This window comes from Episyrphus balteatus, chromosome 4 (assembly GCF_945859705.1).
Source record: "Episyrphus balteatus chromosome 4, idEpiBalt1.1, whole genome shotgun sequence".
In the NCBI taxonomy this organism is placed as follows: Eukaryota; Metazoa; Arthropoda; class Insecta; order Diptera; family Syrphidae; genus Episyrphus; species Episyrphus balteatus.
The window spans coordinates 49265147-49409325 of record NC_079137.1 but is presented as its reverse complement, the minus strand read 5'-3'; the positions used below and the strand labels follow the sequence as shown (position 1 = coordinate 49409325).

General features: G+C 29.4%; 3 protein-coding genes and 1 non-coding gene across 5 annotated transcripts; 1 reads left to right on the top strand and 3 right to left on the bottom strand.

Moving 5' to 3' along the window:
* Positions 1-16834: 16834 nt before the first annotated feature.
* LOC129919493 (uncharacterized) lies at positions 16835-23171 on the bottom strand. 2 transcript variants are annotated; one of them, XM_056000388.1, is made up of 5 exons: positions 23077-23171; positions 22929-23015; positions 22779-22827; positions 17433-17472; positions 16835-17355 (listed from the first exon to the last, which is right to left on the bottom strand). In XM_056000388.1, exons 2-5 carry the CDS (start codon positions 22986-22988, stop codon positions 17094-17096), a joined length of 411 nt encoding a protein of 136 aa, XP_055856363.1. In that variant the 5' UTR covers positions 22989-23015; positions 23077-23171; the 3' UTR covers positions 16835-17093. The 2 variants fall into 2 exon arrangements, with proteins under 2 accessions (XP_055856363.1, XP_055856362.1); XM_056000387.1 differs by having other exon boundaries at positions 16836-17355; positions 22929-23169.
* An 8448-nt stretch (positions 23172-31619) lies between these two features.
* LOC129919489 (uncharacterized) lies at positions 31620-140348 on the bottom strand. Its single transcript, XM_056000376.1, has 8 exons — positions 139145-140348; positions 54689-54915; positions 40389-40586; positions 34091-37333; positions 33702-34035; positions 33512-33642; positions 33283-33450; positions 31620-31881 (listed from the first exon to the last, which is right to left on the bottom strand). Exons 1-8 carry the CDS (start codon positions 139215-139217, stop codon positions 31663-31665), a joined length of 4593 nt encoding a protein of 1530 aa, XP_055856351.1. The 5' UTR covers positions 139218-140348; the 3' UTR covers positions 31620-31662.
* On the bottom strand, positions 67894-67966 carry Trnaf-gaa (transfer RNA phenylalanine (anticodon GAA)). Its single transcript has one exon. It is a non-coding gene; the product is annotated as a tRNA-Phe (tRNA).
* Positions 120161-121289, top strand: LOC129919492 (uncharacterized). Its single transcript, XM_056000386.1, has 2 exons — positions 120161-120372; positions 120427-121289. The coding sequence occupies exons 1-2, from the start codon at positions 120327-120329 to the stop codon at positions 121161-121163; spliced, it is 783 nt and encodes a 260-aa protein (XP_055856361.1). The 5' UTR covers positions 120161-120326; the 3' UTR covers positions 121164-121289.
* Positions 140349-144179: the final 3831 nt, after the last annotated feature.

Here is a 144179-nt window from a genome sequence, read left to right as displayed (position 1 = left end):
ATATTGCCGCTTTGTCAAATCTCAAGGTGTGGTTTCAATCTTAATTGTTAAATACTTAAAAAATAATTAAATGCCCTTTATCAAAGGTTTATTTCGTAGAATTTTACTTTGACTTGCATACAAAAAAAAAAATAAATGCAAATATTAATTTAAAGTTTTTTCAACGAAAAAATTGCAATTTCTTATTTTTTGTGTATGAGAGAAGTTTTCTTCTTAAAATTTAAATAACTCAAATTTGTAAGAATGTCATTCCATTTCCTTACTACAAAAAGGTAGGAACCGAATTCGACATCTAGAAGATGATGATTTTTTTTTTTTTGACTCTTTTTTTTTTTCTTCCCGCACAAAAGATGAAAAACCACACAAAATTTATTCCAACAACGAGAGAACATTTTACAGAAAATTTCAAAAAAAAATAAAATGAAAAAAAAAATAATATTTGAATATAAACTTTTCTTAACAATAAAATATGAAAAGTAAGCAAGTACAATAATGTGAATGTCTGTGAGCTGAGAACTCATGCAGGATAAAGAGATTGAACTTGTTTGTGAGAGTTTTTACAAAATATACGTGATGCATATTCCAGGATACCAAGATGCAAAAAAAAAACTGTCTAAAGTTGCATTATTTGTCTTTAAAAAAAAGAAAAAAAAAAACACACCCACACAGAAAAAAAAATTAGTCTTAAAATAAATTTTCTAAATACAAAATAGAAGTAAAAATGCAATAATTATATAAATGGTTATAAGAATTTCTTATTATAAATGCTAATAAAAAAATAGATTTTAAACGTTTTATATTAAATAAAATAAAGAAAAAAAAAAAGAAACAAAAAAAAAATTGTATGTAAATGTGAAAATGTTTGTCGTGTAATTCAAAAAAAAAAAAAATATAGTTAGCACCAAAATTGTACAGAATAAATTTTAAAATTAAATTTTAAGAAAAATTTTAAAAACAAAAAAAAAAAAATAAATTTTATGTGTAAATAAATTATAATAAAGAAATAAAAAATAAAATATGATTCATTTATTTTCATCTCGCAAGAAATATTTTCAGAAACTTTTCCGTAAGTAGCATGAATGAATTACCTATATATAAATTGAAATTATTTTCAGCTCGATTTAATAACATGCAACACGGTAGAAATTCCATGTTGCAAATGACTTCGCAGGATGTAGTGTTGTGACAATAACAATCTACTCCACAGTGCATGGAATTATTGTCAATCCATTTTATTGTATATCCAATGATGACACCTGGATGTATCCAATATCCATCCAACTCACTCAATTGTTGTTATAATTCCATTGCCAATATGTGGAAAATTTCTGTGTAAGCATAATTCAGGCATAAAGCATGAAAATGAAATCGAACATTTTATTGCTACAGACGTGTTACACCTTTCATTTACAGTCGAACATTTTAAATTTAGGACTATTTTACAGTCGATATCGGATATATGATTTTTTTTTTTTAAGTTTATTATTTACACTTTTTTCCACCAACATACGAGTAATAATCATAAAAAATTGTTATTTATGAATCATGAATATTATCAAAGTTCTTATTTTTTATTTTGTTCTTCACGTTGAATAATCAAAAAATAGGTTCAAAAACTTAAATGTGTATATTAAGAGATTTTCTCACAAGAGGGCGTTAAATAAAGAACAATGTATATATAACAAACTGACAATAAAAATGCATCTAAAGATATTTCAATTATAAAATTGAGATAAGTAGTTTAGAAGTTATGAAAGAACATACATGCTCACATTTTTTTTTTTTTTGTACTTTGTAAGTAATTTTTAATTCAATGTATGTATTTCATAAGGAAATTATCGTTACCCATACAAAAGATATTATTTGTGTGTTTAATCGACCAAATTTTTGTCATGGATTGTGTTTTCCCAGAAGCAATTTATAGTTCAGACAAAAGCAAAATGTCAAAAATCCCTAAAAAATCCCATGTGTGCATAAAAAGTTATTCAAGGTTAAATATGTCGAAAATAAAAGACAGATTTTCTCGTATAGTCCTCTCTCTGAAAGCTTATAATTTCTAAACGATGCACAGTGTGTCGAGCCCATACAAAAGTTTATCATAAAAAGCACCTTGTGAGCAAAATTAATTTTTTTTTTATATAGGTATATAAACAAAAATATACTTTTCGTAAGGTTTTTGGTGTGCTGAACTCGAATCTGAAGTCATCATATCACGTTTTTGAAATATTCCCGTTAGAAAATCTGAAATGTCGTTTTTTTACAGTTTTTGAGGTTATGTTCTTGAACGTGGTGATTTCTTTTAAATAAATTTGTGACAGTTTCTAAAAAAACTAAAGGTTTTTTTTTAAAGTCCGTTTAAATCTTTTCAATATCTTTTTTCCACTTTGAGAAATCTTAAGTTGAAGTCAACTTGTTTTGTTTTGTTTCTCTATACAAAAAAATCGTATGTTTATTTGCGTTTCATAGCAAATCTCGAATAGTTTTTTGTCAATCGCTTTCAAATTTTGAAATAACGTTTTATTTGCATTTTCGTAAATTCTTATATCGGCGAGGTTGGTAAATACGCTATAATACACAGTAGAGCGTGGCCGGGTCAAGTAATTATATTAAAAATTTAGTATGCAGAAAAATATAATTTTTTTCTTGTTGAAAACAATATTTAAAATATTTTTAATTACATAAACAGCTTTTTGTTACTTGTGTATGGCTAAAAATTATTAAAAACATCGATTTTTTCATTTTTGTGATCCCCTTGAAGATGTTTCTCAAAAAATGAATTATTTTGAGTACTTGACTCGTAGCACATAAATGTGATTATCTCTGGTAATCGCAAACAGAAGCAGACCAAACTTTGCCAATATTAAGTATAGGCCTAAGGCAAAATAATATAAAAAAATTATCGATATGATTTTATGTTTTTTTTTTTTTAATTAGGTTTAAAAATTAAATTTTTTTTTTTTTTGGCCATTTATCAAAGAAATTTTAATAACTCATATATAATTTTATAAATTTATTTTTTTTTATTATACGTTTTACAACAACACTCAAATAAACAAAATAACATTAATAAAATTTTTCAAACAATTACCAAACGTGAAATATACACTCTCAAAGATTCCCATAAATTCCTCAAAATATTTTCGATTTCCGAGGTACTCATGTTTCGGAGCTTATTTTGAATACATAACCCGGGTTATTTTCTAAGATAAATATGTTTTCATATGAGTTGACACTTCTAAATTATATTTTAATAGCAAAAATATTAATTTTTAACAAAAAAAAAGTGATTTATCATAAGGGGACGACACACTGTGCGATGGCAGCTATGCAAAAGCACATTTTAATATTTCTTATGGACAGCATTATGGACTATTAAATAAATTTAAAATATTTTTCAAAAACTGCATTTTAGAAGAGTTAAGTATAAAAAAAGATATTTTTGAATTTTTTCCAAATAAAAAAATTTTATTTTTAAAGTACAGCTCTGGAGAGATAAAAACTGATAACATATAATCTACACATGCTATTAAAGTTTGTTTTTGACAAAAATAGACAAAAAAAAAACGCACTATACCTTTAAAACGATAAGTGTTATTCCATCAGCTATTTTGTGGAAAGCGTTACAGTATATGATATGAGTTAATTCATATTTTAGAAGCTAGGTACACAAATTCGCAAATTTGAATTTTGAACAAATCAAAAAAAAATTTTTTTTTTTCTTTTTGAAAGACTACTTTAACAAAAAAAAACATTAAGTAATATAAAGTAATTTTTTAAAGACAACTTTCCGATAGGAATCATCGTTTTAAAACCACGATATCTTCTAAACGATATCTCGAAGAAAAAAAATTGTTAAAACATTTTTTTTTAGGGAATTACAAAACTTACAAGTCATCCATATACTTTTTTTTAAACTTCTCCGTTTTCAAAGTTTTATATGAAAAACCTAAATTTTCAACATTAAAACTTGAATAGTTTTTTATGCAATGCACACATGGGACTTTTGAAATTTTACTATACCTAATCGACATGCTCTGTAATAATTTTCAGCTCTATGCGAATTATTTCTGGGTTGAATGTCTATTTTGACTGGACTATTATTTCATATTTCACATATTGCTATGTGACAGGTAAACCTTTCAATTTATCACCGTCTTTCATTTAAAATTACTGGTTAAAGAAACATTTTATTATTATTTATTAAACAATTATGTAAAAACTAGCTAACACCATTTCCAGGAAATAAAAACAAAAATGAGTCCACTCCTATTCACATTTCCGCAGAATTTTGCAAAAGAACGTTCAAATATTTTTTTAAAATGTGTTTAATTAAAGGTACGCTACCAAGAATTATATAAAACCTTCGTTTAAAAAAAAAAAAAAAAAAAAAAAAAAAAAAAAACTTCAATTTATAAATGATTTTTTGTATGTTGCTTCCTGGAAGTACCTAGGAATGGATTTTTCATTCAGGTATTGATTTGTTTGTGGAAAAAATGCATTTTATTTGTTTTTACATTAATGACGCCATATCATTCGAATGCAAAACGTTGAATTTTTGTTAAGGATATGACATTTAATTTGGCCGTGTGCAAACCAAAAAATTTTTTTGAAATTCCTAATTAAATAGATTTTGGATTCACATCGATAAGTGGTAGCATTGCATGTTTATATGTAATGTATACACAAAAATATTTGATTTGGTGCAGATTTTAAAAAATTAATAAGAAAAGTTTAAATTTTTATATGTATACCAACATAAGCAACATGATTTAAAGGTATTTTTTAACACTAATTCCAACAAAACTCACAAACAAGTCAACCTGACCATCCCTGAAAAGTAATGCACCTTATTCATGTTGATCTGACACAAATATCTGAAGTGTAGTTTTCCAATTTTTTAAAATCTGCACCTTATTTTCAAACCAATAAAATTAGGACTTGCGGACATGAGATTTTTTTAGATTTTTGAGGGTAGTTAAAGAATATTCAAACAAAGATTAAAATGAAAAAATTAGCCTATTTGCACTTATTCCTAAGATGAACAAGAATCTTCTTTAGTGCATATCCTAAAATTTGCCCCTCCATCAAAAAATACCATTATTTCGTAGGTATATATATTTTTTGTAAGGGATTGTTTTGATTTTTAATAATGATGGATTCTAAAATCTTCATGCAAAATTTGGTTCATCTACCATAACTTTTAAGGGTTTTTCGGCAGTAAGTTTGCAACTGTTATAATAATATGAGTTGACAGATGAAAAACAGGTATAACTTTTCCCAGAGACGTCAGATTGTCTTAATTTTAGATTTTTTGGAATCAGCATTAAAAAATAGCTTGAAATCATATATCGTATGTGTATATAATACCATAGCCTATTTTTGCTAATTTTGAAAATCTCCATTTCGCGATTTGACCTTGAAATCGCGACAAGCGGACATGAGATTTTTCTAGACTTTTGAGATATGTTATAGAATGGCAAAAGGAAGATATTGAGCAAAAAAAATTTCTACTAACATTCATTCCGAGATTTACCCCTTTTTTCTCTTTATTTTACTGTATTAAAATATTAAATAAAAAACACTTAAAGTGTACCAATTTAAAGGCGCTTTGTGGGTTTTCGAAAAAAAATGTATGATTTACTGAGAAAATTTGATTAGCAATAAGATTTTACGCGCGAGTTTTTATTTTCACACCTCAAAATTGATTCTCCCGTGCGTGGGCAAAATTTTTTTTAGCTTCGCTTTTGGCTTGTGCAATTTAAATAGATTCTCATGTGAGCAAATTTTTTTCCGATTCGCGTTTACCGAGTTATAACATTAACATCTTTGCTGTGCGGTATTATCATACAATTGCCAAAACGGGATTTTTTTCATTTAATATATTCAATGTTTATTCAAATGTTTTAAAAAGCTTTTGAATAATTGTATATTTATAAATGTTGAAAATTGAAGTAAAAGCAATTTTTGAAAGTTGGTCTTATTTTCGCTTGGACTAATTTCAAGAAACCGAAAATTGACGATTGTTCCAGTTTTGAATACTTAGTAAAGTAATTTTCTAAAATTCACTCGAATTTAAAAGATATTTGATCGCTTTTTTTTATAAATATTTTGGAGAGATGTTGCGAAAAAAACTTAGAATATGAGAACTCAGCTGCATAATGAATTTTTGCTTTCTTAATTGGTTATACATTTTTATGGGATGGGCCAAAAGTCCACAGGAATTTTGTGTGATCTTTTGACCCACTTGGGTGGATTGTAAGTCCATAATTGATTTATGGAGCTATGACCCACACTAGTGAGTCAATAGTCCATTATGGACTTTTGCTTAGCTTTTCAGATGTAGCGGTAAATTGTAGGCCCCATCCATTTTTTTTACTTCTTAGTTTTCGATTGGAGAAACGAACGCAACACATTATCAAAAATATCAAGAAATTCGCCTATTTTTTTTTTTTAGTTTCTATTAAAAATGAGAAAAACTTAAAAACAAACATTTATAAAGACCATTAGACAGAGTCTGTTAATACTGGCCAGAGGAATACCTAGACAAACCACGAACATCATATTAAAGTTGAGGTCACCAAATGTTTGTTTTTTTTTTTTCAGTTTAACTGTTTTTTAATCTAAGGTTTCCAATAAACAAAATTGCAACCATAATCATTGTCTACTTAGCTTGTAACTTTTAAACAACTAAAAAATAAATTTAGAGTGTATTCCTATTTAAAATGTGTAAATATATATCAAAAACAACTTAAAATAAAAAAAACCTTCAATAAACTTAAATCGAATAAATCACTTCCAGTCAAAAAAATATACCTATACAAAGTTGAATGCTAAAATACATCTTGCAAGAAAAATAAAATAAATCTTTTATGATCATAAAAAAAAAAAATTTATATAGTTTTTGAAATACTGCTGATTTAATATCTATATCTACTAACGCACATACACAGGTCATACATTGAGTGCTTGTCTGAGGAGTATAAAATTTTACGACTTACTCTTTACTTTAAAAACTCTTTCTCTTCTATATTCTATATAGCTCTATTCTTCAATCAAATTTACCACTAAAAAAACACCCCATAAATATACTTCTTCAAAGTAGTTAAGTGATTTTATGTTTTCATAAAAAAAAAAAAAATAGAAAAAAAAAACTTTTATACGAGAATCACTTTCGCTTTTTTTTAAGAAAGAAAAGATATAAACTTGGTTAGAAAAAGTTTTCTTATATTTTCCTTTTGCAAAACTATGAAATTGACTTTCTTTGGGTTTTTCTTCTTCTTCTTTTTCATCATCTTAAGGCGAGTTAAAAGTTTCAAGAGATTTTGATTACACTTTTATTTAAATTGTTACGAGAGTATATATGCCTCCTTGATGGAATCTATTTGAAGAATGCAACCATATAGTTTGGCAAATTGGTTTACAGTGAAACCTGTTTGATGCAATCAGTTTGAACTTTGAAGTAAAAATGACACTTAAGTGATTTATGATTTTGAATAAAATTTAAAGATTTTTTCTTCAGAGAAAAATAAAAGCAAATAATCTTAAAATTTTCTTGACCTCATTATCCTCATCCTAACTCGTGTCCTTTCAGTAATTTCATACAACACATTTAACATACCTTATTTCTTCTAAGTTTGTCCTTATACACGCGACAAAAAAGCAATAAAAATGAGAAATGAGGTCTTACATAAATCTTTGTTAAGGAGAAGGACACTTATCACATCCTTACCTGAACAATCACTTAAACTGTAAGAATAGAAGATTTCCTGATGAGGTTCTGAACCTCATGTATATAATATGACACGGTTTCAGTGTCATTAAGACATCAACAATTTCCCTCCCATTAATTACATGAAATTTAAACAGGAGCAGCAAAAAAAAAAAAAAACCTACCCAAGAATTATCTCCTTTTTCTCTGTCTCACTCCTTGAGGCTTTTTTTTTTTGTATTTTTTTGTTTCTTTAACTTTGCTTTGAAATTAATTGATGTAAAACAAAGACCAAAAATTAAGGTAAAATAAACCTTTTTATCTGAGTTAGATTAAGCTACAGGCAGTTTTGGTCTTTTCGGTATCTCTTAATTGTGTATAAGAAAGTTGTTGAAAACTTTTCGGGGTTTGATTGTAATTTTCGGAAATATTATTATTATTCATACTTATATAGATATAACAAGATTTTTGCTTTCCGTGGGCTTTGTTAAGTATATAGTGGCAGTAAGTAGAATTTTCTTTTTTGGGTTTTTGTTTGTAAAAGCAAAGGCAAAGGCAAAAAAAAAGCATAAAATCACACAAAAAAAAAACGAGTGTTGAAATGGGACTTTCTCGAAGTTTAAATGACTTTTTAAAAGTCAGTCAACTTTTAATTTATGTTCATCTTAATTATGTTTTTAGGATTTTTGTGATTTTGTTTTTTCATGTCTTTTTTTTTTTAATAAAAATTTAATAAAGTCAGTGCAATAATTGCATTTGAACAAAAATAAAAAAAAAACTATTATTAAAGATGAACTAAAAAAATTTGCAACACTTTATTTTAAAATATTTATAAACTTATTTTTTGAAAAAAAAATTTTATTATTGTTTGTAGTAATAATTATTTATGAACAACTTAATCCTTAATTTTAAATTAAGAACTCATTTTCCCCATTTTCAAAAAAAAAATTCCAATTTATTTTTAAAAATTGTTTTCAAAGGAAAATTTTGCTTTTAATATTTTTGTGTCAAAAAATTAGTTGAACGATTTTGGAAAAAAAAACTTCTGATGACAGAAAAGATAATGGGTATCTATCTTGAAATACTAACATTTCAATTTTTTTTTTTAGAAACATCGAAAAATTTTTTTTGAGATAGTTCTAAAATTGTATATGGTATTTTTATAGTGTGCATGTGTGAAATTATTATTTATTATATTATTTTTTGGTTTCATTTAAAAATTTATTTTACCAAGCAAATTAATGCTATACCTACCACAAAAAAAATAAATGCAAAATGAAAACTGTTTTCATATTTTAAGGATAAAAGATTAAAAATGTCATGGAACTAAACAAAAATAATCAATTCATGATTGAATATGTTATTTTACTAACGAAGGGTTTTATTATTATTCTTGGAAAAACTATAGCTTGCTTGCAACATTGTTATAACTCATTTGGAAAATTGAAAAGAATTTATTTCATTTTTTCAACAAATTTTGAGGAAACTTTTTGGGGGGCAATCTAGTTTTAAAATATTAATTAAATATTAATATTATTTCAATCTCTCTCTTTGTTGTAGTTTTCTACTTTGGAAACTTTACTTATTATACAAATACAAACACATTTTCAGCAAAATATTTAGAAAAATAGATACAAATTATAATTAAAACAAACGCCCAAAAATTCATGTGATAACCGAAGTTTTCATTTAAAGTTTATTTCATACCGATGCATAATTTTTTCATATTTTTTTTGTTTTAATTTATCAAATTATTTATTTGAATTAAATTCCAGTTTATTGTAAATTTACATCTTTTTAGGTCTGAGAACTGTGAAAACTTTCTATTTAATAAAGTTTTACAATAAAATGGATGACAACCATAATTATTATTAAGGGTTCAGGCGCTTTTGAAAGTTTACCTGTTTTTCACGTGACTTTTCTCCATTTTTTTTTTCCAAAAATTCATTGCTATGTCACAACAATTATATTTAACGTCTGAATAATTATAACCTCTGAAAATATGAATTGCCAAATTAAAAGTGGGTTCAGATTGCATTCATGCAAGAAGTAGGTGAAATAATTCGGTACACGAAAATTAAATATTTGAAGAAAAAAAATTGCAATTTAACTAACATTGCCAAGTTACTATCAATATGGGTCACGGTGGTGTATGAGTAATATTTTTTTTTTAAAACAAATTTCACCAGTAAACAAAATTCCTCTTAGTAAATGTACGTAAAATAAGTAGGATGAAGGTTTTGAATAACTTAGAGACAAAGGATTCATAAAGTTCTTAAAAATATTTTTGGTGAAAGGGTGTTTTTTTTTTTAAGAAAAGATTAAATTCAAAATGAGTACCGCAAACCACAAATACCTACAACCAACGACAAAAATGGTGCCCCAATGAAAATTTTTAAAAATATTTCATTTATAACCGAAACAAGTCTATTAAATATTAATGTGAAAGGTTGTTTTTTTTTTTTTGGAAACAGCAAAATCCGCGATAAATTCAATCAATTTATTAAAAGTGCTTTTCTATAATATTTTTATGGTAAAGGGTGTTTTTATTAGGAAAATGTTTTAATTGGAAAAACTAATTAAAAATTGTGATACCCTTTTAAATTCAGCCATTATGTTACTTTTAAGATTGGTAACAAGAATCTAAAGTTTCAAAAAAAATATCATTTTTAAAATTGTGTTTTTTTGATAAAAAAAAAATTGATGGGCCACCCTAATGAAATTTTTTAAAAACGTTGCATTTGGGATAGAAGGCAGGAATAAAGAGTTTTCATAAAAAAATTTTGAGTGAAAAGTGTTTTTTTCTAAGAGATAGTATATTCCGTAATTGGTCCCAAAAAGCCAATCATACGTGGTTAAAGTGTAAGAACTTAAGTATAAACGTTCAACTTATCATTTTACTCTCTCTTCGAAAAAAAAACACCCTTTCACTTAAAATTTTTTTATGATAAGGAGTTATAAGACAATTTACTTTTTTTAATGATAAATTTGTTCAATCAAAGTTTAACGTCAAGGAGAATGTTCTGATTTATTCTCTCGACACGGAGGACTTAACTTTGAATTAAACTGTTGTCAAAGCATCACCAATTTTGAAATATATTAATAGTTCTATTTTGATTTTTTTTTTTAAGTTTATTGTTTTTCAAATCACCGCATGCAAAAAGTAGAGTTTTGTTTTCAATTTATTTTCATCTTTTCAAATTATTCCAAACTGAATTCTAAATTGAAAGATAATTTCATTCAAATTAAAACCAAACTAAAAGCAAATAATATACACTCAATCCCAACATCAAATTGTTTTAAAATTGTACCACACACGCAGTGGCGTACGTTGAGTCGCCGGGGCCCCGGGGCAAGACTAAATTTTGGGGCCCCTTTGATATTTGGGGGCCCCTTATATGCAAAAAAAAATACGTATACGCCATAAATTTTTTTGTATGTCTTATTTACTTTTAGGTTTATTTTAATGTTTTAATATGTTCGTAATGCACTTTGCTATAGGTACTTACTTAAAATTTCTGTCGCAAAAGTAGTAAATACTTTTACTAGGGGCCCCCAAAAATTAAATATTAAGAGACCCCTAAAATCAAATTGGTTTTAGCTTAGAATTGATAGTTCTTGGGGCCTCTGTTCTGAAGTAATAGTATGTACACATTTGATTTTCCATCTGCAAACATAGTTTATTTCTTTTGGGGCCCCTGAAAAATTATTTTTGGGGTCTCAAAATTAAGTGCTTAGAGGCCCCTAAAATATAATATAATTTTTTTGGAGCCAAGAATTAATAAGTATTGGGGCCTCTGTTCTGAAGTAATATTCGGAATGCCACCAATAACGTAATGTTTTTATTTTGGGCCCTGATGTATTTATGTTGGGGCCCCTGAATTGATATTTAATTTTCCATTTGATTGTTTTAAACCACTGAGGTAATAGCTTTTGAGGATCCTCAAATTATATTTGTCATGCCATCAGAAAATTTGATGAATATTTTTAGGCTCCTTAGTAATAGATTTTCGGACCCCAAAATTAATATTTGATTGCCTCTAAACTAACGGGGTTCCTGAAAAATTATTTTTTGGGACCCTTCATATAATATTTTTGGAGCCCCGAAGTCATATTTTTTGAGGCTCCTAAAGTAATATTTAGTAATCCATCAACAAATGTAATTTAATTTAAAAAACAATTTTTTTTAATTTAATTTTTTTTTGACGCCCTGAAGTAAAGGCTTTTGGGGCCCCTGGCCTGAAGTTGTTTTTTGCTTTTTTAGGGCCCCTAATGTATTATTTGTGGTTGCAAAGATTTTTTAAGTAATATTTTTTGGGGCCCTAAGATAAAATTATAATTTTTCTTTTAAAAAAGCAGTTTATTTTTTTGGAGCCCCCGGGGGTAACCTTTTTATTAAATCAATATATATTGTGTGGCTACCAATGCATTAGACATAATTTGTCTCCTTTGTATCCAAAGTGATTCAAATACTTCGTAACTCAATTTATGCTAACAGTTTCTTTCTCTGCATTGTACCCAGTGGGGGCCCTGGAGTCGGTCGGGGGCCCCGGGGCGCCGCCCCGCTTGCCCCAAGGGAGTGTACGCCCCTGCACACACGCTTCTATATACACGTCCATCAAATGACAGTTTAGTTTCTAAAGTCTAGTTTTTATTTGTTTCGTTGATGTTTTTAGTTTCCTTTTTAGAATATCCATTAATTTTCAATATAAACTTCAAAATCAACAATAGGAACACTAATTTCTACGAATCCCACGGTTTTTTTTTTTTTATTTTGTTTACATTTTTAAATTTGTATATACGAAAAAATAAGCGAGAGGGTTATGCATCTCCATATACAATGTCCAATCGATTGGAAAACATAATGGCAGCTGCACAAGAGTTTATTGGCATGGCGTCGTCGTCCTCGTCCTTATCCAAAAAAAAAAATCCTAGCAGAGGAAATGAATAAAAAATGAATTTCGAATGACAAAAAAATATATAGTATCTACCACCACCGCGCGTCCGTCGCCCTGAGGCTAGAGGTCTGAATAATAATTGAGGATAAGGTTTATTTTTTATTTATTTTTGTCATGGTAGACCTTGGAAGCCTTTTGGACAAATAACTTTCGCCAGGTTTTTTAGTATACAAATTCAATAAACAACCAGACAGCGATCAATCCCAAAATCCACTGTCGAAAGTCTATTTAAACTTATTCTTTGTGTATGGGTTGGGGAGATTTTATATTTCCGGGACATTAAAAAATTATTTAAACTTGATTTGTTTTTGTATCGATAGTTTTTGAAGATATGCAAGACCAAGTTTTAGATGCAGTTTGTAAGCAAAATAAATAGGTAAATGGTAAGAAAATAATTCCTTGAAAATCAAGGTTAAAGCCAATTGCTTTTTCATTTTAGATCAATATGCATGACTGGGTCGCACGTACTTGCTCTTGTAGGTCATATTACTTTTATATTATTTTACCATTTAAAAATGATCCTGCATTATTCAACAAAATTGGTTTAGCCATTAACCATGTACGGGAAGACCTGATATAATTTTGCTGTCAATTCCGTTTCAAAGTTTTGTTGGAAATACCAAACAAAAAAATTCCCTCAGAATATGAGCTCTTTAAAGAAATATATCGCACTCCACGTGTAATAATTTTCCATTTTCAAAAACGCCCTTTTAGCAACCAATTTTTTGCATACTATCACTGACAAAGCGATGTAAAGTGACAGTTAGTTTTTACATGAGAGAAAAAACATACAACATTAGGGTGGATAAAAAAAAATCGAAATTTTTTTTTAACTTTGACCTTGAATATCTTTCAAATTGTTAGATTAATGAATAAAGTATACAAGACCTTTTTTTGTGGAACAATCTGTTTTATACAAGAATATGTCTCCCGCGTTTGACTAATTATAACTTATCAATTTGTTACAAAGTTAAGAACAAAACACGAATTTTTAAAGATTTTCTCGAATTTTGGAGTTCAAATATCTCTTAAACGGTTAGATAAACGAACAAAGTGTACATGACCTTTTTCGGAAAGCGTTTAATTTCCTATAAGAATATGTAAAGGAACTTGCTAAAAAGTCGATTTATAAAAAAAAAGAAGATTTTTTAGTAGAAGATTGATGTAAAAATGGAAAATTGCGAAGCGGATGACCTTCTCATTAATATAAAGAGCTCATTTTTGGTGAGTATATTCTAGAGGTATCTGGCAATCGATTTTTTGGAGTATAAAATCAAAAAAAAAAGAATTTCGATTTTTTTTACCCACCCTAATACGACATGATAACACCAAAAAATTAATTTAAAAATTTTTGGACTTTCGTCACCCACTGTAATAATGGACATATTTTCAAAAAATAAATGGCAATAGCTTCCTTTAAACAAAATCTAGGGGCAATATTTTTTAGTTTTTTTTTTTATTTGTCTTAACAAAAAAGTTATGGTCAAAAAACGCAAAAAACATAAAAAAAAAATGATTTTTAAAAATTTTGGACTTTCGTCACCACTGTAATAATTGACTGATTTTCATAAAATAAATGGCAATCGCTTTGTTTTATAAAAATCTAGGGGCTGTATTTTTTAGTTTTTTTTTTTTTATTTGTCTTAACAAGAAAGTTATGGCCAAAAAACACCAAAAATGTATTAGAAAAATTTTGGACTTTCGTCACAATTGTAATAATGGGACCCAGTTTCAAAAAAAAGGCAATCGCTTCGATTACTCAAAATCTAGGGGCGTTATTTTTAAGTTTTTGAAATGAAAACTTCTTTAGTATCGTAGTGATTTGAAACAAGATGAAACGAAAACGCGACACGACTTCAACTTGTTATAACTTTTTTGTTTTAATAGATAGATGAATGAAATTTGTACTGTAGATAGGTAATTAAATAAATTATAATTGTACAAAATTTCAATTAATTTCATATTCAAAATTCGGAGATAAATAAAAAGATGTTCTTTTCCAACACACGTTATATCTTTTGATCTAGTGCACATACAAATTTTATTTAACTTTAATACGCATGCTGATAACATAACCTTTTATTTTATATATCACACATAACGTTACGTGCTCTACAAGTTACAAAATCTTAAATTGAAAAAAATTTAAAAATACCTCAAAACACCTGTGGAGATCTGTTGGGGATGACCAGCTACCAGTGTAGGAAGCACCGTAATCTCAGTCTGGAAATTCGACATGGTTGACTTTAAGAAATTCTAACTTCTCTTGTAAACATCTTTGAAATAAGATTTATGCATCATTATGCAAGGTGAAACAATAAGCTTTCACATGGTATAAAATTTTGTATAGGTTTTCAAACAAAAAAATTGATTTAATAGCATAGCAGAACATAAAACTAAATGTTTTTTTTTTGCTTTTTTAATGAAATTTCATCGAGTTTAAAAAATTCTAGCTCTTTTTGTAGATGTCTCATACACCTGATCGATATATATATTTTGAGCTAAGACAATAAGCTTTCAGATGGTGTAAAAATTTGTATAGGTTGTTAGGGAAAAAATGGATTTAATAGTGTGAGAAGATAAAAATACGTGTTTTTTTCGCTTTTTTTGATGGAAATTGATCGAGTTCAAAAAATTCTAGCTCTTTTGTAGGTGTCTCATAGACCTGATCGATACATATATTTTGAGCTTGGACAATAAGCTTTCAGATGGTGTAAAAAGTTTTACAGTTTGTTAGGGAAAAAAATGCATTTAATAGCGTGAGAAGATAAAATTACGTGTTTTTTCGTTTTTTTTTTGATGAAAATGATTGTTTTCAATAAATTATTTTTTTATTTTTTGAGCATTGTAAACATTTTGAGTATGGCTTTATTCTTTAGGAAAATTTTTTTTCAAAAAAAATGATTTTTTAAGGTTTCACTTCTACCAGGTGTGAATTGCACACATGATTATTTTTTTTATCTGTCTTAACAAAAAAGTTATGGCCAAGAAACGCAAAAAACACCAAAAATGTATTAAAAAAATTTTGGACTTTCGTCACCATTGGACCAATGGACCCATTTTCAAAAAATAAATGGCAATCGCTTCGATTAATCAAAATCTAGGGGCGATATTTTTTATTTTTTTTTTATTAGTCTTAACAAAAAAGTTATGGCCAAAAAACGCAAAAAACACCAAAAATGTTCAGGATCATACATTTTTTCGTTTTACTAAAAAAGATTTTACTAAAAGAAATATACACATGAAAGCAACATACTTGTTTGATTAAATTACCGACATTTTAGAACAAGCAGCTTTTACCTTACGGCCCTGTGAATACAAGACATTTGAAAAATTTAATTTAATGTGTTCCTTGTACATATTTTCATATGTATATTTCATAATAGTTAAGTTTTTTTAATCGAAAAATAGCATTGAGTTCGGCGGGCGGTAAAATTATTTCATATTTTGAGTTTTTTCCACTGTGTGCAAAATTTCTTTTCATTCATCTCTTCGAATTCAGAGCTTCAACCGTTCATACTTGTAGCTCTTATTTGCATCACCTTGCTAGCCCCCGGAATCCATCTAGCTATAATCGGTTTTCGGTTAGTGAATTGCTTTTAGTAATTAGTGGCCACCGCACAGTGGTGCCTCTAGTGTATTTTGCCATCCAAAATTTACACGACCATATATTTTGATAAAATATCATGAAATTTGGTACACTGAAGGATTAGTTTTTAGAATACAAAAGGCTGTTAACTTTTTTTTTCAAAATGGCGATTTTAAAGTATGTTACTAAAAAAGTTAAATAAATATATATCAGGAAAAAAATAAATTAAAAACTTTGAAGACACTTTGCAATCTCAGTCAGTCTCAATCAACTTATCAACTATGTTATAATGTATAGATTAAAAAACTCTGAATACTCTTGTGAATCTTGATCATTAAACTGTTACACCTAACTGAACATTTATTTTTTTGTTGTACAAAATTATTAACTCTTGGAATAGTCAAGAAAATTAATGACATCATTGTTTTTTTTTGTTTATTTCGGAAACCAAAAAGTTGGCTCACTACACAACAGCATATCAAACACATTCATTAAAAAGTTTTAAAAGCTCTATTATTTTGTAAGCAATAAAGATAATACGAGTTATTTCATTACATTATCGCGGCAGTTTTATTCAATGTAATCAACGCTAGGTACAAATTCAAAAATCCTTAAATTTTTGTGTTTAAAAAGCAAAAAACAAATAATTTTTCTATCTAAATTTTTTATAATTATATTTCATTGGACTCAATTCAAATCAGTTAAATAACAAATACATTTATATAGTAAATTATTTATAAACAAAAAGAAAGACACAATAAATATTCTGTCGAAAGCAGCACACAATTTTTAGAATAAAATTTTGTTAATAAAATATTTTCAGTTTGTTTGAATTTACTTAATGGATTTGATTCAATGTACTAAATCCGGGATCAGTTTTGTCAATTTCATCAAATTGCCTCTTGCGTTTGTTGGTCTTGTCAGCATCAGTTTCATTTAAATAACTTTCAAAATAACTCAAACATCTTTCAGGTGAATAATATGAACATTGAATAAGACGATCCTTGGTAAAATGACTCCTTCCAATCATGTATTTGTTTAAAAGCATAAAATTACAAAAAACACATTGCACAATATTCCTTTCTGCCATAGCCAGAAATCTATTAGAAACAAATTAAGAAACGATTTATGAAGTAAGTTTAAAATTTTATTGGATAGTATATCAATATTTATTTACCTGAGGTAGTTCTTGTCGGTACTTGCAAAACTGGATGGACCTGAAATTTCAAAATAATCTTTGAATAAGTTTAAAATAAGTCCAATTGATATAAAAATTTCTTTGTGGCAAAATTTTATTACAGTTCTCGATTTTCATTTAAAATATTATTAACATTGGTGATGTTTTTGAACCTGTTGTTCTTTTGTAAGGACATTTTATGAATTGATTTAAAATCAATTTGAAGGAATTTCATTTCAATAACTTCACATGACTCCTTTGAAATAGCAAACAATACCATCACATTTTTTTATAGGTTATTGAAAAGAGAATATTTTTATTAAAAATGGATTTATTAAATAAGGAAATATGTGTTAAGAAAAGGACTTCCCACTTTGATGAAATTTGATTCTATTGATACAAATTGAATGGATATCCAATAGAATTAATAGGTATGACTTTTAAAATAACAAAATCCGATTGCTGAGCTAGGTTTTGTATGAACTTGAAGGTTTTAAGCTCATGTAACCACTCCAACTATCAAAAAAGTATAAAGAAATTGTGGGTATAGAATGATTGGTCGTAAACAGCAAAACCTCAAACGAAAAGTAGGGCAAAGTATTCTGTTCAATGACATTGTAGTAGCTTCAAACTGACACTCTTAAATGGAATTAGATTGCCAGTCGAATGCAGTATTAAGGCATGAAGTTCAACAAATTGCTTAAAATCAATCAGAGTCTCAAAGTTCAATCAAGGATTTTCAAGAAATAAGTGAAGAAGAAATGCAAAGTAATGAGAATTGCTCAGAAAATTCGTTCGCCAAAGTTCATTAACAATGATCAAGACGAATTTCTTGTAGAATATAACGCAATCATCCACAAATGTACAATTTCGCAGCGTATACATTTAAATAGCTTCACCATGACAGTTTAAATTAGTGACGGGAACTATCGAATTATTTGAACCATCGATAGTTAGTAACTGAATGATTTGAACTATCATTCATTCATTTATTTATTCATTCGAATAAAAACTATCGAATAAAACTATCGAATAAAAACTATCGAACAAACTATCGAATAAACTATCGAATAAAAACTATCGTATAAAAATAGTCGTTTAAGAAAATTATTTGAATGAAAATAGTAACTAAACTATCGAATGAAAAAACTATTCGAATGAAAATAGTAACTAAACTATCGAATGAAAAAAACTATTCGAATCAAAATAGTAACTAAACTATCGAATGAAAAAACTATTCGAATGAAAATAGTATCAAACTATCGAATGAAAAAACTATTCGAATAAAAATAATAACTAAACTATCAAATGAAAAAACTATTCGAATGAAAATAGTAACTAAACTATCGAATGAAAAAACTATTAGAATGAAAATAGTACCTAACTAAACTATCAAATGAAAAAACTATTCGAATGAAAATAGTAACTAAACTATCGAATGAAAAAAACTATTCGAATCAAAATAGTAACTAAACTATCGAATGAAAAAACTATTCGAATGAAAATAGTATCAAACTATCGAATGAAAAAACTATTCGAATGAAAATAGTAACTAAACTATCGAATGAAAAAACTATTGAATGAAAATAGTAACTTAACTATCGAATTAAAAAACTATTCGAATGAAAATAGTAACTAAACTATCGAATGAAAAAACTATTCGAATGAAAATAGTAACTAAACTATCGAACGAAAAAACTATTCGAATGAAAATAGTAACTCAATTATCGAATGAAAAAACTATTCGAATGAAAATAGTAACTAAACTATTGAATGAAAAAACTATTCGAATGAAAATTTTAACTAAACTATCGAATGAAAAAACTATTCGAATGAAAATAGTAACTAAACTATCGAATGAAAAAACTATTCGAATGAAAATAGTAACTCAACTATTGAATGAAAAAACTATTCGAATGAAAATAGTAACTAAACTATCGAATGAAAAAACTATTTGAATGAAAATAGTAACTAAACTATCGAACGAAAAAACTATTCGAATGAAAATAGTAACTCAATTATCGAATGAAAAAACTATTCGAATGAAAATAGTAACTAAACTATCGAATGAAAAAACTATTCGAATGAAAACAGTTACTAAACTATCGAATGAAAAAACTATTCGAATGAAAATAGTAACTCAATTATCGAATGAAAAAACTATTCGAATGAAAATAGTAACTAAACTATCGAATGAAAAAACTATTCGAATGAAAATTTTAACTAAACTATCGAATGAAAAAACTATTCGAATGAAAATAGTAACTAAACTATCGAATGAAAAAACTATTCGAATGAAAATAGTAACTAAACTATCGAATGAAAAAACTATTCGAATGAAAATAGTAACTAAACTATCGAATGAAAAAACTATTTGAATGAAAATAGTAACTAAACTATCGAACGAAAAAACTATTCGAATGAAAATAGTAACTAAACTATCGAATGAAAAAACTATTCGAATGAAAATAGTAACTAAACTATCGAATGAAAAAACTATTCGAATGAAAATAATAACTAAACTATCGAATGAAAAAACTATTCGAATGAAAATAGTAACTAAACTATCGAATGAAAAAACTATTCGAATGAAAATATTAACTAAACTATCAAATGAAAAAACTATTCGAATGAAAATAGTAACTAAACTATCAAATGAAAAAACTATTCGAATGAAAATAGTAACTAAACTATCAAATGAAAAAACTATTCGAATGAAAATAATAACTAAACTATCGAATGAAAAAACTATTCGAATGAAAATAGTAACTAAACTATCGAATGAAAAAACTATTCGAATGAAAATAGTAACTAAACTATCGAATGAAAAAACTATTCGAATGAAAATAATAACTAAACTATCGAATGAAAAAACTATTCGAATGAAAATAGTAACTAAATGAATGAATGAGTGAATGATTTAAAACTATCGAATGAATGAATATTTTACAACTGTCGATAGTTTGATACTTTTATTCGATAGTTCCCATCACTAGTTTAAAGACGAAATATACTCTCTAAGCTTTGGAAAGAGTTAGGAGATATTGAGTTCAAATAGCTAAAAGCTTATAAGAGGTGATCGAATGACTCATCAATGGAGGAAATGTTTCCTTCTTTTAATTAGGAAGAAGAATACGTAGAGCGATCGGAAATTCCAGAAACCTATGTACCGATAGTTATTGACATGTAGAGTGAACTGGTTTCTTAAGGAAGATGTGCAGCTGGAGTCACCAAAGAATTCAAAATCACAGTAAGGTATACCCCAAGCAAGCGTCTTGAGTTCTCTACTATTAATTAGTGTTTTAAAATATCTGCTTGAAGGTAAAGTGATGGACCCAAAGCTGCATCAGTTATTCTTTGCTGACGATTTAGACATCATAAATAAAGATCTAACATCCCAGCAACGAGTGCTTAACGTATGGGTAAATGATTTGAAAGTAATTATTCAAATTGACCGGATAGATTCATTTGGATGGATGATTTCTTACGTTGACACTCATCAGAAAATTCTCATCAAAACATGTAAAAAAGGAGTTAATGAAATGTTTAAAGAGAATTTACGGCATATACATGTTTAAGTCTAGGAATGCAAAAGAAAGAAAGAAATTTAGGACACGGTCTGTAAAATATTTTTTCAAAAGTTCCTTTAGTTTCTAGAACAGAGTTTTTCAAAATTGTGTATAATTATTATTTTGAGCTACTATAATCATGTACCAACTATGCGCAAGAAGCTATAAGTTTTTTTGTTGAGTCCTGAGCAAGTCTTGAATCTGTCAACGAAAAGGCGAAAATTTGCAGAAAATTTCACTCAAACTTGGAAGCATGCTTTAGAGTCTCTGTGTTTATTGAATATTTGCAGAAAACTTTAGATAACCATTAGTTATTCTTCAAGTTATAATTTTTAGGTATATGTTGGTGATCTGATGCGCCAACGTGTCTAATCGCAATTGATCAACAAATTAACCAACAATATTGTTTTCATTCAAGCTTGACGCTTGAGTATCATAAGTAAGTCAAAAATAATCATTTTTATCAAAAAAAACAAAACCGACTTCCATGGACCAAAACTGGATTAAATGGTTTTTCTCATAGTTGCTATGGTTCAAAATGAACGAAATTGAAATGGGACCACACTGCAGGCACCAATACAAAAAGAATTATCAAAATTGGTTCACTACGTCCAAAGTTATGAGGTAACAAACATTAAAAAAAAAAAAAAAAATACAGACCAATTGAATCCTCCTTTTTGAAAGTCGGTAATAAAGATTTTTATTCAAAGATCAAAAAAATTTTGAAAGAATTGTTAATAGGAAACTGTGAATTATATTGAACAGAATCTAATATCCATATGGTCTCGAGAAAATCAATTCACGAAAAACTACCATTTTTGTGGTTAAAACGCATTTGTCCGGTAGTGGCAATGATTGCTTATAGAGATCAGTGAATGTCTACAAAAATTGTCAAAGTCAGATTATGATCCGTGATATAGGATTCCAATTAATTGGTCAGGAATAATATTGAAGGCAAATGGATAACGTTATCTGAACATTAGGTGTAAACAAAAGCCATGAGAAATTGTCTGTCTGCAAAGCACCGAAAAGCACAAAAATGTGATCAAAATTTATTAAAGTGGTAGAAAAAATTGTAAATTTACATCAAATCTTGGGCACATTTAGAAACTGGTTCAAAAATAAGGACGTTTGAAAAATGAGTGTGCTTAACTAAAAGCCTGTTCAAGAACGGTTTAATTAAGTTCTTTCATCGGTAAAAATTGATTTTATTCAAAAATAAGTTTCAAGTAAGTTCCAAACGAGTAACTTTTAAGTTTGAATGAAGTTGCTAAATATGTTTTAAGTCTTATATAGAGCACAAAACTGTGACTGATTTTGTAATCATGGATTGAAACATTGAAGTTATTTAACTGTCACTCGTCATTAGGCAAGAAGTTAAAATGAAAAAAAAAAGAACATTTTTTTCCACTTGATCAAAGAAAAGGTGGTAAATCGTTTCAAAAAAAAAACAATTTTTAAAATTTGTAGGTAAAAACAAAATTATTTTGCACAAAAATTTATTAAGTTATTAAAGAACCACGAAACTTGAAAGAATCAAAATTTAAAATTGAATTGGTTTTGGATGTAAAATTATTTCTTTGATCAACTTTTTGTTTAAAATCAAAAAACCAAATTGAAAAAAAAAAATGAATTTTCTTCCTTTTGGATCACTGATGAAACTATGCACAGGTAAAGTATACATTATACACCCTCTCAACATTTCTGTTGACTTTCAATTTTTAAAAAACGAACTTTTGTTCAAATATCCTTTATCCATATGGTTGACTAAACTTACCTCTTTGAACATCAAAGAAACTTTCATCGTCCACTAGATTGGCAGGTTTCTGTTTTAAAAAAAGTAAATAAAAAATCATTTTTAAAAATATTGGAAAGAAAATTTTGTTTTTTTTTTTTTTGAAAATATCCACAAGGACAATTTTGTTACCTGCAAACAGAATGCCAATTTCAAAAAAGCACAAACTAATATGCAATATGCCAACTTCATGGTGTTTGGGTAATATTTTCTTTTTTTCTGTTGAATTTATGTAATTTTTTGTTATAATCTTAACTTCAAACAATTTTTTTATACACACTTTTGCTTGTTTGGTTGCAATATAAAGGATATTGTGCAGAGAGGACAGACACAATACGTCTACAATGAACGACTAACTGTTTGAAAGTGAATGCAGAAAGGCTCTTAAGCTATTTATATAGAAGAAGAACTCAAAAGGCAAAAAAACTATAGAAGAATAGAAGACAGACAAATTCGCGTTAAAACGGATATATCCGGTGGACGCGCCTTGGCATAAGGCTCTTCGTCAAGGATCAAAGAGAAAATTCTATATAGGATGCGGTGAAGTTAAATGTTGCATGGCAGTAATTAAGTTTACGCCGTATATGTGTCTCTCATCATCCTAGAAAAAGATGTGATGGTTACTTTTAGTCTGAGAAGGATATCATATCATACACTCGTATTATGTCCATCCTTCATATCCTTACACACATCATTCGGTTGTATAATGGTTTTACTTGAATTCAATTTATATTCACTTTACTTCTAGTATTTTTGAAACATATACTCGTAATGTTTTTTTCTGTTTTAGCTGTTTGAGGTTTTTGTGGGTTGATGGTGAGATCAACAAATCATAATGTGTGCGGGGGTAGTCCTAGAGTCATTGTCATTAAATTTAATATTTTTGATTTTATGAATAAAATTATTGACGTAAATGTGTTGGATAACCGCACATTGAAATGTAAATGAAATGAACAGTAGTTTTGTTTCTAAAATTACAAAAATTATGAATTACAAGCTCGGAGAAGTATGAACGCATCATACAGTTTGGCATGGCGACAACTAAATTTGAGTTAAAACAATGACTTTTGTGTATTTGAAGTACATTTTTTTTTTGGCTGGAAATTTGTTATTTGTCCTCGTAGGGTTCAAGGTATGGACATGGAATAGGACATGACCTTTGGAATTTTAAGTGAATATAGAAATATGGCCGTTTTTCCGAAAAAGTAGCATATTTTTTTAAGGTAAAAGTTTTTATGCCAAAATTGTATCAAATCCGAAGAGGAGTGAATAGCAGAGTGCAAAAATGTATCTTTTATAAGTTTTGGATGCGTGGTTTTTAGACTGGGCCAAAAAAATAAAATATTTTTTTTTTCTTGAAAGTTACTTCGAAAATCTTGTTCAGGATGATGAAAAAAAAATTTGGTGAAAATTTAAGCCGTTAAAAAAAATTGCTTTAACCGTTAAGAAGATATTAGTATCAAAACCAATGCCCACTGATTTCAATAGTTTTCTTATGACAAGTATGCATTTGCGATTTGAATACGATTATCTTCTAAACGGTTAAAGCAATTAATTTGCTGCCAAGGAACTTTTTATAGAACGTTTAATTCCCTACAAGAAAACATCTTGCTAATTTGAAAATATTGAATTTTCAGTGAATTAGAAAATTTTGAAATTGAAAATTGATTTTTTAATTTTTTTCTCGATTTAAATCGTGAATAACTTCTTCAAAACTCAATTTAGGTAAAATTACTATGAGACCTTTTTTGTAGAGAATTAAATTTCCTATAAGAATCTGTCGAGGTTTTATTTTTCTATTCACTTATTTGCTCATCACAAAATTCCAAAGTGAAACAGTCAAATTGAAAAAAACACTTCGATTTAAAAAGCTTAATTACTCGAATACGGCTCGTCTGACGAAAATTTTTAATTAGATCTTTTTTGTAGGAAATTTAATTTTATATAAGAAAAAATGAACAGAAATTTTTTTTACTTTGATCGTCTAGCAGTTCTGTTGTAAAACATCATATCATGTATAAAAATAAAAAACACCGATGATAGACCTCTTAAAATTTTTTTTAACGGCTTAAATTTTCACCAAATTTTTTTTTCATCATCCTGAACAAGATTTTCGAAGTAACTTTCAAAAAAAAAAATATTTTATTTTTTTGGCCCAGTCTAGTGGTTTTGATTTTATGGGATTTTGAATTTTGCATAGTTTGACCCCAAAAAGACTCATATTAACCGAGTTATGGCCGTTTTTCTGAAAAATTCCGAAAAAAATGCATATTTTTTAAGGTGAAAGTTTTTATTTCAAAATTGTATCCAATCCGAAAAAGAGTGAATTTGAAATTTTGGATGCGTAGTTTTGATTTTATGGGATTTTGAATTTTGCATAGTTTGACCTCAAAAAGACTCATATTAACCGATTTATGGCTGTTTTTCTCAAAAAATTCGAAAAAATAGCATATTTTTTTTTGTTGTGAAAAGGCCATTAGAAATGAAATAAATTAGAAATACCTTTTTATTAATATTAAGGAACTACTTTTAGGAATATTTTCTTAATAAAGGTTTGTATAGTTAAGAAAACCAATAATACAACGGGGCATTTAGGTTTTGACCCGGACAAATTTATATGCAGCATATTTATTGGTGTAAATTGTAGGCAGCAATACCCTTACTCTTATACCCAAAGTCCCAAAGAATCCAATTTGGGGGTTGGACACCATAGTCAAAGAACTTTATCGATAATGCAGTTTAAGGTTGAGCTATATCTCGTAAGATAAGATAGAGAGGTCATTTAAAAGTCAAAACAAACTTATTTAAATGCTGAATCTAACAAAAAACCAACTTTATGTGACTACTCCAAGTGAATATAAAAATCAACGTTTCATTTACATATTTTTTCAATTTTTATAAGTTGACCCCTCCTGGCTGGGTCACTGGGTCATCCCTTTTTTTTTAAGAAAATCTCAAATTATCCGTATTTCCTATGCATCCCATCTACTCGTGTTTCATATACCAAAAGGTGGGTGCCAGCACCCATTGGCTATTGGCATGAGTACAAAATATCAAGTTTTAAAATGTTTCCTTCGTCAACATTCTAGCAAGTTATACCTTCATGATACGATAATCAGAAGGGCTCATTTGATGTTAATTCAGGTAAAAATCTCAACCATAAGACTCATTACTGTGCAAAATTACGAGTTTCTACGATGACAGGAAGTTCTCCATAATTTGTTTGGTCTGTTAGTGACTCAGTGAGAAGTGAGTCAGTGATTTTTTAAGACTAACATCTCAGAAACTATTCATCGTTAGTACCTTCACAAATAAAGCGAATTTGAAATTTCTAAGATTTTTGATATAGAAGTTAGAGGGCGGCCAAAAATGACCTGGTGTAATGCTAATGTTGATAGACAACTTGGCTGGGCACTACCTTATCAAGTTAGACCAAAAGACCAAAAAAGAAGAGAGTATGTGCACACGCCACTAAATTTATGTCTTACTCATAGAAATTCACTTAGTAGGTTCACACCATAACAAAATAAACTGTTTACAATTATGAGAACAAGTTGGCACCACAAGTTAATCTCTTTGACATTCTTGTCAAATTCATGGTAAATTTTAACTGCGTACACACGCCGGAAAAGAAGTAAATACAACATGTAGTTTTTTGTTTTTTGTCTCTTTTGCTGAACAGTTTTTGTTTCATTTGACATTCATTACTCATGTATGTATATGCAAAAGCTACACACAATGCGACACAATGTGACACAATGCGACACAATGCGACACAAAGCGACACAAAGCGACACAATGCGACACAATGCGACACAACGTTGTGAATAAATAAAAACACACACACAAGAAAGATCCTTCTGTACTTATAAAAATAATACTTAATTACAAAAATCAAGTAAATTATTTCTCACTTCTGAATTTAAAATTTTAAAACTTACCTATATATAAGAAAAGCCGATAGTACCCCAAGTCAGTTATTCTCAGTTAAAAATTATTTGTTGGATCAATCAACACTAACTTTATTTAGTTATAGATTGTTTCTTGTTATAGTATTCTTTTTTCATAATTTAATTATATCATTGTATTTATAAAATGTTTGCTAATTAGATTTAAGTGAAAATTAATGCTGAATAAAAATTGAAATTGAAATTGAAAATTGAAATTGTGTCGCGTTGTGTCGCATTGTGTCGCATTGTGTCGCATTGTGTCGCATTGTGTCGCGTTGTGTCGCATTGTGTCGCATTGTGTCGCATTGTGTCGCATTGTGTCGCATTGTGTCGCATTGTGTCGCTTTGTGTCGCATTGTGTCGCATTGTGTCGCATTGTGTCGCATTGTGTCGCATTGTGTCGCTTTGTGTCGCGTTGTGTCGCATTGTGTCGCATTGTGTCGCGTTGTGTCGCGTTGTGTCGCATTGTGTCGCTTTGTGTCGCGTTGTGTCGCATTGTGTCGCTTTGTGTCGCGTTGTGTCGCATTGTGTCGCATTGTGTCGCATTGTGTCGCTTTGTGTCGCGTTGTGTCGCATTGTGTCGCTTTGTGTCGCGTTGTGTCGCATTGTGTCGCATTGTGTCGCATTGTGTCGCATTGTTTCGCATTGTGTCGCATTGTGTCGCATTGTGTCGCTTTGTGTCGCGTTGTGTCGCATTGTGTCGCATTGTGTCGCATTGTGTCGCATTGTGTCGCTTTGTGTCGCGTTGTGTCGCATTGTGTCGCATTGTGTCGCATTGTGTCGCGTTGTGTCGCATTGTGTCGCATTGTGTCGCATTATGTCGCTTTGTGTCGCGTTGTGTCGCATTGTGTCGCATTGTGTCGCTTTGTGTCGCGTTGTGTCGCATTGTGTCGCATTGTGTCGCTTTGTGTCGCGTTGTGTCGCGTTGTATCGCATTGTGTCGCTTTGTGTCGCGTTGTGTCGCGTTGTGTCGCATTGTGTCGCATTGTGTCGCTTTGTGTCTCGTTGTGTCGCATTGTGTCGCGTTGTGTCGCGTTGTGTCGCGTTGTGTCGCATTGTGTCGCTTTGTGTCGCGTTGTGTCGCATTGTGTCGCATTGTGTCGCATTGTGTCGCATTGTGTCGCATTGTGTCGCATTGTGTCGCATTGTGTCGCATTGTGTCGCTTTGTGTCGCGTTGTGTCGCGTTGTGTCGCATTGTGTCGCTTTGTGTCGCATTGTGTCGCATTGTGTCGCATTGTGTTGCATTGTGTCGCATTGTGTCGCTTTGTGTCGCGTTGTGTTGCATTGTGTCGCATTGTGTCGCATTGTGTCGCATTGTGTCGCATTGTGTCGCATTGTGTCGCTTTGTGTCGCGTTGTGTCGCATTGTGTCGCATTGTGTCGCTTTGTGTCGCGTTGTGTCGCATTGTGTCGCGTTGTGTCGCATTGTGTCGCATTGTGTCGCATTGTGTCGCATTGTGTCGCATTGTGTCGCTTTGTGTCGCGTTGTGTCGCATTGTGTAGCATTGTGTCGCATTGTGTCGCATTGTGTCGCATTGTTTCGCATTGTGTCGCATTGTGTCGCATTGTGTCGCATTGTGTCGCTTTGTGTCGCGTTGTGTCGCATTGTGTCGCATTGTGTCGCATTGTGTCGCATTGTGTCGCATTGTGTCGCTTTGTGTCGCGTTGTGTCGCATTGTGTCGCATTGTGTCGCTTTGTGTCGCGTTGTGTCGCATTGTGTCGCATTGTGTCGCATTGTGTCGCACTGTGTCGCTTTGTGTCGCGTTGTGTCGCATTGTGTCGCATTGTGTCGCATTGTGTCGCGTTGTGTCGCGTTGTGTCACATTTTGTCGCGTTGTGTCGCGTTGTGTCACGTTGTGTCGCGTTGTGTCGCATTGTGTCGCTTTGTGTCGCGTTGTGTCACATTGTGTCGCGTTGTGTCGCGTTGTGTCGCATTGTGTCGCATTGTGTCGCATTGTGTCGCATTGTGTCACATTGTGTCGCATTGTGTCGCATTGTGTCGCATTGTGTCGCATTGTGTCGCATTGTGTCGCTTTGTGTCGCGTTGTGTCGCATTGTGTCGCATTGTGTCGCATTGTGTCGCATTGTGTCGCATTGTGTCGCATTGTGTCGCTTTGTGTCGCGTTGTGTCGCATTGTGTCGCATTGTGTCGCACTGTGTCGCTTTGTGTCGCGTTGTGTCGCATTGTGTCGCATTGTGTCGCATTGTGTCGCATTGTGTCGCATTGTGTCGCATTGTGTCGCATTGTGTCGCTTTGTGTCGCGTTGTGTCGCATTGTGTCGCATTGTGTCGCTTTGTGTCGCGTTGTGTCGCATTGTGTCGCATTGTGTCGCATTGTGTCGCATTGTGTCGCATTGTGTCGCATTGTGTCGCGTTGTGTCGCGTTCTCATAATTGTAAACAGTTTAGTTTGTTATGGTGTGAACCTACTAAGTGAATTTCTATTCAGTGGCGTGTGCACACACTCTCTTCTTTTTTGGTCTTTTGGCCTAGCTTGATAAGGTAGTGCCCAGCCAAGTTGTCTATCAACATTGGCACTTCACAAGGTCATTTTCGACAGCCCCCTAACTTCTATACCAAAAATTTCAAACTCGCTGTATTTGTGAAGCTCTAGTCAAAAGAAGCTCCTCAGAATAATCATTTCAGGTCCTAACCATGAGTAGTTTCTGAGATGTAGGTCTTCAAAAATCACTGACTCGCCTACTCACTGAGTAACTTACAGTAACAGACCAAAATGTTATGGAGAACTTCTCGTTATCAAAGAAATTCGTAATTTGGCACAGTAATGAGTCTTGTGGGGTCGTAGGGGTCAACTTATAAAAATTGAAAAATTATATAAATGAAGCGTTCCACTGAAAATAGTTACTAAATTAAAAGGACTTTTTTATTCACTTGGAGTAGTCACATAAATTTGATTTTAATTTTGTTAGATTCAGCATTGAAATAAGCTTGTTTTGACTTTTAAATTACCTCTCTAGAACAAATATCTTAAGAGATATAGCTCAAACTTAAATTGCATTATTGATACGGTTCTTCGACGATGGTGTTCTGACTTTGGGTATAAGAGTAAGGATATCGCTGCCAACAATATTTACACCAATAAAAATGCTGCATATAATTTTGTCTGGGTCAAAACCTAAATGCCCTGTTTTATTGGTTTTCGTTTTCTTACCTAAAAGTATAGTTCCTTAACATTAATTAAAAACTATTTCTAATTTTTTTTTTTCATTTATAATGGCCTTTTCACAAATTTTTGTTATTTTCTTATCAATATAATTTGGAGTAGGTACCAATTGAGAATTTTATTACATAGAAAAGCTTATTCATAAATCCTTTCATTTCCTTTTCATTTCTGAAGGAGAAAAACTCGTAGGTCACAAAAGTATGGTAATCTGGTTATTTTAATAAGTTTTGTTACTATTTTTACTTAAATAACATAATATTTAAATAATGTGTACTATTTTTTTTTTTTTTTTTCCTTAATATCAAGTCCTTACAAGTAACAATAATTTGAAAATTATAAATCGCTCTTCTGTAAAATTTCTAAAAATAGAGTTGCGAGGTTTGCACCCTTTAGCCGACGAAATTACTTCATAAATCATAAGTTGGAAAAAAAAATTCCTCAAAATTTGAAATTTATGAATCGTTTAAATTGACGGTTTTACTGAAGGGAAATTATTTATGTTAAATTTCCCTTTTATGGTTGTAGTATTAGCTAAACCGTTTCACTTTTGTTTTAAGTTAATACAACACTCATTTCGGCTGTGAATTCGAACAAAACAAAAAAAGTGGTGTGAATACTAACTGTCATATTCCCTTAGTAACGTCAACGTTACGCTTACGTCTTCGATTACAAATTTAATTTTTAATGGTTTTCAATTCAAGCATACGTTACGTTAAATGAAAGGCATTTTCACTTCAAAACAAAATGTCATCAACGAAAGAACTATCAAACTCAACTGTGAACTCTTTTGCCTTTTTATAAATTTTACAAAACAACGAATAAAAACTGTGAAGTATGTAAGAAAAATATTTATTTTTCTTAATAGAAAGATCCTTGCAATTTTCTTTTAATTTTTTATAACTTTCCTGTAGGTACCTACATATTTCGATTTGTGTTTTGAAAAAAAAAATCAAATATTTTTTTTATTATTTATAATATTTTTATTTCAATTATTGTTATTATTTTTGCTTAATCATTTTAAAATTTATATCAGTGAATATTCACAATTTAAAAATAATAATTTCATTTAATTTTTAGTACATAAAATAAAATATTCCTCAATGTTATAAAAATTACATAAAACTTTAATTTTATTTTTAATAATAAAATGATTTTATTTTCCATTTTTGTCTAAATAAAAATAATTATAATATATAATTTATTTATTAACGAAGTTACTTTAACCATTTTTTTTAAATATTAATAATATTATATTTATATCTACTTAAAAATTAATATGCAATTGTTAATTTAGAAGAACAACAAAAAAAAACCTTGCATATGTTTTGAGGATTTATTTAAAAAAATAAATTACCATCTTTAGTAAACATATAAGAGTATTATTCAAGGCACTAGTAGTGAGGGAGAATTATTTATTTAATTATTTTTAATTAAGTATATAAACACACACTCGATTTTATTTATAATTAATGAATATTTTTTTATATAAACCAAAAGTAAAATATTATTAAAATTAATTTATTTATTATTAACTAACATTGATTTTGTTAGCGAGTATTTATTTTTTAAAAGTATTCATTTTCATATTTAACATGAACACAATATTTTTTATTTTTTATTTATTTAAATAATAATTAAATTAAAATAATAAAATATAATAATAATAATAATAATAATAATAAAACTAAATTCTTAAAAAATAAGAAAATTGGTTTTCTTTTTATTGAAATAACTAGAAATCAGGATCATAATCCCTTTGATATCTTGATCTAGGGTTATTGTACGTATACATTTGGTGTACGTCTGCGAATGCATCTGGAGGATATTGGTCAGCCTTATTGTGATGGGGTGTGTAATTGTGTGAGTCGTAATAGTAGTCGCCATGACGAGTTGAACGCCAACTGTCATAAATGTTTGACGCACTACTGCCGTGCACTGAATTTGTGAAGCGCTGCAATTAGAAATTAAGAAAATTGTTACTGTTGGTTTGATACAAAAAAATTGATAAAATTAAAACTGTTATACAATAAATTCTAAACGAACATTTTACAGATTATTTTTCTTAAACGATTTCTTAAACGAAAATCATTTAAAAATACAATTAAAAACTTCTAAAAAATACTATAAAAAAAATCCTATTAAAACTGCTATAGAAAACTCAAGTAGTGATGCAAAAACTGTTATAACAAACTTGAATGCTCAAAAAAACAATATTAAAAAAATTGATGCAGGAAAATTGCAAGTGCCAGAAAAACTGTTATACAAATTCTGTTATGCAAAGAATATGTATTATGAAGTAAATTTGTGTACGCGAAATCGGAATTTGTAAATAGCTTTACAAAGACTGTTATATAAATAATATTAAACATAGTATTCTGTTCAATGAAATTTAGAAGGTACGAAAAATAGTCAGAGTGTTAAACAAATTTTAATGCGCAAAACAAATTATTAAAAAAATGTAAGAAAAGAGTTTGTTACAAGAAAATTACTTTACAAAAACTGTTATACAAATAAAAAGTATGCATTATAAAATTCAGTAGGTACTCAAACTATTAATCCGAAAACTGATGTACGGCAAATATTAAAAAAAAAAAAACTGTTATACTTAAACTACACTTATTTTAGGTACGTGAAAACTTGTTTTTCAAATACGGTTAAATATAAATTTCTATCGAGTAAATTTTTGTACAATACATTGGAATGTAAAAATAGATAGACAAAAACTGTTACACAAACACTGTTAGTAAAAAAACTTTGCATAGTTATTATAAACTTTAATGCGCGAAACTTTCATACAAATAATTGTATCAGAAAAATCTTATTAGTGTTTGGTCCATGAAAGTTTCTATGAAAACATTGTTAAACAAGCACTGTTATTCAAAAAATATTGTTCTGCACATTTGTAGACAAGACTGTCATACAAACACTGTTATACAAAAAAGTCTGCATTCTGAAATTAATAAATTAAATAGTTATCCAAAAGATAATATTTTATGAAAAAACTGTTATGGTAAATTTACACAAATTTTAATGTGCAAATTTGCTACACCAAAACGGTTTCACAAACATTTCAATACAATAAATTTGTGTATACAAAATTCGAATGTTAAAATTGGTATATAATAACTGTTATACAAACAATTTATTACAAAAGAATCCGTGTTATCAAATTTAGTACGTAAAAGAGCCATGAAAAAATATGTTCTATTTTAAAAGAAACTGTTATACTAAACTACCACAAACTTTAATATGCAAGTAACATAAAATACATAAAACAAAAAACATAATACATAAAATTGCAATATAAAAACCGTCATACAAAAACTGTTATACAAAGCAAATGTTCCCTCACCTTTGGTTTTATTGGCTGCTTGGTATCATTCCAAGCGTCATCGATATTATAAAAGTCATCTACTCCATAATTATCAGCTCCTCCCATATGGCTAACTTTAAGATCGTTCATCATATCAGCTGTCAATGGAATTGGTGTCTTTTTGGAATTCTTCTGTCGATTAATCAACTAAAAAACAGAAAACAAATTACAGCATTTGACAGTTCAAAAGACACCTCATTTAACTTACCACCGTAACTCCAAATATTACAACAAAACACAATGAACCAATACCAATGACAATCAAAACAATAGCCCAATGTGGAATAAGAGCTTCATCTTCTGCAAACTCAACAGTTGGTGCAAATGATTTTGGTATAACTAAAATTAATACAATATAACAGTTTATCAAAATATGACAGTTTTACCGACAAACTTACCAATAAAATCAGTTGATGATGGATCAACTACAAACCTACCCATCAAATAAGTTTCTTTGACTAGTTTCTCACCCTTACCCTCGTGGCTAGCCGCCTTTTGGCTATCAGTTTCGTTATCTTCATCAATTTCTGGCTGTAATGGCACCACTGGCAATGGTGGTTGTGTTAAAGCCTGATGGAAGAGTTTCTTTATTTCCAAAGTATTGACATCTTGTGTGATGTTTCCAAGTTCGACAAAATAATCCACAAGAACACTACCCTTACTAAAGCTATCAATTCGAACTTTTTTATACCATTGACTTAAATGTGGAGCACTGCTATAGACTTCGTTAAGCTGAAAAAAAAAGTTACTAGAATACAAGCTTTTTAAGCTTTTCTTACCGACTTACCTGAGCTTCAACTTCCCTAGCTAAATTCTTCCATTCAGCTGTATTATGATCCAATAGTTCTGGCTTCCATGAAACTCCATCGATGATCTTAATAGTTCCAGCAAGATCACAATCAGACTTACAATGACCCGGTTTCGTTGGCCTAGGTGGCTCTGGTGTCGTTGTTGTCGTTGAACTTGTCGAAGTTGTTGATTCTGTCGTAGTTTGAGGAGATAATTCGGAAATATCGACTGTTGCTGTTCGAGCTTGTTCCAGAAGTTTCTCAATTGAAATTGGAGTTGTAGATGGCGTTGGCCAACCTGTAAACTCTGTAGTTTGTCGCATGGGAGGACCTTTCTTGATCACAATAGATGGCTGAGTTGGACCAACTGGTCCTTCGGCAGAATTTGCATGTGGAGTTGTAATTCTATGTCCCGGACGTCTATTATTAAAGCCTTTCGGGAAGACAACCTTTAAGCCGCCAGATGGCGCTGCTGTTGTCGAAGGAATTGCTTTCGTAGTTGCCTTCTCAGTTGTGGTCTCTTTTACCTCAGAAGCATCTATCGACTCGGTTTTCTTCACGACAGTAGGCTCCTTAACAGTTGGAAGCTTGAAATCTTTCGGAATCAATTTCGATATATCGATAGCTTCAGGTTTAGGTGCCTTATCTAATTTAAAACCTGGTGGCAGGAATTTGCTTAAATCATCAGCAACAGCTACCTTCAATTCAGGCTTTTCTTCCTCTGCTGGAGGCTTAAAGCCTGGTGGAAGGAATTTACTAATATCATCAGCAACCTTAATTATCGGCTTAGTTGTTGTTGTTGCTGGAAGTTTAAAACCTGGTGGCAGGAATTTGGAAATATCATCAACAAATGTAACAGGAGCTTTAGGTGTGGTAGCTTTGACCTTATAATCAGATGGTACTAACGTTTCCAAGCTGTCTTCAAATTTGATTTTACTCAAAAGATCTTCAATTTTCTTTGTTGGTGGTTCTGTTGGTGGAACTGTGGCATGATTTGTTCTATAGCCTTTTGGAAGAATACCAGCTAAAGAAACATCTTGAGCTGCATTTGGTGAGTTCTTGAAAGATCTTCCTGTTGTTGAATTTCTATGAGGTTTTCGATGTTCTTCAGCTGAAGTTGAAGGTTCTGGTGTTGTTGTAGTAGGTTTGTTAAGTTTCTTATTCTTGAAAGAAGGTCTAGGCTTAAAACCTGGTGGAAGAAGACCAGTTAAATCATCCATTGGTAGATCTTCAGTGTTTATCTTCGGTTTTGATGAACCTTTTGGCTGGAATTTCCGTATATTCGGAACAAATCTTGAAGCAGTTGTTGAAGTTGTTGCTTGAGTTGTTGTTTCAACTACAACTTTTTCTACTTTTTCTTCTTCTTTATCTTCTTTTTCTTCTTCTTCGATATCTTCAGCAACTGGACTTTCAGAAGTGCTAGAAATTGTTGTATTACTTGAAGAACTCTCATCCATTTCACCACTCGAACCAGTTTCGTTACTATCATTCGCTGATAATGGTGTCTTCTTTCGTGAATTCTTCCCATGAATCTTCCTTTCTAACTCAGATAGGGTTTGTTTAGTTTCTTCTTGTTCTATTGCCGGGAATGGTAAAAATCTTGCTCCATTTATACTGCGACTTGTTTGAATCGAAGCTATAACAACATAACTTTCAGTGGTGTTTTGGACATTTTGTTCTTCAGCTGATTCAGCTTCTTCACCTTCACTTTCTTCGAGATCTTCAGTTATTTCTTTGGCTGGAGTTAGCTTATTTTCAGTGTAAATCTCTTCTTCGCGAGTTGTAGTTGTGCTGGGAGTTACAGGCTGTGGAAGAGCTGTTGAACCGTTGATCACACTCTTCGTTGTGACAACTGATACTACTTCACGACCGAAGACACCGTTATTTGGCTGTTTATCGGTATTATCTTCATTGTATTCTTCCGATTTATGTTCCGATTTATGTTTAGGTTTATGTTCTCCAGATCCATCTTCTATATGTCCTTCAGCTCCAGATCCATCAACTCCTGATCCATCTTCACCTGATCCATTAACTCCAGATCCGTAACCATCTTCATATTCTTCTTCATCATAGAAGGCCGTAGATTCCTGAGTCGACATGGTAGTGACTTCTACAGCTGGTGCTTCGGACTCGGTGGGCAACTCTGTCTTCGGAGGATCTTCCTTTGCTTCCTGCTCCTTTGCTTCAGTATTTTGTTCCATTTCGGTTGCTGGTTCCGTTAACTCAGTCTCAGCAGATTGAGTGGAGGTTACTTTGCCATCTTCATACTCGTAGTCATACTCTGGAAGATGATGTGTTGTATCTTGAATCTGATGTTCCTTGCTAGCAGATCCTTCTTTACTATTCTCAACTTCTTCTTCACCACTGTGACTAACCAATTCTTCACCACCTGCACCCTCTTCTTCATCATCGGCTCCGGGAAGATAGAAATTTGAGGTTAGAATAACTGGTTGATCATGTTGGTGCTTCTCATCGGGTGAAGAGTGTTCGTTAGATGATGACGAAGGTGGTAATGATGCACCAGCTTCGTGAAGACTTAGTTTTTCAAAGATCTCCTCCTTGGGACCTGGACTAACATGATTTTGCTCACGAATCTCTTCTGGAACAGAATCATCTTCCACTGACTCATCGAGATCGTCTTCTTCGAGGCTATTGGTATTGTTTGGTGAACCTTTGTCACTGCCATTGTGATTGACTTGAATACGCCCACCAGTGCTGCCAATACCACCAAAAGGTCGGTTACTCTCACGACTTATGATTACTGGCCGCCTTGGTTGAAAGAGTGTTTTATTTACCGATGAAGACGTGATGGGAAGTCGTCCCCTTGATGGCGACGATGATGATGACCCAATAGTTTGACGGAATTCTGACGACGAAGACTGCGTCGAGGGTGACCTTGCACCTCCAAACCGATTATATCGTGATGGTTTCGATGTCGTGCTAGACGTTGTCGTTGTAGCTGTCGATGTTTTAGCTGAACTTGGCTGGAATCGAGTGCGTGTATTTCGGAATGGTAATTGCTGTTGCGGTGGAGTGACCAATTCATCATCGAAGTTGGTTGTCGTTTGTTGTTTGTTTTGACGATTATATTGTGTACCGCCAAATGGACGATTTCTTGTGAATCCACTGTTGCCAGTGTTGCTGCTGCTGCTGCCACCGCTGCCAAATGGACGACCTCCACCGTTGATGCGATTTGATTGGAAATTCGATGTGGCAGCTGCTGGAGAACTGATGGGGACATTCTGTAAAGAAAAAAAAAAATGGGTAAAGTCTATCTTCACTTCAGGGGGTTTCATATAGCAATTCAAAGTGATTTGTTTATGGTAAAACAGTTGTTAATGGCAATTAAAGTGGACAGACGACACTTTTTGAAAAAAAGAAGATGCAAAACACGCAAAGAAGCAAAAGTTATCGTCGAAGTTTGGTGCTTGCAGACGATGGCTTCTTCAATTAAGCCCCAAGAAAACACACGCAGAATTGTTTATGGTAATTGAAATGATGACAATGCGGGTGATAAGCATTTTGTTTGCTTGCGCAGTTTTAAAAAAACTAAAGGTCGTTTGTTAGCAAGATGTTAACGACAAAGTAATAAAAAAAAAAAACTATAGAAAAGAAGACTTATTTCTTGCTGTAGGCGTTTTTTTATGAGCTTGAAGATAAGTTGTTACATCATCATCATGAATTGAAGTAGAAAAATATTTTCTATTTGAAGATATAAAAGTTTTAACAAAAGTCATATATCAGGTTTTAACTGATTTATTTCTTTGAAGCAATAAATTGGTGACATTTAAATATGGGACGCCATGAAATTGGTTTCAAATTTAATTTTTTGCTATTCGTGTTAATAAAATATTATGAAAAATTAGACATTTATGAGATGATTTCACTTCTTTTTATAAAAAAATTTAATTCACACAATATGCTCAAAATTTAATACTCCTCCAAGTTAATTTCTTCTAACTTGGTAATTAATAGTTTTGGGTGATTTCCTAAAGGACAAATAGAAATTTTTTTTAGTACCAAAACTAACGGTACCTGTCATATAAGAAAAAGAAAAGTTACTTTTTTTCAAAAACGGCTCTAACGATGAACACATGAAAGCTTTCTTTGGAAATAAAAAAAAAATAAATATTTTTTGTACCATTATTAACGGTACCTGCCATAGAACGGTTTTTTTTTTTGTATTTATGAATTTTTGGTAAACAACAGATTTCGACCAAAATTTTCATCCAGAAACCTCAAAACAATCGTTATATAAAAATTTTAAAAATTTTCAAAAAACACATTTTTGGATTTTTAAAAAATATTTCAAAATTCTTTTTTGAAAAATCGATTTTTTGAAAACCAGTTGATGACTTTTATCGAAATTTCGTTTTTATGCGTTGAATTATATTTTCTTAAAAATGACATACCAACTTTTTTTTCGAAAAATATTAGAAAATTTTTACATTATTTGTATAAATAATAATTTTTTTTTTTTTAAACGGCTCTAAGGAATTTTTTTTTAAATTCCTTTTTATGCAAGAAAGCAATTATGACAGGTTTTGTGTAAAAGATCATTTAAAACGGTGTTTAATTAATAATGAAAACTGATTTTATTTTTTTTACACTACTCATGAAATTTCTTAAAAATATCAAATTTAAAAATTTCCCTAATTTTTTTCAAAAAAGCTTTAACATTAGAGTTACTTTTACCATAAGAGCAAGTACGTGAGACCCCAGTCGTGCATTTTATTTTTTATAGAAAGTCTGAAAAATGAAAAATCATTATTTTTTCAAAATTTTAAATTGCAATGGTTTCTCGAGCTCTAATTCTTTTTTTAGGAAATTTTTTATAGCAACTTTCATAAAAATTATCATTTTTTTCTAAAATCCCCAAATTTTTGTTTTTTTTTTTTCTAAAATTCAAACAGCAATCCTTCACCTTGAGAAATTGAACAACACAGAAGTTGGAGTTTAAAAAAAAAAAAAATTTGTGGGAATTTTATAAAAAAATATATGAATCCATGGTTTTATTGAGGGAGCTCAAACTGTTATTTCAGTAATTGTTCTAAAAATTTTGTTTGCTTTGTACATAAATGTATAATCAAATTGAAATGGTAAAAATGATGACATTTCGAAAAATTGTGTTTTCATCAAGGCTCTGTTACAAAATTGTAACCAAATTAATGAAAAACCAAAAATTAAAGTCAGTTAACATTTAAAGGCTTTCGAGACCCCACCCAAGTCATGAAGATAATTTTTTTTATTTAGTGGTGAATAATTACATGATGCATGTTTAAATTGTCTGTTGAAAAAAATTATTTAATTTTTTTTTTTTTTTTAATTAAAAATTGGTTTCAGTATCTTTTTTCATAATTAAACTTGGTTGGATTGAATTTCAAAGTGAATGGATAGATTTTTTATTTGTTTAACATTTAACATTACCTAATTTTATTACTTTTAATTTCTTCATATTTTTCTTAAATTTGTCTATCCGCAAGGACTACAAAAGTAAACTTGTAGGTTTTTAATAGATAAATAAATCAAAAAAAAAAAAAAAAACTCAAGACAGTAGATAGAGACCACCAGAAAAAAAACCACATGTTAAGCTTGCATTACATTACCATCATCAGTGGTTTGGTTTTGGTTTGGTATAAGATAGCGTGTCTCTAATAAATAAAAAAAGAAAAAAAACTGACCCATGAAGCCGCCTCTGAAATTGCATGTCAAATTGATTTTGAATGCATCGCGCACCAAACTGGACAACCAATTTGACTGGAAATATACATTTGACTTACAACAACAACAAAGACGATGAAAACGCTACACGGTCTCTATGGCAAGTTATAGTTTTGTGCTGCTGAACATAAGTTTACCATATCTACGAATAGACACTATTTCCCCTTTTCAGCTTGAGGCTTTCAGAGTAATAAAATAAGATTTTACTCGGACTTACACTCGACTTGTATTTTGAGATGTAAAGTTTGATTGTCATTTTGTTTTATGGTTCTGTTTGTGTTGAAAAAAAAGGATGTCGTGGTAAGATTTCATCAAAACAAAAACAAAAAAATGACGATACTATCAGCGAAGGAAGTCGTTTGGCTTGAAGTAGTTTCAAATTAAAACTTATACCTTTTTGAATTAACATGGCGGAAGTGCTTTGTGTTAAGTTTTTCAACATATCAGTAATTAAGAGATAGTAACTACTTGATGTAGCTATTAAATTAAAACTATCATTATTATTAAAAACGGCTTAAAGAAGTTTTGAAACTTTTTGAGCTGTTTTTTTCATGACCAAATATATTTTTAACTCACCTGTTGTTCGTTAAAATGTTGCAAAAAATGCGTTTGCTGATGAGGTACATTTGTTCGTCCAGCATTTAGTGGAATGAATCCTGAGCTACCAGTAGCACGAAGTGCTTTTGGTCTATTAAAGCCTTGTGAAGCTGTTGGTGAACCAAATGGACGTGGTGATATATCATAGTAGTCAGGATTTCTTGTCGTTTGTTGGAGCTATAAATAGAAAAAAAAATAATATTAGGTACATATATTTATTTCGATAAAAATGTTTAAAAAACAGAAAGACGATAAATAACTATAACATAAAAACTTCGGAGTATCTAAAGTTTACGCACGGAAATTCCTTTTTTGTATAGAAGTCGTGAGTTGATTATCTACCTAATTTTTTTTTTTTTTAAGTTGAACTTTTTTTGGGATTAAGTACAAGAGAAATAGCTTTGACATACAAAAAAAAATGCGTTTGAATCATTACACTGGTTAACAAAATTAAACTTTTATTTTGTTGCCGGAACAAAAAAATACTCTTCTGAAGGTTTTCGGTGTGCTGAACTCGAATCCGTAGTCAGAAAAAATTAATCAGCTCCCGTTTTTGAAATATTACCGTTAGAAAATGCAGTACTTCGGGCCTTATTCTTTTATATAAGGTAAGTTGTTTGAGCATATTTAGTAACGGTTTTTATAATAACTATTTTCCACCTTTTTAAATCTGTTTAAATCTTTTCGATATCTTTTTTACTTCTCGAGATATCCTTAGTTGTTTGCATATTTCATAAATTTTATAACGTCATTATCTCCTCTATGATATATGAAGCCAAAGCAACTTACTTCATTTTAAGATATCTCGGGCAATAACAAAGATATCGAAAAGATTTGAAAAGTTCTTGAAAGACGGAAAATAGTTTTTATAGAAACCGTTACTAAATATCTTCTAACAATTTTCCTTATATTAAAGAAGTAGTCAAAAAAACGTTTTTTTGTATTTTCTAACGGTAATATTTCAAAAACGGGAGCTGATCAATTTTTTCTGACTTCGGATTCGAATTCAGCACACCGAAAACCTTCAGAAAATTATATTTTTGTTTCGGCAACAGAACCCTTGTTAACCAGTGTTATTTACGATACCTGGCAATGAACCATTTTATTGATTTGTATGTATCACTTTCTCGCAAGCGAGTCTCTACCGATATCGAGGATTTTTACGAAAAACATTGAAATTTTAAATTTTGAAAGTTTTAAGGATTAAAACTAACGGTACCTACCATATAATGGAAATGGAAATGTAAATTTCTTTCTCTTACGATTTTGATTAAAATTTGTGAACTTTTGAAATAAGAAAACTATTTTTTGAGCCGTTATTAACGGTACCTGCCATAGATCCTTTTTTTTTTTTTTTTTGAATAACAAGTAGACGACTAACCCGATTTCAACAGAAGATTTTAAGATTTTAAAAAAATATTTCAATTTTTTTTTTTTTTTTTAATCAATTTTGTACAATAAAAGGAGCTAGTGAAATATTTTGAAATTTCGGTTTTAAGTGTAGGTAATTTAAATTAGTGATGGGAACTATCGAATGATTTGAACTATCGATAGTTAGTAACTGAATGATTTGAACTATCGAATAGTTCATTCATTCATTCATTTATTCGAATAAAAACTATCGAATAAAACTATCGAATAAACTATCGAATAAACTATCGAATAAAAACTATCGAATAAACTATCGAATAAAAACTATCAAATAAACTATCGAATAAAAACTATCAAATATTCAGTTGCTATTTAAAAATAATATTTTATCAAGTTTTTCACTTTTCATCCGATTTCATTTTAAAGAAGCATCCATCATACATTGAAGTACATAATATAAAAATCGTAAAAAAAAAATAGTCGAGAAATGACCACTGGAAAAGATTTGTTTCCTTTTCTTACACTTTTTATTTTTGCTCGTCCACATGCAAAATTGCAAATATCAAAAGTATTTACATACCTATCTACAATAATCCAAACCAACCACACAGTTGCATCATATTTTTGTCTAACCCATTCACAACCCTTTACAAAATCCACTTGTTGACACATATACCTGCTGTTTGTGCGTGCGCGAATGTTTTGCTTCTTCCGGCGCCATGTCTCGTCAAGTAATTGAAAAGATGGGTTTTCCCACTAATTAGGTTCATAAACTATACACTGGCTGAACAATGAACATGTTCCGCTTCCCAGGTCAAAGAGTTATTGGGTGCGTTCACGTACGCACAGATACCCTATCCAAGATACCTAAGTATCCGATACGTTTGTGAACACGAAACAGCTGTTCATCAAATCTCCCATAAGATACACGAGAATCCAGAAATTTTTAGGATACCTTTGGATTTTTTTGCTTGTCAACACAGCTGATCGATCAGCTGAGATTTTATATGGGATTACAACAACACAAAGGTATCCGGATACCCTTGGATCGGTACGTGAACGCACCCATTTTTTTCTCTTTTGTCACTTTTTTATGACACCGCACTGACCGACGGATAACTTCTTCTTTCATGCACCGTGTTGCCTTTCTTTTTCTTTTCTTTACCGCCTTTGTTTTGAAAATATGGGCACTCCAACATAAAACACATAAATTCAGTCCTGAAAAACTTTCAAGATATCATTTGGAAGATCGCACAATATGTGTATCATCATTCATCTTCCTTCAGTCCTTCCTTCAAATGCAGATAGAATCATTTACAATTAAATTGTGAAATCAAGAGAAAAAGCAAATAGTAGAGAAATAAAATTATGACTGAATTAAAAAAAAAAAAAAACAATCTAATAGACTGAAAGAAAACAGTAAAAAAAAAACAATCTAATAGACTGAAAGAAAACAGTAACTGAATATGAAAAAATTCAAATGAAAAAGCTATCGTTTGAAAAAACTATTCAAATGAAAAAACTATCGTTTGAAAAAACTATTCGAATGAAAAAACTATCGAATAAAAAAAACTATTCAAATGAAAAAACTATCGTTTGAAAAAACTATTCGAATGAAAAAACTATCGAATAAAAAACTATCGAACGAAAAAACTATTCGAATGAAAAAACTATCGAATGAAAAAACTATTCGAACGAAAAAACTATCGAATAAAAAACTATCGAACGAAAAAACTATTCGAATGAATGATTTTAAACTATCGAATGAATGAATATTTTACAACTATCGATAGTTTGATAGTTTTTATTCGATAGTTCCCATCGCTAATTTAAATATTTCTTCGAAATGGCATACATACCAACTTTTTTTTTTAAATGTTAAAAAAAAATTGTATACATTATAAAAAAAATTATTGTTTTTTTTTTAAACGGCTCTAACGATTTAAAAATTTCTTTTTATGTAATAAATCAGATTTCATACTTCGTTTTGTGATCAAAATCATTAAAAACGGTGTTTCAATAATTATAAATAAAAGTTTTAATGTATTTTTTTAATTATCAGAAAAGCTTTAATAAAATCAAATCACAATTTTCCCTAATTTTTGTTTTTTTTTTTAAGAGCTTTAAAATAAGAGCTCCCTTTATCATAAAAAGAATAAGTAGGTCACCGAAAAAAAAAACCAATATCAATTTAACATTTTTTAATTATCAAATTAACATTTTTTAAATATCAGCCAAAAATGCTCTATAAAATGTGTTTTATGATATTTAAAATGTTGAAACAACATTTTTATTATCAGGATGATATTTAAATGTCACATTTTGGAAATTTTTTTTGATATTTTATTATCATTTTTTCATATCAATTTCTCATTCCAAATTATTGAAAAATATTAAATAAAAAATTCTTAATGTGTACTAATTTAAAGGCGCTTTGTGTTTTTTCGAAGTAAAATGTATGATTTACTGAGAAAATTTGATCGGCACTAAGATTTTACTTCACATAGTTTGGGAGAAAATAACAAAACAATTACATATATCACCTATAATAGAAAAAATAATATCACCATTATTTTGTAAAGAATATTCCCTATCAGTAATGTTTTGAAAAAAGAAAGAAAATTCTTAAAATAATAAAAATGAAAAGGAAAGAAATAGGTTTCATTATAATAAACTAAAACGTAAAATCTAGTCAACATTGATATTTTAGTTGTCAAAGTGAAATTTTCACTATCCACTTAAACTTAAAAAAATGTCAAAATGATATTTTAATTGTCAAAGTGAAATTTTCACTATCCCACCTGAAATTAAAAAATGTCAAAATGATAATGATAAAATATCGAAATTGATATTTTAATTGTTGGACGACTTTTGTCACTGAAAAATGTTAATTTGATAGCTGTTATTATCAAATTTTTTTTTCGGTATACGTGCATTTTTTTTTTAAGTCGTTTTCTGTGTGAAAAAAAAAATTGTTTTTATAAGTAAAAATTGTAAAAAAAAACGGTATGCAAATAAAAACAAAATATCAATCGACACATAATTACAAGATTTACAAGAAATTTAATGATCCGATTTAAAAAAATTGATTTTTCAAAAAAAAAATGGATATTTTTTAAATCGAAATATTGATTTTTTTTTAAGTTAAAATTAATAAAACGTGTTTGTACAAAAATTTTCATTGATATCGGTTTAGTATTTTTTACAAGAAAGTCAAATCAATAAAAAGCTTCGATGAGGTACGGTTAATATCCTTCCAGCCGATTTTTGAGAAAATCATTTTTTTTTTTCATACTCTCTATATCATTGTAATTTAATAATAAATTTCGAAATAGCAAGTTTTTTTTTTGAGAAAAATTAAATCTTGAAAATATAAGTTTTAACATAGTGAAACATAAAAAAAAGAGTGTCTCTAATGTAATGTACCTAAGTAAGTTGAATGGCCTAAAACTTCTTACAATACTCGCAAAATGTTTTCATATCTAAGACAGGTTAAAAAGTTTGAAGTAAGAAAATCTAGTCTAAATATTACTCAACACTAATTCATTAATTTATTTTGAAGAATTTAATAAATTAATACCGAATAGCTATTTCCGTTATTATGAATAAATAAGTTTTTAAAGTTAAACAAAATAAGCTCGTTAAAATATTTGGACAAATGAACTAATTGTTGTTTCCTTCCACTTATTTTATTATTAATAAATTGAAAGCCTTATTATAACATTTTCTTGATCAAAATACAGCATCAATTTCTAAAAAATGTTGTTACTTTGTTGTTCGAAAAAAAAAATAACAAAACAAACAAGCCTTTGACTAATCGATTTTCAATTGTTAAGACTACATTGTGTTTCCATTTCTTTATAACAATTTTACATAACATCTTATCGTAAAATTCATATCTTTTGCTCCGGTAGGTAATTGTTAATATTTAAAATGCAATTAATTAGTAATTGATAATAGCGACTGGGAAAGGTTTTTTTTTACTTCGTTTTTTATTGTATCTAAAAGAAACGATATTTACAATCAGCCATCAACAGGTCTTAAGATTGACTTGTTTTGCATTCCGTTAGATGGGAATTGCATAGAAAATTAATATTGCAACATAAGTTGGTATAAAAGTTGTTGCAAAACATCGTAATTAAAAATGAGTTTTGTATGTCTACTACGTTCATAGTCATTATTATTTTTTTTTATAATGAGCAAACAGTAGATAGGATGGTCAACAGGTTATTTGCAATAACAAACAAACTGGCGAAAAAAAAAATGTTGATTTGATGTTTTAAACAATCATTGCAATATACTATACTGTTAATTAAATGAAAAAGGTCACTATAATGGCTCTTTGCTATTAAAAATAAATTTGACTATTAAGGACCATAGACTTATTTCCTTCGGTAAAGTTCGTATGTACACACATATATTTTTTAAATATTCGTGTTATTAAGAAAAGGTACCCTTTTCATTCGAATTGCTTCAATATACTATAAAAGCCATAATAGGAAATTCATTAGGTAAAGTGTAAAAATACAAATTTCGGTCGATATTGTACACGGAGAAAAAAGACCTACTAAAAACAAGCGAATTCTTTATTAAATTAAGCGGTTTTCTGCATGATTTTTGTCAAGATGAATTCCGTCTTATTAAATAGAAAAACCTTCTCAATTTTTCAAATTAACAGATTTAAAAGAAATTCACTTAAATTAAGCGGAAAATCATATTATTTTAATGTGGAAACATTTTAATAAAAAAAAATGATGACAGTCACTGGGGATCAATCCTGCAACTGTTGGGTCACTAGGCGAGTGCTTTGCAATCAGCCTATCTCACTGTTAGTTATTCCTAACATTTCTATATGATAAACAGCAAGTAAAAAAAGCTGAAGCCTGATGATAATTTTTGAAGATTTGCTTTTTCTAGGTTTTTTAAGATGAAAATTTAAGTTAAAATAAAATGAAATTCACTTTAAATTTAATAGAATTAAAGCGGATTCCAATTATTTTAAGCGGAAACGGTTTTTCTTCAAGCGGGTGGGATTAAAGTTGGATATCACCTAATTTTAGTCTTTTCTCTTTCTGTATGTATTTTTCACTCATACTTCACTCACTAGCTTCAACCCCTAATTTATTTAATTTTTAAAGCATTCACCTTCAAAAACTCTTAAGATTAATTGTAACAGGTGTGACGTTAGAAAATCGATTCGGCTTATGTTGGTGCTTTTAATGAAGACTTTATTAGGTTAATTTATAAAAACTGTGTTTTTATAACACTTAAAAAATGTTTCGCGTGTGACATATTTTTGTTACGGGTGTGACATAGTATAAAAACGTGTTTATACAATATATAAATATTAAAGAAAATATCAAAAACTTGAAATTTCAAATAAGCAGATATTTACACATTAAAAAAATTATTTGCGTTAAAATCTGAGTTATTTTATGTACATATATAAAAATAATAAATTGATTCGAAATTTTTTTGAGAAAATAAGTTTAATCTAGTGTTTTTAAAATAATTCTTGCTTTAAAAGCTTATAGAGTGCTATAATACTCAAAAACTTCTCATTTTTTTAAGTTTCATCTTCTGCCTAAAGCCTAGTACGCTGCTGATGCGTAACGAAATTTTCCATACAAAATTTCGTTAACGAAATTTGAACGAAAAATTTAGTTTTGATTTTCGTTTTTCAGTATCCGCAGCTGTAGCGAAAAATTGTAGAGTTTTCACTCATTTGTCACTTACTTTTTACTGTCCTGTGCATTTTTCTTGACTCCAAGAGCTGTGTTGCCTTTTTTTTTCACTTTTAATTCATTTATTTCTAGCTTTAAAAATTATTTTCTGTTGATTTTTCTTGATTTCAAATTAATTTTGAATTTTTTTATTTTGACTTTGACAGAATACTCGATGAAAATTTTTCGTTTCGCATCAGCAGCGTACTAGGCTTAATAGTTGTCAACTTGCGTGGAATTACCCAGAAGCAATTTTTGCTTCTGGGTGTGCTCAGTCACCACGCCAACTGTTGAATTTCGTTTTCTCAAAGTTCGGAATTTCACGGTAAGGGTTATCTCATAAGACTTCGTGCAAAAATTCCAAACCCAACCCTTGATACTTTCTCTCTTCAAATTCTTCACCATCATTTTTCACTTTTGTCATCCATTATTACCGCATGTTATTTGAAATATTCCTAATTGAGGAAAAAAGCAAGCCTCAAAGTCACTACCCCAATGTTGCACACTTTTTGTGTTTTCTCACACAAATTATAACAATTTTTTCGAAACACCTTACATTACACAGGTAAGGTACACTTCGCCATTTTAGCAAAAAAAAAAACAATTCAAAGTTAACCAGAGTGAAGTAATAATCTGGTACTCTACTAGACTACCGATTATACCATTCTTCGTCTTCTATCACTCTAAAACCGCACATTGCCTTCAAAAAAAAAACACATCAGGGAGTTCCATCATCACAACAACCATACCCTACCCCAAGAAAAACGCTATACCAACAAACCAACCCGAAATGAAAATGAAAACAAAAACTTTCGACCTAGTTTTGTTTATTATTTCAGACTTGTTGATGATGATGGGAAAATGATTGTCATCTTGCTAGTTGTTGTGTTGTCAGTCAGACAAGCTTAGAACAGGTGGAACAATAAATCTTGAAGTTTGCGTTCAATACATCATCATACGGACTTGTGGAGTCTCTTATAAAAGACTTGACAGCTAACAGCGCTACCTATTACATAACCAAAAAAAAAAACAACAACAAACATAATGAATAGTTAAAACTTACAAAAAATAGAATTAGTGCAAAAACTATAACCAGTTCCGCCCCATTCTCCTCTCAAGCGTCATCACATCACATTTTACCCAACCTCAGAAGTTCGGTATATAGTTTTGTTTGTTGGTACTGGTAGTTACCGCATTTCATTGTCTTGCTATTAGCATCTTTAAGATTTTATCTTTGAAATCCGAGTACGGGTACGAGTACGCTTGCAACCAACTCATTTTCGTCGTCAGCAACACCACGACGCTACGACGACGTGAGTTGAAACGCCTTGTTTCTTAAAGCCTCTCTCACTCCTCTATGGGAGATTCTTATTTTGATACCTCTACCAACTATACCAACTTGCTGGAAGATGGTATCAAGCTGCTCTACATTAGAAGGCCTTTTAATTACCACAAAAAACCAATAAAATACTAAACTCCCACACTTTGTTCACGGATTTCGGATTCGTATACTATCCAAGTGTGGATTTCGTTCGCCTTTATATTTTCGCAAGATAGCTTAGCTATTCTATATCTCTGCGTATCTTAGGTGACCAAACAAATTATGTGTACCGCCAAGATGCGAGAAGAAAACTTCTTGGTCGGGTGGGTATCTGTGGTAGCGAGCGCTGCGATGTGGTTTTTAGTTGCACAAAATAAAAATGCAATTGGACCGAAAAAATAAAAGAAGTAAAAACAGAAAAAAACAGAATTCGAAATCGAACTAATTGAAAAAAAAAAAAAAATGATAAACAAAAAAACCAACATAGTTTTGGATAAGTCTACTTGAATGGAGCGTGTGCGTATCGAGATCAATATTTCAAGTTGTGTGTCTGCTAATAGCTTAGACAGTGGTGATTAAAAGTTGTATGTTACATTTTTATCGACTAAGCCTCGAATTCCCAAGAAATCATAGCTTCTTATTCCATATTAATATAAACTCAACAAAAAATTGTTTATACTTTTCATGATTTCTAGCAAAAGGAGGGTTTTTGTATGTTTTGGTGGTATATATGCGTACAGGCAGGGGCGTATACAGGTTTGCTTCTTGGGGGGGGGGGGGGGGTCATGCCAATTTTTTTTTTTTTTTTTTTCAAAAGTTTTGATAGCAGGCATAAACCTGAAAATGGGCTTTTTTAATTATTAAACATTAAAATTTGTGCGTCTTGCATTTCGAATCGAAAAGTTCCGAATGTAGTTCTAAAAATAACCAAACAAAAACGGTATGAGATTCGTTTAAGTTTAGCGTTAAGCCTTGAAGCCTAGAACTCTGCTGATGTGAAACGAAATTTTTCGTCGGTCTCCACGAGGACAACGAAATGCTTGCGAAATCTGGACCGAAAAATACTCAAAAATTGCAAAACATAAATGAAAAAAAAAGCAAACACGCATCGCAGAAAGACATGCAATGACAAAATGAACAACAAAAACAAACAAAAAAACTCAAAATGTCATTTTTCCACACAGAATGAATGTCCCCGGCAATTATTTGTGTGCGAAAAAGAAGTTTAGACTTTCAATTTCGTTGTGCCGAACAGCGTACTACAGAACGAAAAGTTGAACGAAATTTTTGGTTTACCATTTCGTTGTTTCATTTTTGTATGGGATTTTTCGTTTCTTATCAGCAGCGTACTAGGCTTTAATTTTGACCAATTGAGGCTATCCTCTCCTAAAAATAAAATGTACTGTACGAGTACTTCGATTGAATAATTTGCCTCAAAACAACTATTCATTGTTCATTGCTAGCCCGGAAAGTTAAAATAAAAATCGTTTTTACTTAATAACAGTTTTAACTTTTGAATTAAAAGTCTTCCTAACCTCAGGCAAACCTACAAATACCTGCGAATTTAAAGTTTTTCGGATTGAAGAGATCTAGATAATTTTTCAACTTAATACTTTCAGGCCGCAGACATTTTTTAAATAAACTGTTTTTTGAAAAAATGATTTTTAAATTTTGCAGGGAAATGTGCAAAATTATATTAAAAATATAATTTAAGTATTTTTTGAATAAAAGTTATTTCTTGAATTTTGAATACCTACATGTGGTTTTTTCTCCAAGTTTTTGAAAAAAAAAAGAAAATTAAAGAAATCATTGTCTCAAAGTAGGAAACCTAGTAAAAATTATATTTAAAAATACCAAAATTCATTATTGTTCAGTGTATATTTTTTTTAAGCTCCACTGTGTTTTACTCGACATCAAATATTTTTCCTTGATTAAAGTAAAGTATGTGCGAAAAATGTGAAAGGTATCTAATATTTTTTTTTTCGGTTACGTGATTTATTTTATTATTTTGTATTTTTTTTTTTTCTTATTTTCATTCTTACTTTTATTTATAACGCTCTGTCGCGTTTCGGTCTAATTAACAAATTGCGCATTTTGGTTAAACGAATAGGCAACACTAAGCACCTGTTCGGGCTTGAAACACTTTAAGGTGTTATAGAAATGTATACAAAAATGAGGTAGGTTAGGTAGGTATAAATAATAACAAAAAGGCAAAATGCCACACTTCTAACCAAGTGTTACATTGACAGGGAATTTCAATTTCGTTATAAATTTGCATTTATTTTTTAGTTGAGTAATAGACTATGCCTTATGGCCTTATGAAAGGCAGTATTAATGAATTGAATTAAAAAAAAAATTATTAATTTTCGATGTAAACTATTTTTTTTTTTTTTTTTTTTTATTCAAAGTAAACAGTATACACTTTCGATTTCTATTTATTCATTAATCTTAGTGCTGGCTGGTGTCAGTGTTAATGAGGTCTGGGTCAAATAAAAAGTTTGTTTTGGAAATTAAGCTACTTTCTCACACTAATTATCACGTGGATAGAAAATGTCATGTTTTACTACCAAAAAAAAAGGTGTTTGTTTAAAGTCGAGGTTAATGTTGAAGACAAATCATCATGCTTGACTGATTATTATGATTTTAATGATACTTAAAAAATGTTTACATCGGTAACAAATGTAATATATAATCATAAGTTTTAATTTGTCAAATTTATTAAATGGGAAAAAATGTGTAAACAATTGGGGGAGAAAATATAGCACAGTCATTTTCGATGTTAATAATAAATATTTTTTTTTTTTTTTTTTTTTTTCATTCAACAGGAAACTGTCAAAATGAACATTTTGGTGATAGAAAGTGCTTTTTATCAGACTTGAAGTCCAAGTTGTATCACCGAAAATAAGACCTACAGCCAAAGGATGACAAAAATTACCTTGAAATATTTTGCGTTTGTACAAATTTTAATTTTTAAATCCAATTGCTAAATTTATATTTTGTATTCCAAAATTATGAGCAATACAATAAAAAAAATGTTTGATAGTTTTTTTTTTTTTTTTTGTTTTTAAAAGTTAAAAAAACTTTTTTTGCTGTTTTACTTATGAAGTTTCAAAATTTGAAATGCACGACTTGGTCGCATGAACTTGCTCTACGGGTTCAAGTTGTTAAAATTTATAAGAGTTTTTATATAGAAAATAAGAAAATTTTTATGAAAAAAAAAACATAAAATTCGGTTTTCGTTCCAAAAATAATTTTTTTTTAAATTTTATTTAAGAATTACATATATTAAAATTATGCTTTTTATAAAAAAAAAATCGTTCGAATTGAATATTATTATAATTATTATTTATTTATATCACAGTAAATGTAAAAGAAAAAATATTTTTTTCACTTGGAAAGCGCTTTGGGCTTTCTGCTGATAAAATTGAATAAATATTTTGGAAGAAATTCAGATTTGAAAAAAATGGTTATGTGGCAGATATCGTTAATAATGATCTTCGAAAAAAAAATTCATGAGAAGATAGACTTTGTTTGAAAAATTAACATTTGATTTTTTCAAAAAATTAAAAATTAGACTTTTCAAAAATCGGATTATGACCTTTATTTTTATTTTTGAAGAGTCCCCAAAAAATGCTACATACCAATTTTGACTCATGTGAACCCGGAATACACTTTCATGGCAAATTACTTTGCTTTATATATTATTCTAAATAAAAATTAAACCATTAAAATGTTATTAAAAAGAAAAATTGGGGTGTTATTTCATTTTTCCAAAAAAGGTCAAAACAAGTTAGGGCCTTATTTCATTTACTTTTGAGTCTTTTTTAATTTCGTTGGGGCCTAATTTCGAGGGGCCCCAGCTGCCACCTTCATCCAAGCTATGTTGTCTCTGCGTAATTAGGCTCCAAGAAATAAGGCCAGCATGAAATTAGACCCTAACACTTATTTTGGGGCTTAATTTCATTTAATTTTAAAAACAATTTTGGAGCTTATTTAATTTTTCATAATTTAGATGAAAATGCTAAACTAAATTGCCTTTCAAAAAAAAACTTTTGTGAAATTTGGTTCAGTTAGTTTGGAGGGGTAATATTTCATTATCTAAAATAAAGTTCGTTATATGAAAAAGTAAAATTGGGGTTTTATTTAATTTTTCCTAAAAATTTCAAAACAAGTTGGGGCCTTATTTTATTAACCTATTTGTGGGGACTTTTTTTCTCATTTTGTTGAAGTTTTATTTTATTAGGGCATAATTTGATTATGAAAAAATTCCCCAATTTGGGGCCCTATTTAATTTTTTCTTTTGGGGGTTTATTTCCTGGGGCCTAAATTTCTGGATGATTACGTCTTTCAAAATGTTTTCATTTGCATTTGTATTAATTTATTATTAGAACATGTATTTGTACCTATCTGATTTTATTACTATATTAAAAAAAAAATTGCATAAGCTTCATTATTAAACTGAGTCATTCTTAGCTTTAAAATTTGATTTTATAAAACGCGTGCGATTCATCGAAAGGTGTGAACGCCCATATTTCTCCGCAAGTGTTGAGCATTTCTGTTTTTTTTTTTTTTTTTGTCTGTCATATTAGATTTTCTTGACACGCCAACATCAATATTGTTGAGTAAGACTATAAAGAACTAAAATCAATGTAGGCTTTCAGATTTGATCACTTTTATGGTGCGTGTTCTATTCTTAGGCCTTTATTTGGTATCAGCAGCTTGATATCGATGACAAAAGAAGATTCTTAAAGAGATTGACAGATGGCGTTTATGATGAAACTTCAACCTACACTTGAGATGACTTGAATAGCTTTTATATAACTTGAAGAATTCATTACTTTTAGTTTTCAAAAAGTGTTACGCATTATGAAATATTAAGATAGGTTTAAAAAAATCACTTATGTCACGAATCTTAGGTATAAGTTCGGATCAAACTGATCAACACTCAATTTCCATCCATACTTAACGGATGACCCCCGGAAGACAAGCTACACGAGTTGTAAACATATTCCACTATGCCACAATGCTTACAAAGGTGCTTCAAGATTTTAACCTTTCGTCATGGATTTAATTTATCGCACAGAGCCTGTGTTGATTGGATTATGTTGTTTTCTTTTTGTTAGAAAAGACAAAAAACACAAAAATGAATTAATTTGCATGCAGTTTTTCTATACCTATGAAAAAACAAAACTTTTCAACGTGACCACAGGGAGTATCAAAGCTAGATGTAATGTGGCCTATCGGGCTAACATATCTCCCGGGCCTCCGGGAGCCCGGTACGTCATTAAAGATTTCTTACATCAGTTAGTTTGTTGACTGGTCAATGGGACTTACTGGCAAAAGTAGGTAGATGTTAGTCTAACCTATGTATCTGTTGGATGTAATATTTTTAAAAGTGACTGACAACCGACAATAATTGATATCGGTTTCCTTTGACTCTATACAATGTTATGCCGCTGTTTTTTAAAACCCAAAAGAAAGAAAGAAAAAAGATGATGAATCTTTACAAGTCAGTGAAATGCATATTAAAATTGAATGTATGACGTTTAGACTTTTTGTCTTTCTTTCTTTAAAACCTAAAAATATGACTTTAATGGTTTGAGGTTTGTTAACTGAAATTTTCATTAGTCTTTTCCAAGATGGCCAAAGAAAAAACTTTTTCTTCTTTTTTCATTTCGAATTTTTGTCACGCTTCGTCAATGAAAATAATTATTATTAATTTAGTCATAAATTTCTTCTTTTTAATTGAATATTGCACGAGTAGATACTTATTGAATATAGACATCAACCGCACTCATGTAAAATTTGGTCAAAAGAGAAAACTCAAGATATTTTTATATGGGTGTACGATAATAAGTACTTACCGGAAGATGTTGGGCAAACGGTGAAAATCCGGTCGTTAGCTGTGATTGCGGCACTGATTGTCCATCGTCATTATTAAGGAATATTAGTTGTTCGGGATATGATGATGCGGCACTTGTGAGGGAGTTCCTCGAACCGCCAATGAAAGATGGGGTTCGTGAATTTTGATAAGATGGCACAAAACGATTTTGACCTTGGCTCGATGGCGTGAAGAAATAATTTTGCGGATCTGAAAAGTAAAAGAAATTTAAATAAATGATAAAGAATTGCGTGTATGTAATAATGAAACATTTTAATGGAAAATATTTAAGACCCGCATTTTTTGTCTGATTAACAGGTTTAAAGGCACATTATAAGTTTGTTCCATTTTTTTTTGTTGCCGAAACAAAAATATACTTTTCTGAAGGTTTTCGGTGTGCTGAACTCGAATCTGAAGTCAAAAAAAATTAATCAGCTCCCGCTTTTGAAATATTACCGTTAGAAAATGCAGTCATTCTTTTTTTATTCTTTTATATTCAGTAGTAAATAAATAAAAAAAAATAGTTATTTATACAACTTTGAATTAAATATAAATTTTAAATATACATACTACGCTTATTTGTATATAAAAATGTATGTTTTTTAATTTTTTGGCATTAAACGTGTAAAGAGTGATTTTTGAAAAAGTCTGAAAAAAATGATTTTTTTTAACAAGCTAAATTTCTAAAATTGTAACAATTAAAAATCTGAAAAATGTTCACATGATAGCTACACTTATTAAATTTGAACCTGTAAAGTTTTAAATTTTTTGAACAAATGGTTTGGCTGGAATTTGAAATTGATCGAACAAGGTCCAAGAAACACCATGTTATTCCCATAAGAAACTTCAACCGCTAGGCGGCACGGGTTAGAATTAAGTTAGAGAATTGAAACTTGGGGAATATTTTTTTTAGTTTATTTTCAACCATATAAGATCCTAGGAGCATAGAAATTCTAGTTATTTTAAAATAACGAACACCCTATTGTGCACCTTGAAATTCACATCATGAAAAGCCACATTTTCTATTTACGAAAAAGTAGCATAGATTCCGCAGTTTTGGTCAAATTAAAAAAAAAAAAAATTGTGCCTAAATGTATATTCATTCAGAATATAACCTTACTTTATGTTTTTGTTTGTTTTATTTTGCAAACAAAATTGGGTAAAGTTGAAAAAATTAAGAAAAAAATCACTTTTTCAAGATTTATGGGATAGAAACCTATACTTAATTTGTTTAAACAATAGACTTATATACATCATTCAAAAGGTCTGGAAATCTTCTTTCCAAAAACATGTAACATATTGAGAATTGTTAAAAAAATGAATGAGATATTGGTAGATTACATAGTAAAGTCTGTAAATTAAAAAAAAAAGGGAGGGTTCCAAAAATATAACAAAAATATTTGTATGCATTATTCGACCATACGAACATCCTACACTATGTAATTTCTCGGGTGTATTTTTTTTTTTTTATTTTGTAGCACAGTGATATCTTTCTTAAATGGCTTACGAGAAAGTCAAACACTTAAAATACTGTTTTTTGACAGGTACCGTTCCTATAGTTCAAAAATTATATTATTTTAAGTTAAAAAGTGCCACATTATGTGCCACAGCATTAGTATTTTTGTCAAATATATGTAAATCATTGCAGTCATTTTTGAGAAAAAAAACCTTTTCAAAATTACTCACACCGCATGGAGAACTTTTCACATTATCGTAATGTCATACCTCTCTGTTATATCGACTCGAGTTCGATTTTTTCGCCCCATAAAGTGTCAAATTTGTCTTATTTTTCCTAAAAGGTGAGGCACTTAAATGACCACTTTTACCTTTAACTAGGGTAGAGTTGCTAGTAGCCGGCGCCCCTTAAGGATTCTGTCTCATAAAATAAAGCACAGAAACGTCAAATATCAACATTTTCGAATAATTCTTGAAATAAAATGTACTCTATTTATTAATTTTTCGGTATGGTTTAAAAAAAAAAGTTAATAATAGTTCCCAAAAATATTTTATTTAAGTTTTTGTATAAAAAAGCCGGTTTCTCCTAAATCCGGCCTTTGTTTTCCCATTTCCGGCCACTTACTTTATTGGGTCAAGCTTAAATAAATTGAATGTTTTTAATTTAAATTTTTGTGTTTTAAGAATTTAGAAACAATTTTGATTGTTAATAAGTAATAACATTAAATGATTTAAAATTGTATTTATTTTTCCGCATTTTTTAAACTTTCATCAATAAAAGGGGGCCCAATACAGGAAACTCTTGAATTTTAAAGCCTTTTTTGTGTTCTATCTCCGGCCCCCCTTAAAATTACCAAAATTCACATCTTTTTCCTATTTAAAACCTATTTTATTTGAAGAATAATATATATTTAATAAGAAAAACAACATATCAAAGCATTGGCTCTGAAATTGTTTCCACAAAACATCACTAATTACGATAGTAGGTTTCGGCAGTAAAATTACAAAAAAACCGTATAATACAGTAAAATAAGGAGAAAAGAGGGGTAAATCTCGGAATGAATGTTAGTAGAAATTTTTTTTGCTCAATATCTTCCTTTTGCCATTCTATAACATATCTCAAAAGTCTAGAAAAATCTCATGTCCGCTTGTCGCGATTTCAAGGTCAAATCGCGAAATGGAGATTTTCAAAATTAGCAAAAATAGGCTATGGTATTATGTACACACATGATACATGATTTCAAGGTATTTTTTAATGCTGATTCCAAAAAATCTAAAATCAAGACAATCTGACGTCTCTGGAAAAAGTTATACCTGTTTTTCATCTGTCAACTCATATTATTATAACAGTTGCAAACTTACTGCCGAAAAACCCTTAAAAGTTATGGTAGATGAACCAAATTTTGCATGAAGATTTTAGAATCCATCATTATAAAAAATCAAAACAATCCCTTACAAAAAATATATATACCCACGATATAATGGTATTTTTTGATGGAGGCAATGCCGTCTTTACCATAAGGGCACACGGGGCCCGTGCCCAGGGCCCCCATTCTCAGGGGGGCCCCGAAGGAACGAAAATTTCTGTCACACATTTATTCTCAAAACATTTTTGTCGGGCAGACCATCTACCAAAAAAATTTAGTTTTTATATGGCAACCAAATAAAGTTTTTTCTACACCTATACGGAAAATACAATATGTTTTTTTAAAAATGAAAACAAATTATGTGGCGTAGTATGCGGACATTTAAATCCAAACGACCAAACCCAAATTAAAGGACCATGGGCATTTTGGGCCCAATTTCAACATTGCTCAACAGTGATGAAACGCATGTCAAATGAAAGGTCTTGAGGAGTACTTTAATTTATTATATGGGGGTGAAGTCGAAATCGAGCGCAAAAGTGGTGTTTTGGACCATTTTATAAAATAGTACTAAAAATGAAAAAAAATATATTTAAAAAAAGTGGCAACTCTTACTATAAAGTGTTTCACCTTTTTCAAAAGCTAGACATCCCACCTTTAACTCAGTATTAAAATAATGTTATTTCTATCAATAGTTTTCGAAAAAAATGATTTATAAATAAAAAAATATAAGAAAATAAGGTAAAATCAAAATATTTAGTACTAATTTTTTTTTCACTTTAATATTTGTATAAACCTTTTTATGTCAAAATATTCATTAAAATCTGTTGTGTCGTTTACATTAAGAAATCGGTTCTATGGCAAGTAGGTACCGTTAATAACGGTTCAAAAAAATATTTTTCTTATTTCAAAAGTGCATCCTTATTTGCAGCATTACATGTTTTTTTTTTTTCAAAGCAAAATCCTTATCCGTTTTTGAGAAAATTGCAATATCTAGAAAACTTTATATTGGAGATATCCGTTAAAAAGGAGACATTAAAATAAAATAAAGTAAAACAAAATAAAATAAAATAAAATAAAATAAAATAAAATAAAATAAAATAAAATAAAATAAAATAAAATAAAATAAAATAAAATAAAATAAAAAAAAATAAAATAAAATAAAATAAAATAAAATAAAATAAAATAAAATAAAATAAAATAAAATAACGTCTCTTGAAAATCACGTACATATCGTCTGTATCGAGTTTTTAGCGAATCTATCAATCCGTTTGAGCTTTTTTTTCCAATTCTTCAAACAGAAACTTATAACCGGTACAGGGAAATTATTGGCAGTATAAAATGTACAATTATTGGCAGTGGCAACGTTTGATGTCTCAATGCGCGTATTATTGGCACCCCCTACCAATAATAAAGACACTAGGTACTTTATATGGAACGATATATTGGCAGCCCTTTTTAACCAACCATTGCTTTTTAGCCAACCATTGTACTTATTTTACTTTCCAAAAGGGCCCCAAATTCTTGTGTGCCCAAGGGCCCCAAGATAGTTAAAGACGGCCCTGGATGGAGGAGCAAATTTTAGGATATGCACTAAAGAAGATTCTTGTTCATCTTAGAAACAAGTTGTAATAGGCTAATTTTTTCATTTTAATCTTTGTTTGGATATTCTCTAACTACCCTCAAAAATCTAAAAAAATCTCATGTCCGCAAGTCCTAATTTTATTGGTTTGAAAATAAGGTGCAGATTTTAAAAAATTGGAAAACTACACTTCAGATATTTCTGTCAGATCAACATGAATAAGGTGCATTACTTTTCAGGGATGGTCAGGTTGACTTGTTTGTGAGTTTTGTTGGAATTAGTGTTAAAAAATACCTTTAAATCATGTCGCTTATGTTGGTATACATATAAAAATTTAAACTTTTCTTATTAATTTTTTAAAATCTTATTTTCTTATTTTCAAACCAAGAAAATTAGGACTTGCGGACATGAGATATTTTTAGATTTTTGAGGCTAGTTAAAGAATATCCAAACAAAGATTAAAATGAAAAAATTAGCCTATTTGCACTTATTTCTAAGATGAACAAGAATCTTCTTTAGTGCATATCCTAAAATTTGCTCCTCCATCAAAAAATACCATTATATCGTGGGTATATATATTTTTTGTAAGGGATTGTTTTGATTTTTTATAATGATGGATTCTAAAATCTTCATGCAAAATTTGGTTCATCTACCATAACTTTTAAGGGTTTTTCGGCAGTAAGTTTGCAACTGTTATAATAATATGAGTTGACAGATGAAAAACAGGTATAACTTTTTCCAGAGACGTCAGATTGTCTTGATTTTAGATTTTTTGGAATCAGCATTAAAAAATACCTTGAAATCATGTATCATATGTGTATATACTACCATAGCCTATTTTTGCTAATTTTGAAAATCTCCATTTCGCGATATGACCTTGAAATCGCGAAAAGCGGACATGAGATTTTTCTAGACTTTTGAGATATGTTATAGAATGGCAAAAGGAAGATATTGAGCAAAAAAAATGTCTACTAACATTCATTCCGAGGTTAAACCCTTATTTAACTGGATTAGTACCCGATTGGATCACTTCACAAAAAGTTATTTTTTCTAAGAAAACTGAATAACAAGAATAATAAAAATATTGTAGTTTTAGGAGAGACATTTAAAAGAACAGCATAAGAGCAAAAATTTGGAATAAATCCTACGAAATCACTAGTTATATCGATTTTTCTGAAAGGTGGCCGGCTACTGGAGAGGGCCGGAATTATTCAACTCTACCCTATTTTTTAAACACACACAAAATTTTTTTTAATGCAATTTTTTCAGTTGTTTGCTGCTTTCAACATTTCATGTGCAGGATGTGGACTTTTATTTTCAACAGATTTATTTAATAAGTATCCAGTATCTAATGGTTTTAGGAAACTGATGCATTTATGAAGAAAGTTTCTCCTATAAACACAAAAATTTTCTTTCTAACACACTAAGCATGAAATAAGTAAAAATCTTAAAATGGAACGCTACTTCCTGTAATGTATACTGTACATTTTACATTTTATTCAAGTACTTAAATTATTTAAAGACATGCACAAGCAATCCATCACAAAAACCAAATCATTAAGACACTTTTCGTTATCCAAAAACCGAAAAATTAATCTGTATTATATTTTTAAAGGTGTCCAAATTACCTAATAAAAAACACCATTCAAAACCACAAATGTTTGTCCATCCAAACAAGCAGTTTTCGTGTTCAACTAATATTTCAAAAAAAAATAAACAACAACTCAACAGCTGTGTACTATGTGTGAGACAATAAAAACAACACTTATCTATTTCTGACCTCCAATTTGTCGAAACACTTTTACGTGATAAAGACTCGTATAAAAATTCGTAATTTGTACTATCGCGTTTTTTTTTTAATTGATTGCTTGGTACCTATATTGAAATGTGTGGTGGCTTTTGTTCTCTCTCATCATTATTATCATCATCAAATTTCTTTGAATAGATCATCGTCATATCAAACTCATAAAATTATAGGTATCTTAACTTTCCCTCCATTATTATGTTTAGGCCTATAAAATACAAGACTATAGTTTGAGCAAACAATAAAGTGTTATTTTAATAAGTTCAATCAATCAGACTGTCACTATCGCATTATGATGGTATTATCTCCCCACAAAATGTGCTAACAACAACAACAATAGAAACACTATAATCAAACAAATTAAAGTAGAAACTATTTTTAGCTTGTTTTATTGTTGTACAAATTTATTAATAGCTATTTTGTGTTGTTATTTTTCTAAACAATAAATTATTATAAAAATAGATTACAAAATTAAAAAAAAAAAAAAAGAATGTATTCTTTCACAATTTGTACGGGACCTCTGAAAACCTATTTGAAAGGTAGCCACAGGTACGGCGAATGAAAGAACGATTCATTCTACCTTCTTTGATTAGAATTTTCAATCAGAATAAGATCAGAAAACTCTTGCCACTCGTTAGAAGGCACTGAAATTATAAAAACTTCTTTCCATTTAACTACACCTCAGCTGGGAATCGAACCGCGGCAACAAGAGCCTCAAGTCAACGCGCAGACAAACAGCACCACCGTGCGATTAAATGATGAAGTGGAATATAGCAAATAAGAAAGGGAAGAAACTGTGAATTGAAGTATACACAAAAAAAAAAAATGTATTGTGACGCATTCATTGAACTTTGTATTAAAATAGATTGTATGAATGTTTTGTGAGAAAGTTTTGCTGATAAACAAATTTTTTTTAACGTTTTTTTTAGAAAAATACTACACACAAAAAAAAAACAGTTCTCTTTAGTTTTTAGTCAAGAAGAATAATTTGTAGGATTATGCAAAAAAAAAAAAAAATAATGTGATCATGACGGGGATCGAACTCGAGTGCAAAAGTTGAACGACTCATCACTTACATTTTTATTAATGTTTACAAAAAATTGTCACATAAATTTTTTTTTGTATCACTTAGATACCATTTCGACATACATTTCAAATTATTCCATGTTATTTGATTAAAATAACAAATATAAAAATATCAAGTAAAACATTATGCGAGTTTGAAGTGATATAATTTCTAAATGGTGCTTGATACAAGAAAACTTTGTATGACAACTTTTTGTAAAATAACATCAGCTACAATTTTGTGGAACATAACTAAAACCTACCGTTTTTAAAATAAACAATATTGTGAACTTTGACCCCTTATAATGGGATTAGCGGAAAGAGGAAATTTTAGGACTTTTCAAAGGCTGTGAACCATTTTAACACCAAGCTATATACCAAAAAACAGCCTGTTAAAAATTTTTTCCTTGAAAAAATCTATTTTTCCTGGACTTTAAGGGAAATACCTATCGATTGGGACGTTACAGAAGGCCTAAATAGTCCAGTGCATTTATGATGTTCATACATGGTATGGAAGACCCAGCAGTTTGTACCACCCCCAAATTTTTTTTGCTCATTCGATAGAGCATTGGCTGAATATCATTACCCTGATTTTTCTCACTCGCGAAATTCAACTTTCGGCCGCCATCTTGGATTTTAGTTTTTGTTGAATATCTCGATTTCTATTTATCCTACATAAAAGTTGTGTATACACTTTTTCATTTCGTAAAAAAAGGGTATTTTTTAACAAAAAAGTATTAAAAACTTTTGTATTTATAGAGATAGAAAAAAAAGTTGTATAGCAGAGTTGTAGAGAATTTTAGGGTGAATAATCTTTTCTCGGCACGTTTTTTCATAATTTTGATAAAAAGTCCTCAAAACTTTAAAATTATCATTTTTTTCGATATTTTTTACTTTTTTGGCTTGTAACTTTTTTAATATTCAGAATATCGAAAAAGTGTTCTTAACATAAAAGACGCGAAATTTAACTGCCTACGTTTCTTGTATACACAATTTTTATGTAGGATAAATAGAAATCGAGATATTCAACATAAACTAAAATCCAAGATGGCGGCCGAAAGGTGAATTTCGCGAGTGCGAAAAATCAGGGTAATGATATTCAGCCAATGCTCTATCGAATGAGCAAAAAAAATTTGGGGGTGGTACAAACTGCTGGGTCAAATTATAAATGCACTGGACTAAAACGAAGAATTATCGATTTTCATCGAAATGCACAAGGTTCTTTTAAAACTATTGCCTGTTTATAATGCATAGGGATACTCTTAACATCAACCTAAACTCAAAAGTAAAAGCCCGCTGCGCATTTCCATGAAAATCGATATTTTTTTCGAAAAAAGACCTCCTACTTTAACCTCAAATATCTCTGATATTTTAAAATGTATAATTCTAAAAAAATACTTCAGTGAACTCTACTTATCTTGGCCCATAGCTGATAATTCTTAGTTATTTTTATTTTCACTTAATACCTACGAAGAAAAAATTTGGATGATTAATTACTAAAACTGGATGAAATCAATGGTATCAAACTTTGCACTTTGATGCTTCACTTTTTCACCTGTTGTGCTTAATTCATGATATAAATCTTAGAAATAGATAGGGAAGAACATAAGTACTCATGAAATAAAACAAAAAAAAAACGTAAAAGTTATAATAAATTTAAGAAATGCCTACTTTTGGGCATCCCTCCCATATAGTAGGCCACAGTGTGTGACGTATGACAATCAATTCAGTTAGCTTCGGGTATTTATAAAGTTAAGTCGTAGAGAGCTGTGTTTTTATGATAATACAAAAATGTAACAGGTTTAACATATTTTTGTATCGGGAAAAGAAATCAATAACCTTAATTTTCAAATATTTGAACAATAAATAATTTATTGAGGATAGAATCTGCGTAAACATCGGAATAATTGGATCGAGATTTTGTTTAAAAGTTTTTTTTTTCAATTTTTGACAAAAATACTTCACAGACAATATAGTACCTAGCTTTTAAAATATCTTTCTTCAAAAAGTTTTTTAAAAGTGTTATACTTTCAAATCTTTTACATTTTTTTTTTATTTATAGTCCCGCCAAATAAGGCAAAAAAAAGGATGATATAATAGCAAATTTTATGATAAAACATACCGTTTTTCTGAAAATTGTTAAAAACCCGTTTTTGTGACTTTTGACTCGAAGTACAAATTTTTCCAGGGGTTAGATTGATAAGGACTTTAAACCTATATTTCATTTATGATATTTAATGGTTTCAACAATTTTACCAATTTTCAGGTTGCTGGGAATTGTTGCTCCCTCGGATATTTAATTGACCGGACATTATATTGATAGTACCTACATAAAAACAAATTATACTAATACTAATTATTATTTCAGTTAAAAGTGATGTTAGTATTTACGTAAGTATCATCTCTTTATTTCTATTAGTGTTCAACTTGCGTAGAATTTCTCATTTAAAACATTTTTGTTGAATTAAATATCAGAAACACATTTAGCTTAACTTTATAAATAATAAGAATTATTACTTTAAAGTTTAAACAACTTATAAAATTATAATTAAAGAAATTTTAATAAATTATATTCATGTAATTGCAATCCCATTGGGATAAAGGACCTTATATCAACCGCAAAGGTATATTCATAAGGACGCAAAATTTTTATATGGTAATAAATTTGCCTTAGCCATTCAACTAGTAGCCTAGTAGTTATCATAAATCAAACTACAAATATTTTATATTTACAACAAATAATAAAAATCTGCAAAAAAAACATTAAAATGCGTAGTCCGACCTGACAAAACCACTGCCATTATTTTGTTTACACGATTCGCTTAACTGAACACGTTATAATGCCATACTATTGACGATGGACGCATCGTAAGGTGCTGATGTTGCCTTGCTTCAAGAAAAAACACCACACTTTTTTGACCATGGCACCTTTTGACTGAACAAAAAAAAAACTAAATTTAAATATGAAAACGCATGCATGCATGACATGATGGCAAAGGCGCTAAGGCGGTCGGTGGCAATAAGTTATAGCGCATCTCCATAACGATAATGTTGTCTGGAGATACAATAAACCTTAAGATTTGGTTCTTTTGTCCAGCTTAGGTGTACCTATAAGGTTGTAACTTTTCAGTGTTAAATTGTTTTTTTTTTTTTTTCATTTTGCCAATGTTTGCCCCTAGAATATTGTTACTTTATGAGAAACATTTTTCATGTTGCAATGGAGGCAATAATAATAATTTTAAAATTTGAACATTTTTTATGTTCTCTCTGTTGTTGCAAGTTATACAAATTGTGACAGCTTAGTAGCTATTAAATTGTTCAATAAATTAAAAATTTATTTTGTCATTCCGGAAAAATAATGACAATATTCTAAAATAAAATGCACGATTGGGTCGCACGTACTTGCTCTTGTAGTTCAAAGCATCTTTATCTTAAATATCTATTGGAAATTTAAGATTTTGTGGAGAAAAAAAAATAAAAAAAAAAAAAAAAAAAATCGAAAGTTAAAAAATTCAATTTTTTAAATATTTTTTGAAAAACTTTTTTTTAAATTTTTTTTTTACATTTTACACTTCAATACCTATGATGTCTGTAAATTTTGAAAAAATTGACTTAAGCTTTGATGAAATATATGAACTTAAAAAACATGTCAATTTTTGAAAAACGGCAACGCCATATTTCCGCTCTCGGCATTTTTTGAGAAAAACTAAAAATGCAGTTTTGTTAGAATCAATAAGAGTACTGCGCACACCAAATTTAAACGAAATCGTTAGAGCCGTTTTCGAGAAATTTGAAATACCTCGAAAACGTTATATGGGAGATATGCGTTAAATTGTAGATATTAAAAAAATAAAAAAAACGGTCCTAGGGAATTACGTAAAAATCATCTGTACCAAGTTTCAAGCAAATCCATCCATCCGTTTAGGCCCTAGCTCGATGTACAGATGGACGCACAGACGCACAGACCGACGGACGGCATGACGAAAACCACTTTTTTGATCTTCTTCATCATCGTAATGTTGGTTTTGATTAAAACCTCGATTTTTTTTTCTACACGAAACCAATACTTGCCCTATAGAGCAAGTAAAAAAGACGTGATTTGTGCTAAAAATGAACATTAACTTAAAAATCGATCAAATTCTGTAGAAGTGTAGAAATGGGAGACGAACACAATTCTGAAATTTTGAATCCAGAAAACCCAGAATCCCAAAAATCCAGAATCCAGAAAAGCCAAAATCCCGAAAATCCAGAAAACCCATAATCCACAAAAGCCAAAATCCCGAAAATAAAATAGAAAAAGGAAAATACACTTTCAAAAATTGTGTTTCAATGAAATTTGAATTGAAACATAAAATTAAACACCAATTAAATACAAATTTATATTAATTTTTTTGGGATTTCGGGAACCCATTCGGGATTTTGGGTTTTTGGGGGTTTTGGATTTTTGGGATTCTGGATTTTCGATATTTTGGGTTTAGGAGATTTCGGTTTTTCGGGATTTTGGGTTTACGAGATTTAGGTTTTCGGGATTTAGACCCCAACCTTCTTCTCACTTTAAAGGTAAAATATTTGTAATTTTCTTCCGATCGACAACTTATATAAGGTCAAGACAGTCGCTACAAGTTGTGCACCTAACCCAAACCAGTTAACAGCTTTAATACAACTCATAACTTGCTAGCATTCCTATAATCTCCCTTAACTTAGCTATAGGTGCATTTCTTTAACTACATTCTTTAATCTTTTCGATCAATTCTTTGTCCTACAAATCCCAACACCACCAAAGCTGGCCAAGATCTAGATTCTCCACATAAACCATTAACCATCAGACAAACAGTTAGCCATTATTTTTGTACCGTATGATCAGAAATACCTTTGTCTCTTAGCTAAATCTCAAGTAAACATATTTATTGGAGAGAATATAATATATAAATTTTCATCAAGCTGTAAAGTTGTCGCCAATCGTTTGTTTTTATACCACGAACCGGTATGTCCCGAAGAATATTATTGTCCGCCTCTCTCAGAAATGGTCATACTTGTTAGTACTCTTGTGTATACTGGGCCCAATTGTCTAACCACAAAATAAGCGGGGGCTAATGTACCTTTTGGCTTAAACCAACACTTTAGAAGGGGAAGTTAACTACACAACACAGAGCTCAAGCTCATGAAACCGGAGGAGACTTGTTTCCATGTTTAAACCTATTTGTATTAAAAAAGTACCCAAGTATGAGTAATACGTGATTGAAATTTTTCTTAACTAATTTTTTGTTGTATTTTTTTTCTGCTTCGATTTTTTTTCAGAGCAATCAACGATAAAATCGATAAGAAAGGTTGGGTTTTTTTTTTTGGTATTAAACTTAACCGAAGAACAAGTTTGTGGTATTTCGATGAAAAGTTAGTAGAACATATTGATCGTTTCGTTTGCATACAGTTTTAAGGCTTTAAGACAGTCGGCTTTGTGATTAAATATGGTAAAGTCATGAGAGTCAATTTTTTGTTGTTGTATATTGAGTGTGGGTATTTTGTGAGAATGCAATTTGAAGTTAAATAAATATGGAAAGGAATGTTGATGGTTGATATATCTGATCTAAAGGCGACAAGTTTGAATTTTTTACCAAAAATACTAAAAACAAGAAATATCAAAATTGCTTTAAATGGATGAAAATATGTTTTGTTTTTCGCAAAATTAACTGCAATTTGAAAATTTCAAAGTGCCTGTGCTCAAATTTTAAAATATTTAAAATAATATAAATCATATTCGTTAAATATTTCTATAAGATTTCAATGATAAAACATCTTTAAGTCCTGCACTTAGAAAATATTTATTGCTAATCAGTTAACATAGCTACAAGATATATGTATAAACATTTTGCATCCTTATCATTAAAAATTCAAAATATAGAACAAAATAAAAAAAAAGCTGCCGAAACCAGGGATCGAACCAGGGACCTTTAGATCTTCAGTCTAACGCTCTCCCAACTGAGCTATTTCGGCAGATGAGTATTATTTTTGGAGGACATGGTACATGTCTTTTGGCAAATATTTTAATATCTATTTCGATTAAAATAAAAATTTTATAATTATACCCACTACAACTTTTAATTTCATTCAATCACTCCGCTTTAAAAAAAAAACTTCAAAACTTCAGATCTTTGAAATACCAATTTTTAGTTTTGAAATGATAAAAGCAACGAAATTTTCTGAAGAAAAATCTTGGTAATGTTTTTTTTTTGTTTTTTTTTTATCAAAAACTAGAAATTAACCTTTTTTTCTTCGTTTTACATTTAAAATAAAAGGTGGATCTTTTAAGATGCCAGCTTCAAAGATAATTGAAAAATTTGTTAAAATGAAAAGGTCTGATAAATTAGCTACTCAATTGTTATAAACTTTCAGCTTTCCTAAAAAAACATTATTGTTTGAATTTGAATCTATTTTTTTTTTTCTATTTGAAGAAGGTTTTCAGTTTGAAAATGGTTGTCATTAAAAAAATCAAAAACGAATTATTTCCAAACAAAATTAAATTTTGTTTATAAAAAATTATGAGTTAGCATCAAAAAAACAGTAATTCTCACGATGATTTAAAAACATCCCAAGGGTCACAACATCAAGCAATTATATAATCCGCCACTAAAATGTTTTCTTTTGTTTTGAAATTTCCTATTTAACTTTGAATTAATTTGCAATATCAATACAAACCTTATTAAAAAAAAACTCAATTTCTTCTCCCTAACAAGGCACCTTATAGGAGAAAATATTCATCAATACCTGAAACCTGAGCTGTTGTTTCCGAAGACGAACTTTGCATGAGATAACTTTTAACCTGTGTGAAGAGTGTTCCCTCTCATTTGGCCTTTTGGCCTCATTCAATTCCAATAATCATCATCATCATCGTCTTCATCATGCATTATTCCATTAGGCAATATCCTCGCAACATAAAAAACCGTTTAATCTATGCAGGTTTCTTGTTAACTCAACATTGCGGGATTAAAAGCCACCGCGCGTTTTGGTTTTTTAATTAAAATCATAATCAAAAAGCAAATAACATATAGCACCTTGCCCTTAAGGGCCATGCACGATTTTTGTTTTTCTTCTTCCATTTGCTTTGAATTTGATTTGAAATTGGAATTAAATCGATCCAAAGTCATATTAATCGTGCCAAGTCAGCCACTTAAGCCTTGGCGTCTATTTTATAATTTACCTTTAATTAAAGCTCTAAGCTAAGTTGGATTTAAGTACCCAACAATATTCCATTAAATAGTGGAACCAGTTAGACTTGTTTGTGTTGTATTTAAAAAAAAAAACTAGAGTAAAAAACTATGTCGACACAGTTTATTGTTCCCACACAACAAAGGGCTAACAATATCCTTCTTTCCTAGCTTGAAGCCTGTTTTAAGAAATCCATCTTATGCAAGTGGAAGTTGATATTTTAATTTACTTACCGCGAAGAAGATATGTTTTCACTTAACTCTTTTTTATGCGGTTTACCAACAACAACAACTATCTTACAACCAAGGGCGGATCCAGGATTTTTTTCTGGGGGGGGCACAAGGGACGGATTGGCAAAAAAATCAGCGATAACAGTTAGAAATAAAGTGAAGTATCATACGACTGACTGACAAGCAACGAATTTTAACGACGCACAGTGCTGTTTTTTAGTCAAATAGGTACCAAATGACAAAAAAGTTATTCGGAAGGAAAAATTTTCATTTTCTTGGTAAAGTAAAAGCCACTTAAGTGCTTACCCATTTACCTCCCGATTAGCCCGTAGAAAAAAAAAAAATATTAAAAATCATAAAATGCACGTACAACCCTGTGCTTTAACTTTTCTTATAGTTAGTTATTTATTTTATTTTTTGAGTCAAGTTTTTGAGAAATTAAGTTTTAAAGATGAAATGTAGAAAAAAAATGTTTTCGTTTTTAATTGATTTTGTATAAAATTTTGCAATATTATGGACATATTTATACCATTTTTTAATGACCTAGTTTTTAATCAAATACTAAAGACTTCATTCTAATAAAAAATATTAAAGTTCCTAAGAGTAAAAAAAAATGAAACATAGGTACTTTTTTCCTGGGTTTTTATTTGCAATAAAATTTTTTATATCTCAAGAATATTGTGTTCAAATTGTAGGTCTATTGGAGCCAAATTGACCAAGTTATGAGTATTTTAATACTTCGCTTACGAACGTTTTAGTCCAGGGTTAAAAATTTTAAATCGTTCTCCCCACAACTAATGTTTTCAAGCCGGTGCCCCTCATAACTTCAAAACTACTGCACCGATTCTTTTGAAATTTGGAACACTATTTCTTTACATATAAGGATAAAGGTATCCCTGGAGAAATTAAGTTTTAAAGATGAAATGTAGAAAAAAAATGTTTTCGTTTTTAATTGATTTTGTATAAAATTTTGCAATATTATGGACATATTTATACCATTTTTTAATGACCTAGTTTTTAATCAAATACTAAAGACTTCATTCTAATAAAAAATATTAAAGTTCCTAAGAGTAAAAAAAAATGAAACATAGGTACTTTTTTCCTGGGTTTTTATTTGCAATAAAATTTTTTATATCTCAAGAATATTGTGTTCAAATTGTAGGTCTATTGGAGCCAAATTGACCAAGTTATGAGTATTTTAATACTTCGCTTACGAACGTTTTAGTCCAGGGTTAAAAATTTTAAATCGTTCTCCCCACAACTAATGTTTTCAAGCCGGTGCCCCTCATAACTTCAAAACTACTGCACCGATTCTTTTGAAATTTGGAACACTATTTCTTTACATATAAGGATAAAGGTATCCCTGGAGAAATTTCCTCAATAACATAATATTTATAAAAGTCTATAAGTAAGGGTCGCTTTTTTCAAGGGGTCTTTATTTTCAGGGGTGCAAACTTGGGCAAATTCTTGAAATGCAAGATTGTTTTACATATCCAGCAGTTCAATAATATCAAGGTTATGCAATGTTGTGGCGGGTTGCGCTATTTTAAAAACACTAATGTAAAAAAAATTTTTTAAGTGTGTAGGCTGTAGGGTAGAGTTGCCTAGTTCCCTCTCCAGTAGCCGGCCACCTTTTAGAAAAATCGTTATAACCAGTGATTTAGTAGGATTTATTCCAAATTTTTGCTCTTATGCTGTTCTTTGAAATGTCTCTCCTAAAATTACATTATTCTTATTATTCTTGTTATTCAGTTTTCTTAGAAAAAATAACTTTTTGTGAAGTGATCCAATCGGGTATGGTTTTTTTGTAATTTTACTGCCGAAACCTACTATCGTAATTAGTGTTTTGTGGAAACAATTTCAGAGCTAATGCTTTGAAATATTGTTTTTCTTATTAAATATATATTATTCTTCAAATAAAATAGGTTTAAAATAGGAAAAAATGTGAATTTTGGGGGGGCCGGTGATAGAACACAAAAAAAAGCTTTGAAATTCAAGAGTTTCCTGTATTCGGCCCCCTTTTATTGATAAAAGTTTAAAAAATGGGGGAATTTTTGAATCATTCGATGTTATAACTTATTAACAATCAAAAAATTTTTTTCTAAATTCTTAAAACACAAAAATTTTAAAGAAAAACATTAAATTTATTTGAGCTTGACCTAATAAAGTGGCCGGAAATGGGATACTAGATGGCCGAAAATAGGAAACAAAGGACGGATTAAGGAGAATCGGACTTTTTTTATACAAAAACTTAAATAAAATATTTTTGGGAACTATTATTAACTTTTTGTTTTTAACCATACCGAAAAATTAACAAATAAAGTACATTTTATTTCAAGAATTATTCGAAAATGTTGATATTTGACGTTTCTGTGCTTGATTTTATGAGACAAAATCCTTAAGGGGCCGGCTACTAGCAACTCTACCCTATTTCAACCCCTTCGTATGAAAAAATAGAGTTGCATATACAATTAAATTTTTTTTTAGAATACAATTCATACCTTAATTGTCGGTGTCCATATCAAAATTTTTCACCAAAATCACTTTGAAGTTAAAAAAAAACACTTAGAAAATTTATTATTTCTTTAAGAGCCAATTTTTCAATCTTCTAATAAACAGTCAGTTAACTGTTCGACGAATAAAGTTATTAGGCTCATAAACAATCAGATAAAAACATTGAATTTTTCAATCAAGAATAATTTATTCTATAGAATAACAAAAAAAAAAATTGTCAAATTCAAAAATATTTAAAATTAAACGTCATTTTTATTCATGATTGTTTTTGTTTTCATTAGTTTCACTGTATTTTTTTCAAAATTCTTTCAAAACAGCTTTGACAACTGACACAATATTTTTGTTGAGATTATTCCTTAGAATAATTTTTATTCGTCTCTGAAAGAAGCAGATAGTTTTATTCTTAGGAATAAGTTATATCTGCCTGTTGAAAAATTGATTTTTTCTCTATTCTTAGGAATGAGTACTAACTGACTGTTTAACCGACTATTGAAAAATTGGCCCTAAGAGCCAATTTTTCAATCTTCTAATAAACAGTCAGTTAACTGTTCGACGAATAAAGTTATTAGGCTCATAAACAATCAGATAACAACATTGAATTTTTCAATCAAGAATCATTTATTCTACAGAATAACAAAACAAAAATTGTCAAATTCAAAAATATTCAAAATTAAACGTCATTTTTATTCATAATTGTTTTTGTTTTTTTGTGTTCCTCTGTATTTTTTGTCAAAATTCTTTCAAAGCAGCTTTGACAACTCACACAATATATTTGTTGAGATTATTCCTTAGAATAATTTTTATTCGTCTCTGAAAGAAACAGATAGTTTTATTCTTAGGAATAAGCTAATCTGCCTGTTGACAAATTGATTTTTTCTCTATCCTTAGGAATAAGTACTAACTGACTGTTTAACTGACTATTGAAAAATTGGCCCTAAATCGAAAAAAAAAAATAGTGATTTATTTATTTGTGAGGTGGAGCAACAAACAATAAAATTCGCATTTTCAGCCAGAAATAGACAAGAGTTTCACTCAAGTTCTTTCTGTTATAATTCATATATTTTAACAACTCGTATAATTTGATTTGCTTTAAGTATGAACCAGTTCTGGGGGGGGGCACGTGCCCCCGTGCCCCCCCCCTGGATCCGCCGGTGCTTACAACGGTGGCAGGCCGCTAACATTTTTAATTTAACGGCGAGCATGATGATAGTCGTCGTCATTGTGAGAAGCTTTTATTACTTACTCATCTCTTGGTAGTGGACTGTGGACCACAACCAACAACAAGATTGCGATGGCGATGATGATGGGTAAGATGGAAAAGAAGAAGAAAAATAAAAAAGAAGTTATGCTGGATGGCGTGTAAAAAGTGTGCCTTTAAGTTAAACGGTCACGTTTAAGTATTGTGGCTATAAAGTTGGGACGGGATTTTCTCCTTAGTTTCCTCTCTCTTTTCTTACCACTAGTACTAACTTCTTCTTCTTTGCCGTCTTTAGTTAGTATAAGATTGGTGCCGGTATTACTGCTGTGTGTTGCAGTGACCTTTACGGGTATGTGATTACGTAATGGACCTTGATTTGTGGTCGGGATAAAAATAAAAAAAGTAATCAGAATTGGCTGGGAAAACCTATTTCTGGAAATTGCATAACAGTCAGGTTTTTTTTTGTGTGTGTGTGTGTGATGTTGTTAGCAGACCAGCGTCAGCGCAGCAGCGGAAAAAGTTATTTGGGTCACTGAATTGCATTCAAAGGAGATTAAAGTTTTATAGTTGATGATTGAATTGACAGAGTGGAGGGCTTGTTTAACCGGAAGCTTTCGATGATCTCATTTGGGTCATAAGCATGAGGAATATTTAAAGATGAAAAGATTTCAAAATTTTATGAATGAGGATGTTATGTATCCAATAAATGCATTTTGGCAATCGTTCCAGGAGGTCTTTTAGTTTTTGAGTTACTTTCATTTTATGATAACATTTCAGTGACTTATTCCGCTAAAATAGTTAAAAATAGATTCTTGGAATAGAAGTTCAATTTAGATTTTCATTCAACGGAGAAGAAAAGAGCACCTTAAATCCCACCCGCTTAAAAACGATTTCCGCTTCAAATAAGTGGAATCCTCTTAAATTTTGTTAAAACGCTTTAAAGCAATTTTCGGTTAAAATAAGTGGAATCATCTTAAATTCTGTTAATTTTAAGTTAAACTTCATTTTAGTTTAATGAGTATTTTCATTGTAACAAACCGAAAACAAATAAAAATTTAAAAATTATAATCAGAAAAATAATATAATTTTCCGCTTAAATTAAGTGAATTTAGACAGAAGTCATCTTGGCAAATAACCATGCAGAAATCCTATTAATTTAATGTGGAATCTGCTTATTACTAGGCGGTCTTTTTTCCCCGTGTGTATGTTGTTTTAAAGCTGAACTTTTCTTCAATTTGCCTGGAGCAGATTTTTTAGTAACATATACAATTCAAAAGTTTTATATTCTCTGGTCGAACCTTTAATTAAAACTTCTAATTTTCCAAAAAAAAAAAAAAATAAAACCAAAAAACCTTTCTATAAAAATCTAACTACCAATAAAAAAAATACATGTATCTTTTTATAAATGTGGAGACAGCAATCATAACGTGGTATACAAAATTGTAGCTATATTTTTTTGTTTTATAGCCAGCTGGCTTGGCTATTCAACATCAATTCCCATCTCAAAGTACATAAATCTTAAAGATAAATAAAAATGAAATTAAAAGTCATGAAGAATTTCAATGAGTGAGCAGCGACAAATTGGTGAACGTGATTTTCTTATTTCTCGCTGATTTACAGATATTTTTTATGTTGTTGACTTAAATTAAACTTCATTAACTGTTATAATTACTTTTAACTGTTGCTAGTATCACATCACATACCTTAAACATTAGACATTTAATGACAAGTTGTCTTGTCTTCAGTGTCTAAGATTTGCAAAGGGAAATAGAGCAAAATAATAATGTTAGTATTGGGTTTTTCCTATGAACTGCATAACCATTTACAAAATCAGAATGTGGAATTTAGTCAAAAAATTTGATCGAAATACTTATTTCACCATCGAAATAAAATTTGTCAACAATTCTTAAAATAGTATGCTGTTCTTAGACATGATATACTATACGTCCATCTTTTACCTACGTGTACTTGAATTTATAGGTTTTTTTAAGAAAATTATAGTAAAATATTAAAAACATAAAATTGTTTTTTTGACTAGAATAATTAATTAAAAAAATTACTATAATTTCAAAAAAATATCTTAGTCATAGAGATAAAAAATGATGTCAAAGCTTAAAAATGATAGAAAAATAGAAAAAAAGTCTTGAGACAAGTTTTAACCGTTGTTAATATTATTCTTGTTCGAATAAAACTATAAAGATTTTAATATCAAAGTTTAAAAAAAAAAGAGAAAAGCACAAATATACCTAACCTACGCAAAAACCATAACTTGAGAACGAAGCCAAAAGGAGAAAATTACCTCATACTTTTTTTGACAAGCTTGGAAACCTTTGGTTTTCGGTGACTGAAACTGTGTATACTAGGGCGTTCGTTATTTTTTAATCCTAAGTAGAAAAACTGTTTCTAAATAATAAAAAAAAAATCCTCTAATTTTTTCAGACTTTTATTTTGACACTAGATGGCGCCCCAAGAGGCTTAAGGTTTTTAAACATTTGAAATAGGTATGTGTTGACTTATGAGGCCATTTTTTTAGATATTGACTTCAATCAAAATTTATTGATGAGGTTCTTGTCTACATTAAACAACGTTTTCAAAAAGGTATAAACCAGGGTTTATTAAAGCAAGCATGTTTATTAAAGCAAGCATGTTTTATTAAAACAAGCATTTGAAATAGTATGAAAAATAAAATACAACCCAAAAAAAGCTGTGCTTTCAATAGGTTTATGAACAAATTTTAAATACATTATTCATCACAAATACAAAAAAAAATGTACTGCAAATTTCATATGAAAATAAAATTCACCTCCAAAATATGAACCAATTATTCGCCATTTGACAACCTATAAATAATATTTATAAAAAATCTTCTTGATAGTATTTATCAAAAAGCAAAAACATGTATAAAATAATTTATTATTCTCAACCCAAAACAAGTTTCAGCAGCAAACAAAAACAACAAACTAGCCATAATATCATACTCAAACAAAAGAGCTGAGCGACAAACTCGATTTTCCACATAAATTCCATATTATAACATCTTCGGAAGCTTGTTTTTTTTTTATTTCTTGCACTTTTTGCAATTGGGATTTTTTTTTGTTTAATAAAAATATCCCAGCAAGCAACATTTAATAGCAAGGCAATCGCGCGATTGCATCGAAAACCCAGTTCAAATGTCAAATGCAGTAAGAGAGCTTTAAATGCCGCATAACACAAAACAACAACAACAAAATAAACAGATTCTTTGACAAAATCACTAAGAGACTATTTTATTCATAGCTACAACATTCAACTTGGCTGCACCCAAAAAAGACACAACACAAACGTTATAATATTTTATTCTTTTGATGCCATATTCAATGCAAATATCTAACGTGTATCATCGATTGTAGTAAAGCCTTTAAAAGTTGAAAGAAAAAAGACAAATGCAAAACCATCTATTAAAAAAATATAGAAGAAAAAAAACAAAACTAACAAACATGTACCTTAGACTGTCATCGATCTATTGCGATTGAAAATTTATGTGAAACAATGACTTTAATTTTATACTGGCTACATTTTTATACAACAAAAGAATTATGAACAATTACTCAGGAGCATTCAGTGCAACTTGTAAGAAAGAAAAAATAAAAAAAAATTAAACACAAGTCCATACTATTGACCTTCAGAATAATTTATAATTATTATGGTCAGTTGAGAGAATAGTGCTTGGTTCGTATTCCACTTGGTCAGGGCCGTTCAACTTTTTAAATGAATAAAAAATAAAACTTCAAAGTGCTTGACGCAGCTCGATCAGCAATGTGTCATCTATTTAATGGACTGTGAGATGATTTGGCATGATCTGGTGTTTAATTAAAAAATCACACAAAAATAAAAACCTTTTTCAATGCGGTGGTGGAGTTATAAGGTTGAGCGTGATGAATTCTGCAATAATATTTCTTACTATAATAGCATCAGTTGGTGGTGAATCAGTTTGTCAGAGTTGTCTGTTTGTATGACTTCCAGTTGCCACAACAACTTTGTGAGAAATCTTCGTTCGAGATGGCATTTGACATTTGAATTTTTAAAATACCAACTTTGATGCCTTGATAACTGGGTAGCAAGTTGTGTTTTTTTTTTTTTAATAATGAAGATATGCATGACTGATGAAATTATTCAAAAATAGAATTTCAACTTAAAGTGGCTGTATAATTTTTAGTAAGAAAATTATCGAAACATGCTCAACTTGAAAGTACACTTGAGTCTAACTCTGTTATTTCGGAAGAAACTGTTTCCCAAAAAAAAAATAAAAATAATTTTGCAACAATTACTCATTAAAAGCAGCTATTGTTGGCCGACTTATGTAAGTTGAAATGAATTCGGCGAAACTTGAAACAAGAAACACGTACAAAAAAAACAGCAGCTCCCAATTGTAACGAGCGGGTATTTCTCTACTTCAAGACCCTATAATTACAATTCAGTGGTGTTGCATCTTGTAACATGTAAGCAATGTAGTTCACTCTGAAACCAGTAGTGTAAATGGAATCAAGGCAACTCGTCCAACACCTGTTATTATTATGTTGATTGTTTTAAAAAATATTCAAGATTGCCAGAGACTCTTTGAGTGAGTCTTTGTTGGATATGGTTAAATCAGCTGCGTGTATTTCATCTATGTGCAACATTTTTGACATCAACTCAAGCGGAAATTAAAGAAAAAAAAATTAAAAATCTTAACACGCTAACTTTAGTTGAAACCAAATCAAATTATAAAATACAAATAAAATAAAGAAGTTAAAGATGCATCTGATTAATTTTAGTTTTGATGAAATAGAGGCATGAGTTTTAAATGTCATTGAAAGATGGCAACGAACGACCTTCGCATACACGCATATAGGTTTGCAATATCAAAATGAATCTTTATTTTGTTGCTGTTGAATTAATGAAAGCTTTGGTTTACCGAAGGATACATTTTTGGTGTTGCTCTATTTTGATTATGTTGGCATTTGAGAGTTTTCCGAATAAATATAGAAAATGGTCAAAAGAATTAATGTTTAACTTTAATGCTTTTCCAAAATATTTTGATTAAAATAAAATATAAATATAAAATAAAAAAAAAAAAAAAATTAAAAGTGGTACTAACGATACTTGCCCTGGAACCGTTTTCTTGATTTCTGATTTTCTCATTAACGATTTCAACGCAATTTTTTTTACAATTTAAGCTTAAATAATAAGCTTTCAGATGATATAAAATTTATATGAACTTACAAAAACCTTGTTGTAGCTTAGGTAAATACTAAAATTTAAAAAAAAATTTTTTTTTAATTTTTTTGTTTTTTTTTTTTGAAAAATCAATTTTGAAAAAAAAGTTCAGTGGAACTTTTTTTTATGTGTCAATTACTGTTTTTTTAATGCCATATCAAATTTTTGTTTAAAAATTTTAATATAAGAAAAACTATTTTTCAAAACAATGGCTCTGACGATTTTCAAAAACAAAAATCAAAAAACTCTTTGTTATACAAGAAATTAAATGACATACTTTGTTTTAAATCAAAACCATTTAAGGGATGTTTTTTAACTTCAAACCAAATTGTAAAAAAAATCTTTTACACAATTTTAAAAAGCTTTAATATTCCAGCAACTTTTAAAATAAGAGAAAGTTCGTGCTACCCAGTTGTCCATTTTATTTATATTTATGTTAATGAAAGAATATTTATTTTTATAAAGAAGAATAAGTTTTTTTTTTTATTTTACAAGTTATCAAAAGGCGTATTTCTTTCGAAGTTCTTTTTAATTTAAAATGTTTTTTTTTTGTGTTTTGTTTCTAATTCATACGTTTACTAATTTTTCTAATGTTTTTTTTAATATTGTTAATCTTTGTTTTAATTTATATGTTCCTCCTATTAGATCTATGATTCTTTACCTGATTTTTACCAGAATTTGGTTTTCGAAAAGTAGATATTGCTAAAACCATTTACCTGAAAATAAAGAAAAAATATTGTTAATTTTTGATACAAATTAAATATTCTTATTTGATAATATAAAAGCTTTTTATGTAAAAATTAATAAAAGAATATAAAATTACAAAAAACACCTTTTTAAATTGATTTGACATACAAACGATGAATGGACATCTAATTTTTGTATAATAGAGAACTGTAAGAAAAATAAAAATTCATTGGAGCCATTTTTGTAAATGGTTTTCTTGAGCAGCTTTACATGTGTTTTAAATTTGGTAAGTCATAAAAATAAAACTATATAAATCAACACATTTAAACAAAAATTTAAAATTTACTGTAGTAGGTTAATTTTTTATTAAATTTCGACCTTTTAGAAAGAGGTTCTCTTAGTGAATTCCAACCAAAAAATCAAAAATGAAACTTTTAAGACTGTAGAAAAGATACACAGATACAAAATAACACAGGAGTAACTTTAGTTATGGTATATTTAACTTTATTTCTGGTATATTTAACTATTTTCTGGTATATTTAACTATATTTTTTATTAAATGTACCAGAAGTAAAGTTATACCTTGCGTTATTTTTTCGTTTACGTTTTATTTTTAATATTAAAAAAAAAAAAAACAAGAAATAAATTAGTAACAAATAAAAAAACTTTTTATTCTTTAGGTATAGAATTATGGTTGCTAATTTGAAAATCAAACAATCAAATGGAAAATTAAATATCAATTTAAGGGCCCCAACATAAATACATCAGGGCCCCAAAATAAAAACATTACGTTATTGGTGGCATTCCGAATATTACATCAGAACAGAGATCCCAATACCTATTAATTTTAGGCTCCAAAAAAATTATATTATATTTTAGGGGTCTCTAAGCACTTAATTTTGAGGCCCCAAAAATAATTTTTCAGGAGCCCCAAAAGAAATAAACTATGTATGATGATGGAAAATCAAATGTGTACACATTACTTCAGAACAGAGGCCCCAAGAACTATCAATTCTAAGCTAAACAAATTTTATTTTAGGGGCCTTTAAATATTTAATTTTAATTTTTCAGGGGCCCCAAAATAAAAAAATTATGTCTGATGATGGAAAATCAAATATGTATTTATTACTTGAGAACAGAGGCCCCAAGAACTATCAATTCTAAGCTAAAAAAAATTATTTTAGGGGTCTCTAAATATTTAATTTTGGGGGCCCCTAGTACAAGTATTTACTACTTTTATGATTGAAATTTTAAGTAAGTATAGCAAAGTGCATTACGAACATATTAAAATATTAAAATAAACCTAAAAAAATAAGCCATACAAAAAAAATGTACGGCGTATACGTACTTTTTTTTGTATCTAAAGGGACCCCAAATATCAAAGGGGCCCCAAAATTTAGTCTTGCCCCGTGGCCCCGACGACTCAACGTACGCCACTGTATAGCCCGACTCAGGCTGCTTCATTCAATGCATAGCACGGTTCAAGATAGCCCGACTCATAGCTACTTGACTCAGGTAGGTGTGTTTTTTGTTGGGTTTAATTCTTCAAGAATTATTATTCAAATTGAACACCATTTAGAGTTCACTGAACGTGCCCTCTCAATATCTGACACGCTCGAATAAATTTTTTTTTTATTTTTTCTACCGCTTTTTTTAGCCACCCACCACTACCTTATCGTCAGATTAATATCTATCGGTTATCACAAAGTTAATGGGAGTATACTCTATTAATATCTGACGCGCTCGAGTATTTCAATTTGACAGTTTTTTTTTACATTTTCTTAACGTGTTCATAAGCTCTTTTCCCCACTTAAATGGAAAACTTCCATATACTTTTTTTCGTTTTAGAACCTAATCTTCGCAATCCAATAGGTCCCCATGACGCTCGAGTAACTGCAAATTTAGCATCTCGGGCTCCCCTACTACCATGTTATTGTTGTTTTCAAAAAAGTATAAAAGTTTCCAAAATTGAACTTAGAACGAAATATGTATACTGCAGTAATTTGTATTTAACTAAACAGTGTTTTTCATTATACAAAAAAAAACTATAAGTAAATATATCTTTTATATGAAACAATTAGTTTCGCCTCCGCCTTGATAGCTAATGAATAAAAACCAAACCACTTCAACTTTTATGAGCGTAAAAGCTTTTAAAAGTACATTGACTAACAAATGTTATACAATAAAAATCTACACAAATTTTTCTAAACAAAAGACACACAACTCTCAATCATATAAATCACCGTCATAAGTAAAATTCCAAAACTTCCAACTCAAAAAGCATATCAATATCACAATTCGTTCCATTTAAGTCCTTAACTACTATACAACACAAGAGGCTCATAATCCACCTTTGTTGTTTTGTTTTTTGTTGACTATAATATATACAAACTGGTCTGGTATTTTTGCTGCAGCCCGAAACAAACAATCATCCAATTAAAAGTCAATTGAACGAAAGACCTATGACAGAGTTCCAAGGACAACAATCTCCTCCACTACCAAACAACACAATAACCAGTATTTAATAATGGCATAAAGCCGTATTGTGCGAATATGAGCGTTGAATTTACCACCGCCCGCTTACAACAAACAAGAAAAAATACTTTAAAGTCATTTTGTAGCCCTACAGCCCTGGATTGTTGCTCGGATCATGCTCAATCAATTTCAATTGAATATTCTCTGATGCCATGGAAACATTTCCTTATTTCTGCATTCCAGGTTTTTTTTATTCATTTTTTCTTCCATTCCCTGAGTCAATCTAGTTTCTATAACTCAATCAGGTTCAGAGATATTGGACGGTTCTTGTCGGACTTCGACATTGGACACAAAACGAGTGGGAGTCATCAGCAAGAAATTTCCTTCTAAGTGCTCTGGGGGGCTGTTGTATGCTTGCATTGTGAGGTAAAAAAACAGCGACTACGGTGGCGGTAATATCTTATAATGAGTTGGAGACCTCCACCTATCGAAGTTATTGGACCACATTTTTCATTTCGAAGTCATTTAAGAAAAAATTTACATACTTATATTTATGCCACTTGAAGTGGATAAAAAATGTTAGAGAGCTTTGTTTCAACATTACCATTAGCAGGCATTTTAATTAGCCAAGTTGTAGTTTGAAAAAAAACCGGCTTTGAATTAATTTACTTAGTCTCTTTCCTTAATCTTTTTAAAATGCGGAAATCAAAATTCAATCAAAAATCTATGAATTTAAAAATTAATTAAAAAAAAAGAAATCAAATATTTCCATATTATGAAGGTGTCTAAATTAGCACTTAGGTGCGTACAAAAGTGGTACCACTCTGTGAGTAGTGTGATTTGAGGAAGCGAGTGACACGACAACGCAAGTGAAATGATTATGAAGCATGACATCGTGTCTTAGTACCTGCTGTACTGACAAGTACAAAAATATTTAACTTAATTTGTTTATAATTGCAATATTTTTAGAGCTTGTTTTTTGGACTTGTAGAACTTGTTTTTTTTTTTTTGTATTTTTTATCTTTACGTTGCAGTAAAAATTCAATTATTTGGGTTTTAACTTGTTTTAAAATTAAAACGTGTTAAATGATGTGTCTGAAAAAAGATCAAATTCATTTTAGGCAATTCGGTTATTTTTCTAATGCAAAATTTTGATTTGGTATAAACTAAACAGAAAAATCCAGAATAACTTTGATTTGATGATTTTCTTTACTTTAATGAAATATGGTAAAAGAAAAAACAAATTTTTGATAAAAATTTGTTTCAAGTTTCAGGAATGCGGAAAACAAAACTATTTTCGGCAAAAAGTGCCAAATAAGTTAAAAGCAATTTTAGTAATCTTATTACGGTATTTCATGAATTTTATTTTAAATTAAACCAATTTTCACATCTCTTCTATTTATTTTTCATACCAAAAGTGAATATTTTTGAGTTTTATGGTTGCCAACTATGTTTTAATATATATATTAAAAAAAAAAAAAATGATATAACGAAAAATTACAATGTTCAATGAAAGTGAGTATTTATTTTTCCGGTGAACCAAAATATACTTTTCTAAAGATTTGAATATTTTAAATTCTAATCCAAAATCAAAAAAAAATCTACGACGCACATAGGGGTATTCACCTCCAAAACCCGGTCATTTAACTTTTTTGCAAAATTTGGAGTTTAGAAGTGATTTTTTTTTGGCTACTCTTAAATACCCACGAAATAATGTCCCGAAATTTTTGTTTTTTTGTTTTTATGCATGCACTAAGCCACAGTATCAGTTAAAAGTCATTAATTGTGATCTTTTAATGTGGTTCAGTTTTTTTTTTGTGAAAATTTACATCGGTAATAATAGATTTTTTTCTTATTGTTTTATATAAAATTCTTGTTATGGAAGTTTCAGCTGCAGGTGTGTACTTTATTAAAAAAAAAAATATATTCATTGCATTTGAAGCTTTAATTTATTGAAAAATTAATTTATTTTAAATATAAGTAGAAAGGCAGTTTTTTTTTATTTTTCTGCCTTTTTAATGGACCTTTTGTGATATCATTCGGTTTTATTCGGTAACATTTTTGGTATCATATTAAAGAGGAAGATGTCAAAAAGCAGAAACAAAAAAAAATTTCTGCCCGTAAGTGCCCGTCTGGCTTTTATCGTCTTTTGTGTTAACCTAGTTTTGTGAAAATTATTGACTGTTGTAATTAACAAAAAAACTTTTTTGATCAATTGAGCGGTTTTTGAAGGTAAATACCCCTATGGGCGACACGCCACGTTTCGAAGATAAAGACTCATCTTTAACTTCTTATATCTCAAAAAGTAAAGTCGTTAATTTTTTTTTTTTCTTCGGATTTGAATTTGAATGCTTTATCATGCATACAAAATCAAGGCACATTCTTTAAATAAGTGTTGTAACTAGATTTTAAACAAAAGTTATCTTAAACTACAAAAATAAAATTTTAGTTCTTAACAATTTATGACGAAAACAAAAAAACACATTTTTTTAAGATTTTACCTGGTAGAGGGTTTCCAAGTATCATAAAATGACTGAGTTTTCTCGAAAACTTGTAAATGACTTTTTTTCATAAGAATAAATTAATAAAACACAATGTTCATCACACATTTATCGAAAATTTGCCTCAAAGTCAAAAATTATCATGGTTAATAAATTAAATTAATATCTGAGCAATAAAATATTACAAGATATTAACATTTTTTAGATATAAAAAATATAATTTTTCCCAAAAATAATGATCATTAGCATTAACGAAGAAATTAACATTAACATGATTAAATGCATACCAAAGTAAGCGTTTTCTTAAATCATCGCTAAGTGATATCAACTTTGCAGATAGAGAACTACACAACGATATTTTTCTTAGAATATACCCAAGAATCACTTCTTAAAATGTACTTTTCTTATTCCGGGACACCCTCAATTAGCGAAGACGTGCAACCAATTTAGTGTTTTTAGGAGTTGTACCGAATCGAGGGTTGCATCAATCGGGTTCATACATACTGTACATAATTCTAAAATTTTTCCAATGCCGTTCTTTCATAAGAAGTTGGTTTTTATATGAAAAAAAAAATCAAGTACCTATTTTGATTTTTTCTAAAACTATTGAGAACTTATTTCCTATTTTTTTGAAAATTACCAATATTTTAGGAAATTAGTACAAGTCTCCATTAGAATAAATCGGAAACAAATTTAAAAATCTGCTAAAAGAACGTTTTTTGAACAGTGAACATATTTCTAAAACAAATTTGCCAAATTCCTTTAGTTTAGAACAAAAACATTATGAATCTTTGTTAGCAATTTCGATTACAAACCACAAATTTGCTAACTAACTAACCAATCCATTATCTTCGTCATCGTTGCGGTTTTTGAGGTTTCACAGACAAAAACCCTAATCGGATCCGCATAACTCATTTAACATGACCCAGTTATAACTAAACAATGCACCACAGATGCAAAAGCACACATGTGAGCTATATATAATTCAATCAAAGTTTCGCTAATCATTTAAGCTTTGAACAAGAAAAAAACAAAAATAACATTTCCTTTTAATTCCTGACACAATGCATAAGTCCGCGTTGGAGTAAAACCATTATGTAGGAGGTTGGTGGCTGTTAAAAGTTAAAGGCTTGTCAGTCTTAGGATAGGACAATTTGTATAATAATATGGAATTTTGTTTGTAAAGTCTATTTCTGGAAGCAAATTTTAATATAAAAAATAATGTGCTTACATGTTTACATAATCGAGACACATAACTGGGTGTGGGTACGATTTCTCTCTATTTTTTATAGGTAGACTTTTACTGCATCAAATAAGATGCAAAATTTCCATATTAAAATCTGTCTGATAAAGAAGTCAAGCTTAACCCTAAACAAATAAATAAATAAAATATTTAATGAAAGTCCAAAAACTTAAATATATAGTCAGGAATTTTCTAGTTCGGATATTTACATAAAAACCATTAGTTACCTAACATAGAAAGCAAAAGTGAATCTAGAATAAATTTAAAACATACATTTCATCTCACCAAGAAATATATTTTATTTATTTTTATTTTCTAAATTTAAATAAAAAAGTAAAACTTTTCCCGCCAACAAACACCCGATTGAAATAAAAACACAAAAAACTAATTTCGATTTCACATATGAGTTCACATTCTGCATACATTAGCTATATAAATGCATATCGCATTTACTTCTCTACATCATCAATGAAAATGAAAGAAAGATGAAACTGTTTTTGTGCCATTGCAGAAGCAACAGGCAAGGTTCAATGTTAGGGGCCATTCGTTTCACTTTCTATATTTCAGTTAATTATCACGCATCTTTGAGTGCTGCCAACAACATTAGATGGAAAAAGTTTTTTCTTTGTATACATATGTATAAGGAAGGAAATTACTTATGCACAAGATCTATTTTCATTCCAATCTGCATTTAAAGTGTGAAATTGAATACTATTTCTAGTTAATGGGGAGATAAGGTTAATTAATTTTACTATTTCTGGTAACTTTTTTTTGTTTTGAAGTTTTATTTTAATTTTCTATTTAATTCATTTACTCGTATTTAAACTACAATTAAAGAAGTAGTTAATTTTATGGCTCGTTTAGTACTCATACTTTTACTAGCCAATTGTGGAGAATTGTATTATTGGTATTTCGTTTAATATTTATTAGATTTTTGGTTTTATAATTTACCATTTTTAAATGGATTTTCTGTAGAAATTAAATAAATTATATATTTTTGTTTGTTTGGAATTTGGTAAAAAGAGTTCTTTGAACTTCAACAATTCATTTTTACAGTACAAAATTTTATCAATAAGCGTATTTTTTTCTCAAAAGAAAGTCAACGTTCATTTTGAAATTTGAAAGAAAAATAAATCACTACATAAATATATACAATGTACATTCAAAAAGAGAAAATAATTTTAACTTTGTACATGAATATTATATTGAGTACATACATAAGAATGTTAATCATTATAATGTGCTCTAAGTGATTTTGTGAGGCCGCTTGGCTATTTTATAACAAAGTTTTATGGAATAATCGAAAAAGTTGATTAATATTTAGGCCAAAAAAGTTCTTTCAGTACAATATCGTACGCAATACATCTGAACTGAACATTCCCATTTTATTTATTAAAAAACTTGATGTGATGAAAAACGTTTCTGCGTTTATGTACCAGGTTTTAAAATTTAACAAATTTATACAGAATTTAAAAAGGTGTATTGAGTACACATACAAAATTGTACTCAATAAATAGAATTCTCTATTCAGCTTGTGTTCAGTACATAGCAGTCTGTTTTGAGGAGCTAAATATGTGTACAATGCATTTACCTAAAGCACTCTATAATCTGTATTTATGTACCAATACATTCGTTTTTTTGAAAGAACATTATGCTGTACAGTACATAGAAGAACATAAAAAAACCATCATAGAACCATCTTCTTTGAATATTGATTAAGGACTACTTAATCCTATGGTTGGTTTGTTAATTTTTTTTAGGAAGCATTTCTGTGCTACCTTATTTTCCAAGCTTGTCACCTGGTTAAGTTGTCAATATTTAAGACATTTTGTCAATATTTGAAATCCATGCTTTAACTTTTATTTCCACAATTTTTGTTTTCAATTCAATAAAGTTAAAAAAACAAAAACAATATCATCAAGTCAAAAGGTTAACATTTTTTCGCATGTGCCTCGAAGTGTGACTCAATATAAAAATGTCTGGGTCTGGCTCTTTTGAGGGGGACATAGACTTTTCATAACAAAAGCTTTGTGGTTCATAGCACAACTTAATTTAGTTACTTCTCGGTTAAAATGATCAAAATAAAAAAAATAGAGCTTCAATACCAATCTACTAGACTAGGTACTACTGCACACTACCAACCAACTGGTGAATTGCATTGTGTCATGCATTTTGGACCTACATTTTATCCAAAAGGTATATACGAGTATGTTTGTATGTCCTACTCGTAATTCCTTTTTTGTTTAAACATTAATTTTTTTTAACTCTTTTTTTTGTGTTGGTTAGTCTGCACCAAACAGTGTTGGTTTTATCCCGTTCCTAGCAAAACGTTCATGGCACAGTCACAAAAGCGGACACTACAAGGTTCAAAAATACAAAAAAAAAATAAAAAACAACAACTCACGACAAAAAATTACATCAGAAAAAAAAAAGGAGACCGATAATGGTAATAATAATAAAATAGTTTTGCGGTGTGGTGCACACACGCCTTCCTTTTACAGAGAAAATAGGGGAGACTGGGGGAAAGTTGTAAAATTACCTAAAACTTAATAAAAATGTTATATCTCCTGTGCGTTTTGTTAAAAAGTTTTGTTAACTTCAATTAGTTTTGGAAGGTCATAGAAATAATAGGGGAGCAAAAATTTCAAAAATGTTAAATATTCAAGTTAAAAAAATTTCTGTGCCAAAAAACTAGGAATTTTTGTTTGAAAGTTTCTCAGGCTTTTCAAAGAATGTAATTAACTTAAAAATTTAGAATAAAAAGTTCTACGTAAATGTAAAATGACAAGAAAAAAATTGTACAAACCTACCCTAGTTTCCCCTAAATTTAGAAGTCGTGCTTCAATACAGCACCACCACCCCAAATCATAGTTATTAAACAACTTGAATAAACAGGCTTGAGAGGGCAGCAGTAAATGTCGCGTCTAAAAACAAAAAACAAAAAGTACACAAACTATAAGCACAAGTCCCACATGCAGCAAATTATAGAACAAAAATACCGTTATGGACAATGGCAAGAAAAAAAAGTTAAAAAAAAAAAATAGGCAAAACAACGATGATGACGGTTTTTTGAGAAAGAAGCTGAATATGGTCATAAGCAAACTTTGTATTTAATATTGCGTTGAAGTTTGTCAATGTTGTATGAACATATTTATATTTGAATTGCACAATAAGAGTGTTTTTTTTTTCTTTGTTAAAAGTGAAATAAATAGAGTAGTTTAAAATCTTTTCCAATGGGAGTGATGTTAGGTTTAATTGTATTTAATATATTTAAAGTAGTTTATTCCTTATAAGTTCATTCTTAATTGGATATATAGACGAGGCTATGAATTGGTTATAAGAAAGATTAATATAACCAACTGAGACAATGGCACAACACATCAAAAAATAGTTTCAAAGAAAATGAAACAACAAAGTTAATTTAAATGTCAATTTTCTTAGGGAATTCCCGAAATGCTATTTGCAGTTTTTGAAGAATGGACCTGTTTGTAACGTTATATTCCTTTTTGTGAGTGAGAGTCCTTTAATAAAGCCAAAGGCATGTTTACAATAGAATCGTTCATTTCAGAAACCTTTTGAGTCAAATAAAATTATTTTATATATATTTATTCCAAAATTCAAAAAAAAAAAAAATACAATTTGGCTTTTAAAAGTCATCCAAGTAGACTTCTATAGTCACACCCGTTACGCATTATCTTAAAAGATTGTGACGTTACACGACAAGTAAACAAAATGATATTTTAAACATTTTACTAAATTAATAACTACATAAATACCGTGATAATGCTATTAAATTCATTATTTAGTGAATAAAAAACGCATCATGAACAAAAATTTAAGTAAATAACTAGAAAATACCAAAGAGACTTAAAAACTAGAATAAATTCCCTAATAATAACTTCCATTTATTTAACAAACACATTTATTTTTCCTTGTCTTGCTAAAATTAAAAAGAAAATTTTAAAAAGATAATTATGCCGGCAAAATAACAGCTTACGAAATTCTTGGAAAGTTTCAAGTCGTTCCAATACCTACTACGTACCAAAGATCAAACTTTTGCAGGGTAAGAAAAAAATTTTCTTTTTCCATTTAAGGGGGGAAACCCTCTGGATCTTTTTAATATTTGCATTATTATTTTTTTTCCCTAAAAAATTCATTTATCAACCGAAGAAACAATAATTTTATTGGTCTTAGCCTTGAATTAAGCCTCAAAAGACCCCAGATAGTCCCGAAACCCATGCGTTCCGAGCCTACCACAGTACAAAAACGAAAACTATAAACGTATTTTTCTCGAAACACATTTTTTTCCGCGCCGCACACTGGGGAAATTTGTATGGGAGTGCGGAAAAAATTAAATAAAAACTGAACCACTGAATAGATTTGGATGAAATTTTCAGGGATGACAGTTTTCGTCGTAAGAACTTATTATTATTCATTTCCGCCCACTGCCACGCCCTTTTAACAAAATTTATGAGAGTAATAAAGAATTCCGATTCTCAATTTACTTGTACTTGCATTTTTTTTTTAATTTTTTTGTATTATTGGAACCACCTCACCGATTTTAAATACATTAAATGGAAAAGAATAACTCATAGTAGGTACTGTTGTCGAGGTCCACGTCCACGCAACACTTTTTTCATTTTTGTATACAATTTTTTCAAAAATTTATTCTTTTAAGAGAGCCATTTTTTCCTCAATTAAATGACTCTGATTCTTCTTAATAAAGGAATGGGTCAGATGATCTGTATTTTTCAATAATAATTTCAATTTAAATCTTGAGACATTCCATTAGATTTCTGCTTAGATCTTCGCATGAAATGCTTAAAATTAACATTATTAATAAAATGTATAATAATAAGACTCATAATCCCTTTTCACTCGTTTTTAATTTGAATAGTTTTCAATATATTATGTACATACATTTCAGTTACATATAACGAAAATTAATTGTTCTGAGCCAAGTTCAAAAAATCAAATGTAATTTTATTGTAGTAGATTTGTAAAAAAATGTGTTACGAATTTATTTTATTTTCTCTATTTGTCTTTTCGGATAAGAATTTCAAGCTTGCAGCCAAAAAAACAAAAATCTGACAAAAAGGAGATTTTTTACTTTTCAATTTTCTCGAAAACTAGAAGGCATAGAAACATATGGTTTTCAGTGTTTGGTAAGGAATTAATTAAGGCAGTGTTCTTCATTATTCAAATTGAATTCAAATCCCCAGCCTTGTCAAAAATAGTATTGGATATGTTTTTTTAAATTTTTTTTTCAAAATTTTGTCTTTGAAATCGATTATTTCAAAAACAATTCACTTAAAGAACTTAATTTAAAAGCTCAAATTAAGCCTAATATTTTGGCTTTTAAAAAAAGTGTCATTTATAACTGTAAGTGTTACCATTGATTTTTAATTTTTTTTTGTTATTTTAAGTAATTTTTAAGAAAATGATTTTTGCGACCAAATGAAGTTTTCAATTACCAATAAAAAACGCAGTGGCACCTGGTGGCACCCAAATTTGGCCTTCATCGAAAGGGAATTTCATAAGGAAAAAGTTTTTAATAGTCTCTAACTGTAGGCAAGTGTAGCTAAAATTATATATACAAAACTATAAAAAAATCAAGCCATTTTTTTTCTCTTTTCTTTAAATATTTATATAAAATAATTAACATCTTTAAAATTAATAATTTCTTCGATTTACAATAGACAAACGATGGCTTCTTTACGGAAAAATAAAAGTGTATGAGTCGGCTCAAGCTAAAAAAAATTACACAGCTTTAATTTGAGGGTATTTTCACTTCGTTTTTTATACTTTCAACAACTTGTCCCTTTACAAAGCTCTAAAAAGTAAACTACAAGTCCGATTTTAGTAATTCTTTCTGATTTTGATTCAGATTTTATTCTAGAATTTAGAAATACTATTGAAATATTCTCCGAGGAACTTTAAATTTTGGACTTTTTTCCGCAAAATCCCCAGTGTGAGCCGTGCAACGTAGCTCAAAAACTTATGAAGCTATCGACTTGAAATTTGAAGCAAATTACTCCTTGAATCATTGGCCATTGCATGAACCTAAAAGTTGAATTTAATTTTTACAGTAAATATTTTTTTTAACTACTTCTTTGTAAGAAAAACACTTTTTTTTTTGTTTTTTTTTATTTTTAATTTTTATTTTTCATTTTTGAAAAAATAATTTTAGGTTCATGCAATGCGTATTAATATCATCTTACGAAAAATTTTGATACTAGATTGTTTCCTGGACCTGTGCGTTGCACGGCGCAAACTAGAGGCGCCAACTTTGAAGGCCTTTAGAGTCGCCATTTTGTTATTTTTTGATTTTAAAAAATTTGTATCAATACTTAATAATGTCAGTAATGTCTTGTTCTTTTAAAAATTTTAATAAGTGCTTTCAGTTTTTCATAAAAAATTATTGAAAAAGCTGTCGTCCAGAGGGTTTTCCCCCCTTAAAGACCTATAAATAGGTTTCTCCATCAGTGCAATGAAAAATAAAAAAAAAAAAAACAAAAACAAGAAAACTACCTAACAATTTCTTAGACTTAGAATTACGTAAGGAATATGTGTTTTTTGTCGTTAGGAATGTTTGTAGAGTTTCAGATATTTTTAAATCCATTTAATTATTTTTGTACTAAGAAATTTTAGTTTTTAATATTTTTCTATTTTATGAAACTATGATTTCGCTTTATTCACTTCGCAACAGTGAAAAACAACAAAATTGAACAAAATATAAGAAAGCATTATTGAGCCTGAATATGTGAATTTTGCATCCAACATGTGAAAATTTTGAATTACAAGTTATGAACATAAGACAATTTTTAAGACTATTTGATCAGCGATACTTTTATATTCTGTTTAAGTTTTTTCTATACAAAAATAATGTTACGCATACACCACAGTGACCCGAAAACCGCTGGTTTTAACACTGAAGTCACCTGCCTAGGAAAATTCCCTTCGATCCGCAGTGGTGGCAGAAAGTTTAATAATTTATTTTTCATTATAACCTGTGAAAATTTTCACACCACCTCAAGAGAATCTATGTTCAGATAGCCTAATATGAAAATGTTAAAAAGAAACATATTAAAATGTCGTAAACAAAACCTAAAATCGATAATTTCGAAAATTACGTCCAAAAGCAGATTTTTATTTGTATACCCCAATCACATTAAATTTGCAAAAACAAAACATGAAAGTGACTTTTTGCCAACAGCGATTCACATAACCTTCTTGTTCTCGTAAGAGAAGGAACAAAACCAGAAAAAAAAAGAAACAACGACAAGGACCGACCTTCGAGAACGGTCTCCTGCACCTTTTTTATATCTTTGTTGTAAATTAATAACCTGTTGCAAGAGGAAGATATAAAAAGGAACATACCAGTGACCGGTTTGGGAATCTCAAGAACACCCGGAAATACCTGAGTAATTTTTTTTTTTATAAATATTCCCAAACATGACAATGAAGCAGAAACATGGTATAAAGACATCATCATACAAAACAGTTTCATTCCCATATTTTTCTGGTCATTTAAAAACCATCATCTTTAAAGGTTGTTTTGTTTTGATTAAAATTTTCTGCCTCCATATTCAACCAAGGATGACATCATTATTTATTGTTTCTGTTAGCCGTCAAAAGTCTTAAAGTGTATTCACCCATAACCCTCTTCTACATACAATATTTTATCAGATCAAAAAAATTAGAATAACATCAAATCAAGAGAAAAAAAGAGCAAACAGAAAAAAAAGAACAATACACCTGTCAAGGACACACTAAATTTACAAAATAAATAATAAAAAAGAAAAAAAATCAGAAATTGTGTTACCTGACAAGAATTAGAAATACCTCCAGTCTGATTTCGTAATCAAGATTAAAAAACACTTTTATATTATTTCTCAGGCAAAGTGTTAAATGACTAATGTGAATATAAAATTAAAAAAAAAAAATACTTAACATCAGAATGATATGAGTAATAATTCTGCCACCGAGAAGGCCAACAATATTTGAATCTTCTTAACAAAAAAAAAAAAAAAAAAAAAAAAAGATCAAAATGACAGATCTTCATCGCAGTCACATAACGAGGCAATCTACATAACAAAAGCTTTGAACAAACAAATGATTTTTCTGTTCTGATGGTGGTAAAAAGAGCTTATCCAATTCTGGCCTACGCAGTGTCATTTGTCAGTATATACACACAGAATTTGTTTTATTTATTTCTCAAGACTCTTTCGACCATTACTCTTCTTCTAGATATCTGGTAAGTGTATCTTTTCAAGGTCTTAAAGTATAGTACAAAGGAAAGAACTTCTGGAAGGTATACATAACAGCTTTTTGTTGTCTTAGGGCTATAATTCAATTTTGGAATATAACTGCGCTGTTGGCGACGAAATAATATAATTTTATTTCAGACAACGAAAAAAAAAATAAAATGAATTATTATGATGAGAGGGTAAGTGTAAATAAATGAGGACCCTCGATTCTCCCTGTCGTCAGTAAGTATACATAAATTGAGTGAATGCTTAAAAAATGAAACAAGATATTCTGGTCTTGTTGCAACTTGCAAGTAAATGAATGGAAGATCTTAGCAACAAGTTAACCATCAGGATCATCAACAAAATTGTACAAGGTCTTAAGGTCGACGATATCATTTTGAGTTGTGTGTGTTGTGGGAACAATATTAAGGTATTAAGAAACAAAATCGACTAGAAAAAAACTACAAAGTGATTTAAAACTAGAAAAACTTACACAATTAAATTTTAAAAAAATATTGAGATATAAGATAAGATCAACATTTTTTTCAAATCTGTGGGTACTAGAATTTTGAGGCGTTTAAAAACCGTTTCTTTGAAAGAAATGAGCTTTAAAGACTGTAATACAGGTTTAAAGCTATTTTTTTCTAAAGTGTTTTGACATGAGGAACTTGGAAATCACAGTAAACAAAATTACAATAGATACGTTGTCTAGATATTATTTTTTCATAGTTTTTTTGTCTTTGTTCTTTCAATCATAATTAGTATCTGGGCTATATCTTGAGTTATAAATGACAAATTTGAACACAAGAACCGGTACCCGAAAGATGAATAATTAAGAAAGAAAAACTCGGACAACTTTTCCATATAAATTCTGATATTTAAGTCCAATAAAAGAAAACAATTTTGTTGTTATTTTTTAAAAATTCATTTTTTTTTAATTTATTACTCAAAGAAAACTGAAAATCTTTCAAATCCCCTTTATTTTTAAAATTTTTTGTGTGAAGTCAAATTCCTCACAAAAACTACAAGATACCTTATGAATAAAATTGTCATATCTTTACCATTTTTGTAACGATAAGAAAATTCGACTCTTTTTATTACTTAACACATCTTTTAATTAATGGGGATTATTTGTAATTTGATTGTATGCATTTGTTATTTAAAGTACTTCTTTAATAAAAATTCAAACCTCAAAACCACTCGGTGGAAGAAACATTTTCAAAAATAATATAATATTAAAAACACTGTTTCCGAAACACGCAAATTTTTAGCAGTTTTCAAATCAGAAGGGAAAACTAAATAAATGTAAAGATTGAATTTAAAAAAAAAAAAGAAAACGCTAAATTATATGTTTTTAAAACATATGTGGTATTTTGTCAGTTCTAACTGCTTTGAAATTAATTAAAGAGAATGATTTTTAAAATTCATCTTCAAATATGTTACGAAAGGAATAAGTATTTTCGGTTTCAGGATGTAGGACATCAATATGAGATGTATTATATTTGAAGAGGAACAATATGCAAATAAAATGTATTCCAGAATATAATTTATTGATGCCTTTTTTATAAAAATGTCGTTTTATTTGTTCCATAGTTTGTTTATTGTTCATTTATTGAAAGGCCAAACATAAAATCATTCTGAGTACTTTAATGAATATTTTAATATCGAGAACAATAATGTCATATTTTAATGCGCATTTTCAAAATACAAAAGGCCAACGGCTATAAGAAACGCTATTTTTTTTTTAATAAAATCTCAAAAAATTAACATATTTAACCAAAAAGGAAATATAAAATTACAGTTTTATACAAAAAAATCAAAAACATTTATGGACTTTGCCATAGAAAACTGGTTCAAATTTAATATCAATCTAGAATTTTCGTTTTAAATATACATAACAACAAGTCTTGATTAAAGCTTTCTAAAACATGTTTTTTTAACTTAATACAAATATTTTGCATATATTATATTAAGTTAAAAGTCGAAGAGCTTTAAGCCTTTACACACAAATATAATGTAAAAATTCTGCGTGTATAAAGGCAAATATAGTCATTCCGGATTTAAATTTACACAAAACAGAATTAAACGACTATCAATTTCTTTAACACATTAGTTTTTTTTTCTATATTTTGTGTTTTTGCAAATTTAAAGATTTTTCTTAAAGAAGATTGATGGACATTTAATTTAAGATACCTAACAACAATCTCCGAATGAAATAATGATTTTCATTATTTCTTCTTTAAATAGAAAGCATAACAAATTGAACATGATAAATCTTCATAAAAAGGAACAATTTAACTTTGAACACAAACCAACAAAAAAAATTCTAACAATCATGTGGAACAAGATACAAGAGACTATATAAAATAATTGGGCTTCATACATGGAAGTAAAGTGAATTTAAATCAAAGAGGTGGCATTATTACAGTCGAACCGGATAGTTAGCCAACCTTGAAACAGAAAACAAAATGTCTATAATGTCTTAAAGCGGTCTATTAACTGACAGATCAAACTTCGTTTTTTTTTGTTTCAATTTCTACTACAAATGGTTTAAGGAACAACTTTGTAAGAAACTCAACGAACAAAATGAAAGAGAACTCACTTCACTACTCAAAACTTGTTGGAATATTTACATGCACAGTAGAATCATGATGCTCGTAAATTACACATCATAATAGCCGAATACTTTCACTGTGAATAAAGAGTAATGACAAACCAGGGTTTTTGCCGGTCTGGTTATGTAGAAAATGTGGACTTCATATGCAATCAAGTGTATACATTTTGCCTTAAGTGGATTGACTTTGATTTGTTATGAAATCAATTTTATTTCATTTTGTGACAGAATCTTTTTGAACAAATATATCGTTTCTTTGAAGAATTTTAAGAGACTTAGGCCCAATTTATTCACTCTCCATTATTTTTAAAGGCTCCATTAAAAATTATAAAACTGTCAAATCGCATACAAATTTTAAAATTTCCCTTTTTTAATGGCGACTTTAAATTTAATGGAGTGTGAATAAATTGGACCTTAATGTTAATATTTACAGAAAAATACAGAACATATTTATGATAACTAGATATTCTTATCGGATTAAGCTAAATATCCTTGAAAACATACTTAAGCCTTTTTCATCACATTTCATTCAGTAATCTGAAGAAAGCTCTTTCTTTATTATTTCTTTTTTATCTTTCATTGTTACCACCGACTTTAGGTGATTCCCTAGAAAGGAAATTGAAATTTGTTTTTAGAACCAAAACTAGCGGTAAGTACCTGTCATATAAATAGAAAAGTTACTTTTTTTCGAAACAACAATGTAACAATTTTTATTAAATTTTTTTTGTGTAGTATTACACATTAGAAACAGCTTTTAAATAAAAAATATTTTTCGTTCTATTATTAACCGTATTTATACATTTATCGTAAACGATATAGCCGATTTCAACCCAAATTTTTATACAGAATCGTTAAAATAATTGTTTCATACAAATTTTACAAAATTTTCAAAATTAATTTTCAAAACATTTTTTGAATTTTAAAAATTTTAAAAATTTGAATGAATTTTATCAAAATTTCGTTTTTATGTGTTAAATAATATTTTCTTAAAAATGATCTACCAACTTTTTTTGAAAAAATGCATAGGTATACATATATAATTTGTTTTTAACGGCTCTATCTAGTTTGGATTTTTTTTCTAAAAATTCCTTTTTATGCAAGAAATCAAATGACACAGGTACTTTAATTAATAATAGAAATAGATTTTATTTTTTTACATTACTTGTGAAATTCCTTAAAAAAATCCAATTTTAAATTTTACCTTATTTTGTTCAATAAATTAGCTTTAACGCTACTTTTATTATAAGATCAAATACGGGCGACCCAGTCGTGCTATGTTCACTCTATTCAATTATTTTGGAATTAAAAAATGACCAAGGCAAATGTAGAAAATTTTTTCGAAAACTCAAAAAAGTACCCTTTTGCCAAAAGCCTTTTTTGATTTTTCTCATTTACTTATTTTGTTTAATTTGTTCTCGAAAAATTATTATTTTTGAAGTCTCTTTATTCTTGGTTCCTATGCCAAAGGTAACGTTATATTATTACTATTTTTTTTTTTTTTTTAATGAATCGTCAGTTTTAAGGAACGGAATAAGTCCACTTGTTTTCGAAATTGACTTTTTGGTGCAAATGTTCTAAAATGAAAAAACAAAAAAAAATGTTTGGGTGTCGAAGTTACAGGGGTTGAAACATTTTACAAGTTTGAAGAACAGAATAAATCCAGGATTTCCGGCTACTGATTATGTCTTAACTAAGACGTTCACGGGTTTTAATTCCATAAAACGTTGCATGGGTTATAAGGAAAAGATAAAACTGCAGAGTGCTATTAAATGAGAGAGTCAAAATTGAAGCCCCCTTCCATTCCAAAATAGTCTAAAAAAATCATGAAAAATAGTCAAGAAAAGTGATTTTTTGACTTTTTTTTTGCTTTTTTAACTGTATTTTTTTTTGGCTGATATAGTCATATCGTCGGTGAAACTAGAAAAGTGTTTAACTCCAAATTTTCTGAAAATTAGATTTGAATGCCATCTGTTAGACAAACCTAATATCTACCGTTCCTTAAACTCAGAATCCCCTTAAAGTTCATAGTTTTTATTTTATTAGCAAATTAGAAAATGAAAACTCATACAAATGCCTTCAAAACGATTTTGTTTTTTTGCTCTCCTATAAAATTTGTTAAAATGGAGTTACACACTTTTCTGGTTTCACCGACGATATGCCTTGCTCTATAAACAAAAACAGAAGATTAAATTTCTTTCAAATAGTTTTTTCATTGAAAATTAACCGAAGAATGACCATTCGAAGCTATCTTTATTTTCCCATTTTTTGTTTTACAAGTATAACACTTTTATGTTTTAATTACTCAAACTCTATCGATAGTTTGAGTATTTTCTATCTATTGCTTTCATTAATACTTTTGTTTTAAATAAGTTAAATGTATGTTTATTTCATTCAAAATAAATTTTTATCTCTTTCGACTCAAATGCACGTGATCTTTATTTTATCTGAAGGTCAAAAATCTGAAAACAGTAAAATATAGAAGTTATTCAGTTTTTTAGCGTTTTCCCAACAATTTAGCAAAATGGAATTTTTCCGTTCTTAAAACTGACGATTCAATTAAAAAGCCTGTATTAGCTCTGAATTTAAGGTTTCTCTTTAAAAAAAACACCCTTTAACTCAAGATAATTTTGTAGACTCTTGTTTTTTATCCTGCATTGTGCATATTACGAGTTGTTAAACACTACCCACAACCAACTTATACTTGCTGAACGCAAAAAAATACTATCCAATAAACTGAATTTTGAATTATTTAGGTACTTTGTAACTATTTTTAGCCACTCACCTACTACCTACTCGTCCAAACAATTTCTTTTTGAAAAAAGTTCAAACCAAATAAAAAAAAAATATTATCAAACGTGATTTGAAAACTAAGTTAATAACAGTTTTATATTTTTTTCAAAAAAAAAAGTAAATGTTAACACGTTCGTTCATAATTATTTGTGTGGTTTGGTCTCTGGTGTGTTAACAAAAATGCCGGCAAGAAGATAAATGGAGAAAGAGAGACGAATTTAAAAAAAAAAAGAAAAACAAACAAAATCATAAAACCAATTTCCAATTAACTTTCTTGTTGATTTCTTGTTTTGGCCAAGAAGTGAGAAGAGTGTGTCTTGGACATTGGACGATGATGAGGACGGTTGGTTAGTAGGTAACGAACTCAAGTCACCTTTGTTGGTAGTTTTCACTGTGTGTTGTTAACCACCACCACACGTTCGGAGAGAGCCAAGTTGAAATAGACAGCAACTAAGACGACAATGGACACAGTGACTTCTACAACTATACGCTGTGCGCAGTGAAGTTTAATTTCAAAGATATCCAAGAAGATATAGTGCGCTGTGGTAGAAGAAACAAAAGTACTGATGGCTTAAAGAAAATGACTTCCAATAGTTTAATGCAAGAGTTTCAATTCATTGATTTCGTTTTTTTGTAGTGTTTTTTTTTTTTGGTTATAATAGACTAAGGTGACCAACTGCTAAACAATGACAAAAAGAAAATGGAAATCAAATGAACACTGTGGTATGTTTGTCTAGTACAGGTTTCTTTGCAAGACCTCTAATTGGTGAAGGTGGTTATAGTGTTTTGGTGATGACGCTTGGTATGTGACCGGACGAACGTTAAAGGTGGACTTACACTTAAATGGGTAAATTGCACATGAAAAATAGTAGGTTGGTAGGTATTATATATAATACAGGTACGGTGTGATCTACCTTCTTCAAGGTCTTTTGAAGATCGTTTGAAATAGCAGGCGAATTTGTTTGAAATAAAAAACTAAAACAACTCATAAAATGACTAATTTGACCTTATGGCAGGTGGTTGGAATCGTGACGAATTCAAATGAATTGAACTTTTGCATGAAATTAGTCATTTTACAAATTTCTTATCGAACTTGTCAATTAAAATATAATAAAATTAAATAATTTTGTTAGAAATTTATCAGTTTTTTTCATATTTTCAAGTTAGGTAATAGATAATTGATTACCCTAATATTTTTTGCTTTACTAGTCCTTTAAAGGTTCCGTAGAAGACTAGCCAAATTTATTAGATATTGTAAATTTTAAAGCTACACAACATAATACAATAATTTTCTCTTACCGAAATCGCGGTTTCTTCAAAACATCAATTGTTATGATCGCTTACCTGAAAATAAAAACAAAAATTATATTAGTTTTTGTGACACTTTGCAAAAAAAATTATGTTTTGAGGGCTAATAAAATAAAAGGAAGTGACCCATTTTAGTCTTTGAAAATCAAAGCATCATGCGAAGTATATTTCAAAATTTCAATGCTGCTTTTTGTCGTTAAATCATAACTTATTCCTTTGTCGATGAGTGTCGACCCAATGAGTGAGTTTTCGTCGAAGAGACCGATCAACTTCCAGGAACAAAAATGATGTCCTAAAAAATTTTGCACTGATTGGTTTTGCTCGAAATGTCAAGCCCAATTAAGTTTTTCTTTTCCCTTAAAACATGATCATTTATATTTAGTTTCTCCTTTTGAGTAATTTTTATTGCCATATTTTTCGAAAATCATGTAAACTGAATTTAAAAATTTCAGGTTAATTTCAACAAAACTTTATAATTTTTTGAAGTTTGTCTCGCAATTTAAACGGTTTATTCAAAAATATGTATATAAGAGGATTTTAATCATTTTTCATGGTTTTTTTCTTTTTTTATTAACTTTGAATTTATTTTGAAAAATGCGTTATTGAATAGCATTTCTTTTTTGTTCTAAATATATAAAAAAAAAACAATTCATTTACTTAAAATTGCTTACTATTTTTTTTTTACAAAATAGGAATATATCAATTTTTAAACAAAAAACAACAAAAAATGGTTGCAACTTTTCGACTGAGCTGTTATAATTTTTATATAACCCAAAATTTCAAATGAAATTTTATAACCACTAAAAACCTGTTAAAATGAATTTATTATTCAAAAATTACTTTTTTCCTTTTTTTTTCGTTTAAAAATTTTAAGAAAATGAAAATGGTTTTTCAAAAATGATGATTATTTTATATGATAAGAAATTTTGAGAAAACCATCAGCTCATATTCAAAATAGAAATGTAAAACAATTATATAAAAAATAATCGTTTTTCATAAAGAGAAAACAATATCTGAAAATAAATTGAGCTCCAAAACAAACGTGTAATTTGATTTCTTTTATTATGATGCATTTTTAGAAAAAAAAATTTAAAAAACTTTAGAGCCGTTTTCTTTTAATAGTTTTTTGAAAAAAAAAAAAAAATCAAAAATAAATTTGGTATGCCACTTTGTAAAAATTACTACTTAACATCTTTCAAAAATTTGATTTTTCAAAAAAAAAATTCCATTTTTTTTTTTCAAATCCAAAAATAATTTTTCTCAAAATTTTATTTCTAATTTATATTAAAAATATACATCATACCTAAATACTTTTTGTATACAAAAATCGTTGAAATTAAATAAGTAGTTTGACAAAAAATCAGATTTGAAAAAAAATAATGAAAAAATAATGATTTAAAAAAAAAAAATTAAAAATGTTGCATTAAAAAATGTACAAAAAATTATTAATATTAAAGGATTGAAACATTATTAAGATAAATAATTTGATTTTTTTTTGAAATTTATCTTAAATAATGCCAAAAAAAAAGGTTCCAAAATTCTTAAAAGTTCAGTTAACCAATTAACCAAGTTCAATGGTCTATATATCCTGAGTTCAGGAAATAAAAGTTTTCACACAGTTCTTATTTTCTTTCTTTATTGCCGTGTGAACGTCATTATTGTTCTTAAAAAAAAAAAAAAACAACAAGTGTCAAAATGTCATTTACAAAATCAACAAACTAATTATGGAGTAAACCTTGTTACAACCACATTCTCTGTTCAAAAAATAAAAATCAAAAATTGAAGTCAATACAGAAATTTTTTTTTTTTTTTGCTTAATATTGCTCAACAAACAATAAGCCATAATTTGCATTGCGTTAAAACGCATTCCTCATTTATTACCTTTTTTTTTCTTGCATAATTTTGCTTATATCACCCAACAAACTTATAATACAAGCTCTGAAGCAAGAAAACTTAAGAAGCATCATCTCGTCTCATACTTATCTGAATGGCGGTATCTTCTTCTTTTTTTTTTTAATTATTGGCAATAACAGTGAGCCTCTCGCACATCTGCCTGCTCACCATTATATACATTTGGACAAATTTATGAGCTTCATGAATATCAAAGAAAAAATTGTGTTTCTGGCACGCGCTAAAATGGTTATAAATAGTTCAATGGTGGGAAAATAATCACTACTTGTGCACTATCGAACAAAAAGGAGATAGATGTCAGAGAAGTCGAGAATTATGGGCTTTCAATTTTTAAAACAAAACAAAAAAATACTACCTTAAGCCAAATACTGTTTTAATGTTTTTATCCTCTTCCCAATCATCGATATATAACTTTGTGTTGTGTCTTAACAATCTTTAGGATGATTGAACGATGATGAAGAAGATGATGAAGCTGCCAAACCAAAAAAACAATTCGTGATGAAGAAGTAGTAACTTCATTTTCTATGAGGGTTGCACGCGCTCCTTTCGCAGAGAGATAGTTTATAAATAATGGGGTGTTAGATCATTTATTCGCGCATCACTCAGAGAGTTTAACCTTTGGCAATTGTTTATAAAAGGTCGTTTTGTTGTTAAATGATGCCATCAAGATTAAACCGGGTCTTAAAAACTGATGGTTTTTCGTTTAGTTCGAAATGGAAGCAACAAGAAATTGAAAAAAAAATGAGTTGATGTAAAAAACAAAACTAAAACAATATGAAGGCAGTTGGTAAGCTTTGATTAAGATCGACAGGGTTTTGTTTGTTTTTTATTATTTTTTTTTTTTTTTGAAAGCCTTTTAAATCATTAAGTTGACAAGATGTTTGTAATCTGTTTGTTGTGCAGTTTAAAAAAAAGTAAGAAAATGAGGAAATAAGTTTATCAATTTTAAAAATAACCAGAGATCAAAACAGCTTTTTTCTGCAAATTGTTAAACGAATTTTGATTATAAAAAATACTAAAACTTTGAGAAATATCTACAAAAAAAATTAACTAAATTTTTCTGAATGTTGCTCGTATAAATATTTAATTTAATTTATACCCATATCTGGCATTAACCTAATTACCCTGTCTCAAGCTTGAATTTGAAAAGAATTTTAAATTGCACCATTTTACAGCCTAACCAACCAAGCATTCACAAGGAAAAATAAAAACACAAGCAAAAAAAAATGCAGTCATAACGCCACAATTGCGTTAAGTTACTTAAAAATTTGTAATAAATTAGACTTAATATTGATTTCACATTCGACTGAGTTTTTGTATTTCGCATTGGTACCTACCAACTTTTATAAAGTCTAAATAATTGTAGTCTATTTATATGTTTCTTAGCACCTTTTCTCTCTTCAAAGCAGTCCACCAAAACTAGGTATACAAAATACAATGGGTACCTCTCTAGCATATGAAGAAGATCCGTAATTTTATTTCACCATAAAGCGATAGTCTTCGTACCATCACACACTTAGCCACGCAATCAAACAGTTTGCTTTGCCTGTGTGTGTTATAAACGATTTGCACGGTACAAAGCTTCGTTAAATGCACCTGCACATAGCACATACTGTCCATCAATATGAATTAACATGCATTTTTTCTACGCTTTTCCCTTTCAGCTGTAGAGCAGATTGTTACTGGTATAAGTATCGTATAACTCATCACACAAAAGAGTTGCAATACCTATACAAAATGAAATGAATTATTGTAATGATTTATGGATTTATGAAGAGCGAGTAAAATAGCAGCAAGGAACTCGAATTATATCGTGCTTTACTGTTTTTTTGGTTAGCCTACATGTCTGAAAATTAAATGCATTTAAGAGTGTTTGCATTCAATTTTTGGGTATAATTTGCTGTAAAATTTCTATGAAATTGGTTTAAAGCCAAACGCATATTTTGTTAGATGAATGATTTGGATGTGATTTAATTGAGAAAGATGATTGAGAATATGTAATTATCTGAATTCATGCGTTTTTTCAATCACTCACCGAACAATCGTGATTGACTTTTGACTTTTGTACGTTCTCTTCTTCAATTATTTTGATGTAACGGTACTTGAAAAAAGTTTGATGATATGTTGAAACTAATAACGTATACGTTAATCTCATAACTCTTAGAGAATTTGTTAATTTATTTGATGAAAATTTCTAACATTTGCATCAGATTCATACAAACGAAAGAGCTGATGTACAAACTTTAAAATTCTAAAATTGTTTTAAAATGATCCTAAAACAGAAAAAAGTATTACCATAAAATATACATAAAAAAAACTGTATTACACAAAAACAAAATAATAGATAGATTTAAGACTACAAGGAGAACCACTTTATTAAAAGTTTTCTTCCACCTTGTACTTATTTTCTCCTCAAACGCATAATCTAAAATATTTTATGTAAAATAAATTATAAAGTCCATATTCAGCTATCATACTGACAAAGTATATAGATCACCATTTTTTTTTTTCTATCTTAACAAACGGCATTGTGGCTCACGTCATTTGAATTCGATTGAAAGTTAAAATCATATAAAAAAAAAAAGAAAAACAAGAAAAAAAAATTAAAACAGCAAAGCTAAACGAAATAAGAAATAGCTGGTGGGACGAAGGTCAACCAGAGTGCAGTGCTAGCTATAGGTATCTGGAAGCTGAAAGCACGAGCTGCTGAAGCAAATGGCAAAAGACACGCCTTTGGAGGTGGATTTTTTTCTATTCAAATACAGTCGATTTCTGTTTTTCTTGTTTTTATATTTTTTTTCGTATACGAATACAGGCAGTTTATAATTGGAGCGATTTAAATTCTTGCACCCGTATTCGACTTGCTGTAGTATAAAGGAACACCTATAGATAATGTGTATCTACCGAGTGGCATTGAAATTCAACTATTTCAGGGTGTGTATTGAATAAAGTGACCAAATCTGATCACCACACAACTTCTAACTTGAAAACCTTTCACTTTTATGCTAACAGTGATGCAGAAATCGCAGTTCTTGTTTGTTGTGTTATATTCAGTCGGATCCGGAAATGTGTACCAAACAAAGAGCAACCATTTATCCTATAAAAGGTTTTTTTTACGATAATTTTATGGTAATGTACCATGAACTAGTTTTTTGTTTTAATAACAATACTGCTACACATTTTTTGCCTTCATTGACATAACGAAAAAATAAATCAAGTCTAGGTTGAGTGACGCACTTGAGGCGCTTTTGTTATGTGTCAATAACTGGCATTCTACCAATATGATGTGTTTTAGTTCAAATGCGTGGCTTGGCAAAAATCCCAGTATTATGACAGACACAATCCGTTTTGGGTGACTTAATTTACTTTTTCGCATAATTCCACCCACGTGATATAAAATATATAACTCAAGTGCCATCACGACCGTTGTTCGACCTAGAAGCCAAATTCATTGTTTTAACCATACTCAAACCCCATATCCGGATGAAAAGAGGTCTTCCGAAAAATAAAAATTCATTATTTTATTACGTTTTGGCCAATAAAATTTTGACCAGCAGTAAGAGTCTTGCTTTAGGGTTCTATGCCACTTTACTACAAGAGATACGATAGAATTCTATGTGTTGAAGGTTGTTGATGTTTTCATTGTTTTTATTGTTGTTCTAAAACAAACACGTGAGTTATGGTTGAAAAAATGAAGAGGTGTTTAGTTTACAATAATTGTTTTCACTGTTGTACTCATTTTGCCATATTCGGGAGGGAAGCTATAAAAGAATTGAACGGAAATTGTTTTAGGTTTTTGGAACGTACATATATATTTTTGTTTATGTGCGGCTTTATATCAGTATTTAAGGTCAGGTTCTCGTTGTGGTATATCTTGGGCTAAGGTGAAAATAATGTGGTGTAGTGAAATCAGTTGGCAGTAGAAAATGAAATTAAATTTTTAAACACTAATATACACTTTTAATATATACTTGAAAGTAGTGTCCTGAAAGAAGCTTCAAAATTTATTTTTTGATTTTTTTTTTGTATAGATATGTAGGTATGTGGAAATGTAGGAGAGTTTATGTTTTAATATAATGTGAATTTCTCCACTTCTAGTTTCATTTCGCTTTATTTTTTCTTATTCATAATTCATTTTTTCATTTTTTTTTATTTTTCATTTTTTTAATGTAAAAATTATAGGTTTTTTTTTTGTTTAGTTAAATTTTTTCCTCATGTTATTATTAATATAGGTACTACACTATTTTCAACTAGTGATGGGAACTATCCAATAAAAACTATCAAACTATCGATAGTTGTAAAATATTCATTCGTCGATAGTTTTAAATCATTTATTCATTCATTCATTTAGTTTAAATTTTCATTCGAATAGTTTTTTCATACGAATAGTTTTTTTAGTTGATAGTTTTTTCATTCGAATAGTTTTCTTATTCGATAGTTTTATTCATTCGAATAGTTTTTTTATTCGATAGTTTTCTCATTCGAATAGTTTTCTTAAACGATAGTTTTCTTATTCGAAGTTTTCTTAAACGTTTTTTTATACGATAGTTTTTTCATTCGAATAGCTTTTTTTTATTCGATAAATGAATGAATGAACTATTCGATAGTTCAAATCATTCAGTTACTAACTATCGACAGTTCAAATCATTCGATAGTTCCCATCACTATTTTCAACTATTATTTTTTTTTTCTAAATTTACTGTGCTAACTTTATTGAGTTCAAACGCATCTTGTAATCGGTTTTATTAAAACTGTTAGTTCCATATTATTATAAATACAAAAATAAATTAAGCGGATGTTTTTTTGCCAAGAAGATTGCCGTTTTAAAATAAGCGGAGAAATCTTTTTAATTTCGGTGCAAAATTTATGCCAAAAGATAAAAATTTATTTATTGAATTAAGGTGGAAATCTCTTTATTTTTGTTTATTTAATCTATTAATTTTAATAAGAACACACATTGAATTAATAAGAAATCATTTCATTCTTAACAGATGCACTTAATCTTTTTTTGAGAAGAAATATTAAAATAAAATGACATTCACTTTGATTTAAACAAATTCCACTAATTTTTATAAGAAATCTTATTATTTTAAAAAGATAAATTTAAATAATTTTTTATTTTATTTAAATAAATTTAAATACAAATTCTAAGTGCCTAATTTTTCTCTGTGGATGTACCTTCTTTCTTAAATCGAATTACACAAATGTGGATAGTTTCTAATTTAACTGCTTCTACCATCTTTCTTCAATATCCTAACATCTAAGAAAAATATACATTTTTATCTTACTAAATTCTTTAAAATTTCCTTCAAGAAGATTATTTTTTAATGTGATACCAAATACGTTAGTCTGCCGGTATGTATTGTTGTCGTTTTTAGTTTGTTTTAGTTGTTTAAATGATTGTGGAAAAAAGCCCTACTAGCTACTCGTTTTTGATTCAGTTTTTATTTTATAAAATCACAAATTTTTTGCTTGAAGTGTATGACTCATATTAATTTACAGTAATATTATGCGAACAAACAATATAAAAATTAACACAAGAAAGTTTAAAAACAATTTAAATAGTGAAATTGAAATCTTAACCGTTTTAAATTTTTTGTATCGTTGTGACTTTCTTGTATGGATATATGATGAGTTTGATATTAAATATCCAAAGAAAGATATTACAAAAGGTAGGTATTTTAATACTCGTCGACTCGGTCTTATGAATTTCATACTACCTCATTCCATAAAACCATCATCATAATAATACCGTTTGAATGCCTGGATGAATTTGAATTGAAAAATTTTGTATATCTTTTGTTATCAAACAAAACAAAACTGCAAAAAAAAAAACAAAAACAAAAAAAAAATCTCATAAAATAGGGATTTGAAAATTTTTGCATAAGTAATAGTCTGCATAACTATATCTAAGGTTACCTGCCATCATCACCGTCCACCACCAACACCGGCACACCACCACCGGTGTGTGGCATTCAACTTTTGCAGATCTCTCACATTATCAACTTAATGTTGTCTTCTATTTTGCTTGTGAAATGGTTAAAAAAAAGAAAATATCAAAATCGAAAGTAGATGAAAGCATTGTGTATAAATATTTTGTATATTATATGCAACGACCGACGCGACGCGACTCAACGACGTATATCCTCTTTGGAACTTTAGTAACAACACTCAAATTTTATTTTATCTACTGCGCCAACAGTTTTTGTTATACCGGAGAAATCTATCAGAGGCTATAGCTATATAGCTGACTAACTATCAAGGTGAATAATACCATTTTTACCGACTTCAATTATCGCATTTTCTTTGTATAGAGCTTTGAAATGAAGATACAAGTTGCATTTTATAAATGATGATGACTATGATGATGATGATGATTAGCGGTTGCGGCCGGTTGATCACAAGTTCAAAATCTCGATTATATCAAGTGAAGATAGGAAAATAAGATATTCATCACAAAAGTGTTTTTCTTATTGTTTATTATAAATTGTTATCAAATTTAGTCAATGGCAAGAGTGATCTATAAGAAAATACAAAATTTTTTGGCAGTGGACTTTGATTTGTGTTTATAAAATTGACGCATGCTAAATTTTTACTTGCGATATAGGTATTATAGGGCAAGTTTAGGATTCGTAAAAAAAATCGAACTCGAGATAACAATTTTACATGACATTACGATGATGGAGAATGCCAAAAAAGTGGGTCCGACAATTCTGTCTGTCTGTCTGTCTGTCTGTCTGTCTGTCTGTCTGTCTGTCTGTCTGTCTGTCTGTCTGTCTGTCTGTCTGTCTCTATCTGGAGCTGCAGCCTAAACGAGTGAAGTGATTTTCTACAAACTTGGTAGTTAGCAGTTTTTGGTGATTCCCTAGAGGGGAAATTGAAATTTTTTTTTATGACCAAAACTAACGGTACCTGCCATATAACGGAAATAGAAAAGTTAATTTTTTTCAAAAACGGCTCTAACGATTTCGATTAAAATTTTTGTGTGTAGTACTACACATAAGAGCCAACTTTTTAAATAAAAAAAATATTTTTTGTACCGTTATTAACGGTACCTGTCATAGAACGGTTTTTTTCGTTTCTGAATATCTCGTACAACATTAACCCGATTTAAATGAAAATTTTTATACAAAAGTGTGTAAGTAAATATAATATTAAAATTTTAGAAAATTTTGAAAAAACGCATTTTTGGTTTTTTAAAAAATATTTCAAAATTTTTTTTTGAAATATCAATTTTTTGAAAACGGATCAATGAAAAATTTTGAAATTTAGTTTTTATGTGTAAATTAATTATTTCTCCAAAATGGCATACCAACTTTTTTTTTGAAAAATGTTAAAAAATTTGTATACATAAAAAATTATTTTTTTAAAAAACGGCTCCTACAATTTTCGAAAATTTTTTTCTAAAAATACCTTTTTATACAAGAAATAAAATGGCATATTTTTTTTTTTTTAAGATAATTTAAAAGGGAGTTTAATTAATTATAAAAACAGATTTAATTTTTTTATACCACTTATGAAATTTCTTCAAAATATCAAATTTTAAATTTCTTGAATAAAAAGCTTTAACATTATAGTTACTTTAAGCATAAGAGCAAGTACGTGCGACCCCAGTCGTGCAATTTATTTTATATCTACTCGTGAAAAGTCCCCATAAGTCTTACCTTCGTCATTTTTGAAGTGAAAACTTCTTTAGTATCGTAGTGCACGAAAAATCAATTGATGATAACTTTTTTGTTTTAATAGATAGATAAATGAAATTTATAACGTAAAACTATAATTGTACGAAATTACAATTAATTTCATATTCAAAATCCTAAAATAACGGTGAAAAAATGTTGGGTTGGGGTCGAAATTCTGTATGTTGCAAAATTCTGTATTCAAAATACTGTATGCCAAAATACTGTATGTCAAAACTCTGTAAGTGCAAAATGCTGTACGAACAAAATTCTGAAAGTCAAAATTCTGTACAGCAAAATTCTGGTTGGTCAAAATACTGTATTTCAAAATTCTGTACATCAAAATTCTGTATTTCAAAATTCTGTAAAAATGCTGTAAAAAATATCGTTTTGATAATGAATTTTGAAATATAGATATATTTAAAAGAGGGTTTACTATGAATTTCTAAGAGATCAACTTAATAAAGAGGCAAGCTTCTAATGCTGATTAGGTAATCTAGGTACTTTATTAGGAGCTACGGAAATTTGTATTTACAGTATAATGACGTACAGAATTATGGTCTTACAGTATTTTGACCCAACAGAATTTTGTCGTACAGAATTTTGACAAGCAGAATTATGACCCGCTCCCAAAAATGTTCTTTTCCTAAAAACGTTATATCTTTTGATTTAAAGCTCATACAAATTTTATTTAACATTAATACGCATGCTAATAATATAACCTTTTATTTGATAAATCACACATAACGGTACGTGCTCTACAAGTTACACAATCTTAAATTGAAAAACTTGAATAATACATCAAAACATCTGTGGAGATCTGCTGCTAATGACCAGCCACCAGTGTACCGTAATCTCAGTTTGAAATTTCGACAGGGTTGGCTTTAAAAAATTCTTACTTTTTTTGTAGACATGTTAGAAATAAGATTGAAGCGTCATATAAAAGGTGTCATATAAAAAAAATGGATTTAAATGTGATGGAATAAAAAAAAGGAAAGTAGATTTTTTCGATTTTTTGCAAGAAAAATGATTTTTTAAGGTTTCACTTCTAACAATGGAGCTCTTCAATAAATACCATACCAATCTCTTTTCCAAGATGGTGGCTGCTCCCGACATCCTATTATCCCAACAAATTGACTTTTATGATAAGGAAAACCACCCGAACACATTCCACGAAAAAAATTATACTAATTTGCCTGGGCTATTAGTATTAAGAAAAATGAAGTATAACTTAGAGTGTCCATAAGGACTAGTAAGTTAGTTTTAAGTAATTGATAAGTAGGCTAGTTTTTTTGAATTTTTGTCAAGTTTTAAGATGTATAGTTTTAAAATGATGAAAAATAAAAATGAATTTATAATTTAAAAAAAAATCATGTGGTAGAAGTGAAACCTTAAAAAATCATTCTTCTTGAAAAAAAATAATACACAATTAAAAAACTTACAAATTTTCCTAAAGAAGATGCACAAAAAGTATTAAAATAATTTATTCAAAACAATCATTTTTCATGAAAAAAGCAAAAAAAAAAAAACTTTTTTTTTTCTTCTAACACCATTAACATTAAAGAAAAGGCGTCGGATTTCTAATTGAAAGTTCCCTGAACACGCGGGTTCGAATCTTCTTTACATAGTCGGTAGTTTTTTTGTTTTTTAATCCAAAGTTATTTATCATGGTGCAACGAATTTTTCATACAAAATGAAATGGTGCAAACGTGATGCGGCGATAGTGCGGCGTAATTTTCGGCCAAACGGCGGCGGCGGCGGTCTTGCAGCTGTGGTCACGAATTTTTTTTATTTCTTTAAAAAATAATTTTCTATTTGTACTCGGGATCATTTTTGATAATTTTCTAGTCATGGGTTTTCCATTTGAATCAACATAATCAGAGCTATGGTCATAAAAATAATTGGGTTTTTTTTGACAATAATACATTTTTTTTCACAAAGGTCAGTGTTCAAAACATTCTTATGTTTGGCAGATAAGTTTAAAACTCTCGATGAACTTATCATGAAGACACTGATTAAATATTCCTATATAAATATAAATATAGTCAACATTCAGATAATGTTTTATTGTTTTGTGCAATCGTTCAGTAAAGAGTGTATACTTGTGTGCGGTCAAGTGTAAAGTAAACATTTGTTTCGACTTTCTTTTCTCAATAGCAAATTCAAATCGTGGAAGTTGTGTGTTAGATTAGCTCGGTGAAAAATGGTGCTAAAAATATTTGTGTTACTCTTTTTCGGTAACAAAATGAATTTCTAGGGAAATACAGATTTTGTAATTATTTCTTTTTAGTTTCAATAGGACATACCAAAAAGATAAATTATTATTTCAAACCGCGAGAAGACCCCTGTCCTAGTGTATGGGACAGCCGCCCGGATCATACTACATTGGTGCCCCCTACTAAAATTCAATTTGAGAATAAAAGTTATAATGGTGGCCGACATCACAGTACCATTTCGAGTTCTGCGTAATTTTTTTAAATTTGCCATGCAACAAGGCAGAGGAACAGAGCGAATCGAGCATTATATATCAGATTACATTGATACAATAGTGGCTCAATTTATTGCCAATGGAGTATCTATCCAGCATCATGATCCGATTCCTGATGAGGCTGAAGCTGGTCTCATTATTCTTGATCCAGTGGAAGAAATGTTTGCAACGCTTGCATGGTTACCCGGAAATATATTTATAGGGCCTGTGCAGGAGCTTCGTCAACACGATAAGGATCCCCTGAACCAAAAAGGCGGAGATCCTGGTGGCTATTTGGAGCAGTACGCAAATAGAATAATCAAAGACGATGCACACTTTACAGCTCTGGAAAATCTCAATCGCGATATGCAACTTTTTATCAAACCTCCTTTGAATGTAAATTTGTTTGAACAAATACTGCGCAATTTAGATATTGTCAACAAAAGAAGTACACCTTTTCCATTTGATGCACGGGATTGGGAAATAGTAAAGGTAAAAAGAGAGATTAAGAAAAGAGTAAGGGGAAAAATTATAATAGAGATGATAGAAGAGGATAAGTTTAAGATTCGAGAATCATCTATCAATAAGAATAGAAAGATAGGATCCCAAAGCCAAATCCCACAAATGCCAGTCGCATCCACTTCGGAACCAACATATAATGACAATGATGATCCTTTCGATTATTATCTTGGATTCTGTAAAGAGGTAAAGAAAGGATTTATGAACAGCAATCTTTCTAGGCCGCAACAGGGACGGGGCCGGGGAGCAACCAATCCAAAAAGTAAAAATGTAAAATTTTTAATATAAAATCAAAGTTAACACTTTGCTTTTGGTAGGCGTGACCGAAAATTATGTTTTTTAATAAATTTTTAATTGTTAAATTTTTTCGTTTCTTTATCGTCATCACGGATTTCAAATGCTTTTATTTTCGAAATGCCACATTCAATCTTTATAAAAGTTCACGCAACAAAAATGCGCTCTACGCTTTTTGATCTAACCATTTCCAATAAGTCAATTACATAAATTATTTTATATAAATTTTTTATAAATTAACTTTTTTATTGATCCTTCAGTGGTATCAAAAAAGAAAAACAATTAAATCGCTATAATAAAATTATTAAGTAAGTTTTTCTTCAAACTATGCAAAAAGTAACTTAGTCCACTTTCATAATTATGAGCACATACATATCGTCGGCGTAAAGCAAAATTGTTCTAAGTCACAAAAAGCCAATTTTACAGGGGACGATTTTTAAGTATCAAATCGGTTTAAAGCGACAATTTTCTGCTCGTTTGCCATTCAAGTTATTTTTTTTATAAAGTTTGTTCTTTTCTCTTGAATAAAATATACATGCAAATTTACCTCATTAGTGCAAATTAGCATTTAACGATAAGCTACAATTTCTGAAATTTAACTTTTTAGATTTCCCCGCAAAGTGTTTTTTCTATCAAGTTTTTTAATGTGTTAAAATTGATAACAGCTTTGAATATTATCCAAAACATAAGACTTGCATCAATATATTCACTCTCAATTATAATAAAAGTCGCCTTTAAAAATTTTAAATGTTTTAAATAAAATACAATTTTTAAATTTTGCATATTTTTAAATGGCGACTTTAAATTTGTCAAATTGGGCTTTGAAATCAATCAATACAGATTTTACAAAAATGTTTTTTTTTCAAAACTATTATTAAAATAACAATATAATAAACTTAAAATTTTTAGGTATAGATAAAATATTTATTTTTTATTATGAAAGTTTTAAAAATTGGTCATTAAAATAAAAATTGCCCAGAAAACAATCAAACTCTTGAGTTTGCTAATCTTTTTATAGCTCAGTGCTTTTTGTGCCAGCATAATTTCAAAAAAAAAAAAAAAAAAAAAAACAGAAATTGGCTTTTTTTATAACAATAATGATTTTGTTGTGATATCATTCTCAGTATTTATATTTTTTGATAATTTTCTATTCATGGGTTTTGTATTTGAGTCAACATAATCAGAACTTTTTGGACAACATATCATACGTTTTTGTTTCACAAAGGTCAGTATGTCTTTCAGATAAGTTTATACAAACTCTCGATGAACTTAACAAAGAAATATATTTTATGATCATTGAATAAGAAGTACAGGAAGGGGTGTTTATGCAAATAAGTGAGGCCGCTTTTTATTAGTGTGAATTGTTCAGATGCACATGTATTGGTAAAAGGTCGGAGTGCAGATATATTGTTCATTCAAGGGGCGCCAACAAAAATGTAACTGGTCTCTCTCTCGAGAGACTTCCGTATGTAAGTGCTATTTTTCATCATAATTATATACGAATTTTAAACTGTTTTTTTCCTCAACTAAAAACAGACTGAAAATTGTTTTAAAATCATCAAGATTGGCTGAAACATTGGCGGTCAATGATTGCATCGCCTTGTCATCACCAATAAGAGTGAGTTCGCCCATGGAAAACTAGCTCGAAATTTGACAGATTTTATATTATTTTTGACAGATTATATGTATATTATTTTTTTTTTTTTTTTTTGTGTGGCTTCACTCACCAACTCTATATTGGGAAGTTCGAACATTTGTCCTTGTCTTCTCTTTCTTTTTAAAGTTACCATTTTGACGTTTTAAACTCGGTGAAAACCAAAACAAACGAAAACAAAAAATACTGCATAAAAATGTATTTTAAATTTAGTAATTTTTTCTATTTTTATACACTAGATTAAGTTAGTCAGCTATTACATGAAGCCTCAAGAGGCTTGACTCTTTTTTCTAATTTTCTTTTGATAATCATTCTGTGAGGCGCGTACTATTACACGATGCCTCTTGAGTCCAGGACTCAAATTTGACATTTCTCTTTTAACTTAAAATTTGTTGTTGTATTGCATCAAGAAGCAAAAAGAAATGAAAGAGAATGTTGAAAAAAGGAAAAGTGGAAAAAGAAACGTCAAAAAAGAGTCTCAGAATTCCGACCCACGACTCTCTGGTCGTATAATTTTTTGTTTCATCTTTTTTCTCTTTTGCACTCATTACGTTTGAAAAGAGGCGCGCCTCTTGAGGCTTCATGTAATAGCTGACTTATAGTAGAACGTAGTTACCAAAAAAAAACACTTGAAATCAATTTGTATGAGTTTTTTTTTTTTTTTGTTTTGGATTTCACTAGGTTTACTCGATAATTTTTTTTATTTTCTTTTGTTCGTTTGGTACTAAGAGCTGTGCAAAATTCCGAATAGGTGTGATTTACACCCCTTCTTGTACTTCTTATTCAATAGGTGCGTCCCACCAAGGGAGCGCTCAGAGATTTTTTAAGTAAGACAAAATATCTCAGCTGAGCGCTCACTTTTTTTCTGAGATTTGAGACGAAAATTTTTTCGATTCAATTTCTCAGTTTTCTTTCTCTGTTTTTTTTTTTTTTTTTGTTATTGTTCTGATTTTTTTTTTTGGTGGTGTGCAGTTATAAAAATGCTAAAAACATGAAAAATTTAATGAAAATTTGAAAAAAAAAAATGTTATTATTTTGAGCTGAAGTATTGGATTTGGAAAAAAAATGGATTCATGTGAGAAACTTGTCCCACAAAATGATTTTCCTCTCTTCCAAAATGACATTGAGCCCTCAGAGATCTCTTCTTGGTGGGACGCGCCTAATGTTTTATGACTTCAAAAACTACTAGAAATGAGAAATGTCAAATTTATTTTGACATTTTTTTTCTAGTAGTTTTTTCTAACAGCTTAAATAACTCACCAGGTACATGTGCATAATTCTTGTGTACATTATTGAAACGCATTATGCTGGATTTACATACGTCTGCATCCAAAAAAGTAAAGGGCGATAGATACAATACGAGCAATCCGTACGTATGAAGGAGAGGCATTGATCAGGACGAACATGTTCGTCTTCGCCATAATCTTCCTATAATCTGCATTTTTGTGAAGATGTCTTCATTTTCATCTACTCTCTCTACCCAACATCTGTGGTTCTTAAATGCTGTGTCTTCTTTCAATGCAGATCTGGAAATGCAGACGTATATGTAAATCCAGCATTAAGGTATAACTACAACGGGCACTTTTTGCAAAAAGTCAAAAAGTGAAAATTTTCAAACTCATTTCGTGACAGGTTTTCCGACCACAAAATAAAAAATACTGATGCAGAAAGCTTTTTTTCGGTTTAAAAACCATTTTTGATAGTTTTTTCCAAAAACAAATTGCGCTAGAAAGAAATAAAAAATTTTTACTGTTGTAAATTTTCCACTTTTTAGGCCATTGTAGTTATGACTTTAAGAGCTGAACAGAATGCGACGCTCGTCGCTCAGCGGTTCGCTCAAAAGTTGAACATTTTTCAACTTCATCACTTTTATAGTTTTTTTCACGATCTGCTTATTGTTTACTATTTTCTATTTTATTTATTTATCTCAAGCTGGAAAACTTAAAAAAATGATGTGGAGAGCTTAGTTCTGGGATTGAAAAACAATTTGTACATAGCCCAACTAACATTTCAGCTTCGGTTAAGGTATTACAAAAGCTACATTTCAGCTTCTTTTAAACTTTAGTAAGGTTGTTGGTCATGGAAAAAGGAGAACGTTATACAAGTTTGACCCTCTATAAGGATTTTAAACGAAGCTTTACCGAAGCTTTACCGAAGCTCTACCGAAGCTTTGAGATTTGACAGATAGCTTCGGAAGAGCTTGTATAGCTCTTTAATACATGTCTTATCGAAATTAAAAAAAAAAACAACTACAAAAACAAAAAAGAATTATTTTTTAACTGGTTTTTTATTTGATTTTAAATCATGAATTTTATCTTTTGACCTGAAATTATTTTATATTATACCATTAGTTTTTAGTGTATCTATTGATAATAAGGGTCGGCTCAGAAGTTTTTTCTAAATCGCCAGCTTAACTGAAGCCACCTGTGCGATAACATGAGACAATTTTCAACTATGTCTCCTCCTCTGTGCCACGTAGTTCAGTGTTGTATGTTCTTCTCTCGTTCTTTCTCTCTTTGTCTTTCTGTGTTGTATTAATGTCTTGTGTTGTATCAGCAAAATGGACCTAGATTCCGAAGCTGCAGTGTTTCTAGTCCGGAGATTTATCTTCAGACTAGTTTAATATGTAATGTAATGTAATGTAATGTAATGTAATGTAATGTAATGTAATGTAATGTAATGTAATGTAATGTAATGTAATGTAATGTAATGTAATGTAATGTAATGTAATGTAATTTTAAAAGTATATAATTTTTTTACCACACGCAGGAATCGAACTTCGTACCTACTGGGTGGCAGTCCGCCACTCAACCCACTCGGCCATCCTAGTATATTCATTACTGAAATAAAAAACTTAATCGGTTCAAATAGCAGAAATGTCAAAAAAAATGTCTGAGCTAAATTATTCAATGTCAAAACCAAAAATCGTCCGAGCTAGATTATTCAATATCAAAACCAAAAACCAAATACTAAACTTGGTAATTTCTGTAAAGCTTCTATAAATTCATTAAGCAGGCTTTTCCGAAAACAATCTTTTTTCGTTTAAGTTTCTTTAACTGTATTTAAACAACTTATTAGAAGTTGTTAAACAAGTTCGAACTTCTATAAGCAATTAAATTCTGAAGCAAGCTCAATACAAGCTGTATAAAAAGTAGTACCTGCGAGATTTCAATTTATAGAAGCTGTTGTGCTAGTTGGGAGGTACTCTTTATCACATATCATCTGCGTTGGCAGAAAAAAAAAATTACTTTTATGCTTTTGCAAAAAGTGGCCAACCAATAGAATTGTGTCTCTTATGTTACGTCGAAGTTTTCAACTGAAAACCCAATAAAACACACACGATCCTATGGGAACCGACCCATAAAAAAGTAGCCCAACTTTCAACTTAACATCGGCGAATAAAAGCACGCACTTCTGGCTTCATTTTAAATTTCTTCGCTTTGTTTTCCATGAGCTTAATTGTGACTGATAGAAAATATGTACGTAGCTGGAAACGAAGACATGATTTTTCAGCTGGAACAGCGCATAACTCGGACAAAGTTCAAGAATAAATTTCAGCTCGGCTAAATTTATCTATGCTTTTAGAAAACGCGTGTAGAGATAAAATTTGTCTAAGTTCGATCATCGTACTGGATTTGGAACCATTACCCCTGCTCTGAACTTTTATCATTGGCGATAAAAATTTGTAATAACTAAAAATCCATTTTATCCCATCAAAATTAAAGAAATTTCGTTCAAAATCAAATTTTCTTTCTTAAAAGCTTGGCCACACCGAAGGGTATCCGGTAGCGGTACGGGTAACGGTAACGATATTTGTATTTAAAAAATTCCACATCTGAACATTGAAGTGTCAGTTTGGAATTTTTTTCATACAAGTAGGTACCCGTACCGCTACCGCATGTACCCTCCGGTGTGGCCAAGCCTTCATGCTTTTGAAATGTGAGAGAAATTTCGCTTTAAACTTATCGACTCCATCCGCCAATTATAGTTCTGGCTTTAGACATTCCAAAACGTTTATTGCCAGTTTTAAAGGTACAGAGCAGGGGCCCATGTGAACATGCGTTTTTATAAAGCACACAATAATAATGCACATGTAGCTGCTGAGTAGTAATATAACTAGATGGAACCACTTGCTAATCCTGACATTACTTCAACAGAATCAGAAGCAGAACCACTCACACATTCATAGATTTAAATGTTTGCAGGACAAAAACAAATGAAATTTGGCGCGAATACAAATATATGTGACACAAGGCAAACTCAACCAATACATTCACACCAAACATCAGATTCTTCGGAATAAAAAAAAAAAAACTGTTCAATTGGGATTCCGAATAGAAGAACAATTCCGGATTGCCAATTAAAAACGCCAAAAGTTAACTTTGGTTGTTGTTGTTTTCGTTAGCATTTGTAAGAAAATTTCAACTTTTATTTAGTGGATTGCCAATTAAGGCAATCCGGAATTGTTCTTCGATTCGGAATCCCAATTGAACAGTTTTTTTTATTCCGAAGAATCTAAAGTTTGGTGTGAATGTATTGTTTGAGTTTAACATGTTTCACATATATGTAGGTACATATGTGTATTCGCGCCAAATTCCATTTGTTTTTGTGCTGCAAACATTTTGTGCTGCTGGCATTTAAATCTATGAATGTGTGAGTGATTCTGCTTCTGATTCTGTTTTTAAAACCAGAATAGAAATTCTCTTTTTTTCAGAATCAGAACTGTCAGTTTTGCCCAATTGAACGCATTCAGATTGATTTTTTTTGCTTCCAGATTGCCAATTAAAAACGCCATAGGAACAACTAATGTTACATTTTGTTGATCTGTCAAAACAGTTTTTTTAGATCAATTTTATGAATAAATAAACAAGAAATAATTAATTTGGCACTGAAATAATTCTTTCAAATTGAATTCTTAGCAAATTGAAAGAAAATTATATGCATTAAATAATTTCAAATATGAAAACAAGCAAAAAATTCTCTTCTCCATTTATTTGTGTTTGACAGATTAACATTGAAACACAAGTCCAGAAGCTGAGTTGGACAAAGTTACAAAATGTAACTATTTGACACTTCAACATTGGATTTAGGAACGATGTTGTGACGTCACGATGTTACATTTCGTAACTTTTTTCTCATTTAGGAACGATGAAAGTTAACTATTGTTAACGATCATGGTATAAAAAGACAAGTTATGATCATTAGAGCCGCCATCTTACAAAATGGGGTAGTAAGGTTTTGACGTTTAATATTTGGCAAAGTCAAAAGCAACAACAATTTCCAAGACAAATTTGTTTACAACAACAATTTCAATGGGCAGCTGTCAAAACCTTAAGTAGCCAGTTTTAAGTTTTGACAGTTCTCGATACAGAGTTTTTTCTAATGAACATTAACATACCTTCTCTTTTTATACCATGGTAAACAATAGTTAACATCGGCGAATAAAAGAACGCACCACCGACGCCGGAAAAAAAGTATAACTTTAATGAAGTTAACATTCGTATCGCTATCGCCTTTCTTTTCTCAATAGCAAATTCAAATCGTGCAAGTTGTGTGTTTAAATAAGCTCGGTGCAAAATGATGCTAAAAATTTTTGTGTTACTCTTTTTTTCATTTTATATTGGTAAAATAATAAATTTCAATGCTAAATACAGATGCTTTAATTATTTCTTTTTAGTTTCAGCTTTAGGAGATGACAAAACTAGTGTAATCGGACACAAAGAAAACCCCTGTTCTCGGAATACACGCCCTCGTCAACAGATACCCCTTAAGAAAATTCAATTTAATAATAAAATTTATGATGGTGGCCGACATCACATAATACCATATTCGGTTATACGTAAATTTTTTGATTTTGCCATTGCCATAACTGTCAATTCTGAGGCCAAAGGAACGGAACGAATGAAGAATTATATATCAAATTTTATTGATAAAATAAATGCCGATTTTATTAAAAATGGCGTATCTATCAGGATTCCTAAAGAGGCTGGTCGTCTCCTTATTCTTGATCCACTTGAAGAAATGTGTATGATGCTTGCATGGTTACCCGGAAATATATTTATAGGGCCTAATCAGGAGCTTCGTCGACATGACAAACCCAAAGAACAATCAGGCGGAGATCCGGGTGACGGTTTCGAAGAGTACGCAAATAGAATAATCAAAGACAATCAATACTTTACTGCACTGAAAAATCTATATAGCGATATGGATCTTTTTGTGAAGCCTCCCTTAGATAAAAATTTGTTTGAAAAAATACTGCGCAATTTAAATATTGTCAAAAAAAAAGATAAACCTTTTCCATTCGATGCACGGGATTGGGAAATGGTAAAGGTTGAAAGAGAGATTAGAAAAAAAGTAAATGGAAAAACTACAATTGAGAAAATAAAAGAGGATAAGTTTAAGATTCGAGAATGATCCAAGTATTAATAAACGTAGAAATAAAAGATTCCAAAGCCAAATCTCATAAGCGCCAGTCGCAAAAAAAAAAAACATCTAAAACAGAACAAAATATAACAAAGTAAATTTTTACCAGACTCTGTTAAAATCCAACAATTTTTGTAAAAGATAAAAATAAAAAACCCAAAAAAACTTATTTTTGCATTTTTTTCAATATTTTTTAGGTTAAAATTTAAATTCAATCCTATTAGAAATAAAGAAAATGTTCGTATTGTTTTTTAGTCGGCAAAATATATTTAAAATTCAAATTTAGATTTATTGAGACTTATTTTGATTACAATAAAGTACCTACTTGTGTTTGAAATACATTAGTATATTTAAAAAAAACTGACTTAGAATTGGTACAATATTACAATATTAGTGCTGCTCAAAGGCTCTTACAGAGTTTATAAAATGTGTAGTAGGTTTTCTTAAAACTAGATATAAAGAAAAAACGTATATACAACTTAAAACTAACAAACAATAGAAAAAAAAAACTAAAAAGTAACTAAAATAAAAAAAAATAGAAGGGTAAACTTTCTAAAATTGAGAAGTCAAACATAGTCTATGAAATAAAATGTTTAGAAGATGGGACAAACCATTGTCCTTCAGTTTATGTAGGAACTTCGATGCAAAAACTAAAGAATCGTATAGCTGGCCATAGATCCGATATAAATGGCGGACACTCGCAAAAGACGGCTTTAGCTTTGCATTGTATTGACGAGGTACATAGACCAGATTTTAGTGATGTAGATATTTTACAGATAGAAAAACATTACAGTAAAAGAATGTTAATAGAAATGTTACATACATATATTAGACCCAGACAATACTGTTAATAGAAAAACAGATTGTGAAGGGCTCAGCAATATTTATAGTCAGTTTCTTCAAAGAAATATTTTAGGTTAAATTTATGTTTAACTTGATTCTGTAGGCTAGATTTGATAAGAAATTTTGAATTTGTTATCAAATAATTAAAAAAATTTTTATATTTAGAAATTTCGATAATTTGAAACGTCTTTTTCAAGACTTTGAATTTTTGAAATATTTAAAATTATAACCAATAGAAGCAAAGAAAAATCAACCAAAGCTAGAAGTTCTTAAGATTAAAAGACAAAATATTCTGTAAGTATAGAAAACTAGATTTTTAGCATTTATCACGATTTTTTAATTTTCTAAATAACTAGCCCTGAAGATGACTGTAAACAAAAGATTAAACAAGACCTGAAGCCCACTCAGGATTGAATTTAAATTCTATTTAAAAAGGTCACGAAGATAGGAATAATTTTTGAGGTTATAAAAAAAATAGTTTTGGAGTAAAAGTTGTACACAGAGAAAAATAGACCACATAAAATAGAACAAAAACAATAAGATTTCTCTATGGTTTTCATCCAAGAAGGAAATCTTATTAAAACAATCGGGTTTTCCTTATTATTTTAAAATCTGCACTTGTAGGGTTTTGAAAAGAAAAAAAAAAAAAGAAAACGACACGGCCAGACTGGGAATCGAACTGGAGACTCCAAATCATTAGTCGCACACCTTAATACCTGAACCAACCTGCTATGAATATATTGATCGCCATTTTTGTTCTAGTGCCAAATTGAAAAATTTTTAATGAGATTTTCTCTATAAAAATAATAAGAAATCTTCTTAAAAAAAACCTTATTAATCGTTGCTTTTAATAAGATTTCCTTATAAAACATATGGACAGTAAAAAAATATGGCAATCTGTTAGTTTTTAGGTGGTCATATTTTTCTCGGTTTAGATCTTTATATTGTCTACAATTTTTGTACTTAACTTTTTCGATAGGAGGTCTACTTTTGTCAGAAATCGTAAGAAAACACGATTTTTGACACCCACCAACTTTCTCCCAATTTGTTTGTGGGCAATTTATTTTTTCCCCTTTCATATAAATACCATTTATCCTAAATTTTGCCACCACTCTTAAGCCGCAAATGCCTTTTTTTTTAATTATTGGCACTGGTCTATTTGTGTCGAATACTGCCAAGTGTCTTTTAAAACTTTCCTCCTGGCAAAAGAAAAAAAAATTTTACTTTGAGGCCAATCTTCTTCTAAGAGCAAATGTTTTAATCTTCTAATAAACAGTCAGTTAACTGTTCAACGAATAAAGTTATTAGGGTCATAAACAATCAGATAAAAACATTGAATTTTTCAATCAAGAATAATTTATTCTACAGAATAACAAAAAAAAATTGTCAAATTCAAAAATATTTAAAATTAAACGTCATTTTTATTGATGATTGTTTCTGTTTTCTTGTGTTCCACTGTATTTTTTTCAAAATTCTTTCAAAACAGCTTTGACAACTGACACATAATTTTATTCCTTAGAATAATTTTTATTCGTCTCTGAAAGAAGCAGATAGTTTTATTCTTAGGAATAAGCTATATCTGCCTGTTGAAAAATTGATTTTTTCTCTATCCTTAGGAATAAGTACTAACTGACTGTTTAACTGACTATTGAAAAATTGGCCCTAAAAATAATAATGTACATATACTTTGGCAGCTGTCTGTCAAAAATGTTGCTTTTGTTTTTTTTTTTATTTTAACTCCGAAGTGGGAAGGCCATTACATCCATGTTGGATGCAAACAAAAATTTTCATATGGCCATGGCATCCATGTTGGATTCAAAAAATTTTTTTTTCACAAAAAACCAAAAATTATCTGTATATTCTTAGCTACATTTTAAGACCATGACCATTAACATTAGTTGCGTCGTTCTTGTGTTATAAGCGTTTGAAGGTAGCCATATTGAATTTTTTTTCGATTTTTTAAAAATCAAATGTGAAATTCTTTTTCAGAGTAAGCCCAATTTTAAACTCAAATATCTCCTAAACCCCACATACGAATTTGGAAATATTTTACCCACGTAATGTACTTACCCTCACCTTTCATTTGGTACCAATTTCGTTAATGAACACACTGGGCCCAAAAATGTGCCATCTCCTTTCTATTTTTTACTTGCTCTTTATGGCAAGTATTGGTTTCGTGTCGAAAAAAAAATTGAGGTTTTAATCAAAACCAACATTACGATGATGGAGAATTCCGAAAAAGTGGGACACGCAATTCCATCCGTCCGTCTGTGCGTCCATCTGTACACATTTCCACAGCCTAAACGGGTGGACGGATTTTCTTCAAATTTGGTTCAGATGATTTTTATGGAATTCTGAAAGTTGGTTTTTTTTGTTTTTTTTTTTTATATCTCGTTTAGAACGTATACTTCCCATACAAAAAAAATACGATATTGCGAATTTCTCGAAAACGGCGCTAACGATTTTGATTAAACTTTGTATACGTAATATTTAAAGCAGTGGCAATAAAACTGCATTTTTATTTTTTCTCAAAAAAGTCAAATAACAAAAAAAATTTTTTTCATTTAACAAAATTTTACCGTAAATGTCGGCTCTTCCCCAATATCAATTTTTTTTTTTAAATTAAGAGCCAGCTTTTAAAATCTATAAGTAGACTAACATAAAAGTGCTTTGAACTGCAAGAGCAAGTACGTGCGACCCCAGTCATGCATTTTATTTACTAATGTAGTCGTTTTTTGCACTTTCAAGTGAGTTTTTGAATTTATTTCTAGAAATTTTATAGTTCTTCCCAGTCAACCACAAGACAAGAAACTTTAGCTTTTTCGTACTTAGATACTTTTTCGTTTTTAAGCATTCTTAAATTCTCGTTAAACCAAGGGTTATAGTTATTATATATATATTATATATTGTTATCAGGTACAGAAAAATCATTATTAATTTTATTGTTAATTTTTGTGAACTGTAAGCTGCTAGTGATTTATTAATAAATTATAAAAAATTTATTGCATTCTACGCCAAAAACAACACAAAATTTTAAAACATTTATAACCTTCTTCGAGCAATAAACAAAAACAAACCAAAACTATCAACATAATAAAATAAACTTGTTGAATTATCAAGATTTTTGCCATGCGAATTCTTCTTTTTTTTTTTAAAGATATTTTTTTCAATATAAGAAAAATAAGTGAATATAGGCTTTGAATTTCAATCAAGGCAGTCTCAGAGTGGTTACATCATCATAATGATATGGAGTGATACCAAATAAACCAATTCACTCTGAGTACCAAATTTGTTTTTTCTTCTCCTCTTAATTTATCTGAATTTGTGTGTTTATTATCTATTTTGGATTGTTACAGTTTCCATAATAAATATAAAAGTCTCTAGTAGATGGTGGCGAAAGAATGACAAAGTTTTGTAGCTAAAGTAAATAAAACTAGGGGTGTTGTAGGCTGCTATATGGAGACTGCTTTTGCATTCGGTTTCAATTTTTACACACCATAATTTTTGTAAGTCGAATAACCGGTGTGCAGATTTCAAAATGCTTACAAATTCCCACCTTAAAATTAAAAAAAAAAAATAGCTCAGTTCATCGTTGAGTCGAGAAAAAAAGATATACAGATTCAATTCACTAGAGTTTCCGCTGCCACTGCGCGCTGCTCCCGTTGTATTAAACTTTGATGGTGGCGGTGACGGGCGGCGCGCACGCGTATTCTGCCAACATTTTCAGATGAATTTCGCCCCACTTAACCAGCAGGAGGCGGCAGCGCAGCAGTGGCACAGTCAGAGCCAGTCACCAGTACCCAGTACCAGGAGCATAAGTTACACTTTTAAGTGATCTTATTTTTATAACTGCTCATTGGTATGACGGTATGAGTTGAGTAGCCGGAGCGCAATTGCTGCTCAGCCATGTTTGTTTTTTGTTTTTTTTTTTTTTGCAATTCACATTTATACTTGTAGTGTGATTATGAAAGACTTTGGTGTTTTTTTTTTTGTCTGTTTTGCTGAAAATGTATCAAGTTCTGTGATATAAGTCAAACAACTATAGAGACTGGATTTCTTTCATTATTATTATTATTTTATACATAAACAGTTTTTTTTTTTTTAATTTTTGTAAGCTGAATAAAAGTAAAAGTGATTAAGAGAAGTATAATTCAAAAATAGAGTGCTGAGAGCAGATAATGGAATTAGATTTAATGAATAGAAGTAGAAATGTATTCTTCAACTGACAAATGATTAAAAATAGGCCTTTCAAGATTCAAGTGGGTGATCGGTTTGACAATGAAATTGATACACTTTATACATTTGTATATAAAAAAAAAGTTATTATTATAAGAGTCGATTTTAATCTTAACTTATTTTTTTTGTACCACAAAAAACTTATTGGGAAAAATATAATAAAAAAATGTTGATTCATTTTGCCTCAAGAAATTAATAAACTTCTCAGCTTTATTATTTTATCAGATTTTTTATTGTACATAAATCCAAAATTGAAGGAAATTACCGTTTGAATTCTTTGACAACGATTTTCTTATAAAAAGGCAATTTAAATAAAAAAATTGAAGATTTTGTTTTTTATAATTAAAACGTTTTGGCTCCTGGATTTACTGAAATTAAAACACTTCACTTTTGTATTATAAGGTCACAATGCAAAAGTTTTATCCCAAATCCTAATAAGCCAAAATTATAAAACAAAAAAAAAATAAAAAAAACTTCTTCCATAAACCAACAATGTAATATATTAGAGGTAAAATATAACAAAAAATCAAAAAATCAATCAATCCTCATGAAACTTGGCAAAAAGTTTCCTTTTGCAATAAGAATCATGGATCAAAAGAGTGTATTACATAATTTTGGTTGAAATGGTGTTTCTTTTTTGCGAAGCGACAGTAAATTCTGTAATTGGTCCCTAAAAGGCAATGATTCATTTTATTTTTGTCTCGATGCTAAATTTAAACGTTTATACTTAAATTTTAGACGTTATTCACTAATCATATGCTTTGTGGAACCTATTACAGAATCTACTGTCTCTTCTTCCAATCTCAAAAGTATCATAAAATTGATGAATTTCAGTAGTATTCCAATATTATTACTTAGTTTTTGCAATAGGCCCATTTTTTTTACATTTTCTACACCTCAAGAAAACCACCTTTCACATGAAAAAAAAATCTATAGACTTGTTGTATTCGCAATTCATATGGCAAAGATACCCATTTTTTTTAAATTTCGTAAGGGTACCATTTATACCATTGACTTTATTCGACTTTTCGCGGATTTTCCTCTTATGTCCCCAAAAAATACCCTTTAAATATTTTTAAAGACTTCTTAAATTCTTGTTGCCTGTGGTAAATATATTTTTTTTTGCCAATTTTCACTGAGGTACCATTTTGTCATAGTTTTGTTGGTTCTTATTCAGAAATTCAGCATTTCTTTAAAAAAAATACCCTTTCACCCAAAATATTTTTGTAGACTGTTCAAATTCTTAGTTTTTATAGTAAACGAAACTTTTTTAACAAGTTTAAAAAAATTAACAAAATTAATGTTAGCTGTTATGGATCCTTCCTCACACTCAACTCAATCCTTCAAAAAACACCATTTCACCCAAAATATTTTTATTCTAATTATGTATCATTTGTTTTTAACTCAAAGGAAAGAATATATTCATAGCTCAATTTAGAGTAGTTTCAAAATCTTATAGATACAACTTAACTTACTTTTCTATAAATATTATTCTTTAAAATCTAGACTTATAAATTAATATAAAGAATTTAAAAATAAATGTTTAAAAAAACCACTCATTTCTGCCTTCAAAATAGTTTTCTTTAATTCGAGAAAATAAAATTAAAAAACAAGTTCTTAATTAACAGAAATTAATTTTTTTTCTAACTTTTTATACCTTTTTTCTTTTCTTTCAAACAACTAATAAGACCTTGAACAAGTTATATTTAATAATTGCAATCTATTTTTAAATTTTTTTTCTCACATGACTCTGCATCATCCAACAAGGTCAATTTAAATATGCGATTAAAGCTTATTACGTTTTAATGGGTTAGCCTTGTTTTGTGATCTCCAAAAATTAACTTGCTTTACCAACGAAATCATTAAGATAATCCACCCACTTAACAAATTAATCTTAGGTTAATGTTTTCATTTTTATTTTTTTGATTTAAACAAATTTACACTATTTGATAGAAATAAACGAAATTTCTTAACTTTCCCAACATTCAAATCGTTTTTCAAGATGCCCCTTTGGGATAATACGAGTATTCACAACATTTAAAAGCCATTAAGGGATTTTGCAATATAATTCTGCAGTTTTACTATAGTTTGTAATATTTGTATTTCTTTTTTTTATAATTTCTGCAAATTGATGTCTTCGATTGCAAACTAATGAGTCAAAACGTGTAATAATCGCATTTGAAATGATTGAGTAGTTTAGCTACTTTGAGGCAATTTTTAATGGGAATATATTTTTTTTTTTTTTGCCTGATTCATCTTTATAAAAACTGTGAATTTATGTGAAGAAAGTATTTAACTGTTGTTTAAAAAAATTTACAGTATATAATCTCTAACGAAAAAATAAAGCATAAATACCTCCCCACAAAAGTATCTCAACTTTTACTTTTTAATCTGCTGAAAGCAGGAATTATTATAAATTTTAAAAATACAATCAAATCAACTAAACAAATAAAGTAAAACTTTCAAAAATTTAATCCCAAAACTGAAAGCTTAATAAATAAACAAAAAATTGAAATAACCACTGATTAACATGATTAGAGATTTTAACAAACAAAAAAATGATGCTATTCATTGTATTTGATGATGTATCTTTTTGGAAAGCTTAAAAAGAATTTCATTTTGTATATAATTTTTTGTGAACTTTATTTTAATTTCTAGCTATAAATTAAATAAATATTTAAATAAAATATAAATAAATAAAAAAAAGTAAAAGAAATTGCATAAAAACAAAACAAATAATGAGCCAATCCAATGTGATTGAGCTACCTATGAGGTAATCGACTGTATCCACACGAAGAAAAAGTGAAATTCAATCGCATAGAAATGAGCGAGTTAATAGTCTAGTTGGGAAAGTTGCGAATATATCAATTATTAACTGTTTTATTAAATTAGGTTAGTGACGGATTTATTGATAGTCGCATTGTTTTTGGCAACTTTTTAAGAGATGATATGAATGGAAGATAAATTTCTTAGAATGTTTAATAAAATTTTTAATTTCCATTAGAATAGAACGCAAATTGCTGAAAACAATAACTATCTTAACGATCTTTATGATAATAACATAAATGAATTTGAATATTAGAAAATTGGATCATTTTTGTTTTTTAAAATATAACGTCGCTTTTACTCAAAATGGTATTTGTCAAAAAATTACATTTTTTGAGAAATGAGCACAAAAGAACCTATTTACCTGTGGCGCGCGTCGGCGTTTTTATACTTCTTTTAGTTTTTGCATTGGTTGTAAAAATGTGTCGTTGAAAATTTTGACAAACATCCATTTTATTTAACAAAAAAACCTTCAAAGGCACCTCTAAAAGTTGTCAAATTTTGACTTTTGACATTTTCCGTAAAAGCAATGGGCAGGTTCAGAAACGTTAGGGACTAAATATTTAGGTAATTTATCGGCTTCTGATTGGTCAGCTGTCAAAAAAAAATCCTTCCAATTTAGGTAATTTTATTGGAAAGCTAACTGGAAAATTAGGCAAGAAAATTTTCCCTAAAAATTTAGGAAAGATATTTTTATCAAAATGACAGCTGATTGTTTTTAAATATAGAATTTGTTAGCAGAATTGAATTTTTTGTGTGAAAAACGATTAAAAAGTGCATTATCGGTTATAATTAATATTATTTATTTATAAAAGTGAAGTGAAATTTGGTGTCTGCCCCATGCGAACCATAAAATTCTCAAGCAAGTTTCGAAATTTGACAATAATGGCGTATCCAAACTAATTTAGTCAATTTACTCAAATTTCCTTTCAGAAAATGACGTTGCCTAAATATCTAGTCCCTAATATTTCCTGAACGTGCCCAATGATATATTTTCCAAAATTAGTTTTTGGAATAAAAAACTTTCATAAATATTTTCTTTTAATTGGAATACTAAATTTTTTTTTTTTTTTGAAAAATGTTTGAACATTTTTATAAAAAAAACTATATGTCTCCCACCATTTAAGAAAATTCTTTGTTATACAAGAAATTAAATGGCGTAGTTCGTTTTGAGGGAAAAACCATTAAAATGTTTTCGTAACTTTGGACAATTTTTTTGCGTTTTTTTATTTTTAAATTTCTTAAAAAATCTTTGATGAATTTTTAAAAACGAAAATAATTTTTAACATAAGAGCAAGAACGTGCATTTTATTTTATGTAATTGTGTAATGTAATTGAATTTATATTTATTTTGGAATTGCAAACACATTTTTGAACCACCACTTGAATTTATAAAGCTTATAAAGCAATTTATGAATTCAAATGACATTAATTTAAGACTTCTGTCAAATCTTCTCCGGAAACCTTGGATTTGCTCCAATTTTTCCAAATTTTCACCAAAACTTCATGACTGAGGGTTGTTTTTATTATTACCCATTAAAAATTAATAAATATAAAAAAATAAAAGAAATATTTCTCTTATTTTTAGTTCTTGGTACCACCTACCCTGGTTTGTGTTACACTTTGCCCCGTATGTGGGGTAAGTTGAAACAACACGACTTTTTTTAAAAGCTCTATTTTTCAACATTACCGTTAGGTTTTGCTAAAATGTTGTGATGGATCTTTTAGCTAAAATATGGGTCTTTAATTTAAAAAAGGTTGGATTGACTTATTGTCAAATTTGTAGGAGCACCATCGGTTTAAGTAAAAAGTGTTACATTTGGCCCCCCTCTCCTATACCTACAACAAATTTTCAAACATTTTTTTCAAAAAAAAAAATTGATGCGATATTCAAATTAAATAATTAAGATATAAAAACAAAGTTTCAAAAATATTCATTGAAACGTTTAAAAAAAATAAAAAAAAAAATAAAAAACAAATTTTTATAATATCCAAAAATTTTACTCATTTTTAACCCAAGAGTTCATATAAGATGTTTTGTATAAAAATTTCGGTCACATTGTCCTCGAGATAATTAAAAATGAAGAAAACGGTTTTATGAGAGGCAACGTTACGAATCCTAAACTTTCTGCTATAGTCCTCTATCGCATTAAAAAAAAAAACAACAAAAGAATTTTGGGGAACTTTGAACCGTGAAGTTTTGCGTCGACAGGAATTTTTAAAATTTATGAACTGACCCTCTCAAATTTTCTATCTTTCCTGAACTAAAAGTTTAATTAAAAATTATAAACATTTTCTTGGGTTTTATTTCCAAATCCTCATTCACAAATAATCCAGTCAAATAAGGGTTTAACCTCGGAATGAATGTTAGTAGAAATTTTTTTTGCTCAATATCTTCCTTTTGCCATTCTATAACATATCTCAAAAGTCTAGAAAAATCTCATGTCCGCTTGTCGCGATTTCAAGGTCAAATCGCGAAATGGAGATTTTCAAAATTAGCAAAAATAGGCTATGGTATTATATACATATATGATACATGATTTCAAGGTATTTTTTAATGCTGATTCCAAAAAATCTAAAATCAAGACAATCTGACGTCTCTGGAAAAAGTTATACCTGTTTTTCATCTGTCAACTCAAATTATTATAACAGTTGCAAACTTACTGCCGAAAACCCCTAAAAGTTATGGTAGATGAACCAAATTTTGCATGAAGATTTTAGAATCCATCATTATTAAAAATCAAAACAATCCATTACAAAAAATATATATACCTACGAAATAATGGTATTTTTTGATGAAGGGGCAAATTTTAGGATATGCACTAAAGAAGATTCTTGTTCATCTTAGGAATAAGTGCTAATAGGCTAATTTTTTCATTTTAATCTTTGTTTGGATATTCTTTAAGTACCCTCAAAAATCTAAAAAAAATCTCATGTCCGCAAGTCCTAATCTTCTTGGTTTGAAGATAAGGTGCAGATTTTAAAAAATTGAAAAACTACACTTCAGATATTTGTGTCAGATCAACATGAATAAGGTGCATTACTTTTCAGGGATGGTCAGGTTGACTTGTTTGTGAGTTTTGTTGGAATAATTGTTAAAAAATACCTTTAAATCATGTCGCTTATGTTGGTATACATATAAAAATTTAAACTTTTCTTATTAATTTTTTAAAATCTGCAACTTATCTTCAAACCAAGAAAATTAGGACCTGCGGACATGAGATTTTTTTTAGATTTTTGAGGGTACTTAAAGAATATCCAAACAAAGATTAAAATGAAAAAATTAGCCTATTAGCACTTATTCCTAAGATGAACAAGAATCTTCTTTAGTGCATATCCTAAAATTTGCCCCTTCATCAAAAAATACCATTATTTCATAGGTATATATATTTTTTGTAATGGATTGTTTTGATTTTTAATAATGATGGATTCTAAAATCTTCATGCAAAATTTGGTTCGTCTACCATAACTTTTAGGGGTTTTCGGCAGTAAATTTGCAACTGTTATAATAATATGAGTTGACAGATGAAAAACAGGTATAACTTTTTCCAGAGACGTCAGATTGTCTTGATTTTAGATTTTTTGGAATCAGCATTAAAAAATACCTTGAAATCATGTATCATATATGTATATAATACCATAGCCTATTTTTGCTAATTTTGAAAATCTCCATTTCGCGATTTGACCTTGAAATCGCGACAAGCGGACATGAGATTTTTCTAGACTTTTGAGATATGTTATAGAATGGCAAAAGGAAGATATTGAGCAAAAAAAATTTCTACTAACATTCATTCCGAGATTTACCCTTTTTTTCTCCTTATTTGACTGTATTAAAATAAACTGAATTCATTTAGATTTAATAAAAAAAAAAAACAGAAATATTATTTCATAAGAAAATTGTCGAAAAATATTTTTTTTTTAAATTTAAAAGCATTTATTAAATTTAGTTTGCGTTTCTATGTAATTTTTTTAAGTCATTAACTGTTACATCTAATTACTTTACACAATAGACAACTACAATTTTCAGACTATAATAAAAATACCAATGTAAACGAAGAATTCACCTTAGGAATGCTCTATTTTCTTTCTTAAGCTATACATATAAACACAAGCTTATGCTTTTGCAAAAAAAAAGTAGTGAAGAAAAAAAAAATATATAAGAAATCAGGGAAATGCGGAAAAAGACATGCCATACGAAATGCAGTTTAGTAGGCTCTCTTGTTGTGGTGCTCTGTGCATTCGCTTTTGACAAACTCTAGTTTCACGATGTAACATCACCAACAATAAAAAAAAAAAAAACAACAACAACAACCACAACAGCAGCAGGTGAATTGATGGTGGTCGTTGATGATGGTGCGGTTCTGCATGTTACACATATTTTTTTCTAATGAAAACAGATGTTGATTGAAAACCGGAAATAAAAATCACGAACAAATCTGTTTTAGCCCAAAGTATTTTTTCTTAAACCTACATAATTTAAGTTCAATAATAAGAAAATAACATTATTTAAACTTATCTACATGCTGTTTTAAATTGAAATTGAACAAAATCAACTTGATCCATCGAACAGGTGATAGTTTTAATGAAATGGCTATTAAACTGGTTCCTGGTAAGATATACGAGTGTATATTCGTTTGTTAGTGTGTGCGGTATTTAGTGAATACCATATTGCATGACCCACTTCCATATGCGTGCAACATAGACAACAACAAATAAAAACGACGCATGGTGAAGGAAGTTAGCGAAAGACTTTCGCTTTTATTTGTCTTATAATTTTATTTTCAAATTAATTTTTTTTTAGAGTTCGATGGTCAGCTCTTTCGTTTTATTATATTTTTGTATTATTTAAGATCTTTTTCTGAATTTTGTTGTTTTTTTTTTTTTTTTATTGAAAAATTAATTAATTTAGAAGGTTTTAAGGATTATTTAATCTAGGTTTTATGAAGTAAAGGTACTGGATACGCTCTACAAAATTCTCGTAAAGGCAGTAGTGAAAGGTATAAAGTACATATAAAGAAGAGGAGCTCTGGAAAAAAAATACGTTGCAAGATTTGTTATTCTTCTTTGTGTTTACCTACGACCATGAGTTATGTAAGAGTGTAAAAGTCTTTCCATTCAAAGATATGAAATAAGGCTTTGCAAAACTAGATTGACTTATATTTGACATTCCATAACAAAGATGTTTTCACAGTAATTTCTTTACTATCAAAAATATGATTTATATCAACCATCCTTTTTTCCATTTCACAACTTCATCAAATTTTATTATTATGCGGAAGTTTAACAAAAAATAATAAATAAAATTATCTATTTTCCATTTTTTTGTTTTAAATAAAATTTATTGATCACGAATTCCAACATTGGAACGTAAACGTTAAAAAAATAAATTTGTGCTTGCATCCATCACAGCATTCAACCATAAACAAAAGTTCAAACCCCTCCGCAAATAACATCGTTGTTGTCTTATTTTCTTCTCGTCGAATCTTTGACATTTGCCATAAAATGGTAAATAAATGAATTATATATGTTGATTATGGGATTATTATTGAACGACTGGGTTCATCAGACAGTAAATTGTCAATTGCAGTGAAACAAAAAAAAAAAAAAAAACAAAACAAAACAAAAATGTATGATTACTATCGGAACATTATTCATCGTGCAATCAATTAAAATTGAATACAAATGTCAAAAGGAGATTACAGTAAAGAAGACACAACAAAACAATATATAAGTAATTTGCAGTTTTGATTGTATATTTTATTATGATAGAAAAGTTTGGAGTAAGTCAAGTGTGATGAAGGGATTTTCTTTTGACAACTTCTTGAAGAATTTAGTGTTTATATTTATGAGGAAAGTGCATTTATAAAAATAATAGGATTTCCATTGCAATTGATTTTAAAAACCCTTTTTTTGACACGTAACTTAAAGCCAAAACTATTGTTATTTTACTTTGAAGATTATTTTTTTTTTCCTTAACACATCCAGTATTTTTATGTAAATATTCAGATAGAGAGAATCCCACTTCTCAAGCTATTGATTACGTAATTATATGGACAAAACAAAGTTTATTTACAATCTGAATTAATGATTTTTGACTCATGTTTGAGTTTGAATTTGAGCTTTTTGAGAAATTAGTAGGTGGTAAATCTGATGTCATATAAAACGCGTATATTTTACTTCTTTTTTAATTTTAAAAGGTTAATTGATGTTTGTTTATATTGAGTTTCTTGCACGCAAATAAAGATTAATGATGAACTATCTTAATTTGTTTATGTGGAGGTGGTCAACTACCAATATAGAAGAAACATTGAAAGATAGGTGTATTTCATTTTTCTTAGACAAGTTTCAAAGTTATACCTATGAAATTGATATTTTTTTGTTGAAGATGTTTGAGTATCATATTACAGAATATAATATAATAATAGATTGCTTAGATTAGAGGTTTGGTATTCATTTTAGTAGAAATAACCATAGATTACGTAATAAAAGGCCAATCCCTATATAAAGTGAACTTAATAACATGCTTTGCTTATATATTGCGAAAATATATGTTTTTTATCGGTTTGCAGCCGATAATATAAAAAAAAAATTAAAAATTGTTTAAATTTCAAAAATCTGAACTGATTTAACAAAAATATAATTTCAAACACTAAAACCCTTAAAGAAGAAACCAATTATTTGTGTGGAATGAACATGACATAAAAGTTTTAAATAAGAATTTTTTTTTTTTGTTTCAAACTTTTTAGTACGTTGTGATTATTATTTCGTGTGATAAAGTATTTTCAATGCCTCTTAACATGGTCTAACCTAACCTAACCTAACCTAGTTCTTGCGATGAATTGACAAAGCCTCCAAGAGTATCATTGTCTTGAAAAATGCATCTTTGCTTATCCATTCGGGATTGGCTGTAAATTATAGGTCGCATTTTTTGCAAATTATTTAAACGCACAAAAGAATGGTTGATAGTTGTTAGTCACTAGGCCTTTCGCTTTCAAGAGGTGCCATTTTTACGACAAATGTCGTGCTACAATATATATTTATTTATAAAGTTCGAAAATGAGTGTTTTATGTATGATCCATGTTTTGTGAGACTAATGGCATTCAATCAAAATGCCATTGAAAAATTGAATTGGAACGAATAGATAAAATCTCTCAAGAATTTCTTTTTTTTTTTAAGTGCTAATTTGTATGGATTTTCACCGGTCTATTTAAGGGAAGCCAAATTCAAAGCGAAAAAAAATCTTACAAAAATAAATTAATGAGACTCAAATTAAAATCACATTACATTGGCTAGCAAAAATAATAATTACAGAAATGTCCATTTTTATATGCGTTTTAAATACACTAGTTTGTGCATTGTGAACATATGGAAGAAAAAGAAAAAAACAATGTCCCGCAAAACAAAGACTTACGAGTACATGCAATAATATTTTTTGTTTTTAAATATAAAACCATAGTTGAAATTAAGCACGTCTTTGAGAGAAAATCAGAAATAAAAAAAAAATTAAATGCACGACTGGGGTCGCACGTACTTGCTCTTATGCTTAAAGTCACTCTAATGTTTTTTATTTTTATTCAAGAAAATTAAGAAAATTCAAAATTTGATATATTCAAGAAATTAAAAAAAAATTAAATCTGGTTTTATAATTAATTAAATACCGTTTTAAATGATCTTTCACAAAAAACCAAGTATGCATGTTTCTTGTATAAAAAGGAATTTTTAGAAAAAAATTTTTGAAAATCGTTAGAGCCGTTTTTTAAAAAAATAATTTTTTATATATAAAAATTTTCTAACATTTTTCAAAAAAAAAAGTTGGTATGCCATTTTGAAGAAATAATTTATTTACGCATAAAAACTAAATTTCAAAATTTTGAAATATTTTTTAAAAATCCAAAAATGAGTTTTTTGAAAACTTTCTAAAATTTTAATATCACCTTCACCTAAACGCTTTTGTATAAAAAGTCGTTGTTGAAATCGGGGTGGTCTTGAACGAGATATTCATAAATCAAAAAAACCGTTCTATGACAGGTACCGTTAAAAACAGTAAAAAAAAATATTTTTTTTATTTCGAAAGTTGGCTCTTATGTATAATACTACACTCAAAAATTTTAATCAAAATCGTTTTTTCGTTATATGACAGCTACCGTTAGTTTTGGTCCTAAAAAAAAATTTTAATTCGCCTCACCTAAAATTGTTAACTACCAAGTTTGAACAAAATCACTCGAATAGTTTAGGCTATAGCTCGAGGTACATACAGACAGACAGAATTGCCGGACCTACTTTTTTTGCATTCTCCATCATCGTAATGTCATGTATTGTTATTTTAATGTCGTTATTTAAAAAAAAACGAAGGTGATTATTATTATAGCTTAATAGCCCGACTAACAATTTTGCTTCTAAAAAGCTTTACAGATGTATCTGTTGCTTCTGTAAAGCTTTATACCACAAACATTGTTAGCTGGGAGGTGTTTTACATGACATTGCTTAATAGGAATATACGCAAAACGAATGGGCCTATTCTCTAACGACTTCTGCAGGAGTTGCATGGACGAAGAAAAAGAAAAAACTGTTCAGCATCTTCCTTCAATGCACTTGCCCTGCTCCTCATAGAGGATCTAGTGAAAACGGACGTTAAAAGTCTATGCCCATTCATTAGAAGCTCCGAGTGCTTCGACTAGTCAGTTTCTAAGTTGCTAGTCTTTTGTGGTATCACAATGGACCCATAATTGTCTAAGTGAATCGGGTCTTTGCTCAACAGCCACTTTAACCTAACCTAACCTCAGGTAATTATTATGATGAATGCTGTATTTTTAATATAAGCTTTACTTTATTGAGCTTTCTTGGGATTCGGACTCCAGACCGCTGCTATAATGCAAAAGAAAAATCGTTCAACATTTTAACACTCTGAGCTGCTGACTCTATGAACGTATGGCTGTCTTAAGTTTGACTTGGCCCTTAATATAAAATTACAATGTATTCCACACTGCTAACGAGAGGTGGAACAAAAGGATGAATCACGCTTTTTAGTGAATTCAGTCAGTGTTTCTTGATATTATAAGACGTTATCTACTCAAAAATCAGCTAGGTCAATAGGTTCTGGTGCCCTCAAATCATAGTTGCCTATCGAAAGTAAAAATGAAGTTCATGTTAACCGATGACCATATTAAGTATTGATCCATTTATATTGTTAGAGTAAGAAAGAAATTGAGTTTATTTTTGTCAATCAAAAGTGTATTTTGCAACTTGAATATTCTAAAGTCAAGAAATTGTTCTCTTTGGAACACCGTTCGGTTTCAAACGAACCTCAAAAAGTTCATAACGAAAATTCTATTACTATGTATCCACAAGTGATGAGCAAAACGTTAATCGTATAAAATTGTGCCTGGACCTACATTTTTTAACAGTATTGCATTACTTCAAAATTACTATTTAAAAACCAATACTTTGTCAAATCTAAGAAAGCAAAATTTTTTTTTAAAATATTTTTTAAGCCTTTTTATTTTGTTAACCAAACTTTGTTTTTTTTTTTTTTAATACATACAAACCAAGTAATCAATTTATTCTTAACTGTATAAATGATTAATTTTTTTCGTCCCAAAAAAAAAACAAAGTTGTCTAGAAAATAGTGGTCTTAAACAAATTGTATGATTTTTTGTAAGTTTTTTATGTTATGAATAAAATCAGGAGGCAGGAGTTTACATATCTTAACAAACCCAGAAAATATTCTCTTCCTAATTGAACAGGGAAAACTAAAAAACTTTAAAAACTAGTCATCCTTATAGTTAATTCATAATTAGGAACATATTTTGACGCCGAAACAACTCTTACAAAACAGATATTGCCAAACCTAAATCCACCATTCAAGTTGATTGACCTTTCTGCAAAACATTTCTGATCTGACACACAAATTAAAAAAAAAAAAAAAAAACAAAACCTTGCCTCAATTCCAAATAACTATTATGATTCAACCAAAATTAAGGTGACTCCACAATAAGCTATTCATAATAAACACGAACGAAAAAAATTCCTCATCAACCACAAGAAGAACTTCAAAAAACAAACTTACCTTGACATTTAATAAATCCCAATAACATCCAGAGTATAATACTCCTCGAAACAATCATCATCGGTAATCCCATATTGATCCAGATTGAACGTTATTTGTTGTTAGGTTATATAATCCAAAAAATTTAGTATTAACAAGTTTAAAAAGATTGACAGAAAAAGATAGAGAAAAAAAAAAAAAGTTGATATCACTTCATAATAACAAAGTAAAAGGACAATAAATTATTGTCACACTAACACAAACATAAATATCAAAATCAACTTTTTTTTATCAAATATTTTCTAATGATTTTTCAAAAATCTAACAGTTTGACCATGAAGCTGTACAAATAAACAACAATTGTGAATAATAAATTTTTTGTCAATTCACAATGAGCAAAAACAACACAAATTCGTCAAACACTTATCAAACAAATCACCGAGGTACACTCATGCACCTTGAGTTTGAATACAAAAAAAAAAACATAAAACATGAAATTCAAAGATGAAGATTGAAGACGAAAAATAAAGACTATACAACCGACGACGACGACGAAATTAAAAGATGCTGAGGAAAGAAGGCAACAAGAATGCGGGCGGAGGCGGTGGTGGTTAAATGTTGTGATGGGGCCGAAACACTTTGAGCTATTTTCGAAAAGGTCACTTGAATGCGCGATGCCAAAAGCGAAGAAGTGTGCTTAAGTTGATCTTCTCGTTATTTTGTTCTCGTTTTTTTTAACTTTTTTTTTGTTTGATTTTGTTAAAGAAGCGGATTGGGTTGTGGGGGCTAGGGAATGAGGCCTGATTCAAACGAAACTCGCTGCAACTTTGAAATTATAGTTTTTTTTTTTGCTTTAGTTTCTAAAGCAGTTTCAAATCGAATTGAATATTTTAATCACGCAAGCCTTCCAACCGTAATGACAAAACGAAATAAATTATAATAAAAAACCCACGAAGACGAAACGATAAAGACGACAAAAGAAGAGGCTATATACTATACAATGGGGGTCATGCAAAAGACCAATAAACAAGATAACAGCACTTGCCGGGCTAAGGAGAGCTGGCTCGTATATTTGTCAGCTTTGCAAGAGACACAAAAAAAGGCACACAAAATTTTTCCTTTATTTCTATTTCTACACACACTCATTCGGATTTTGAGAAAGTATCTCTGGCCGTAATCGCGGTTGGAACCAAACTGAATCAAGGTACCATGGCTTAAGTTTCAGTGAGCCAACAAAACTACCACACAAAGATATTGCTCATATTGTGTGTGCCAAGCTGCTAACCAACTTTAGAGCAGGCCAGTTCTGTTTTCAGGTGCTAAAACCACCGCTGAGCTGCGCTGGTGGTGCTTGCTAAGGTTTACCATTTTCATCGCATGCAGACACAGAGAGACCTGCTGTTGCAAGTCAAACAAGTATTTGTGTACAAGTACATTGTATATCTATCTATCTGACTTGCCTTGGAATATTTCTTTAATTTTTTTTTTTTTTTGGTTTCATTTTGTACTGCGGTATAATCGTATGCAATCAAAATGTAAACGTAACGTTAACAAAAAATATTGTGAGTTTAGGTTTTTCTCTTTGTAAATAAAAGCTTAGTTAGATTGACTCTTTTCAAGAGAGAAATGAAGTAAGAGTTAAGAAAAAGCTTTTTCTTGATTTCTATGATGTTTGTTTTGAAAACCGTTAAAGTAACTGGATGGAGTTAGTAACGAACTTCTTGGTTAAATAGTAAACAATTGAAGATTTGTAAATATAAAGCATTTTTTAGGTTTCGGATAGAAATTAATAAAAAAGAGAACTCTCCAAAATATACTTTTCTAATAGATTTGAATATTTTTAACTTAAATCAAAAGTCAAAAATCAAAATCTATGACGTCACGTTTGTTTTTAGATTTAAGAAGAGTTTTTGCAGTAAAAACTTCTTTAGTATCGTAGTGATTTGAAACAAGATGAAACGAAAAAGCGACACGAAAAATCAATAGATCATAACTTTTTTGTTTTAATAGATAGATGAATGAAATTTATACAGTAGATAGGTTATTAAATAAATTATTATTGTGCAAAATTTCAATTAATTTCATATTCAATATTCTGAGATAACAGTGAAAAGATGTTCTTTATTTAAACACGTTATATCTTTAAATCTTTTGATCTAGAGCACATAACAAATTTATTTAACTTTAATAAGCATGCTGATAATATTACCTTTCATTTAATATATCACACATAACGGAAACGTGCTCTACAAGTTATATAATCTTTAATTGAAAAACTTGAAAAATACCTCAAAACACCTGTGAAGATTTGTTGCCGATGATCAGCCAGCAGTAGAGGAAGTACCGTAATCTCAGTTTGAAATTTCGACATGGTTGGCTTTAAAAAATTCTTACTTTTTTTGTAGGCATGGTAGAAATATGATTGAAGCGTCATATAAAAGGTGAAATAATAATGATATAAAATTTATTATAGGTTGTCTTTTAAAAAATGGATTTAATGGCGTTAGAAGAGAAAAGAGATTGATTGAAAACTAATTGGGTTAAAAAAATTCTAGCTCTTTTTGTAGATGTTGTATAGACATGGTCGATATAAATATTTTGAGCTGAAACAATAAGCTTTCAGATAGTATAAAATTTATTGTAGGTTGTCATATAAAAAAAGTGATGGAATAAAAAAAAATTTATATTTTTTCGATTTTTTTTAAATGAATTTTAAGGTTTCACTTCAACCACGTGTGAATTGCACACATGTTTTTTTTTTTACTTGCGATATAGGTACTATATATCAAGTTATGCATTCGTACAAAAAAAAAAGTTGAGATAACATTTTTCCATGACATTACGATGGTAGACAATGCCAAAAAAGTGGGTCCCGGAAGTCCGTCTGTCTGTCTGTCTGTCTGTCTATCTGTCTGTCTGTCTGTCTGTCTGTCTGTCTGTCTGTCTGTCTGTCTGTCTGTCTGTCTGTCTGTCTGTCTGTCTGTCTGTCTGTCTGTCTGTCTGTCTGTCTGTCTGTCTGTCTGTCTGTCTGTATAAGGAGCTACAGCCTAAACGGATGGACCGATTAATGTCAAACTTGGTATGTAGCGTTATTTGGCGACTCTCCAGAGTTGTTTTTGGAATTAATTTTTTTGGACCAAAAATAACGGTACTTGTCATATACCGATTTTAGTAAAATTGAAATATCTCGAAAATGGCTCTAACGATTTTGTTTAAAAAATTCAAATGTTAGTTTTAAGCTAAGGTCTATCTTTCAATGAAAAAAAATTTTTTTGAGAATCATTATTAACGGTACCTGCCATAGAACCGTTTTTTTTCAAATCCGATTATCTCCGAAACTGCTTATTCGATTTCAACGAAACTTTTTGTGAAGAAGCATTTATATAATTTAAATATAAGTCAAAAATAAGATTTTGAAAAAAATAATTTATGGATTTTTTAAAAAAATTTGAATTTTTTTTTTTAAATCAAATTTTCGAAAACGGGACATTGAATTTTTTTGAAATTTTGTTTTTAGATGTTGATTAGTGATTTCTAAAGAATGGCATACCAATTTTATTTTAAAACTTTTTCTCCAAAAAATTATTTATAAAAAATTAGTTTTTTAAAAAACGGCTCTAACGATTTTGAAATTTTTTTCTAAAAATGCATCTTAACATATCAATCAAAACTGCATACTTGTTTTGGAGGGCAATTTAATTTCAGATTTAATTTAATTTTTTTTTTAAAACGAATTTTATTTTTTTTTTCCAAATTTCTATAATAAAAAGTCTTAAAAATTTAAGCAACTTTAACTCTAAGAGCAAGTTCGTGCGACCCAGTCGTGCATTTTATTTACTTCGGATTTGAATTTAGAATATTGAAATCTATTAGAAAAGTAGGTACATACATATATTTTTTCGGTTTCTGATATGAAAAAAAAGGTTTTTTTATTGTATCTTTTGAAAGAATAGTGGAATAAAGAAAAACAAAATTTTGGCTTACGTTGGACAAACAAACCACAGTGCAAAACCAACAATTTTTACACTGAATTAAAAAAATTTTTTTTTTTGTTATTTTTAAGGCGAAAAAAAATAATTCCGTTAATATTTAAGAACTAAAGCTAGCGAATAAAAATCTTGGGCTATCCTGGGATATCTTTAGGCAATCAAAACAGGCGTTTGAAAATAAAAATTAGCATTTGGGGTAGCCAACTTTGCATAGTCCACTTTTCCTGCGTATACTTAACAATAATCAGATGTTTTAAAAAAAAAAAAGAACCTAATGCATAAATAAATTACCTAAATTCGTTATGTGTTCAATTTAAACCAATCTATTGTATTGATTTAATAATTCAAAGTTTCCAAACAAATCGATTAAAAACTAATTAAATTTATTGCATGTAAATGTTTCCTTCCCACTTGCATAATTTTTTTTTTTTTGTTTCACTTAAAAAAATACCATACAGAAATCTATGCTCTATTTTGCCGCAATCAACATAATAAATCAATTAATATTCCTTAAAGTAACACCTCCACTCTATTTCTTAATTAACAACAACACAAAAAACATAGTTACATTTTTTTTATAATTTTAGAAGCCTAGAGGCAAGCTGACTTGTAATACCTTATTCTTATACAATTTCAAATAAATTGAAATCCAAGTGTTTTTTTTTTTTTCTTCCAAACCGCGGTATATAGTAAGTTAAGGTAGGTACCTTACTTTTCAAAAAGAAGTTAGCTACTTTGCATTTAATTTGCGTTTCCTTATCTTTATGGGCTCTCGTTGCAGTGAGTAAGCGCAAAGTAAAACTTATCTTTAGACTCTTATTTCAGGTCTTTTCGTAATTTATTAAGAAGTCAAGATGGGCAAGCATCACGCACAAACTGTGTATCTGTGCACAAATATAGTGTGAATGTAAGCAAAGCACTTATCAGAAGCACCATCTTGTGCAGACAGTTGTTGTTGTATATGTATCGTATCTGCATATTGGCAAAATGCAGAAGGACCACCAATAACCATCCTGGGATCTTAACCTTGAACAACAATGTGACACTGTAAATACAATTTTCCATAT

Coding starts and splice junctions, on each gene's coding strand:
- LOC129919493 (XM_056000388.1), bottom strand. CDS start 22,988: ATGAAGTTGGCATATTGCATATTAGTTTGTGCTTTTTTGAAATTGGCA. Junction 22,828..22,928: donor AATTGGCATTCTGTTTGCAG/GTAACAAAATTG, acceptor TTTTTAAAACAG/AAACCTGCCAATCTAGTGGA. Junction 17,356..17,432: donor ACCGACAAGAACTACCTCAG/GTAAATAAATAT, acceptor TGTTTCTAATAG/ATTTCTGGCTATGGCAGAAA.
- LOC129919492 (XM_056000386.1), top strand. CDS start 120,327: ATGATGCTAAAAATTTTTGTGTTACTCTTTTTTTCATTTTATATTG. Junction 120,373..120,426: donor CTTTTTTTCATTTTATATTG/GTAAAATAATAA, acceptor ATTTCTTTTTAG/TTTCAGCTTTAGGAGATGAC.
- LOC129919489 (XM_056000376.1), bottom strand. CDS start 139,217: ATGGGATTACCGATGATGATTGTTTCGAGGAGTATTATACTCTGGATG. Junction 37,334..40,388: donor AACATTTTAACGAACAACAG/GTGAGTTAAAAA, acceptor TTTTCTTTACAG/AATGTCCCCATCAGTTCTCC. Junction 33,451..33,511: donor TAATATTTGGAGTTACGGTG/GTAAGTTAAATG, acceptor TCTGTTTTTTAG/TTGATTAATCGACAGAAGAA.